The 132,144-nt window shown below is 44.1% G+C and overlaps 3 protein-coding genes and 1 long non-coding RNA gene across 11 annotated transcripts in view; 1 reads left to right on the top strand and 3 right to left on the bottom strand.

Annotated features, from left to right (window-relative positions):
* ANKRD22 (ankyrin repeat domain 22) overlaps positions 1-16,286 on the bottom strand; it is a 25,657-nt gene extending 9,371 nt beyond the window's left edge. Inside the window, exons 1-2 of the mRNA XM_036079341.2 lie at positions 15,968-16,286; positions 223-415 (exon numbers count right to left, since the gene is read on the bottom strand). Coding sequence (XP_035935234.2) covers positions 223-390 — 168 coding nt within the window. The 5' untranslated portion in view covers positions 391-415; positions 15,968-16,286. The remainder of the gene's footprint in view (positions 1-222; positions 416-15,967) is intronic.
* Positions 16,287-41,881: 25,595 nt separating this feature from the next.
* STAMBPL1 (STAM binding protein like 1) lies at positions 41,882-90,904 on the top strand. 6 transcript variants are annotated; one of them, XM_078077782.1, is made up of 12 exons: positions 54,714-54,984; positions 67,431-67,513; positions 67,967-68,062; positions 71,784-72,001; positions 75,327-75,402; positions 77,265-77,360; positions 79,420-79,777; positions 80,870-80,994; positions 83,021-83,158; positions 87,306-87,418; positions 88,411-88,510; positions 89,245-90,904. In XM_078077782.1, exons 4-12 carry the CDS (start codon positions 71,925-71,927, stop codon positions 89,299-89,301), a joined length of 1,140 nt encoding a protein of 379 aa, XP_077933908.1. In that variant the 5' UTR covers positions 54,714-54,984; positions 67,431-67,513; positions 67,967-68,062; positions 71,784-71,924; the 3' UTR covers positions 89,302-90,904. The 6 variants fall into 6 exon arrangements, 5 of the variants coding, with proteins under 5 accessions (XP_035935239.1, XP_035935241.1, XP_035935238.1 ...); XM_036079346.2 differs by lacking the exons at positions 54,714-54,984; positions 67,967-68,062 and adding an exon at positions 41,882-42,060; XM_036079348.2 differs by lacking the exons at positions 54,714-54,984; positions 67,967-68,062 and adding an exon at positions 42,104-42,130.
* A 7,021-nt stretch (positions 90,905-97,925) lies between these two features.
* Positions 97,926-115,156, bottom strand: ACTA2 (actin alpha 2, smooth muscle). Its single transcript, XM_036079350.2, has 9 exons — positions 115,000-115,156; positions 110,576-110,729; positions 108,672-108,800; positions 105,702-105,812; positions 103,861-103,945; positions 103,359-103,520; positions 101,846-102,037; positions 100,424-100,605; positions 97,926-98,215 (listed from the first exon to the last, which is right to left on the bottom strand). Exons 2-9 carry the CDS (start codon positions 110,702-110,704, stop codon positions 98,072-98,074), a joined length of 1,134 nt encoding a protein of 377 aa, XP_035935243.1. The 5' UTR covers positions 110,705-110,729; positions 115,000-115,156; the 3' UTR covers positions 97,926-98,071.
* An 11,267-nt stretch (positions 115,157-126,423) lies between these two features.
* LOC118527506 (uncharacterized) lies at positions 126,424-131,749 on the bottom strand. 3 transcript variants are annotated; one of them, XR_013449776.1, is made up of 5 exons: positions 131,642-131,749; positions 131,158-131,282; positions 130,729-130,947; positions 129,481-129,697; positions 126,424-128,575 (listed from the first exon to the last, which is right to left on the bottom strand). It is a non-coding gene; the product is annotated as an uncharacterized LOC118527506 (long non-coding RNA). The 3 variants fall into 3 exon arrangements; XR_004913137.2 differs by having other exon boundaries at positions 126,425-128,575; positions 129,481-129,638; XR_004913139.2 differs by having other exon boundaries at positions 126,427-128,575; positions 129,481-129,638; positions 130,822-130,947.
* Positions 131,750-132,144: the final 395 nt, after the last annotated feature.

The raw sequence follows: 132,144 nt of genomic DNA, 5'->3' as shown, positions 1-132,144 counted from the left end.
ATTTACCACAAAATATGCCTGCTGACTGAACTGTGATTTATTTGGCTTTTTAGCCTAATAGAATAGTATGTGTCTGTCCCTCTAAAGTAAGGCAAAAAAAAAAAAAAAAGTTGGTATCAGGAGCTACGAGCAACAAGAGGACGGCATTCACTACTTCATTGCTGTGAAGAGAAAGGGTAACCATGGTCAATGACCCTCCCCACTCATGTGTCATGGCCTCACCCGGTTTTTGAGGTTCACATCAGCATTTCTTTTTAAAAGGAAGGAAACGATTCTCAGGTGTCCTCGCCTACAAGCACAGATCAGGGGAGTGTCTCCATTCAAGCCATCTCGAACGTTGATATAGGCTCTGTCTTCTTTCACCCCACCGCCACACTTGACCCAAGTCATTCTGGTAGGCTGCCTGGCAGACAGGCTGAGACGGGAAACACAAAAGCAGATTTTGCAATACAGGTATAATGGAACCCCCATAAGAGAAAAATCCTCACCCTGTCACTTAAAGCTCAAGTGTTTCCAGATTGCAATAGATTGCTTTGTAGGTGAGATCTTTGGTCTCCATCATGCCTAGGCTTAAATCCAAGCTTAAATCCATGAGGAAGCTCTTGGGATTTCCTAGATTGCCTGGCATACAGATGTGTCCACCGAATGAGGGAAAACATGGAAACAATATTGCAGACTCAGGTCAGGGAGGAAACTCTCTGGCGTTCGGGTGGATAGAAAGGCAGGATTTCACTGAAGACAAAATAGGCATATGGGAGGGATTTAGGGTCACCCTAGGTGATGACACAATGATGTATGGCCCCCTGTACTCAAGGAACCCGGTGCAGTGGAAAAGACCTATTTTAGACAAATAACATATAAATAACAAATGACTTAATTAACTGGATTCGACGCTTTTTATTTCAAAAGTGTTCAAAGGAGCTTTTGCAAAGCATAATGGGAGCTTACCAGTAAGACCGAAGCCAACCTCTGTGCCCACTCTGCCCCTCCTTCTGGACCTCTCTTCTGTTTTCAATACCTCATGTTCTGGTCCTTCCATCTGAGCCCCTGCCCTCACTGCTCCCTCCGCACAAATCCTTTTTCCCCTCTCTGCCCAGCTGGATGCCTGCTGACCCGTCTGTCCTTCGTGCCATCGCTGAATTTTTACTTTATCAAGCCTTTCCTGATGTTGGCACTGCTTGGCCGCAACTAGATAACTCTCATTCTTTTCTTAATGGTTTATAATCACGTGTCGCAGGCATGGGGAGAGGTTGCACAAGTGAGGGGAGGCGTCCAAGTTCAGGTTGCCAGAGCCCTGCGGACAGAGGCTGCATCATTCCACTCATCACTGGAATCGATTCGAGTCATATCCCCAGTACTAACACAGCCCTGGCATGTGGTAGGGAGATACTGAATATTCTCAGACTGATTTTAATTAGAGACTTAAAAAAAAAAAAGGCACTTAGAATAATACCGGGCACAGAGATGGGGCTCAATTTATGGAAAATTATTGTTCGTGCTTATTCGGTCATTCTTTAATTTGGTAACAAAGTCAGACCTCTCCTGGGCGCCAGCCGCAGTTGCCGGGGGACAGGGAGGCGGATAAAATGCATTACTCTTCACCCCGTGAAATATATTTACCAGTTGGGAATATAGTGCGTGCACGCACACACACACACACACACACAAGCTCACCAATAGGAATACAAAGTTAAAGAAGCACAGATTCCGGTTAATAAGCACCAGCTGAGGCAGACCTGAGTGACAAAGCTGGGGTGGTACGTTTGCTAATCAATTCATGTTCTAACATTGCCAGATACCACATCCAGTGAGCTTTTGAAAGGTGCTTTTAAGCCCAAGGCCCAACTCATGAAAGAAAATCCTAACGGAAAGTCAGCTCAGTAGCAGATAAGAGGTGAGCTTCTGTACTCCAAAAGGAAATGAGCACGATACAGGGGTCCGAAATGCACTAGAAATGCACAATTACACAGATCACTTTTCTACTACCCTGAAGTCATCCCTTGACTAGACCTTGTCACCAGTTGGGCTCAGCCGCGTCCCCGGGTTTTCTGTCTGGCCGACACAGAAGTGACCCGAGCAGTTCAAAGGACGTGTATCTGCTACCAGCAAACTGGCTTGTCGTCGTGGTTCTGCTACTATTTCCCTGGTGACCTGGAACAAATCTCTTCCCTTCATATGTCTCCGTGTCCTCAGTCACAAAACAAAGGAATAAAGTTAAAAATTGTTCTATGTTGTCACACCCTATGACTGTCCCACCCTGGACCTCAAGTGTCTCTCCAACCAATGCATCTTCCACATCAACTATAAGGTCAAGACGTAGTCCTTTCTTTTTTTTTTTTTTTTAAGATTTTATTTATTTTAGAGAAAGAGTGTGAGCAGGAAGAGAGGCAAAGGGGGAGGGAGAGGGAGAGAATCTCAAGCAGACTCCATGCTGAGCACAGAGCTCAGCGCGGGGCTCAATCCCACGACCCTGAGATCACGACCTGAGCCAAAATCAAGAGTCGGACACTTGACCAACTGAGCCACCCAGGTGCCCCAGAGGAGTAGTCCTTTTTAAGCACAAATACCGCTCAAAAACTTTCATCAAGTCGCCCTTATCTTAGTAGGGATGCCCTGTCTTTTAAATTTAAATAACAAATAAAACGGAGCTAAATACAACAGGCAATGTTAAGTCACCAACTCTTAATTTTGCCAACTGAATACATGAGAAGCAAAATCAACATTTTGTAAAATAAAAGATACTTTAACATAAATGTACGTGCAAAACAGAACTATTTTAACAAAATATATAAGGATACAATCACAGGAGGGAAAAAAGCCATCCTTTATATTAGATAGATTTAGCTGTATGGAAAAACCTATTTCACTGTCTTTCTTTTTTAATTTCACTGTAAATCAGGGAAAATTTGCCACTAATTACTGCTAGTCATTTGTAGGTCTAGCATTTGGGAACTGATAGTCCACCACACAGAGCTACATAATTACACAATTGTGAATTGAAAATGGGTAGCTATAGAGTTAATTTTGCTTGTCTAAACATTTTAAATTACAACATGAAAAATACTGGAATATTTCATGTCGTCGTCGGGCTTTCCAGCTTCTCTTAAAAAGTTAAAAGCTTTAAAAAAAGTTAAGAGCTTTGACAACACTGGTGACGCTGGGCCCACATTCCCAGAGGACACCAAATAAGCCCCCTCTGCTTGGGCTCCTCAAAAATCTTTTCAGAGAGTCCGCTGAAAGGAGGAAGGGGGAAAGTAGACAGTTTGCCTTCAAGAGACACCGGGTGCCTCTGAGTGCTTTCTTAGTCCCACTCGAGTGATCGTACTTAACATATTAACCCGATTTATCTAATCTTTCCTAATCTTCCTATACTCAGGCACAGAGTTCCTGTGTGTGCAAAGTAGTGTCCCCCTGGTTCAATTAGACACACAAGTGGTGGGTCCCAGGAGTTGAGTGAACCCCAGAAAAGGTTCTATGCTGTTGAGAACTCCCAGTGTCCACCAGGAGGCAGCTCAGGGTCACAAAAGCACTGACAAAGGCAGAAGGAAAGCCAACAGAAAGCTGGGGCCCAGAAAGAGGAAGAGGCTGTCCACTGGGGTTGAGGGAGGAGTTATTATGAATTCTGCTGACCTCTGAAGCTTCTGGGACTTGGGGGAACTCTCAGTGAAGAGGAAACCAGTGGAGAACCTGGGAAATTGTCATGATGATTCTATCCCTTAGTACTCTTCTGTCCATCCTCATGGTCAAAGTACCAGTTCAGATCTTTGTCATTCTCACCAGGACTGTTGCAGAACTAGCAGATGACTGGTCTTGCTTCTCTCTATCTTGCCCTTCCAGCCCCAAGGCCACCCATCAAAAGCAGCAGCTTCGTGTCACTTCCCTACTGAAAACTTTGGTCACTTGGTGACCAATTGAGTTAGGATGCTCTCTTTGAGCTGACACAGGATTCTTCAGATCTCACGAATCCTGTTTTTCCAACTTCAACTCTTACCACTGCCTTATCTGTACCCTTGATCTAAGTAAACAAAGGCATTGGGGCGCCTGAGTGGCTCAGTTAAACTTCCAACTCTTGGTTTTGGCTCAGGTCATGATCTCAGGGTTGTGGGATCAGGCCCCGCGTCGGACATCATGCTGAACATGGAGTCTGCTTGGGATTCTCTCCCTCTCCCTCTGCCCTTTCCCCCACTTGTGCATGTGCTCTCTCGCGCTCTCTCTAAAGTAATTACATAAAATCTTTAAGTAAATAAAGGCACGAGTATTACTAACAGCTATCTCCCCTGCTAGACTGAAAGCTACATGAGGGTGGGTATTGTGTCTGTACTCGTACGTTGTATCCCCAGCATCTCACATACGCCTGACACATAGTAGGCATTCAGTGTTTATTTGGTGAGTAGGTGTATGAATAAATTATAATATGAGGTAACTTTTATTGAGTGCCTCGGTTAGTTCATTTAACCTTCACACAACCCTCTAAGCTAAATAGTATTATTACACCCATTTTGTATCACTGAACCTGAGGGAGGTTGTCTTTCTAACCTATAGTCAGCTCATAAGTGGCAGGGCCAGGAATGAAACCCAGGGGAATGACTCTAGCACGCACACACCCTGGTTCTCATTACTGCAGGCAGTTTGCAAAACAGCCTTCACAATGTCTTTTGGCTATAGGTCTTTGCATTTTTTTTTTTTTAAAGATTTTATTTATTTATTTGACAGAGAGAGACATAGCAAGAGCAGGAACACAAGCAGGGGGAGTGGGAGAGGGAGAAGCAGGCTTCCCGCAGAGCAGGGAGCCCGACGTGGGGCTCGATCCCAGGACCCTGGGATCATGACCCGAGCCGAAGGCAGACGCTTAATGACTGAGCCACCCAGGCGCCCTAGGTCTTTGCATTTGAGGTCATGTCTGGTTCCACCTACACCCCAGTCAAGCTACAGTCTACACGCTCAGGACACGGGTCAGTCCTCTTCTGCCCTGGGCCGCTTCCTGCTTCTGTGTTCAGATTCTTCTCCAAGCTGACCTAGCTGTAGCGATATCTGGCAAGAGGTAAAGAAGTAGTGGTCGGGGAGGTTGCAGGAGAAACCGGAAAAAGATACGGCCCAGGTGCAAAGAAGGAAGAATTTCGAGAAGGAAGATGGACTTAGGGAGTGGAGCGTAAGGGGAGGTTCTGGATCTGACCATGAAGGACCATCAATGCTCATAAAGCAATGGGCAGAAGGCAGACCACAGGGCCCTGAGCACAGGGTCTATAGGAATCAGGCGACGTGACCGGAGAGGAATTGTGGCAGGTTGGGCTGTGAAAGCCAAGCGGGAGCGAGCGGTGCACAGAGGGAGGCAGCAGCGTCCAGCCCAAGTCCTGCACAGCGGCAGGCAAAGTGCTGGTGTCAAGGGGTCGTAAACCCACGCTCAGGAAGCAAACCCTCTGGGCTCCAATCTCGACCCCACCACATAAGAGTCGTGTTATTAGGACAACTTACTTAACCTCTCTGTGCTTAGTTCCCTTCTACATTTAATAATCACAACTTCTTGGGGCGCCTGGGTGATTCAGTTGGTTGAGCATCTGACTCTTGATTTCGGCTCAGGTCATGACCTCAGGGTCGTGAGATCGAGCCCCAAGTCGGGCTCCAAGCTGGGTGTAGAGCCTGCTTCAGATTCTCTCTCTCCCTCTGCACAACCCTCCTCATGCTCTCTCTCTCTCAAAAAAAAATTTTTTTTAATTAAAAAAAATCACATCTTCTTTATCAGGTCACAGAATTGCGACTGCACAGAAAAAGCACTGAGCTCAGATCAGACCCATAAGAATAAACCCTCAATTAAGGTCAGCTTCTCTTACCATTATTAAAAAACACGAGGAGCCAGGGAAGATGGGCAGGGGTGATCGTGAAAGAGAATGAAGAGCTGGTGAGATACAGAATAACAGTGGAAACATTGACCGTCCCAAACCAGATGACAATCCCGGCTCTGAGCAAAGCAAAAGAAGAAAAGCAGGTGGTTGGGATACAAAGAACTTCACACTGGCTAAAATGTTTGCCCGAAAGTCTGTGGTTTGATCTTCAGGCTTTATGCCAATATGGATCTATCATCAATAGAGACAGGCATATACAGATGAACTCAAGAAGCCACCATTACATTTAAATCGACAAACTGGTTAATAACTAAGGAGACAGGATTGAGACAAGGAAGGAAGAGGCTCTGGAACATGGTGGGGACAATTCGGGGCAGCGATCATGAAAAGTGCTGCAGGACATGAACACAAATAGGACATTGCTTGAAGCCTCCGGTTGTAGAAACCCAGGAGGAAGCTTCGGTGGGCTGAGACGACAAGAAAGGCTCACGGTTTTCCTCAATCAAGGAAGGGTGGAGAAGGTGAGGGGGGCAAAGAACAAAGGTTAGGAAACAGGTCTGACCACAGGGGATTGGGAGGAGCAGCTCATCTTGGGATTCAGACCGAATGGACAGCTCACGGACAACAGGTGGAGCTGGACGGATGTGGAAATGGAGAGAGACAAGCAGACAGCAACACAAAGGAGGACTAGAAGCAGAGTCAGCGCATGTGATCTCATGGGAAATGGGACCAGTTATGGAGTTAGAGAGGAGGCAGAGGTGCCAAATCCTAAATGTTGCTGACTGAATGTGGTCCCGATGAGAGTTCATGGACCATCACGTTGGGTGGCTGATTTGGAGCAGAGGCAGAGAGAGGTCCAGAAAGGAGAGGAAAGGCTTGTGATGTTGAGGTCATTGTGGATGACCCCGGGGAACAGAAAGAAAGGGGACATTGTGCTCAGGAATCAAGGAAGGTAGAAGTGGGTCTTAGAGGACAGTGGGCAGAAGTGGGAAAATGGAGAAAGGGACACAAGCAAAGACTTCAAGCCACGGTCATAAAACAACACTGGAGGGGCGCCTAGGTGGCTCAGTCGGTGAAGCATCGAGTCCCACATGGGGCTTCCTGCTCAGTAGGGAACGTGCTTCACCCTCTCCCTCTGCCTACAACTCCCCCGGCTCGTGCTTTCTCTCTCACACTCTCTCTTTCTCAAATAGATAAATAAAATCTTTTTTAAAAATGTAAAAACGTAAATAAATAAAACAACAACGGTGAACAAGAAAGAAGTAGATGGAAGTAGAGACCACCATGAGAATTCAGTGGGGACACAGGGGAAGGTGGCGGGGAGGAGATTGAAGAGAAGGAATATTTACCAAAAGTGTGCGTGCGCGAGTCCACATCGACTAACTTGTGGAGGGCGCCCCCTAGAGTTGTGCTCTGTGCAGCCTGAAAGACTAAGGCACAGGGTGAACAGAGCACACTGATAAACCAACCTTTCTCTCCAATTTCATCTGTTCCTCTCATCTGTGCTCACAACACTCCAGCGAATTCAGGAGCATGCTGCGTTCATTTCTGTCTTCTGTCTTTGCACCTGCGTGGGAGCTGTATGGTTCCCTCAAAGCCCAGTTCATGGCTCACGTCCATGAAACCTCCTTGATCCATCCTACCCACAACAAGGACCACACAGTTCCTCATGCTGCTCGCTGGCCTTTTTCCTGTGCATTAAGTCTGGTCTCCCTAACCAGATTGTTGCCTTAATGTGAGAACCAGCTCAGTGTTTCAGCTCAGTGGTTCTCAAGTCTAACTAAGCATCTCTTTTATAGTACAGGCTCAGATCCCACTACTAGCCACCGAATTAGAACCTTGGGAGGAGGGTATAGCGAGTAAGGTGCGAGCGTTAGTGTTATTTAAATGTTCCCTGGCTGTGTCTGAGGCACAGAGAGGGTTGGGAATCACTGCAAAGGTAAAAGGAAGGAGGCCCCATAATAAAAGTAAAGCCAAAATGAAACACTGCAACCCTTACAGTAATAAAAGGTGAGGAGCATCAGAAACTCTGGAAACTTGGAACATCAGGGACAACTTTTTGTGCCTTTTAGGCTTCCTGTGTGCCTGGCTTTAAAAATACCCCCAAACTTGGTGCTAGAACCCCACCCCTGTCCCACTGTGTGTCTCACTTTCCCAGAGCCTAAAATTTAAGAAGTGTCTCTCAGTAATGCATGACACGTTCAGCATGTGGATATCAACTAAAATATTCAGTAGATATTACTTAACATGATCATGTTTGGGGCACAGCTGGTTAAGCGTCTGCCTTCGGCTCGGGTCATGATCTCAGGGTCCTGGGATTGAGTCCCTATGGGGCACCCTGCCCAGCAGGGAGTCTGCTTCTCCCTCTCCCTCTGCCCCTCCCCTTGCCTGTGCTCTCTCGCTCTCTCTCAAATAAATAAATAAAATATTAAAAAAAAGAAATATCTGAGGGCGCCTGGGTGGCTCAGATGGTTAGGCGTCTGCCTTCGGCTCAGGTCATGATCTCAGGGTCCTGGGATCGAGTCCCGCATCGGGTTCCCTGCTCAGTGCAGAGCCTGCTTCTCCCTCTCCCTCTGCCACTCCCTCTGCTTGTGCTCTTCTGTCTATCTCTCTGTCAAATAAATAAATAAAATCTTTAAAAAAAAAAAAAAAAAAGAAATATCTGAGCTGCTTGCACCATTACAGATGTCTCTAAGAGCCAGATGTTCCCTGAACCCCACTTTCAATGTGGTTTCCCCTAAAGAGTAATGGAACTTCTTCCCAGTCTACAGAAAGATCATGTGGAACTCCACCTGAGCTTCAGAGGGCTTCGTAGGTTGCTCATTAACTATCCGATGATGAAGCTCCATCCCTATAAAATGTTTCCTAACGACTTCTGAGAAGGATTTGTGCTTTTTGAAGCAAAATGATTCAGGTAATTCTGGTGCATTCATGAAAAGTCTTCTCAGAAAACAAAAGAAGATATGTTCTTCTCCTTCAGATTAAGCAATCCTAGGGAACAATATCAAAGGTTTCATTTTATTTGTACAATTAATCTCAGGCCATTCTTTCTGATGACTCATTTTGTCAGAGTGGATTTGGAAATTTCTTAGTAAATTCTTTCCTCCAGGTCAATAAAAAGGCACAGGTTTTTTTTTTTTTTCAAAGGTTGCCTTAGACCCATTTAGCCTTTATGGAACATGAAGGAAGGTCCCAGAAGTGGCTGGATTGTGAGGAATAGTAGCAATGAGGATACATGGAGGCAGGGCACACAATTATCTGTTTTGTGTTCTTTCTCCTACAAGGTCTGCTTGAGACTATGTTGTCTTCACTGCTGGGAGGCCAGAGGAGCCCAGTGCTGGACTTCAGACCCTAGAAGCTCTGAGGTCAGTGATGACGACCAGGAGAGAGCAAGAAAGCTTTTCCCCATGAGGAGGAGAAAGGGTGGGCTCCAGCTGCCAGGATGGAGCAGATCAGAAGCCCAAATATCTCCCTACCACCTCAGACCACCAAGCAGGTAAGTGCAGAGCCCGGAGGAAGCAGGAACATCACCCGCACAGCCTCCTGGGCACCCGGACCTTCTGTCAAACAACGGCTACCCAAGGGTGAGGAGGACCAAGCTAGAATTACTGGAGCATGGGTGATACTAAGAAGCAGAACAACCTTTAGCCAGATTTATAAGTCTCTAAACTCTGTACAGACAGTGAACCTTGTTGCCTGGACCTGCACGGGGTGCTGTCACCACCACACCTGCGTGCACCACTCCGTCCATCATTCCAGTGGGCTCAGCCGTCCATACTTCCAATTCTCCACACATCCGTCCCTCTGCCTGGGACTCTCTCCCCAAGCTTCCCAAGACTGGTGCTTATTCCTCAGAGCTCAGCTCCAGTGTCACTACCTAAGAGGAGTCCTTCAGGTCAAAGAGCATATGTGCACCCATCCCCTTAATGCTTCCTCAATGTCACTTTTCATTATTTATACCTATTTTTACATGTGTATATTCATTTTATTTATTTGAGAGAGAGCAAGCTAGAGAGAGAGAGAGAGAGAGCACTAGCAGGGGGAGGGGCAGAGGGAGAAGCAGACTCCCCGCTGAGCAGGGAGCCCGATGCAGGACTCGGGGACTCCATCCCAGGACCCCAAGATCATGACAAACACTCAACCGATTGAACCACCCAGCCTCCCCTGTGTATATTCATTTTTTAAACTGGTAGCTCCAAGAGGTCAGGGTCCACTTTTACTTACTTATCACCATCTACCAGGCACTAGCATGTGTCTGGAATGCAGTGTGTGATCAACAAATATTGTGGATTCGATAAATGGATGAGTGAATGAATGAAGAAATATTAACAAATTTTTGGCCCTGGTTTCTGTTCCTGCATTCAAGTTATCATTTCCTTTTAGAAATGTGACTTAGTACAGTATCGTTTGTAAAAATACTTCTATAAGGAAGAATTAAGAAAGCAGTTAGAGTAGTGCTTTTTTTTTTTTTTTTTTTAATACACAGTGCCAATACTAAGGGTTCAACACACAAAGTAGAGAGAGCTGGTAAGATTGTGAAGGAGGCACTTTATTTCCATGGTCTCTGCCTTTCCTTTTCTCATATCACGGAATGACACGACGCTAAACCTGACCTCACCCTGCTTTTGTTTTATAGATATAAAGTCCCACTGAGTTCCCAATGCAGTCGGTACTGAATTCTACATTTTCTTGACTTTCAGTCCAATGGCTTCCCATTGCCCACATCTCTCTGTCTCCCTGGGTTCTCCCCCTCGACTCAACCAGCTCTGCCCAAAAGCCCTGTTTGACCTCCATTGCTCTCTGTGGACATTATTCTTCAATACAATCTTTCTCCTCTTTTGTGCCTTTTTCTATAGTAACATCTGCCTCGCTGACAAAAAGACCCATGCCCAAAAGATGAATGTTAACGGAGGTGGTGGTGGTGGCGTGGCATGTGTGTGTGCCTCTGTTCACAGATCACCTTATCATTAGACCTTCCCAGGTTTGAGGGATACCTCATTCTAGATATGATTTTCAAGATATTTCTTTTGGGGCCTTTTACCCCAGCTGATAGAGTCAAGAGTCTACAGAAGATTCTACAGGTCCCTTAAGCATGAATTCTTGACCTCTTTGAGCTGAGTTCTTACACATCTTCCTTCTTTCTAATTTTTGTAGTACTTTGCAGTACTAGCAGTAAGTAGAGTGGTTAAGACCAACTCATTCATGGAGTATGGTGTCCCTATTGAGAAAACAAGTAGACAAAGAACTCTGTGTGTTCATCAGTGGGTGTAAGCATTATTTCCTTGAGTAGACAAACACAAGTCTCCTCTTGCAGCCTCCGGTCTCTAGCCAGGAAGTACTTTTAGCTGCATTACTCTAGGCAAGTTACTTAAACTCTCTGCTTCAATTTTCATTTGTAATAATAATAATATTATTATTATTAAGATAATAATAGTGATTCTCTTATATGGTTGCTCTAAGTATTAAATCAGTTAATGCACATGAAGTGCTTAGAACATGACCACATATATAACAAGCCCTAATTAAATGTTTGCTGTGATTGTAAATAGTGTGAACAAATATGTTTGATAAGGGCTTAAATGAGTCAGGCCTGTTTAAGAGCCCAGCTCCCCTAGCAGGGGTTGATTATTCCAATCTAGGTCCTGTCACTGACCTCTAAGCACATCCTCTGTTGCAGATGTTAGAACCGACATGGGAATGCTTCCTTATTCTCCCTTCTTTCTTAAAAATATATCAGAAACATCCTAAATATCCACTGATGGATGAATGGATAAAGGTGTGGCATATACATACCATGGACTATTACTCAGCCATAAAAAAGAATGAAACCTTGTCATTTGCAGCATGGATGGACCTTGAGGGCATTATGATAACTGAAATAAGTCAGACACAGACAGATGAATACCGTATGATCTCATATGTTGAATCTAAACAACATCAACAGTAGCAAAATAAAAACCACAAAAGCAAAAAATCCAGTGCATGAGAATAGATTAGTGGTTGCCTAGGGTAGGGTGGGGGAGGTGAAATGTGCTAAATTGGTTAAAGGAGTCAAAAGGTACAAATTTCCAGTTATAAAATGAATATATATATATATTTGCAGAATATACACCCCAAAATATACCTCTGGCATAATAATTATTTTGAGCTGAAGTCAACTGAGAAGAAGCAGATATAAGGAAAGCTCTCCACCTTCCTCCTATTTAGCTAAAAGCATGACATAAATTTATGGAAGGGCTTCCCCTCCCCTCTCTGCCAGGAAGGACAAAAGTCACCTTGTCAGCCCAGAGAAGTCACCAAAGGAATCGACATAATAAAATTGACTACATAGCCTTTGTCTTCAATTAGCTCCACCATATATTTGTCTTCCACAGTTTGCCACCCTAGAAACTCAAAGTGCTTCTCCTGTGTCTGGTCACTTCTCTGAAAACGTGCGGTCATTTTGTTGAGATGCTGTAAGAGCCCAAGTTCTAATCACCCCTGTGAGTCGCTCATCACTGGGTGCTCCCAAGCGTATGCAAGATGCCCATGCTAATAAACTTTTGTATCTTTTTCTTTTGTTAATATTTCAGTTATCAGTCAGATTTGCAGGGCCCCAGCCAATCAACCCAAGAGGAGTAGGGGAACAAAGAATTTTTCTAAGGAAAAAATGACAAGCCTACATCCCCAATGTAGAAGAGCTCCCCACACTCAAAGTGGGAAGTTGAACTTTACTAAACATTTTTTAAAAAAATAGATACCTGATGAAGAGTACACTTATCATGATGAGCACTGAATAATGTAGAGAAGTGTTGAATCACTATATTGTATACCTGAAGCTAATATAACACTGTATGTTAACTATACTGGAATTAAAATTTTTTTAAAAGGTACTGTGAGGCAGTCTAGGCCCAAGGAATGGGGCAGGTCTGGCTGGCTCTTGCCCTGTTCTTAATTTAGTGGTTCCCATTCTTTATAGCTGGGCAACGCAGAGCCATTGGCAGAGGGCAGAAGAGAGCCTTGTATATACATCACAGATGAGTAGGTTATGTTTATGTATTTGAGGGATTACTCCAGAGCGTCTCAACTTCTTTAAAATTAGAGATGGGAGAACCTCACAGAAGATCCACCCCAGACCTTCTGCATCAGGACACCAGAGAGTAAGACTAAGCTTTTTTTTTTTTTTTTCATTCACAAGTAACTCCCACACGTAACTACAGTTGCAGTTAAGCTTTCTTCTGATCTAAAAGGGCCCACTTCTCTTCAGCACTTACATCCATTGCTCAAGCCAGATTATTCCAGTCCTGGGCATGTAATAACACAGTGTTAGTCTACATATCAAGAAGGTGGTATCTGGGGATACTGAGTATCTTCAAGAACTTGGGCAGAATTGGTGCAGCTCTAGAATCCACTGCCCTGGGCATCATCACTCTGTCAACTGAAAATGCCAAGTGTCTAAATCCAGCACACAAGCCCCAGTCCTTGCAGCAGGGCTCAGTGAGAGCACGCTCATACCAGCTGAGTATCTCCTGGGATCAGCTGCTGGGGAGTAACGAGACAGCAGAATAAACAGAGGCATTCCGCAAACAGCATCCTCGACACAGCTGACAATGAGGAAGATTCAACACTTACTCCTGATACAAACCTGCCACCCAAGCTAGTCTTACCAATGCCTTTACTATCCTCAGTGATGGCTACTTTTACCTTAAGAAAAAAAAAAAAAAAACAAGTTGATATCAAGGGGGAATTCTGCAAGCTGAGAAACTATTTGCCAAAATGGTGGTCAACTATCTTCTTTCTGGAAATGGCGGACTTCCCAGGGGCTCCTGTGTTTCACGCAGCTAACACTAGAGTTAGTGGACAAGTGTGCACAATCAGATGGAAGGGCTTAGAATCCACTTCCACTTGTGATATGGAGTGGTCTGGCCAAAGCATCTATTTCAACACTACCTTAGGCTACCTTTGGTTCAATATTAATTATGAGCTTTGAATAATGACCTCTGAGCTTCTAGGTATGCTAGGGCTTTTTAGAGGTGTGTGTATGCATGTGGATTTGCATGTGTGTGGTTGTTGAATTTGTCTTTAAATATCATAGTAAATTCCAAGTCACTTTGTCCTCCATATATTTGAAAAGTGAAACATTGATTCCACTTCTGGGGATATTCTCATTGATGCTGAAGGGGTTCAGAGTAAGTCTCCCAAAAAATATGCCACTTTGGCATGTGAACTCTTTTGGACTAGAGGCAATCAAGATCCAGCAGTCTCAAGAGAAACTTTTCCCTTCCCTGAACTATGGAGTAGAAGTTAAATTAGGGGTCTCTCCCAGAATGAGAGTTTTTACCAGAGATAAATTTTATCTGAGTGGCCCTTCGTAGGGCAGGGTGCACATCTCATTGTCAAACATCTGCTCTTCTCTTTGCCTGTGGATTGGCCTCCTCTCCATTGAATCCTGGACTCCTATCCATGTCTTAGCTCAGGATGGCATACTACCTTTCTGTCTTTGAACTCTCATATACATAGGGTTCCCCTATGTAATACAAAATTAAATTTGATTTTCTCCTGTTAATCTGCCTCAGGTCAATGTAGTTCTTAGACAAGCCAGAAGAAATTTTGAGGAGTAGAGGAAAATTTTCTTTTCCCCAACAATACTTAAAAACAATTCAACATATCTTACCTCGCCTTGACTCAACTCAACTACTTGCCAAATCAACACCCAATCAACAAATAATTGCACTGCGCAGGCAGAGACTTTTTTTTTTTTAACGTAATTATTCTCAGGACCTAGATTGCAACCTGGCTACTCAAAGTGTGGTCCGTGGACCAACAACATAAGCATCAAGGAACGGAAGTGCATAATCTTCAGGCCCACCCAGACCTACAGAGCAAAAATCTGCAGTTGAACAAGAGCGTAGGTGATCTGTACTCACATTAAAATTTGAAAAGCCCTCAGCTTAAAGTAGTGTTTCTCTCCCATGGGGGGTAAACTGATCACCTATGGGAGAATCACCTGGGATGCTCCCCTAAAAGCTAAGTTTGCCAACCTTACCACAGACTGAGTGAAATGGACTATCTGGGCTGGGGGCTCTCGACATTGCATTAAACAAGTTCCTGTTTTTTAGGTTCCTCTAACTCCAGCAATCTAAAGTTTGAGAAACCCCAGAGTAGTAGCATTTTAGAATATTGCATGTATTGTCAGTTTCATATATAGGATCTCTTCGCCAAACTAGAGTCACTGAGCAAGACATACCTGCAATTTTAAACTAATCAAAGAGTACACTGACTATAGAAAGACACACACACACACACACACACACACGCATACGCACAGGACAGGCATTAGAAATCATTGCAAATGCAGAGAAACTGCCTTTAATATGAGGAGAAGAACCACCCAAGGAGGTTCTGTTGAGCATTTGTAATGAAATGCAGAATAACTGGTTGTGTTAGAGAGGAAAGGGATAAATTGTGAATAATAACATCATTACACCTCTTATACTCTTGTGTATACATTACTTGTACTTCTTTGAACCAGTATTACAAATATATTTGATTCTAATAGGTTACTTTCAATACGAGGGAAACATTTTTTGTATTTATCAGATGTGAAAAGAAAAAACTCAAAGCATCAAAAATATAGTCTGCATTTATCCTTCTTCTATATAGGGATGATCTCTATTTATAATTGCTGATAGTGAATTTCTTTTCAAATGCCAAGCTGAAAGGTGTCGCTCTGTCCGTGTGGTTCCATAAAGGAGCCAGTCTACTTTTGTATGTTTAGAAAATCCAGTTGGGTACAATTTTCACTTTTCCTCTGGAAGGTTGACATCAGAAAACATGACTCCATTAATTCCATTTTCATAAGTTCCTGCAAGATCCAAATTACCCCCACAAACATCTGGACATTGTGACATATTTATCGTATTGCTCCCTACTTAGATGTAGGTAGAGTTTTAGAATTGCAAAATAATTTGCCTTAAAATATTAAATGTATCAAAAAGATTAATACACAGCACTTTGTTTTGGCTTAACACTCTCACAGAAAGCTAAACAAGGAAAGGACACATTTTAACAGGAACAGGAAATTACATTTGAAAAGCAAGAACAATTTTCAACACCTTTGGAATCTTACTTCCAGAAGGGTCACATACCTCAGAGTATAGGATCCCCATGCTGGTCCTTCACAGATTTGCGTCACCCTTACCGCTTCTTGAATCTTCTGGAAGTATTTCTGATGAACGTAAAATCCTTCCCAGCCAAGAGAAAAGTCCCTAGAAGCTGAGGCCGGTGGCACGTCCTTTCTTCCCACACCTGTGGAATGCTCTTCCAATAACACAGGCAGCAGCACACCTTCTAGAGAACCCAGCCCAACGAAACATAGGCATTGGCTTACAGCGTAATGACCCAAGTGTGCATCATTTAATATTACAACCCTGAGGAACCGGTTTCTGAGTCACATTTGCTCTGCGAGTAGTGACATGTGGAGAGAAGGGGGCAAAGTCAAGGGGAAAGGGAAGTTCTCAGCCTCTCAGGAAGGACTCAGGGTTCAAAATAGGGCATTGTATATAAGACATTTCCTAATTGAAATCTGGTCTTCAGTGGCTATTGAGAAAGGCTAGGGTTGAGCAAACTCACTTGTTAGAACCACGGATATCTGCCACGGGCTTGACTTCCAGGAAAGATAATCCTCAAGGGGCCCCTGAGCAGCTCAGTCGGTTAAGTATCTGACTTTTGATTATGGCTCAGGGCATGATCTCAGGATCCTGAGATCGAGCCCACCGTCAGGGTCCACACTCAGCATGGAGTCTCCCCACCCTGCTCAAAAAAAACAAAAAAAAATGAGAAAAAAAATAATCTTCAAAACTCTCACTATGGATTATTTGCTATCTTTAAGCCTGGACAAAGCTATTTGTTTTTCCTTGATGGTCCTGATTAATATAAAGAAATTAAAGCAATAAATTAAATAATAGATGAAGTTTTTAAGCTATATTATTTTATATACATAAATGTGTTCACTTTCAAGGGCATTTTGAATAAAGCTTGAGCAATTCAAATTGAAAAAAATGAAAATTTTTGAAGAATCAGTCCCACTTATATCCTAGTTAATTAAATTATCTTTAAACATTTAAATTACACTTATAGTATCACTATATTTAATTTTCTTTAATAAGTACTTCAATTCTGAACCTAACAAGTAATACTTTCCCAGCTAAATGGTCTCGTAAATCTAATAAACTTATTAACATAATAAATATTAAGTTGTCTTAAAAATTCTAATAGTGTTTATAAATTCAGCCAAATTATTTTATAGTATTCAATTTTAACATTGTAAGTCTGAAATCAATTGTCCCATTACATATTTTAAAAGGAATCACCAGGCCACTTGGTCAAACGTGGTTTTATGCCAAATCTCTTCAACATTCTAAACATTTTATATATAAATATAATACCAACCATTCACACATTGTCTCTGAACACAATCATAGCAAAGTGTGGAAATTTTCCAGAATTAGAAAATCCACACACACACCCATGAAAGAACCAGTTTCAACCATCCCAAACAAATTGATGTGATTCTTCCAGTCACTGAAGGTTCTTCAGTGGCCAAGAATAAGGGGCCAGAATCCAAGCCCTGAGCCTACATATATTCAGGGAACTTCTTCCTACTCCACTGATGGACATAATGAGCTATTTTTATAAGTTTTATAACAAAAAGTACATACTTTCCCTTAGATTTGGCTTTCAGACCAACCTCCGGGGAGTTTAAGAATTAACTAATTCTTCTGTTGAAGATGGAAGTCTGCGATAACCACTAAGTTGCAGCTGACTTTCCTTTTGGCTTGGTTTGATTTTGCGTTTCTTAAAACACTTAAGACATTTAAGTGTCTTTCCCTTTGACATAAACATTAATGTTTTTTCCACTGGGTACTTCACACTCTTATGCAAGTCTTTTATAACCCCTTTCAGCTCCTTCTGTAACCTCTTTTAACTAATTGGTGTGGCCAGAACTCTTCACTTTCCCCACCTCTCTGCGAAGGTCGCTGCTAGCTTCCTTCTCTAAGCTCCTTTCTCCCTGACCTCATGAGGATTCTTCAACTTCCTGTCAGGACCAAAACTCACCTAATTAGATTCTGCATCTCTCTCTTGACTTCATCTTGAAGGGTAGCAAAATACACCACCCTAAAATATGTCTCTTTGACATAAGGATTGTTTTGATGTGGTTGTTTTTAAAAACCTTCAGACACATAAGAGAATCTCTGAAAACAGAGTAGAAGTTACTTTTTTGTAAAGGACATTTACATATATAAAAGAAATTTCCCATTTATAAAGGTGTCTCCCTCGGGAAGAGGAGGCCGACTCTAGATCTCCATTGAAGATGAATTCTTCAATTAGTGGAGAAGGCAATGACTTAAATCTGCAGGACAATTGACGCTGTTTACTGTGCTTTTCCCGATAGCGGTCCCATAACTGCCCCTCCTCCAACTTCTTCGGTTCTCTCCAGCTGGAGATTATATTTAAGGTGTTGGTTTGGGTCATTTCAAGGGATTTTACTCAGTTTTCCTGGGCCTCCTGTGTGTACACATGAGGTACACACGTTATTAAACTTCGTTCGGTTTGTTTTTCTCTTAATCTGTCTTTTGTGACGGGGGTTCTCAGCCACAGAACCTAGAAGGGTAGAGGAAAGATTCTTTTTCCTCCCCTACAATCGGATTCTAAAGACACAATACTCATTATAATTATGGAAGAGGAACTGTTTCAATGTAGGGTTGACTCTGAAAAACAACAATAAAAAAGCAATTGACTCATTGCAATTGGTAAAAACACTCCAGACCAGTGAGTCTCGAACAGCGATGATTTAGCCCCTAGGTAGGACTGCCAGATTTAGCAAATAAAAACACAGGATGTTTAGTTAAATTTGAATTTTAGATAAATTTCTGAACTACCACATGGGGAATGCTTCTACTAAACAATTATGTTGTTTAACTGAAAATTAAAGGGGCGCCTGGGTGGTTCAGTAGGTTGAGCATCTGCCTTCAGCTCAGGTCATGATCCCAGGGTCCTGGGATGGAGCCCTGAGTCTGGCTCCCTGCTCAGTGGGGAGTCTGCTTCTCCCTGCCCCCCTGCTCTTGTGCTCTTGCTCTCTCTCTCTCCCTCTCAAATAAATAAATAAATAAAATCTTCAAAAAAGTAAAATAAAATAATAAAGCCATCACTCTGACCATTGTGTGGAAATTGGATCTGAGGCAGGCATGAGAAAAAACAGCAAGACCAGTTAAGAGGCTATTGCATGAGGTCAGCAGGGAGATAATAGTACGTAAGGCAGGAAAGCAGCAGTGGAGACAGAGAGAAGAGGAGGTAGGAGGTAGAAATAATGGGCTTTTTGTTGCAAATGCACTGTTAGGCTGTGTTGAAATAAACTTCTGTGTCCAAGATGGAGCCACACTTGCCCAGAATGCCACGTCAGCAAACCAAAACTGAGAGAACTTTCATGTTCCTATAAATGCTCCATTTGATCAGAAAGGCAGTATTTCCAGCCAGCCAATCCCCAACTGCCAAGAATCTGTGCTACTATTGTAGTTCTAAATAAAGTGAGATATGCAACCCTGGCCGATCAGCTTAAACCAGACATTAACCTTATTCCCTGATGGGCCTGCTAGCCAGGCGTGCCCCGTTTCCATATTGCTGCTTCTAATGCTCTATAAAACTTGCCTCTGCCCAACATCCCTTGAGAAGAGTGTCCCATTTGTGTGGCATTGTACTCCCCCAATCCAAAGGATGTCAAACTAAATTGTTTTATTCTTGTCATTTGACAACGATTTTCTCCTGGCACCAAATACACGTCCCTATACATTGTTCTGTGATGCTCACATTAGCTCTCTGTAAATTACATTTCTCTTTTCCCCACTGGCCTCCTGTTAGATTTCCCCCATAGGGTGCACTCAAGGAAGACTGCAAGACTAAGGAGGCAGAAAGAAAGCTGCTCCTTCCTGTGTGTTTTCTGATCCCATCAGACTAAGCCCAGGAATAGCCCTTCATCCTGGAAACAGCGATAGGTCTGGCTTTTTCCCTGCACTGCCTGGACCCCAGCCGAATCATGCCCTTCAGAGGTACCAATTCCAACGGCCTCCCTCCTCCAGCCCAACCAGGTGCAACTCCTCCCCTGAGCTCCTATAGCAGCAAGCAGAAGACCGTGGTCCCTCCTCAATGCCTGGGTCCCAAGAATTTCAGGGTCCTTCCCCGTAGCTCCTACATTCTGGTAACCCCAACCTCTGGTCCTCGTTCCCCCATTCCAAGAGGTGGTAGCTGCTTCTGTAGTCCTGTCACCTCAGTGCCCCCCCTTTGCCTTTTCAGCCCTGCAATACCCACTTAACTGATGCCTTATATTAAATTCTTTCAGTTAAAATAACTAGTGTGGTTGGGGCGCCTGGATGGCGCAGTTGGTTAAGCATCCAACCCTTGATTTCAGCTCAGGTCATGATCTCAGGGTTGTGAGATCGAGCCCCACCTCTGGCTCTGTGCTGGACATGGAGCCCACTTAAGATTCTCTCTCTCCCTCTCCTTCTGGCCCTCCCCCAAACTCACCCTGGCTCACTCTCTCTCTCCCCAAATAAATAAATAAACAGACAAACAAATACAAATGCAAATGAAAAATAAAAAAATAGGTTGTATGGTTTTCCTTACTGGGCTCTGCCTGATACAGTACCCTGGAGATGTGTAGAAGCTACAGATAGCCAGAATTCTCAATCCGATATAAGCAACATGCAGAATCACAGATCAAGGAAGGCATGCATGTTTCCGGCTTGGTGCCTTTCACCCAAGTGCAAAACACCAGAAAGGAAACAAGATTAGGGAGGGGCTGGGGAGACACGATCTGTCCCAGTTTGCAGGAGTGGTGTTTGAGAGACATCCAATATCCAACGGGAAGTTTGTCATCCGGTCCCAGAATTTTACAGTAAGAGCTGTTCTAGAGACAAAGATTTGGAGAGTGATCAGCAAATAGACCAGTAGTTCCCAAAGTAAGAAATGAGAGAGTTTAGATACCTAACTAAAGCCTTTCCCCCCCACCACACAACCTGTATAAATTCCTTGACTGTATAGGGTTATTTCTTCTTTAAATAACATAACAACTTTTTCTTTTCATTTTAGCACCTTTAAATGGGAACAATGGCTATCCAAGCAAATAAGTACTTTTGCTAATCAGAATGTTTGTGTTTCTGAGTTTTAATCATTGGAGCCCTGTCGTCTCTTTCTGCAATTCTCTTGCTTGTGAAAGCTTTTTAGATCGTTTGTTCGCTTAAAATAAAGTCCAGGATTCTGAGGCCAAATTGCAATAATTGTTGTTTTGTACTAAGATAGGGTCTTTACTCTAAGACTTAAAAAATCTTGTCAAATTTGAAATCACTTCTGAATTTTCCAGAAAGAAATTTATGGTAATGGAAAAGGAAATGGGGTCAGCCATCCCTTAAAATAAAGAAAAAAAAAATACATTGGCATTTTAAGTTTAAATTTAAAGTAGGTCACTTAATTGTTTAGCACTTACGCAACACTTAATTCCACGGTGGGTTCTATTTCTGTGTCATCCTCCATCATGTACTCACAGAATTAGTTATTACCATGTGCTTTAATGGAAACACGAAGAGTAAATATCCTGCTCTTGATCCCACAGCCATTGGAATGCTGTGATTTGTGTTTTTCCGTTTTTTAGATAACTTCACATATCTGAGATGAGAGTTTATTTTTATTTCTTTTTTTTTTTTTTTTTTAAGATTTTATTTATTTATTTGAGAGAGAGAGAATGAGAGAGAGCACATGAGAGGGGGGAGGGTCAGAGGGAGAAGCAGACTCCCTGCCGAGCAGGGAGCCCGATGCGGGACTCGATCCAGGGACTCCAGGATCATGACCTGAGCTGAAGGCAGTTGCTTAACCAACTGAGCCACCCAGGCGCCCTATTTTTATTTCTTAGTAAAAGCAGAAATGAAGCTAAAAAGTAACTATATTACTGACAAATCCTGTTACGTTGGATGACTGTTTCGAGATATAACCACCTACTTTTGCAAATGTCCACTATTCCTCCAGTGACTGGGGAATCTGCTGGAAGAATTAAATTATAAGGCTCTTGCCATTTTGCAGTAAAACCAGTTTCACAGTGTAGACAAGCTGTACTCTTTAGGGTGTGGATTTACTACTCTACCCTGGGACAGAGGATGTTACCTACCTTATTTACACTTTGAACTGCAATTTTCTCTTGCTCTTGGTGCCTTTTAGGGCTTGAAAAAGAGAGGATTTATGTCTACTTTCTTGCGGGGCCTTAACATTCATCCTATTACATTCTCTTCTGAGGTTATGAAATGCAATCTCAACTTTTTATGGGGTTTTGTTTGTTTGGTTCTATTTCATAATAAAGGGTTGCTTTCTGGATTTTTTGTTTTGTTTTTTGAATTCAGCTGTTGTTAAGGTCAGGCCCGTCAGACTGGTGGGCCCAGATTCTGATCCTTCCTTTTTAGAACTTGACCTATTTCCCCCAGTTCTTGGTAAAGTCCAGACGTTTTCGGCCAACCATTTCTCATAGAATAAGGCAGGGTCCCAAGGCCATTGTCTCACATACCATTCTTTCAATTCAAGGCATTCCTTCTTTCTCTGTGTCAATCATGAATCCACCAAAACAAGTGAACCTGAGACATTCCATTATGTTGCCATTTTTAAATTGCTTTGAAAGCGTTAAGAATGGCAGCATCTAAAAGGCTGAAAAACCATAGTATAACATTCAGGGCCAGCCATTCTGGAAGGCACTTAGCATGCGGACTGATGAGAGTTTCTGTCCATGTTCTTATCCTCTCTTCCCCTTTTTCCATTTTGCATTCCTCACTCTTACAGTTATGTTATAAGCCAGCTGTGTGATGCACTGCTTAAACAGACTGAGGAAACTCTGACGGATAGGCATTCCACAGGCCATTTAGAGTATAAGAAACATCTCACATCCTTATTTTTTAAATCAAATTGTAAGTGGGTTGAGCCTACTTTCCGAGGCTTTGAAGAAATCCAAGATTGCTCAAGTTCCCTGGGGTTTCCCCCTCTCCTGGGACGTACCGGAACCCTTGGGGTCTCAGCACATATCGCTCTATGCAAGTGAGTTACTGTGGTGATTAGCATCATCCTTATCATTATTCTGTAGCGTGCTTACAAAAAGCTTGGCAGTTTGCTAAAATGTAAATTCCCCACACTCACACCAGAATATATGAGGACCTGGGGAACTGCATGTTGATAAACATTCCAGATGATTCTGAAGCTGGTGTCCATGGCCACTTTGAGAACTGGTGATTCTTGATCTTTCTGATCTAGAAGCTTGGACAGGAAGCATTTATCTGGCTCCAAAGACAGTTTTGGACTTGTATATAAATGCATTTGTGAGGCGCCTGGCTGGCTCGTTGGAAAAGCATGTGACTCTTAATCTTGGGGTCATGAGCTTGAGCCCCACATTGGGTGTGGAGCCTACTTCAAAAAAATAAATAAAATATTAAAAATGAATAAATAAATGCATTTGAGTTTGAGATTCTAAGAATTCTTCACATAAAATAATGGAGGTGGGCGGCGCCTGAGTGGTTCAGTTTGTTAAGCGTCTGCCTTCGGCTCGGGTCATGACCCTGGAGTCCTGGGATCGAGCCCCGCGTCGGGCTCCCTGCTCAGCGGGGGGTCTGCTTGTCCCCCCCAATTCATGCTCCTTCTCTCTCTCTCTCTCTCAAATGAATAAATAAAATCTTAAAAAAAAAAAAGTAATAAGGCTGTACAGCAAATACTATTCCTGACCTTAATGACTCTACTCTCTCGATGACGACACTCAGTTATCGATAGGCAGTTATTAGGCCGGAACTGCCTGCTCATTTCTATTCTAGACATAAAACTGAAAAAAGACCTTATGGTAAATAACCCATGAAATAGGAACAGATTCACGTGTATCTGAATTGCTGCTACCAGGGCTTTGACCTACTACATTTTCTACCCTAGGTTTTTCTTCCTTGGTCATTAATATTTGCTTGTTTCTTTTAACTAATGTGTGCTCAATGAGAATGCTATCACTCTGCCATCCCAGCAAAATTACTGCTTGGAGGGAGAAGAAAAACGTAGTTTCCGTGAACATAGCACAGATATAAATACAGTACATAAACCGATATCCAGCATATCTGCCGTACTACATGGAGAAGCGTCAATGAGGGAAGGATGCCTGCAAAGCTTCCTTAAAAAGAAACAGGTAGAAAAGTTTGAGAAATACTGCTTCACCTGATTTCAATCTTAAGTTTTCTAGTTTTTAAAATAAACAACATTTATGGGGGCACCGGGGTGGTTCAGTAGGTTGAGCATCTGCCTTCGGCTCAGGTCATGATCCCAGGGTCCTGGGATTGAGTCCCGCATCCGGCTCCCCGCTCAACGAGGAGTCTGCTTCTCCCTCTCCCTCTGCCTGCCGCTCCCCCTGCTTGTGCTCTCTCTCTCAAACAAATAAATAAAACCTTTAAAAAATAATATATAAATAAAATAAACAACTTCTAAATTTGGGAAATAGAGACGACATAACACATACCCGTAACATTATCAAACACATAGTTGGCACTTGGTGTTCTAGGGAGTAGTCTGAGCCCTTTATATATATTAACTCCTCTAATGTGGTCAACAATCCTTGACCACATTAAACCCAACAATGATTTAACAGATGAGGAAGCTGAGGCCCAGAGACTTAAGTAACTTGCCAGGGTGACATGACTCTTAAATGGCAACATGACAGTCAAAACCCAGGACACTTGGCCTCAGAATCTGTCCGTAGAGCCATTATATTATCTGGTCTCTCTTTTGGTATACAGCCTTCCAATCTTCCTGTGGATGTGTGTGTTCACTTGGTTAATTAACTTGCAAAAAGTGGGATTTTGTGGTGCAATGATTTGCATCCTACATTTGCCCTTTACTGGTACTTAGTGACTTCCTTTCCTGTTACAAGAAAGTCCTCAGTATAATTTTTTTGTGACCACCTTAACATTTCCTTGGTATCGATGATAACAGCTCTCATTTACTTAGCACTTCCCATGGCCCGCTGTCTGGCAGGTGCTTGACACATACTGTCTAGTTCAAACTATGAGGATAGGAATTCCCCGAGATAATAATAAAAAACAATGGCTAGCATTTATTGAGTGTTTACTATTCACTGGGCACCTCTGAGGGACCTCATCCACATTAGTGCTCTTTTGCAATCACCCAATGAAGTTGACACTACTGTTATCCCCATTTGTACTGAGGAGGAGACTAAGACTTTGAGAGGCAAACTTATCTGCTCAAAATCAGCAGGTGGCAAGTGGCAGAACATAGCCAAAAGCCTTCCTCTAGGTAGACTTCTTGCTGCCATGATGGTGTCTTGATTTCCAGACCTTGACTCATTTTGGCTCCCCAGACATGCCTAGACCACTGAAGCTCCAGATTGCTCATTATGAGCTTGGATTTCCTGACCTTTTTCAAGTTCAACTCGCCCAGCTACTGTCCTGTTGCATTACAACTTGGGCATTATTGACTCTGACCAAATAAATGGCACAGAAAATAAATCCGTAATTCTTAGAATGTGCCCCTCTCAGAGTGGGTCTTCCTGACATTAGCCCAGAGGCAAACAGCATCATTTGCAGCATTACTTGTAGGTGGTCAAACAAGAAAGCTGAATTAGCTAAGAGCTAGTGTCAGGTTTCCTGTGCAATTTCAATAGAAAAATATTAAACCTATAGGAGTCAATATTTTTCATATTTTATGTTTAAAATATTAAGTAGAAGAATAGTTACAAAAGTATCCATATTCACTGTGGCTATGTGATGTCTCCAAGTAGAAGATGATAAAAAATGCTATTTTCCAACTGAAATCCATATTTCAATGTGTCTTCGAAACTGTAAAAAAGAGAGAAATATGCAAAAGCATTTCCTTAGAGGGAAAAAATAAACATTCCCTAAGGAAATTTATGGTGTGGCCAAGCAAGTTGAATTCTCCATGAGCTTTTGAATCTGGTTTGAACCAAATATTGACTCTTAGTTTATAGTTCTGACCCTTACGGGACTGTACTCAGGAATTTGTCAGTGATTCAGGAAGAAACAAAGTGTGGGTGTAGGAAAGAACTATCTGGCAAAGAAGGAGGTGACTTAGCTGGTGCTAAGAAATATGAGGCATTCTTATACATACATTCAGCCCACAAACTCAGCACGGGGGCCAAGAGCAGGCAGACCCAAGATGGGCCACTTGGGTATGAAGATCATTTTGAGTTAAAAAGCAATCAAAACCCAGCAGATTCAGGAAAAGCTCTTTTACCTCCTCGCTCAAAATAATTCAGATAGAGGACTTGCTCCAGTAAGAGAGCTATCAGTATTGATAACTATGTTATGATATGAACTAGGTATGGTAACTAGGGAGGAACCTAGTAAGGGCTGTTTGATCAAAGTCCTCTATGTCACATTGTTTCTGAAGGGCCCAAAATGCATTTGTTTATAAACATTTGCTCTTTTATCTTCCTGTGAATTGCATTCCTTCCCTTTCAAGTCCCAGACCCCTAACCCCTCAGTTCTAACTCATATGTATACTTCATTTTGCCTGATTGTCTTTGGAATTTCCACGTCCGTGTGGATTCCACATACACATAAAATTAAATTTGATTTTCTCCTGTTAACCTGTCTCATGTCAATGTCAATTTGATTCTTACTCCAGCTAGAAGGACCTTGAATGGCACAGAGAATTCTTCCTTCCCAACATCAGTTAATCACACAAAGAAGTTTGAGGATCCAAGATGGAAGATTCCATTCATCTTCAGAGGTTTGATGTTCCTCAAAGTTTAATCCCAGTGCAGGTGGAGTGCAAATTGTTACATCCACTTTGGAAAATTTTTTGGAAGTACTACTGCAATTCTACACATGAATATCTTATGACCAGAAAATTCTACTCTTAACATATACTTAACCAAAATGTAAATACCAAAGACATAAACAAAATTCAAGTGGCATTTGCAATAGATAAATAAAATTTGATACAGTAATATAATGGAATACTATACAGCAATACAAATGAACAGACTACTGCTACATGCAAAAATATGGATGAATCCCACAACCATAATGTTGAGCGAAGAAGCTAGACCCAAAAAAGTATGTACATGCAATTCCATTTTTATAAAGTTCAAAAGAGCAAACTAATAAGATATTAGAATCAGAGTAGTGGCTCTCTTTGAGGAAGAGAAGGAAATGGTCATTGGGAGGCACTTGAGAGAGTTTTTGGGTACTGGCAGAGTTCTATTTCTTGATCTGGGGTATGATTTCACAGGTATATTCACTTTAGGATAATTAATTGAGCTTATTACCTGCACATGTTTCTACATGTATGTTACTCTTAAACATACAGAATGAATAGACTAAAACCTCCAACAAATATGATTTTCTAGGACCCTCTGCCCCAGGGCTACTTCCCCATTCCCACCAGCCCACCATCCTCTTAGAGAACGTTCCCATCTCCAGTCCTGCCTTTTCCTTGTCACCCCAGGTGGTGGTGACTGAGTCACTGTCTCTTGTCATCGTAGGCCTTGGACACCTGTAACACATGCTTCCTCCTAGCCCTGAATCACCCATGGCCAGAGAATCCATCTTATTTGAGAAATATGATAAGAACAACTGGAATCTGGCCACATTGATCTTTTCCTGGAAGGATTCTGCTGTGCCCTAAAAACACACCCAACGAAGTTAGGGGAAAGCAGAATTACAATTACTACTTAGAGTGCCATCTGGTGTATTTTTTGCCAAGTAGCACAAACATCTCTGATAGGAGCCATGGAATTTCAAGTCTTTGCCTGAAGCATATTATAGACCTCTGGCTTTGGATTTAACCTTTGACAAAGTCCTACGAATTTCTGTAATGTATCAATTTGGGAAATATAGAATAACTACTGATGTAGTGGACATTTGTCTGGGTTTTTTTCCCCTGTCATCCTGAACAAGCTATGTTTGGAGACTGTCCCACTATGGAAACTGTAGAAAAACAAATATTGGATTTCCCAGACTCCCTTTACCTCAAGCATCACATGACCTAGGGCCATCAATTAGAAACATCTGCCACCTGAGCTTAGAATTAGAAGCTCAGAAGAAAAAAAGCTGAGACTGCTGTTTCTGTTCTAATGACTGGTTCCCATTTCTAAAGACAACAATGGGAGCAAGTCTAGCAGCAAGTGCAAAAGCTAAAGGGTATGAGGATTTGCCCTACTTGCAGGCTAATAGATTCTTGAGGGAGCAAAGCAGATGAGCCAGATAGATACCTGAACACACAAGAGAACATAGTGGATCTTTTATAATGGGCAGTAAGCATGTCCACCCCTTTGCTCTGTAGGGAAATACTGTTTTTACTTTCCAAGACTTCTGCTATGCAAGCATCCTTTTAAAAAAAATTAAATTTAAATTCAATTGATTAACATAGAGTGTATTATTAGCTTCGGAGGTAGAGTTCAGTGATTCATTAGCTGTGTATAACACCCAGTGCTCATTACATCACGTTGCCAGACACATCTCCGAAGGCAAGGGAGACAAAAGCAAAAATGAACTATTGGGACTTCATCAAGATAAAAAGCTTTTGCACAGCAAAGAAAACAGTCGACAAAAGACAACCTACAGAACAGGAGAAGGTATTTGCAAATATCTTATCAGATAAAGGGCTAATATCTAAAATCTATAAAGAACTTATCAAACTCAACACCCAAAGAACAAATAATCTAGTCAAGAAATGGGCAGAAGACATGAGCAGACATTTCTCTAAAGAAAACAACCAAATGACCAAAAGACATATGCAATCATCCTTGACGGAGAGTCTAGAACACCAGCAACCAGGGCCTCTGCTTGTAAGACATGCAGAAAAGCAAGATACCAATGGAGAAATGTCTTCTAACACAGGGCTCAACAACCAGTGTTGAGGAAATTGGAGGTGTTAATTGCAGTGACTCAATTGAACCATGCTGCCAGTGGTGTTCTCACCAGACCAGTTCTGCAGCATTAGTTCCAGCACTGGCCCTGGCTACATTGTCTACAAACCTAGTTCCTGAACCCATTTGGAGTTAGCCAGCTCTGGGCAATATTTTCTGCTTAGCTTCTTTCACTCACACCTATCTGTCCTGACTGATACACTAATGAAGTGAAGTAGTGACTTTTCACTAGAAAATGCCTATCCATACCCATCACTTGCCCTTTATTTTGGCTGATTCATTTAATCTCTTAGATATTGGATAAACCATCTGCCTTCTCATCCACCAAAGGCATGTGTAAGATCTCTCCTGAGTCCAGTCTTAAAGAACAACGAAGTAGGATCTGTACCACCCCAATGTCCAAGACCTGAGGTTATATCCCCAGATCATATGCTTTCTGAAGGTGTTGGATCCCTGGCCTGCAAGTTGCGAGGACCCTGGAGATTTTGTCTTAATCTAGGATATAAAGAAACTCAACTTCATGAGCACCACTGATGAGTTTCTACATTTGTTAATTGTGTTCTGCACAACAGAGCTTCCTAGCATAGTGTCTCACGGTTCTTGCAAGATACAGTTTTTGTTCATGGATTGTTGGATAAGGACCTGAGTTTTAATATTTCTTGAAGGGTTGTCTCCCAGACAGTTCGTAATTTGCTTTGGTTTTCGTGTCTAAAAATGTTATCATTTTTGCATTGTCCTGATAGTAAAAAATACTTTTCTAGCAGTTTTCCAAGATGGAGTGTATATATTGCATCATCTTGCCTCTACGATCAGCTACCTTGATTATATTTTAACTGCACCTTTCATGTTAATTACATATCAAGTCGTTCTCCCTCTTAATTTAAGGACTCATAAGCTGCTGGGGTGGGAAGGGGCTGAAGGGGTCATCTTCTAGTTTACTGCTCGATTTTTAAAGAAGGAAGGAAATTTCACATGCTGTAAGTTTTCATGCCCTTTTTGTTTCTTTTAAAAACATGCCATTTGTTAGATTTATTTTGAAGCAGTAAAGTAATACTTGCTTATTTTTTTATTGGAAAATAAAGGAACTAGTTTTTAAAAAGTCATCCAAAGAGTATTTGCTATTAATGCCTACATGCATTTTTTTCCAGACACTCATTTCTCACTGTGTGCATATTTTTATGATTTAAATAAAAGTATATATTTCATTTACATCTTGGTTATTTTTCCACTTAGCTGCATATCATTGCTTCTTTTTCTTAACACGCCACTGCTTCTAAAGATGTCCCCCCTTCTTTCCCAAGTGGTGAGGAAAGTTAATGGTTTTAGGAGGCAGTTTTCAGATTTTAAGTTGCCTGCAAATTTATTTTTCATTTTCATATACAGAGTCACACGCAGGTTTGGCTGGGATGGTAGGGAGTAAAGTGCATGCGGTTATGATGAAATGTAAAGTTAGACTTACGTGTTCTAAATGATGTAAGCGAATGCTGGGCTGGAACTTTCTAGACCAACATGGTCACTAATGCGCCCAGGATCTATGTCATCTGCAAGAAGAGAAAAGTATACAGGAATTCCTACTGGGAAATGGACCAGCCATGCAGGATCAGGATGACAGATGTCACTGAAAATTGTGAAGACAAGCATTGTTTAAAAAGATAACAATGGTGTGCCTGTGTGGCTCAGTAGGTTAAGCATCTGCTTTCTATTCAGGTCATGATCCCAAGGTCCTGGGATCCACCTTCAGCTCAGGTCATGGTCCCAGGGTCCTGGCATCGAGCCCCACATCAGGCTCCCTGCTCAGTGGGGAGCCTGCTCCTCCCTCTCCCTCTGCTCCTCTCCCTGCTCATGCTCACTGTCTTTCTCTCGCGCTCTCTCTCGCGCGCGCGCTCTCTCTCGAAACAGTAAATAAATAAAATCTTTTTAAAAATGATAACAATGTTATTTAATCTTGGCCAGAGGGTTTATTGTATGCCATGAACCATACCTTAAATGCCTTTTCTTAATCATCTCACAGACCTTAAACTAGATACTGTTACCAGTTGAGACTTAGAGAAGTTCAGTAGCTTATCTTAAGGAGCTTGCAAGTGACAGAGCCAGGACTCCTGTAGCCTCCGCCTCAGTGCTAGGCATTTAGAAGTCACCCAGTGGCAATCTGTGGGGCTGACGCAGTTGGATGTAAAAATTATATTGTAAAAAATTATATCATATATTTAAAGGGGTGCCTGGGTGGCTCAGTTGGTTAAGCATCTGACTCTTGGTTCAGGTCGTGATCTCAAGGTCCTGAGACTGAGCCCTGCATAGGGCTCTCTGTTCAGTGCAGAGTCTGTTTGTCCCTCTCCCTCCCCCTCTCCTCCTCCCCCTACTCGTGAGTGCTCTCTCAAATAAGTAAAGATAAAACCTTAAAAAATAAGAATATATTTAAAGATGTGGGGAATGTTCACCACACATTAAGAGAAAAAAGGAAGGTTACTTAGGAGCGTGTGTACTCTAATATGTATTTAGTAAAGTAAACACACAGAGCTGTCTCTGGTACGCACACCCCAGAAATACGTGTGTGTGTGTCTGCCTGTACAGAGGATCCAACAGCAAATATGCCAAGATGTTGGTTGTCTCTGGACAGTAAGATCACAGATGGTTTTTATTTTCCTCTTTGAGATCTCTATTTTAGAAATATTCAAGTTTTATAACAAGAAGAAGCAAATAGCTGGCTGTTTGCCTCAAAAGGTTAGTTGGGTAACTGGTTGAATGGTGTTATCAGTCAGGGTTCTCCAGAGAAGCAGACCCAATGGAGTAAATACAGGCATACGTACAGAGAGACATATCAGGAAGGATTGCCTCACATGATTACGAGGCTGAGGGGCCTCACCATCTGTAAGCTGGAGGCCCAGGAAAGTTGATGGTGTAGTTCCAGTCTGAGCCCAAAGGCCTGAGAAACAGGGGAGCCTATGTCTGAGGGCAGCAGAAGACAGATGTCCCAGCTCAAACAGAGAGAGCAAACTGGCCCTTCCTCTGCCTTTTTGTTGTATTTAGGCCCTCAGTGGATGGGGTGGGGAGTGCCCACCTACCCTGGGGAGAATGATCTTCTTTACTCAGTCTACCAATTCAAATGTTAATCTCTTCCAGAAACATCCTCACAGACACCTCCAGAAATAATGTTTTACCAACTCTGGACATCCCTTAGCCCAGTCAACTTGACACATAAAATTAGCCATCACAAATGGTATCCTACATCCTAAAGCCTGGGTGAGAGGGAAAGAATATTCGCATCGTCATAAAGAGGGAAGCAGATGTGAATACCAGCTTTTTTTAAGCCAAATCTCAAGGTTTCATCCTAGATTTATCCTGCAAAACACCCACCAGGGGTTCGTAGTTTAAAGCAGAGTGTTGGGAGGCATATCTTCGATCCCCTCATCAGAAGAATCACCGGAGGGCCTTAGCTTTTTTATGAAACCTCAGAGCAATCAGGTCTGTCTCCTAAAACAAAGCCTTGACCTCCTACCCCACCCCTCTGGTAGCATCAGAAATCTCTATCTTTCCACAAAGGATTTTTTTTTTTTTCAGTGAACATGAAGATGGGAACAGGCGACGAGAGAAAAAAAGAACATATTGGAGATAAACTCAAAGTTTTACCTCTTTATGCCCAGATGCTTGCCTCCAGGTCTTCCCCTCCCCAAATCCTCTTGAACACGGTAGCCCGACTTCCCTTTCACACTGGCTTTTCACACTCGTGTGTTAGTAAGACAGGAGATATATTTCCTTCACAACTTTCAATTTGTACTATTATACAAGTAATAGATGTTCTTGGCAGAAAGGTTGGAAAAATAACACAATTAGAAAAATTACAAAGGAAGAGAGGAAACTAAAGATCACACACAAACCCGCTCCCCATCACCCAAGCACTTCTGGACTTGAAATCATTCTCTGGGCACTGACATAATGCTAGGGGGTGTTATTTCTCTTGCAACGACTTCCTTAGGCTAGGTCAATATAGATTTTAATCAAGCTAAGTCAGAGCTTAATGAAACATCTGCTGAAAGATGCCTTTTGTCTCCTGAGTCTAGTCTGCATTGCAGACATCTCTTTTTGGCTATGACATCGAGGCTGAAAGAGTAACCTGGGCTTCTAAGCAGAGCACAGCATTTTCTAGGAAAGGCAGCTTGGATGTCTGCATGTGAAATGGCCCGTAAGTACGAAGACAGATTCTGTCTCCCCCTTCCTGCTCCTCCCCCAATGCACATAGCTTTGTTTCACTGTGTGGCTAATGAACTTGCAGGACAGCTCAGGGGTGTCTCACCAGCTGACTCCACCCATCTGACTGACTTACTAATCAGAAATTCTCTTTTATTACTAGCCATAATGATGACTCTTTATTGAGGGCCCACGGGGTGCTGATCACCGTGCTGAGCATTTGAGTTTGCCAGATCAGCAAATACTTAACAAACTCCCCATGAAATAGTATTACTATCTCTGTTTGTTATTTTTTAAGATTTTATTTATTTATTTATTTGAGAATTTGAGAGAGATCCTGAGCAGGGGGAGGGGCAGAGGGAGAGAATCTCAAGCAGACTCTGCGCTCAGCACAGAGCATGACATGGGGCTCGGTCTCCCAACGCTGAGATCATGACGCTGGGCTGAAATTAAGAGTCAGATGCCCAACTGACTGAGCCACCCAGACCCCCCTTACAATCCCTGTTTTATAGATGGGAAAACTGAAATTCAGAGGAGTTAATTTAACGGCTCAAAGGTCACAGGGCTGCAAAGTGCTGGAACCAAGATTCAAACCAAGTCTGTCTCACTCTAAACCCATTCTCTTAACTGATCGAGTTAACAGGCTCTCTCAGGTAAGTAGACTCACTTTCTAAAGACATGGCTCATGTTCATGATGCTAATGGTCCAAGTACAGAGGAAAGCCCTGGACCAAGATACTATAAAGTGTCATCCACTCAAACCTTATCTCCCTAAATATCCCACCTTGAGACCTAAATTCCAATGCTATGAGGTCAATAACTGCTGTTTGGTTGAGTCCAGATGACTGTTGAATTTTTATATTTGGTAAGACAATTCCTGACTCCCAGAAGCACCTCTACCTTATGGAATATCAAATAAAAGAACTTCATTTGGGGATGGATAGGATGTATTTTTGACTCCATACTTTTCATCCTTTCCTTGTGTCTCAGATGAATTGTGTGTGACAAGGATATAAGTTCCTATGTGTTCTCAGGCTTCCACCATCTTCTCAGAGTTGGAGAGGTAATGGGAGGTCATGAAAGGACCCTTGCTTGCTAGGTTAATCCTGGTTTCTCTTTCCTTGGAAGGAATCCGGGTAATGTGAGAATAAATCAGTAGAAAGAGTCTAGGAAGCCTTACAGATTTAAAATAAAGAGAAGGAAGAGGAACACAACAAAAACCTTGGAGTGACTGCCATTTATAAGACACAAAGAATAAGAAAAAAAAGTAACATTGTGAAAACAACCCTTTCAGCATTTTTGTGACACACACAGCAATGCTCTAAAATTGCCATCTAAAGTTTGGATGCTGGGGCGCCTGGGTGGCTCAGTCAGTGAAGCCTCTGACTCTTGATTTCAGCTCAGGCCATGATCTCAGGGTCGTGAGACTGAGCGCTGCGTTGGGCTCTGAGCCCATCGTGAGTCGGCTTGAGGTTCTCTCTCTCCTCTCCCTCTGCCCCCACCCCACTCTAAATAAATAAATAAAATCTTTAAAAATTAAAAAAAATAAAGTTTGGAGGCTGAATGGATATTTCTTTGAATGCAAAAGCTTGCTAAGAAAGTGTTACAAAGTAGTAGAACATGACTCAAGTTTGGTCTTCTTCCCTTGAAAATGAATCCTCACACCTGTATTATTGATCTCAGCCTGTCCTGACTACTTCAGGATCTTACTCTTTTCCTTATGTCTTTCCATATTCCACAGTCTTTCCTCTTCTTTCTACCAGCTCCTTCCTTCTGCTGCCCTACCTTGCAGGCAGAAGCTGCCAGGCTCTGAGGACCCCCTGACTGCCCATCTATTTCTTGCCTTCCATTGGGATAACTGGTCCGTGGTTGGCATCCCAGTCCTGCCCCAACACTCACCGATTCCCTGTGACCTGGTGTAAGTGCACTCCACCTTCTGCTGCCCAATACACGTGGACATTTGTTGAGGCTCAGTCTTTGGTGCTCAGGCCTTTCCCATTCACTGTCCTTGAGGCTTTCATCCATCTTCTGGGCTGTACTTATCACTCCTCAGCAGAGGACCCCCAACTCTACATCTCAAGGTTAATTTCATGGGATTACTAGGTCAGCATTTCCATCTGGCTCTTTGCCATCTTACTCCAGCCTCCATTATAGCTTGACTCGGAAACCTTTGTGCATCCCTCCCCATGCTAGACACAGCGCTACATGGTCTCTAGATGTGATTTCACTTACTTTTCATAAGAGTTTTACTGTATTTATTACTTAAGAAACTGGGGCTTGGGAGAATTAATCGACTTTCCTTTGAAGTCCAATCCGTCCAAATATAAGTACCCCCACCCCCATTCTTTGTGATCAACTCCTCTGCCACCTAATAGCCCACTTCCACAAATTCACTTAGCCCTTTATAATACGTAACAGATGCCCATTTGTTTCTAGGTGGCATCTGAGTCCCACTTTAACTCTGACCTTTATTGTCCCGTGGTTTGCAGATTTGCAATCTTCTCCCCATTCCCTTCTGTGTACCATTTCTAAAAACACAAGCCTTCATCCTTTGCCCTAACACAAGGCCTTCCTTTAACAGGGTTGTGAAGAGAATCAATTGGCATAATGCCTGGGAAAGTATGTATAATCAGTAAAGGTAAAATCTAATCACACTAGCTGGTGGAGAGCTAATCCCATTAATCAACGCTAAACGTTGAGCGTCTCCCAACTATAATGGAACAGCCGTGTGGAGTCCTCAGTGACCTTGACAACTTACCACCACCCTCTAAGATTTCTGTTTCCTCTTCTGTGAAGTAAGGAGGTCGGACCAGCTGGTACCTGTGGTTCCTTCTGATTTGAAAACTTGAAGATGCTACTTGTCCAGAATGCACTCTATCTCCCACCTCAAAGAATGATGGGTTTTTCTGATTTTAAAAAAACCATAAAGTCAGAGAAAGGCAGTATTAACAAGCTTTTAGAATTTCCCCTTCTCTCTCCAGAGGAGGGGGTATTTCCTTGTTTATTCGAGGCTCTCAAAACATAAGTCGTGCTATGACAGAGTGACCTATGATGGCAAAGTTTTGACATTTAATCAGAGAAACTGAACAAATCACAGTGTGCCATGACATACTCATGAGTATTTTGTCCCTTGGAGTACAAAGGATCCTGTAGTCTCTAAGAGACTCATAGGAAACTATGTGGTTTCATTTATGGTTTATTTTGTACTTAAGTTTAAATGGCAAATAAGTTCTATGGACTGAATTCAGTCCCCCCCCCCAAATTTCACATATTGATGGTCTAACCCCCAATGTGACTGTATTTGGAGACAGGATTCCAGGAAGTAATTGAGGTTAAATAAGGCCATGAGATTGGGGTCCTAATCCTATAGGGTTGGTGGCCTTATAAGAAGAGGAGGAGATGGGGCACCTGGCTGGCTCAGTCTGTGGAGCATGTGACTCTTAATCTCGAGGTTGTGGGCTTGAGCCCCACACTGGGTATAGAGATTACTCAAAAATAAAATAAAATCTGGGGTGCCTGGGTGGCTCAATTGGTTGAGGGTTGGACTCTTGGTTTCGGCTCAGGTGATGATCTCAGCGTTGTGAGATCAAGCCCCACAACAGGCTCTGCATTTAGCAGGGAGTCTGCTTGAGATTCTCTCCCTCTCTCCCTGCCCCTCCCCCCTGCTGGCATGCTCTCTCTCTCTCTTTCTCTAAAATAAATAAATAGATCTTAAAAAAAAAGTTAAATAAAATCTTAAAAAAAAAAAACAAAAGAGGAAGAGAGAGATCTCCCCCCGCCCCCACCCACGTGAGGACACAGCAAGAAGGGGAGCATCCGCAAACCAGGAGGAGAGCTCCCAGTAGGAAAAGAATCAGCCAGCCCCTTGATTGTGACTTCTAGTCTCCAGACAGTGAGAAAAAATTTCTGTTGTTCATAGCTACCCAGTCTGTGGTATTTTGTGAGGGCAGCCTGAGCAGGCTCAGACCTAAGTATTATCTACATTATGAGCCTGAGTTTTAAGCCCCGGAGCACGTGCCCCAATATATATTCACAGATCCGCTATTTTTACTATTTGTCCTTGGAAAAGGTCATGTCTTTGCTTACAGAGCCACAAATTTAAGAATTGTATTTTAAAATAGTATTATTCACTCCGGTAAAAACTTTACTGGGCACTTTTTTTTTTCTATAAACAGAAGATAGCTTCTTTCTCTGCTAACCAAAGAGATTTTAAATTTAAAGAACCAATATCAGGCCATCTTGCGTGTTTCAAAGGGATGCCACTCGAACCTACTGAATAGCTGTTAAATAATAGTTACAGCCTACAATGGAAGGATTTCTATTGCATGGGAGCAGTCCCAGAGGAGATGGGACCGTTATAGGATATGTTTTGACGGTGCAGGTCAGATGCTGTTCTATGGTTTCCCCCCCTTCCCCCTTTCTGTCCTTCCCCACACATCCTTCATATCTGCAAACAAGCCTGTAAAAAAAGGTCTGTAGAAAAAAGTCTAACAATACCCCAAACACTATTAACACTTTTTTTAAGTAAGCTCTCCACCCAATGGGGGGCTAGAACTCACAACCCCGAGATTGAGAGTTGCATGCTCTCCCCACTGAGCCAGCCAGGCGCCCCTATTAATACTTGTCTTACATTTACTAACATCTCATGGGCCTCAATCCAAGGGATCAAATAATATCAGCTGAAGAGGGAACTTATATTTTCATCACATGTCTGCCTGGGTGTTGAAATGTTTGATGGTAGTAAGTCTTCTCTCTACAAAGCACATGCCAGTTTGCAAAATGCTTGCATATTCGTTAGCTTCATGACAAACCTCAAGAACTATCCAGAGCCACCATTCCCATGTTTCCAGGGGAAAACTAGGCTCAGGAAGTTAGATGATAGGGGAAGACACAGTTGCAGGAATTTTGAAGGCTCATCCAGTGTACTGGCCACGGGAACACAGTGGACGTGAAGTAATCCGAGCCTAGAGTAACTAACAGGAAGGGAGCACTAAAATAAATCTCACAAATGGAAAAAGTCAAATGTGCCTTCTGTTTCTGTGTTTGGTGCACTTAATTCCTGGGTTCTGTGACACAGACTAGTTATGAAGAAATTCCTCAAATGAAGAATAGGTCATTTAGAACTTACTAGCTCCGTAATAGCCTAGACCGGTGGCTTGCAAACTTTTTGGCCTGGGGACTTCTTGACACTCTTCAAATGATCTTAAAAACTATGGAGGACTCCAGAGAGCTTTTGTTTATGTGACTTTTAACTACCCATTTGTACTGCATTAGAAAATAAAATTTAAAAATTTTAAATATCTTATCAATTTATTAAAAAATAAGAAAGAGATCACATGTGAAACGAAATATGTCATTTTCATTACAATAGAACTATATTTTCCCAAACAAAACAAAGATTGGTGAGAAATCTGGCATTGTTGTATAATTTTAGAAATCTCTTTCACATCTGGCTTCAGACATCTGGCTGCATTCTCCTGCCCGGGTCTGTGTTCTAGCTGTGGCGACATCATACATGTAGCTCTGGAAAGTTCCACTGCAAGCCCCTAAGAGAAAGAGAGTGAACAAGTCAAATGATGTATTCATGTGTTTATGAAAATCCTTTGATCTTGAAATCCATCTGAAAGGATTTCGAGGGTCACTGAGCCATACTTTGAGAACTATTGGACTGAACAACAGCAAACCCCTAATTTTAAGAACACATGTTTTTAAGGTACAGGCTTTTAAGCACATAATCTCTGAGATGAATATCCCTTCCTGTAGAATCAACTGGGTATTAGAGTTCTTGTTTTTCCCTTGACTTTAAAGATAATCCAGAGCCAGGAAATTCTAAACAAAGAACAAGGACTCCAGTCCATCTAGACTCAGCAAGGACCCCGGGTGAGGGCGGTTATTACCCCAGGGACTATCACTTTATGTGCAAACACCAAACAATTACAGGAGTGCACAAATGTAATTTTGGTCTCCTGACTTATGTAAATTCAAGCCTGCACACTTAATCTTTGTACTGTGAGTGCCAACAAATAAGATTCCCCTAGGATGTCAACAGATGTGGCGATTAGAGACTGTTCCAAACTCTTGGACTTTTGGGGCCCCAAAGAGAGGGGCGGCCCTCCATATAGCGGCCAATCAGAGGCAAAAGGGGCCTCTTTGTCTTGAACACCAATACCCTGTGGTTCTTCCACCCCAGATCTGTCTCAGATCTCCTGCCCTGGGACAGGAAAAAGTCTGAGTGTTGGCTCCATGTTACTCCTCCAAGGAGAAAGATATTCAGTGTTTTGCCACATACCACAATTAGGAAACACTCAAATGCAGCATTACTTAATAAAGCAATTTAGGGGGAGCCTGGGTGGCCCAGTCGGTTAAGCGTCTGCCTTCGGCTCAGGTCATGATGCCGGGGTCCTGGGATCGAGTCCCGCATCGGGGTCCCTGCTCATCGGGGAGTCTGCTTCTCCCTCTCCCTCTGCTGCTCCCCCCGTTTGTGCTCTCTCTCTCTCTCAAATAAATAAACTCTTAAACATAAAGCAATTTAGAATGCGCTGTCTTGTTTCTATATATGCCATCAACTAAGCAAATGACAGGGGAATCACAATCCCTTAATTCATCATTCTTTGTGAAACAGTGTGACCCCCCACTCCCTTCGTCCCTCCCTCCCTTCTTTCTACCTTCGTTCTTACCTCAAATATTGATTATGTACCCATTATGAATGAGGCACTGTGATAAGCAGAACCTCATATTTTTCTGGTTACCAATTCTGTGTATTTGTAATTATTAAATAATCTTTCTTCCTAAATAAGAGGAAGGCATGCCCATTATAGGATATTAAAATTATAGTAAAGTGTAAAGAAGGCAAGGATAATTGCCCATAGCTAATCTCTAGGGGTAATTTTAATAAATTCTAGATTTTTCCCCTGTGGTTTCACCTAGTTGAGATTATATGTGGACACCATTTTATATCCTGATTTGTTTAACATTGGATCACGAGCAGCTTCAATGTTATTTAAAACTCATCATAAACCTAACTTTAATGCCTAAAGTTGATGATAAATATCTCAATGGAGAAATCTTATTTCCCATTTCAGATTTCCTTAGGACCAGTTCCTTCCTGGAGGTAGAATTACTTGCAGGGAAGGCTACATTTCACAGCTTCTGTTAACATACTGACAAATTCCTTTCCTTGGCAGTGTATCAAAATTACACCACCAGATGAGGGGGCTCATTCCATTGCACCCTCACCAGTATTGAGGGCAATGTTTATTTACACACTGTCTTTGCTAATATGATTAGTAAAGAAAACAAATCCTATCTTTTTTTAAAAATTGCATATTGGGCTCATAGTAAAATAAAATCTTTGAAAGTGCTAGTAAAGGGGCACCTGGGTGGCTCAGGGGGTTGAGCATCTGATTTTTGCTCTGGCTGGTCCCGATTCTGATCTCGGGGTTGGGAATCAGCCCGATTCAGTGGGGGGCAGAGGGGGCGGTCTGCTTGTCCCTCTCCCTCTGCCCCTCCCCTGGCTCGTGCTCTCTCTGTCTCTCTCTCAAAGAAATAAATAAAATATTTAAAAACAGAAAGTGCAGGTAAAATTATAGAACACTTTAAAATTCCAAGATAAAAGTTGAATAAAGACACTTTTGCCCACTTTTGATTAATTCAATTAGTGAAAGGGAGGCAGACCCGGATCATCCCAAAAGTCACTGGATCAGAGTTTTGGTGGCCAACACTGAAACCAATTCTGATCACTTAATCAGAAGAGAAATGTCTTGGAAAGCCAGCAGGTAGCAAACCAAAACAGACAGGAAGGCTAGAGCATCAGGTTCATCAAATAGGTAGGGTGGTTGGAATCAGAACATGTCACCCAGTCCACATAGGACACTGCTTGGTATTGCCATTGGACATGTCTGTTACCTCTAGCACTGCTGCTTAGGAGCACAAACATCACTTCATAGATAATGACATTATTTCTAAAATGTCTCCTGTTTGAGTCAGACTCTGGATTCAAAGACCTGGATAAGAATCTCTGATGGGCTGAACTGAGGTCACATGATGGTGCCAGGGATCCTAGGGGGTGGAGACAGTGAGTACTGGGCCATTTTGGCTTTTATGATCATTTGGATTCTAGGTAGCAAGACCTTGATCAATGACCACTATAAATATTTATGTAAAATTCTTTGTTTCATAATATTTTTTAGGAATCTGATTAATCTTTTAATTACAACTGAATTTTTAGATTGTCTAGTGGGTCATGAGATTATCTAGTCCAGAACTGCAAACTCAAATGTCTATCCTATCTTCAAATGTCAGTGGCATGAGGCAAACGGGAGTGGTGGAGACTGTGGAAAACTGAAGAGCATCATCCCAGAGTCAAGGGGACACCTCTGACTTGGCTTCAGCTGATGGTTGCTAGAACCCACTATGAACCAAACGTTGCCAATTCTTTCAACTTCTCAGAACCCACCAAGAGTCAGCGTTTTTGTGAAATTTCCTGATTTTAAAATTTGGAACTAAATTCAAAATGAGAAAAACAATGACCCCATCGCTTTTCAAAAATCAGGGCTGCAGGCCGCCTCCAAGAGTCACACCTCTTCATTTTCAAAACCGAAACAGGGAGATGAGGCCTAAGAAGGTGGGGGCATGCCTGAGGCTCAGAAGCTCAGCTGGGGCCAGAGGCAGGGCTGGAAATTTGGTCTCCCCAGGAAAAGCAGACTAGGAAAAGCCAATGTTTCACTACATGTCTCTGCAATCACTTCTCCTGGAAATAACCTCCTCCCCAAATTCGGGAAAAGTAGAACAGTGTCTGTGTTTCTTCCAGCAGAAGCAGTGTTTGTAAAATGTTTATAAATTCATAGAATCTGCCGGGGCGACAGAAAGAAATACCGTGTAGTGACGTCAGATCAGAATTTAAATCATAACTCGTACTACTTTCTAAGTGGGTAACCAGAGACAAATTACTTCTCCGGGTCGCAATCACGGGAAACGTGAGAGCACTTTTCATAAGGCTGTGGAGAGGATGAAAGATTTCACGCTGATCGTGCCGGACACAGTGCCAGGACCATACTAAAAAACGCGCCACAGGATAATAACACGATACCAGAAGGTAGCTGACTCGTCCGCGTTACCCGGAGGGTGGGGGGGAAGGAAGAGGACTAACGCGTTTCACGGTGGGGGTGAGTTATGGATGACCCTCCAGGCGAATTCCTAACACGAGGACTAAGTGGGGTTTCCACCCACGCGCCAGCCTTCCTCGGACTCCCGTGCGAGGGTCACGGCCACGTCCAGCTGCACGGGGCGCGCGTACACCGCAGCGTTCAAAGGGCACCCTCTCGGGGCCGCCTGGGTGAAGCCCATGGTGGCGCACAAGAGTCCCAGGGGTTCGGGCTGGGGAGGTGACGCGCAGCGTTTCGTTGGAGAAAGTGGCTGCGGGTGGTTTCCCTGGCGCCCTAGGCCCGCCGCGGGGACTCGCTGCCTGCCACCCGCGAGCTTTCTCTGCAGAATGCGGGAGCCGCCGCCGCGGAGGAGGGGCGGAGGCAGGGGCGGAGGCGGCGCCCAGGGCCCCGGGGCCGGGGAGGCCGGGACCAGCGCGGCGGCGGCGGGGCCGGCTGCAGGCTCGGGTCGGCCGGCCTGCGCGTGGGTTCCACAGGGACCTGCTCGGTGCGGCTTCTGGGCAGCGTGGCCGCCGAGGGGCGGCGGCGGAAGAGGAGAGCGGGGCGCGGCGGAGAAGCGGGGACCGCACGGCCAAGGCCGGCGAGCGGGCGCTCCTCACCGGGGCGGGGCGGGGGTTGGGGGGGGGGCACATCACCCGGCTGCAGGCCCTTCCAGCAAAAGCCACCGCGGCCCGGGCTGCAGCGGCCAGACGGATGCCAAGGCCACACGGCAGGCGCGGGGACAGCCGCCGTCCCACGCGGGCTCCGGACACCGGGGGCTGCTGGTGAGTGGACGCGCGCGTGCGTGAGTGTGAGCCCGCTCCGGCCCGGGGCGAGGGTGCACGCCGGCGGGGGCGGGGGGGGGGCAGGTGCCCGCGGGCCCCTTTCCCGCCCGCGGCGTCCGGTCCCGGGCTTTGCTCGGCGGGGAGAAAAGGCGCGCTGCCGGGGCTCACTTCCTTCCTGGCGGTCCTGCGAGCGGCCGCCTCCGCCGCGCTGCCGGGGCGCGGCCCCCGCCGGCCCCTAGGGGTTGCGTTCACCTTGATGGGGAAGGCAGGAAGCCGTGGCTGCCGGTGGCGGGGCGGGACTCCGGCGGCGACCTCTGCGAGTGTGCTTCTGATTCCCACTGGGGATGCAGCCTGGGGGAGGGTCCGGCGTCCCGAAGGACCGCCGCTCTGCTTCTGGGGCGCGCTGCACAAACGGACCCTCACCCCTGTAGGACGAGCGGCGCGCCTTTCTAGATGGTGTTTGATTTTGTGCCTTCTCTCAGCGACTCTAAGACACGTCCCCTCACCTGGATCATTGAAGCCTTAACCAAAGCCTTTTAATGAAGTCCACAAAGGAAGTGGAATGTGGCTGAGACATAATTTTCCAAAACTCTCTAAAACAACCCCCGCTGCGGATCCAAGAGCCTAAGGTGCTCTAATTACTGAAAAGAAAAAAAAATTAAAGTTGTATAAGTAATAAGTTGTTTAGGAAACAGAACCTGATCGAGAGGATTGGAGAAAGTCTTGTGTTTGGTTGGCGTGGGGGGAGGGCTGGCTTTCTGGAAATCAGTGTTTTATGTAAGTACAACAGACATCTTTCAAAGTAAGCCCCAGCGAGCACCCTGCTTTCCAAACATCCTGCTAATCACTGAGAATGAAACGAAGTCCTGGGTTTTAGGGGTGTCCAAAATGATCGTGGCTATCTAGGGTGCGGATTTACGATCTCATGATTCAAGGCCCTGTCAAGGTCAATATGGCAGATTTGTTCCAGCAGTTAAATTACACCTGGATGTTTGATTTCCTGTTCCAAGATTGGGGGTCGGGGGTGAGGGGGAGGGGAAGAATTACTTTTTCTATGGTGGTTTTACACAGAGATTAAGCCACTGTGTTCTGTTTCTTTCCAGACCTCCTTTCGGTTGGCAGTCTTGTAGGCATTGTGTAGCTACCCTCTAAATATTTCTGTTTCTTTCTAATTCAGGTTAGTGCCTTTGAGAAAGACGCTCCTCTTGTTTCCCATTTTCTCCATTGCAGCATCTTCATTCAAAGACATGAAATGTTACTGGAATCTACCTAGAAAATGAAGGGGCTGCTTGTTTTCTGTCCAAGCATATAGACAGCAAATAGTTTGCCCCTCAGGAATCTGTTTTTGCATATGCTTCAGCTGTCATTTCTGTATGAGCCGGTTCTTGGGAATTTTAAGAAGAAATGTGCTTTCTTATATTCTTTCGTGAAATAAGCACCATTTAAATGATCAGGCAGAGAATCCTAGCCCTTTATTCATATTGCCAACTTCCGGGGGCCAGTTTCTTGCCTACTCTTGGGTCTTTTGGTAGGACCCATTACCGGTGAGAGGCTTGGAGGAAGAAATGGCAGAATCATAGCCCCAGGGTATCTTCCCCAGACAGGTTTCTCCTGGAGAGGAGAATGTCTCTGGGGTTGGCTCCTGAAAAGACAGATAAAAATAGTTAGGGAATTGTTAGTAATAGCTACCTCTTTTTACTTTCGGCACATAGGACTTAACACAGCTTGGTTCATATTCCTCCTTTAAGGACCCTTCCCAAGCCTACTTACAGGTACAATCCCGGACATGAGGTTGCCTTTTACAGAGAAGAAAAGCCTGGTACTTCTTGCTCAAAATATGGGGGGGCAGGAGGAATGTGAGAGGTGCCCAGGAATCCCAGCTGCCTACCTGGAAGGATACATTTACCAGTTAGACTACATTTTAATCTGCTGGGTTTATGATTGTGTCCAAAGCTAGCATTTTTTTCTCAGCACTGTGAGGGATTTGTAAGTAACTTGGGTTGAAACTATGAGAAATGACTCATGGTCATCCTTGAGAATATGTGAGTGAGTTTTTGGTCCCTTAGGCTAATGGATTACAGCTGCTCAATAAATATTTGTTACATGAATAGCAATTCTAAAATGTTTATCTTCCCAATTTAACTCTATCACCTCTTCTAGTATGGATGATTTTTAGCCATAACTTGGTATGAATTAGCAATCATTTCATCCAATTGAAGCCCAGTTGATACACTCAACTAAGACTGACTTCCTCAACCAAAGGAACAGTAAGAATCCCTCCAAAACAAAACAAAAGCAAGCAAACAGCAATGTATTGGTACCTGTTGACTTGCTCATCCCAGCTATCTGAAATTGTGAATTGTCCAGTTGGACATGTGAGTGGCCATTCAGAAATCCTGAGTTGACATCAGAATGTTCAACTCAGGAATAATCTGGATGTGGCTACATCTGGATGTGGCTTTTGTCAGAAATGATTTGCATTTCTAAGCAAATCAGGTGAACTTCTGGTACATTCCTGTATCTCCTCATGCTAAGTAGAAGAGCCAATTAAACATTTGGCAAATTGCTAAGTCTTCAAAACCCATGTTGTTTGATTTTTTAAATTTTAAATTAAATCCATGTTATGTTTGTCCATTGATGTGATTGCCTTAGAGATATTAATTCAGACTGCTGGTTACTTAGTAACTTAGATTTATTAAAAGCAGCCCCTGGATATAAGTACAAATAATTCGTATGTTTTGATTTGCTCTGGTTAGCCTCTCAAGGTATTCTTGGAAATGGGTGTATTCTCTGATCTTGAATATTAAGGGTATTATACCTTTCTTTTTTTTTTTTTTAAATAGGGTGACTTTCCATCCCCAATCCTTAGAAGTTTACCCTGTGGTTCATGATCTAGTTTCAGAGTGAAAGATTAGAAAGCTGTCTGAAATTTACCTGGATATTAACATTAGAGTGCACATTAATAATGACATTTTCTCTTTGTCCTTCCCTTTACGTCTTTCAGTCAAGCTTGTTTCATTCTGAACAAAAGTCAGATGAGATCCTTCAACATTTAAAATTTTTTTCTATTGGGCTATGTTCAAAATAAATATGTAAAATAAAACATTGTTTATCACTGTGGTTTTGAAGTAACATCAACACTGCTGTTCTCTATGTAATGAAGCATGATCATTCTTTTTTTTTTTAAGATTTTATTTATTTACTTGACAGAGAGAGAGACCGCGAGAGAGGGAACACAAGCAAGGGGAGTATGAGAGGGAGAAGCAGGCTTCCTGCTGAGCAGGGAGCCCTATGCGGGGTTCGATCCCGGGACTCAATCCCAAGACCCTGGGAACATGACCTGAGCCAAAGGCAGACGCTTAATGGCTGAGCCACCTAGGCGCCCCTAAGCATAACCATTCTTATTAAGGATTTGTTTGGTAAGTAGGCATTGATCACTTGAACCTGAGTTAAAGGAATGTTCTTTCCATGTCTTATTAAGGCCCTCGAAAGCCAGGGTGTGGCATTTTGATTAGACGAGGTGGCCAATTCAAGGTCGGTTCATTGAAAGGAGTAAGTGACAAAAGCGTCCTTTTAGAAGAGTATTTGGCACCTGGCTATTTGGCACTTGAGTGGATTTGTAGAAGAAGGGAATTGGGGTAGAATCTAGTGGCAGATAATGATGGCCTGACGTAGCATCCCAATGACACCGAACGGACAAGGGAGAATGTCAGGCAGTCAGACCGATGTCATATGTGGATGAGGGTCAGTGCACCTGACCATGACCATGACCTCACTTGTTCCCCCTCCAGTTGATCACAGCATCCTTTCCTGCTGAGCCCTGGTGTAACCTCAGAATCTTGCAAACACTGGCCAGATATTTATTAATAAATAAAGTACCAGGCACTGTACAAAACCTTAACACATGTCATCTCAAGGATGGTGGCATGGTTAGAAACATGGATTCTTTGCCATTGACGAGCTGTGTGTCCTTGGGCAAGTTACTAATTTCTCTGAGCCTTGGTTTCTTCATTTTTCAATTGAGATACTCATTTCTGTCTCATAAGGTTTGGAGCAGGGTTAAATGAATAAAGTAGGTGTAAATGAAAAGTGTTTAGAAGTTTCTGACATGACGTTAAGTGCTGTATGTGTTGTTATTATTAATTCATAAAACAACCTTATGCAATAGGTATCATTTTGCAGAGTAAAAAATTGAGTACAAAGAGGCTCAGGGTCATAGCTGGGAGTGAAAGGCAGACAACGACCCCAGGGCTTGCTTTCATAACGTGTATACAGGGCTGTCTGCTATCCTGCATGCACGGTGCTCGGCATGCTACTTGGGGCAGGAAACATGGGTGCGGGTCCCCTGGAGATTCAGGGTGCCAGTCATTTCCATTGTGGAATTGGCCATCTCCAATATAGAATGAATACCTAGATTGTTGTACAGAATTTTTGCTAGTTTTCCTAGATGTTTTGGTCTTTGGGGAATCGTGATTTTTCATGAAGTTCTTTATTTTATTTTATTTTTTTTAAAGATTTTTATTTATATATTTATTTATTTGACAGAGAGAGACACAGCGAGAGAGGGAACACAAGCAGGGGGAGTGGGAGAGGGAGAAGCAGGCTTCCCGCCTAGGAGGAAGCCCGATGCGGGGCTCGATCCCAGGACCCTGGGATCATGACCTGAGCCGAAGGCAGACGCTTAACAACTGAGCCACCCAGGCGCCCCTTTTCATGAAGTTCTTTATTGAGAGGTGTTCCAATGTGCGTTTTCACATGTGCTTGAAAAACAGGCTTTTTTTTGTTTCTGACAGGTGACATATGCAGGGAATATCCATTTGTTACATCTCCTTATACTCAGTGATTCTTTGCTGGAGGCAGAGAGGATACGTCTCCCTAATGAATGCATAACACTATAATGTATCCATTATATATTATTTATATAATGTAATACTGTGTATTTGTATAATATAGGGTATATAGGGTTTATACAGTGTATATACTATATATGACGTGTATTATATACATCTCTATACATTATATAATAAATACTATATCATACATTATGTTAAGGAGACACAGTATATGTAAGGAGTCACTGGGTATGAGGAGGAGAGATGTTACTAATGAGTATGTGTATATTGTATTATTGGGAAGATATCAGCATTCTGGAAAACACCATCCACCACCTATGCCCATCTCTACACCCCCAGAGTCTCATATGTCTTCCATTCCTGAGCCGCAGTGGAGTTATGATGACATTTCATAGCCATTGTTATTCAGGGGGCATCTGGGTGGCTCAGTTGGTTAAGTGTCCAGCTCTTGATTTTGGCTCAGGTCATGATCTTGGGGTCATGGGATCGAGCCCCGCGTCACGCTCCGTGCTCAGCCAGAGTCTGCTTGAGATTTTCTCTGTTCCTCCTCCCCGCTCACTGGCTCTCTCTAAAATAAATAAATAAATCTTTAAAACAACAACCATGTGTATTCAGAATATTTTAGAGAGTAATGGCAAAATAATTTTAGCTATTTTTTGTCGTGTTGAGGTAATTATGTTTAATTTTAAGAGGCCACATTTTAATTATAGGTGGGAAGACTGCCAGAGCAACAAAGAGTAAAAAATCCGTAATTCCGCCAGGGCTTCTTTAGGATGGAATACATCATCACTGATTTCAATATTTTAGCATTACATTAGTTCTTGTAATTCTTCGTTCTTATAAATAGCTTCCAGAAATCTGTAACTGGTATTGCTTTTTTCTAAGGAGGCAAAAGCTTTCCTTGGTCTTGTAAAAAGTTAATGGGCACTATTTAGTTGAGGAAAATTTTTAAATCTCTTTAAAAATATTGTCTGCATCCTTTGATTTAATTTTTATATCAATTATACATTTATTTAACCAAAGTTCAATTCCTTTTATTTTTTTTAAAGATTTTATTTATTTATTTGACAGAGAGAGATCACAAGCAGGCAGACAGGGAGGCAGAGGGAGAGGGAGAAGCAGGCTCCCTGCTGAGCAGGGAGCCCGATGCAGGGCTTGATCCCAGGACCCTGAGATCATGACCTGAGCCGAAGCCAGACGCTGAGCCACCCAGGCATCCCTAAAGTTCAATTCTTTTTAAAGGAACTGTTTTTAGGGTTTTGTGAGTTTAAACCTGATTTAAAGAAAAAAAGGTGGGGCGCCTGGGTGGCTCAGTCGTTAAGTGTCTGCCTTTGGCTCAGGTCATGATCCCAGGGTCCTGGGATCTAGCCCCACATCAGACTCCCTGCTCGGCAGAAGCCTGCTTCTCCCTCTCCCACTCCCCCTGCTTGTGTTCCCTCTCTCGCTGTGTCTCTCTGTCAAATAAATAAAATCTTTAAAAAAATAAAAAAAATTAAAATAAATAAAGAAAAAAAGGTGGGACGGCCACGGGTCTCCACCTGTGGCCGTGGTGAGCCTGGAAGGCTTCCTACCTCGGATTGATCTCCGGGAGCCTACTTGTGGGTTGGGAGGAGCCGGCTGGCAAGCACTTTTTTTCTCACCACACCTCCTGCCCTCGTGGGCCAAGCTAGCTCATCAGTCCCTCTTTCAGTAGCCTGGGGTTATCACCACCGCCCCTAAGATGCCAAGCAAGTCAGGAGGTTGAACGAGGTGCCCCGTGGCCTTGTTCTCCCAGGGAGCGAAAGAGCACCAGAGACAAACGTTTTTCTAAATTAAAAAAACAAACAAACAAAAAAAACCCTTATTAAGGATGAAAGAATTTGAGTTCCGGTGGATTTGGTGTTTTGTTTTTTAAAACCTTTGCTATACTTTTGCTTAGTGGTATCATAGTAACTGAACCAGAGAATCAACTCAGGATCATACAAGAGATAACTGTTCAGAGAAAGACATGTATCATATGACCTCACTGATATGAGGAATTCTTAATCTCAGGAAACAAACTGAGGGTTGCTGGAGTGGGGGGTGGGGTGGGAGGGATGGGGTGACTGGGTGATAGACACTGGGGAGGGTATGGGCTCTGGTGAGCACTGTGAATTATGCAAGACTGTTGAATCTCAGATCTGTACCTCTGAAACAAATAATGCAATATATGTTAAGAAAAAAAAAAAGAAGAAGAAGATAGCAGGGGGAGAAGAATGAAGGGGGGGAAATCGGAGGGGTAGACGAACTATGAGAGATGATGGACTCTGAAAAACAAACTGAGGGTTCTAGAGGGGAGGGGGGTGGGAGGATGGGTTAGCCTGGTGATGGGTATTGAGGAGGGCACGTTCTGCATGGAGCACTGGGTGTTATGCACAAACAATGAATCACGGAACACTACATCTAAAACTAATGATGTAATGTATGGGGATTAACATAACAATAAAAAAATCTTAAAAAAAAAAAAAAAGAGATAACTGTTCAGGGACCCATCAGGAATTATTCATTTTGATTGTTTGACTTGATGACCCTCTGGGTCATTTGGAAACAGGAGGCCGGTGATGACTCATTATTAACCCTTCCTGGCCCAGGGTGAACATTGCCTGTCTGCTTTCCTTTGCAGGTGCTCAGAAAGCAGCTGCAGTGTGGGTCGCTTATGAGCATAGCATTTCAGACGTCAATGGCTGGGGCAACAACCAGCTCTGCACCTTTTAGTTAAAGGCAGAAAGAAAACTAGAATCAGTAATCGCATTTATGGTTACATTCAGCTCATCTAAGGACCTTGTGATTTTATTCACCCTGTTGCTAGAGCCATAGCTTTTAACACCGGAAATGTGCATTTCAACCACGAAGAAGAGATGTAGAGAGGCCTTTATGTCTGTGGGTTCATGCTTCAATCTTCTGATAGGTTGACTCAGGTTCTTTTTCCAGTCTGTTTTGTCCTTGAAAGGCTGGTTTATGAACTGTTCCACAAGATAAGTTTTCTTTAATAGAAACAAATAGACAGGATGCGTGGAACAAAATTAGAAGAGAGAGGCCTGAAATCAGCTCTTTTTTGTAAAAATGGGTCAGAGAAACGGCTCACTGAATCAAGATAGTACTTTCAGCAAACAAAACAAAACAAAAAAGATGAAAATCACTTGGAATCATTAGTGGGTGCAGAACTTTGTTTTTCCAATTAATGGAAAAGCCATGAGATTAAAATACAGGTTTAAAGACATGTAGATGGCTATCAAATCCATGAGATTAAAATACAGGTTTAAAGACATGTAGATGGCTATCACATTCTTATCACATAAAAGTTATTTTTCTGTTGCCAAGTATAACGTTATTGAAAGACTTAGTTAAATAACTGGGGTGATGCGTCTTTAACTAGTCTCCAAAAACCAAAATGGCCTCCATCCCACTGACATAATTCAGTAAGTTTGGGTGGGGCCGGGAACCTTCATTTTAACAAGCTTTGCAGAGGATTCTGATGTGCGGATGGTCAATAAACCACACTTTGAGAGAAAAGAAGCCTAAAGAGCTAGATCTGATTTCATATTCAGATTTGTATTTCTACTTTTAAGTAATAACGTATACAGTAAGGCCATCTTGGAGTTTTTATAATGGCAGTATATACTGTGTTTCATTTTCTTATTAATACCACTTTTTGGATGGAGGGAATCAGAAAACCACAGGATTGGTGGGAATATTTAGACGGAACATCGCACATCCTGAATGGCAGATGTTGGGATGGAGCAAAGAGGGTTTGATCAAAGAGGGAAGTAGCGGGGAGACATACGGTGGGGAGCAATGGGATACAAAGTCTCTTCGTGTCCAAGAAAAGCGGTCAGGTCTCTGGCACTGAAGGGCCTCCAAGGAAGGGTATTTAGACCTCTGCTGGTAGGCACTAGGTTACCAGTGTGCCTTGTTGAGCCGGGGACTAACCTGATGCAAACAAGTGTTAGACCCACGCTCGGGACACACAGCATCTGGTCCAGAAACAGAGAATTAAGGAAGAGGCAGGCAAAGCCAACTGGTTTGTCACCAAAAGGCAGAAGGGAGCAAGGGGGAGCACCTGGGGCCTTGAATTCGGCAGAAGTGACACTGAAGGGTTTATGCAGCGGATTTCTCTGTGTTTCTAAAGGCCTGTAGCCAGTTCCGTGCTCTTCCCGGCACTCAGCTCGGCCATCAGGCCAGGGCAGCTCCTCTGGGTTTAGAAAGCCCCTGAGTAAACTACTACAGCTACCCACTACCTTAAAAATATTGTGAAGGAAGAAGGGCACAATTAAGCTCTGTTTGGACTGGAGGAACAGACTCAGAGAGTAATTTACCCCAATTCACATATCTGGAACCTGGCAGGGCCAGGATTAAAATCTGGAGCTACCTATTCAAAATTGATAGATGTCACGAAAGTATAATTTATCTGATTATGAAGTGATACCTCTTGGTAACAAACTGTACAGAAATGAATGAATTGAACGTGAAAGGCCTTCATGATCCCATCCTTGAGAGAACAGCTGGGAAAAATTCAGTGTGTGTTGTTCAGACTTTTTTCTTGCAAATGCCAATATACATTAACTGCATATGTATGAGCATCAAAGGATGGAGTCATACTTTATGTGTTAGTTTACAACTGGCTTCTTTTCCCACTTAATAATGCTAGAACTTGGACATCTTCCTGGTTCAGTGCGTGTAGGTGTGAGTCCTTTCTAATGGCTTCATCAGCTAGAGATATTCTTTATTTTAAGTAACACCCTTTTGGTGGATATTTTTACTTCCTAAATTTTCATATTTTTAAACCATGCTGAGATGAGAGAGAGAGAGGGAGGGAGGTGTGTGTGTGTGTGTGTGTGCGTGTGTGTGTGTGTGTGTGTGTTATATTAATATGGCCTAAGGGGACATCTTAGAATTGGAATTGCTTGGTCAACAGGAATGCATATTATTTAAAAAATTGCTAATTTTTCTTCCAGTCCTCATCAATGTTTAGTATGATCAATCGTGCAAATTTTATCAATCAAATAAATGAAGATGTCTTGTTCCAATTTGTGGTTTCTTAATTATTAGAAAAATGAAGCATTTTTCATATTACTTAGTTGTTTATATTTCTCTTGTGACTTGTTCATTCCATTTGCCTGTTTTTATTCAACTCTATCTCTTTCTTATTTTTCTGCAAATGCTCCCTATGCTTTAGAAGCGATAGATGTTATAACTGTCACAAGGGATAGGAACTCTTTTCCTTTTGTTGTCCTTTTCCTTTCTGAGGGATTTTTAAGGTACTAATTTTAAGGTACTAACTGAGCATTAAAAACAATGCTTTAAAATAATGTCAGACTTTAAAAAAATTAAATCATGTCAGACTTCCAAAAAATTGCAAAAATAGTACATGGAATTTCTGTATACCTTTTACCCCCCCTTTCCCCAAATATTAACAGCTTACATAATCACAGTAGTTATCAAAATCAGGAAAGTAATACTGTCACATTGTTACTGTCTAATGCACAGGTCTTATTCACATTTCCCCAGCATCCTTCTGGTCCAGGATCCCCTGCAGGATCGTGCCTGGCATTTAGGTGTCTTTTCTCCGAGTTCTCTTTTGATTTGAAACCGTGCCTCAGTCTTTCTCTGTCTTTCATCATCTTGACACTTTTTAAGAGCGATAGCCAGTTGTTTTATGGAAACTCTCTCCATGTGGGTGGGTCTGACATTTCTTCATGAGCGTGTGTGTGCGTGTGTGTGTGTGTGTGCAGTGGCAGATTGGCTGTGGACTTCAGGGAGGCGGCAGACACAGGGGGGCTATTGCCCGGTTTTGGCAGGGGTTGTGCAATTGATTAGATGTTGGTACCGTTCACTCAGTTTCCTCTGTGCGAGTCAGAAGCACCACCATCTGCCGTTCCAGCGCCAGCATTGACAGTATCTTTGCCTGCTTTTGTCCCAGACCTCAGTATGTCCGCTTAACTTCCAAGGTCTATGTCTTTTCCTCAGAATCTCCCTCAATAACTATTTATCCTTCTTCAGTCATTTCACCACTCAGTCCAGATCTGGGGTACCTTATCCACAATTGCCTCCTATCCTGTGGAGGGCCAGTTCCTCTCCTCTATGATTTTATCCATTGCTGCTAGACCTTTTTTTTCCCCCTTTCAGCTTTATTGAGGTGTAATTGGCAGAGACCAGTTTAATTTAATAAATATGTACTAAGTGCCTAGTTTGGCCAGATCACCTTATGGGGCAAAGTTGTGAGTTAAATAAGAAGCTAAGTGCAATCGAGGAGTTTCAGGGCCATTCCGCCTAGTGGTAAAAGGAAACTGTAGCCTTGTCTTACTCCTTACAAAAAACTAATTCCACACAGATCAAATGTATTTATTCAGAAATATCCAACTGTAAAAGTACTGGAAGAAAAGATAGGTGGACATATTTTAGGAAGTTTCTTTGGCATTAGTGGGTTTGAGGACCTTTAAAACCCAGATCCCGTAAAGAAGAGATGGAACCATTTAAGAGGCTGAAATGTAAACACTTTGTACAAAAACTAAACAACCTTCAACCAAAAATGCCACCTAAACTAAGAAATGTCAAAGGGAGGATGGAAATAGAAAATTTGCCATTCTCAGACGCCATACTAATCATTGTTCAGGCAAGAATCATCTTGGATGCTACAGTTAGTGGGCCGAGGTGTATTCGCAGATTCTCGAAGTAACTCCCTAAAGATACTTTGTAATTACGAAGGAAAAATTAGTATCTTTGCAGGGAAGAAGCCTGGCAGACATGATTTAAAACAAGAGATCAAAGTTGACATGACCGATAATGGGGCAAAACACTGCCTCCCTTTGCACTGAGGAAGACACGCGGTTGTTTCTGAGGTATTGTTTTGCAAAAAAAAAAAAAAGTGTATAACTGTCTCTGTTTCCTGTATTTTGTCTTTGTAGCAGTTCCCACACGTCTCTGCCTCACCCTGCCCCTAGCAGAATATTCGTGTTGTAAGATCGGATATGATCTGTCTCTTAGGTCACCATTGTATCACTAGCTCCTAGCACAGACTGTCGTTAATAAATAATGTTGTACAAATAAATGAAGGGCTGGATTTCCTTGGAGCCAGCAATATTTGTAGGAAAGATGCATTTAGCCGTGGAACGTACCGAGTGAGAAATCACAGTTGGGTGTCCTGGTGGAAGGGTATGGAAGACATTTGAAGACACAGGGCGAATGCTCGGATGAAGCATCAGTCATGTCCTATGGCATAAAGGTATGTTAACGGGAAAGACAGAAAATTAATAGTTGAGATGCAGGGTGAGGACAGGTGTGGGGGGACACCTCCACTTCCTAGAGGTCTAGGCAGGAGCTCCTTCTGCGGTAGGGAATATGCAGCTGGTCAAGGCCAGGCTTTTAGGAGGTCATTGGTAGCCGTCTTAGGGCAGTTTTATCTGATGTGAGCCTCGGGTTTCCATGTGCATCAAGATCTGCTGGGCTGCTTGGTAAAAATAGAGATTTGTGGGGCAATCTTCTCAGAAAATCTGACTTGGTGGCATCTGGAAATCTGTTTTCTTGTGGCAGGCGCTCTCTTCCTCTACCAAGTCATTACGGTGCAGGTGGCCTGGGAACCACAGTCAGAGGAAACTCCACGTAGAGGAGGGGGATGTCCGTGACAGGGCGGGAAACTAGGAAGCGGGTGAGTGGTGAGCATGCAGGCGCAGAAGCCAGCCGGGCCCCTGCTAACCACTTTGGCAGCGTGAGGGGCTCATTCAGCATCTTTAAATGGACTGCCTGCCAGGCAAGACTATGGAAGGACACAGCCAATTTTGTTTTGGTCTGCTGCGTCGAAGAGATTGTCTAGTACAAAACCGAAAATGTGATCGCCGCTGTCCACGGGAACGTGTCGAACTGTTACAATTCCTGTGGTCGGGGAGCATTGGAGAAAAGCTCCTTGAGAAGTATTCGAGGACAGCTTTTGCTTTTGAGTAGTAGTGCTGGGCTCAATTCATCTTGGTCATGGACCGTCCTTAGGAAATCTATGAAAATTAAATAAAATGGATTCGTAATGCCCAAGGACTGACCTTGTATCTCTGAGCTTCAGGCAACTGGCAGGCAAGAAAATGAGGTTATTTTTAAAATTTATTCTGACTCATTATGCTTCATCGAATTAGATAACTCCTGGATAGTATTTTGTTACAAGCTTATTGCAGCAAAAAAAAGGGAAGTATGTTCAAGTATACATTAAAGCTTAGTGGCTTACGGATGGCTTAATTTTTTTTTTTTTTGGATGGCTTATATTTAGAAGGCATAATTTCCAGGAAATTTTAGTACCTCAACAGCAAAATAACAAAATTAACATGCTCGTATGGTTTTAGGATGACAAAATAATTGTGTACAAAAGTGAGTTTCTCCCTGATACCTCAGATTCATTTTCTAAGTGTTTTATGATGCATATTAATTGGATCATCTCATTAAGAAAAAAAAAAACAGAATCCTAAATCAGCACATTTATGTGCATGTGAAATGCCTTTTGAAAACCACAATTTAGAACTTACATTAAAAACCAGCACATAATTGAATTGAACTGAGTCTTGGTAGAATAATTATGTGTTTGAATTTCTCAACTCCATATTCCAGGTGGTCAATCCACAGACTATAAAACAAGTGAAGGGAATGAATGCTCTTTTCTTTTTTTGGCATAGACAAGATTATGAATCAGATATTTGTAATGCCGAACTGAAATTTCCTTTCTCTCTTTTCTCTGCTTAAATACATTTGCTGAAAAATCACGAAACATAGAAAACAAGGAACAGTCCTCAGGAAGCTATAAGTGAAGTGGTATCTTAATTCTAAAGATGGTGAAAGTAATGAGATAATAAAAATAAGAACAGAAATTAATCAGATAAGGTTGCGGGGAAAAACTAGCCCAAAAGCTGATTCTTTGGAAATCATTGATGAAGTAGCTAAATTTCTGACAACGTTAACCCAGAAAGAAAGAAGAAAACCCACAAATAATTAATATTAGGAATGAAAACTATAATTACAGACCCATTAATTATTTATTTATTTTGGAAAGCTTTTATTTATTTATTCATTTGAGAGAGAGAGCAGGGGGCGGGGGGAGGGGCAGAGGGAGAGGGAGAGAATCTCAAACAGATTCCATGCTGAGCATGGAGCACAACATGGGGCTTGATCTCACAACCCTGACATCAGAACCTGAGCCGACACCAAGAGTTGGCCGCCTAACCGACTGAGCCACCCAGGCACCCCATGACCCATTAATAATTTAAAACATCTGAAGAGAACACTGACTATCTGCATTTGACAAACAGATAAAATGGGGGAAAAATAGAAAATCTGAGCTACTAAAATTGACTCCAGGAGAAAGCAGAAAACCTGAATAATACAATAACCATTAAAACACTCCAGTCAGTAGTTAGAAGTTTCTCATAGGGGCAACTGGGTGGCTCAGTCGTTAAGCGTCTGCCTTCAGCTCAGGTCATGATCCCAGGGTCCTGGGATCGAGCCCTGCATCGGGCTCCCTGCTCAGTGGGAAGCCTGCTTCTCTCTCTCCCACTCCCCCTGCTGTGTTCCCTCTCTTGCTGTGTCTCTCTCTGTCAAATAAATAAATAAAAAATCTTTAAAAATAAAGGAGTTTCTCCCCAGTTGCCCCACCCCCCCACACCACCTCCATGTATATTCCCTGGGTCAGATGATTTTAAAGGCGTGAACTTTCATTTCTGCAGTAAATCCTATCATTCTTATCCAAGCCCCAAGGATCTGACTTTGCCCTGATTTCACCATCAACTATCATGTGCTGCTTGAGCTTGAACTCGGGAATCCTATGCACTTAGTTCTGAGTCCCTGCTCCACCCCTTGCTCAGGTTACTTATCTGTTCTGGGCTCTTTTTTTTTTTTTTTTCTTAAAGATTTTATTTATTTATTTGACAGAGAGAGATACAGCGAGAGAGGGGACACAAGCAGGGGGAGTGGGAGAGGGAGGAGCAGGCTTCCTGCGGAGCAGGGAGCCCGATGTGGGGCTCGATCCCAGGACCCTGGGATCATGACCTGAGCCGAAGGCAGACGCTTAACGACTGAGCCACCCAGGCGCCCCTATTCTGGACTCTTGTTTCCTCATCTGTAACATGCAGATAATGGTGTGGTCATTTGTTAGCACCAAGCATCGTGCTCTATGTTTTATAGGCATCCACAGCCTTTTCCTTACTTACTGTTCTCAACCCCACTTTGCAGCTGGAGAAGCTGCCATCCTGCATTTAGTGGTTGGAGTCAGAATATGAACCCAGGTGGTCTGACCCTGGAGGTTGCACATTTGATCTCTAGGCTCAAATGCCCCCTATCTGTTCAGGCTTTGGTGAGGGTTAGCGGGTTATTCCAGTTAACCAGGGAAGGAAAGCTTTCTGTTCATAGTCATTATGATGATGATAGCTCTTTTGCTATATTAAAGGATATATAGTGCTACAATAATCCCTCACCTGCCCAGAACTCACCTTGCTCTTATCTAGGAGACAGTGGAGGAAAAAAAAAAAAAGTAAGAAAATGGTCTTTGTGTAGCCAGTTTGGAAATCATGTAGCACCTTCACTATAATCAGCATACGGTTTACTCACAGGGGGACCCCTTGAGATCCGTGTCCAGTCTAAACTTTAATTTTACAAATAAGTGTAAATTATTTCATCAGTGAGCTAAAATTAAAAGGATAGAAAGACAAGTTAGAGGGAAGTTAAATAAAGCAGTTCTTTTTTAATTGATTTTGTATATAAGAGCAAATGAGAAATGGAGCAAAGCATTGCTATGGGCAGGTACGTTGAAATACGGTTGACTCATCAAGAAAGAGTTAAATAGTAATTACATTTTAATCAAAGAAGAATGTAATATCTTGGAGATATTCAAAAATGGTTAAATCTTACAGAATTCTATTATTATTATTTTAGTGATACAGAATCACTACTTTTTGCCATTGGAAGGAATTACATAGCTGAAGAGTTCATTATGTTGCCAGAGAAACCCTATATCAATAAGGCAATATCTTACAGAATCCTGGGAGTGTCCCAAACAATGGCACTTATATCTTATATGGTAACAGCAGTTCAGAGGAGGATAGTTGTAGGGTAAAACTCGGCACCTCGGCAGCCTCAACAAGAATCCCGCCTCATTCCACCCTTTGGCACACCAAGAGCTTCTCAGGCTTGACTCCCGTGTTGCAAGATGGCAGTTGCATTTCAAGTCTTGCATGAAGACACATGTCCAGCCGATGAGAAGGCACATACATATTCTCCAGAATGTCTCCTGGTATTAGAGATGAAAACCTCTCACAGAGTCCTCCCAATAGTATTCCCCCTTTTGGTCCCATTGTCCAAGATTTGGTCACTTACCAACTAGCCAACTAGTCCTGAGTGCAAGGGACACTGGGAACGGGAAGGTCTCTGGTGAGGTTAGTGCCTGCTGGCAAGGAAAACATGGCGGGCATGGGGGGCAAGTAGTTGCTGGGTGGATAACTGAGAGTGTCTGTCAAAAACTAACTGCAATGAAGCAAGTCCCTCCACATCAATCATCTCTGATCTCTGTAACAGAAATCAACACTGGGAGACAGAGGCAATTAACCTCACTTCCCTAATCACCTCATGTGAGAAGGGGCTGGTTTTCTTTGATTTTTCTACTGCGTGCCAGGAACTGTAATAGAACTTCTATTTATTACCTTATGTTTTACCTTACATATATCTCTCTTATATATTTAAGTTCAGTCGAGTTCTTCTGGAAAGGTGTTCTTTCCCCCTATTTAATAGAGGAAGATTAAGTACACAGAGAAGGTTATATAAGATGTCATAGGGGCGCCTGGGTGGCTCAGTCGGTTAAGCATCTGCCTTCGGCTCAGGTCATGAGCCCAGGGTCCTGGGATCGAGTCCCGAGCCAGGCTCCCTGCTCATCGGGGAGTCTGCTTCTCTCTCCCTCTCCCTACCTGCTTGTGCTCTCTCTCAAATAAACAAATAAAATCTTAAAAAAAAAAAAAAGATGTCGTAGCACTCCCAACTCATAAATGGTGGAAGTTGGATTCTCCTACAGGTGTATATGGCCCCAAAGCCTGAGCCATTGGTGCTAAAGGTCCCCAGCCATTTCATTCTGGTGTCAGGACAAAAATGCTATTATGCTATGAGAAATAATTACTTTATGGCCAAAATGAGACTTGATAGCTTTCAATGTAGCCTAGACTTACCTTGAAGTAATTTAAAACATGCATCAGAGTGGTAATTTATTTAATAACCTTTCCTGTAGCAACTGCATTCTTGCTGATTGATCAAATCTAAACCACACTATTGTGGTATGTTTAACCTGGACTATCCCTCTAGGGCTAAGAGACGAGCACCTGCCATCTGGTAGGTGCTCCCATATGGTACTTACAAGTATAGGGGGAAAATGCAATAAAACTATTTCTAATATTCTTATCCAGTTTCATATTTATCTTCTCAATGGTTTAGTACAAATAAGGTGTTATCTTATATGTAAAGGCATATTTATTTGTATCAGCTTATTTCTGATTTGCAGATATTTACAGAGGAGAATAAGAGAAAGTAATCTTTGGTTTTAATGTCTGAATTTTTAAATCTTTTGAAGTGAACAGCACGTGTGGGCCTAGGTCATTTCGTTCCTGAAGCCAGTCCCAACCTGCAAGAGAGTGACTTGGGAGATGCTCCTCTCTGCTCGTGTCCTTTAAGGCATGAGAATGACCCTTTACCTCCTTTTCTCTAAATCAGATGATGACACTGTAGCTCACAGCCTAGCTGATGATCACTTCCTTTATTTATCTCCACCATAGTAAATTGCCCCATGTCGTTCCTGAAAAACATGAACTCTAACCCAGTGGGGACAGGAAAGGCTGCTGGTCGGCCAGTTAGAAATGATAGCCCGGGAGGTGGCATGAGGTGCTCCCAGCCTGTGTCACTGGCCAGCAGTGTGCTCCTGCTTTTCCAGTTCACCCCAGCAGTCTGGTCCGAGGGAGTGCCAGCGAGCAAATGCCACGCCCGGGAGCTCACCTGGCTGCCTCTTCTTTGTGCTGGCTCTCGGAGGAGACTGCTCATTGCCTGCTGGATGCCCCTGTATTCTGGAAAATATGGTTGTGTGCATGGAAGTGGGTCAGAATTCTGAGCTTAGCCACAAAAAAAAGCACACACACACACATAGACGCACACACACACAGACGCACACAGACACACACAAAAGAAAGTTAAGGGACTTAAAGTAAAAGGTCATGAGATAAACAGTGTGCTAGGCGAGATATTTTCTTCTTCATTCTTGGCATTATCTGCAGCTGGTTTTTCTTTTTATTTATTTATTTATTTGTTTTTAAGGATTTTATTTATTTATTTGAGGGAGAGAGAGAGCACAAGTGGGGTGAAGGGCAGAGAGAGAAGCAAACTCCCCGCTGAGCAGGGAGCCCGATGTGGGACTCAATCCCAGGACCCCGGGATCATAACCTGAGCCGAAGGCAGACGCTTAACCGACTGAGCCACCCAGGTGCCGCAGCGGCTGGTTTTTAATGCAAAAGCAGCCTCATAGAGCTGCTTTCACATTGCTTTTGGGGGGGAGGAGCAGTTGAGATTTGGAGAGAGCCAGTTGGGACCCCAAATTCAAAAGGAATTCTGCTATTGGGCTGTAAATCTGTGGGGACAGAGGGAGAATAAACTCTCACAAACTCAGAGCTGTGAGGTGTCAGCTAGGAGAGGGTTCCTGCCCCCTCCCAGGCCACTCATGAGCGAGACCCACTTTCTGTCCCATCCGCCCTGGGCATGGTTGGGAATTGTTCCATTGCTTCCAGGAGGTACCCCTTCGCTGGACAGGAGTTGGCCTGCATGTGTTCAGTGTGAATATATATGGTTTTGACCAGTTCCCCAAGCCCTTGAGTGCCAGGATTCATGGAAGGCAGACACTCCCCCTCTTCTTCTTTAAAAAGTCCTTGAAAGAGGAAAATGGTGTGTCTGTGGAAGCTACAGAGAGGAAAAGGGGCTGGAGGTCCAGGCAAGAAGACAGGGGGCTCTAAAGCAAAAAGAACTCTCGAGAGGTGCGCTACAGGTTAAATGTATCTGTGGGCCGTGGTTCAGATTTATGAAGTCACAGAAATGTGGGCTCCCCTGGGGTGGAGGGAGGCTAGGGAGCAAGTTGAGATTGAAGCCGGTGTTCCTGGTGAATGTTTGCAATTGGTTGTGGGCCACTCCAAAGTGATGAGCCCGGTTGTGCAGGAGGGAGGGGAGCCTGGGAGGGTCCAGGAAGGATGAGCGACAAGTGGACAATGCAGCCAAGACTCCCAGCCAGGCCGGCCGCAGAGGCTGCCTTTGTTCTTCGTGCGCCTCGAACCTCCGCTTCCAAAGGGAACTTAGGTGTTATTGGTGCATGATGCTGAGTACTTCCCGTCCGCCTTTGGCATTCTCTGCTATTTATTTCTGATCCTCCAAATTCCAGTGTTTATCTTATCTTTAACACCTGAAGTCATCGTTGGCCTGCTTCCCACGATGCTTGCTGATGAGCGAGGAGCTCCAGAACATGGTGCGGCCAGTGTTGGGCTGGCCGGCCTCCTCCAGCCAGCTGCCTTGCTCTCTTTCAAGCACGTGGTGCTTCTACCCCAGGGCCTTTGCACCATCTCTCTCCTCTCCCTCAACTCCTTCAAGCCCTTGCTTCATTTTTGGCTTCAGGTAAGACCTACCTTGAAAATTCCGTTTCATACTGGCATCTGCTGCCCAGCCTACCCCCTCCACAAGGCCTCTTGTTCCCTTTGCTCTTTTTCTTTTTTCAAAAGCACGTATTACCTTCTAACTTATGATACAATTTATTTAAAAGATTTGTTGTTTATCTGTCTCTTCCGACTAGAATGTAAACTCCACAAAGGGCAGGAACCTTTGCCAATTCTGTTCATGTCCCGCATGCTTGGAACAATGCCTGGTATATCCTAGATGTTCGGTTGCTGTTTGTTGAATGAATATGTGACTGAATTAATGAACAGACGTGTGTTAAGAGAATTAAATGAGCTATCCATAAGTTCCTGAAGGCTGGTGCATTTGGGGGATGTATTTTAGCACAGATTTAGTGCCAAACACTTACCAAGCGCCTGGGAATGTGATGGGGAGTATACTGTAGACTTTAAGGAAACTGTTTCCTCATTCACACAACAAATACGTACGAGTAGCAGGCTCTGTTCTAAACTCAGGTTAGAAGATAAAAACAAACCAATGTCCCAAGTACTGGGCCCAGTGGTGCCAGATCCTCTGATTTTTTTTTTTTTTTTTTGAGAAGCTAAAACCTGAATTTTTATATGAAACCTCCCGATTTTTAAATATTGATAACTCACTTAGAATTTTTTAAATTTACTATAACAACCAAATTAAACATTTATAACAATCAAATGTTGCCTTTGGGGCTGTAGCTTAATAATATCTGAAGAAGTGCGAAACTTCTGGCTGGGCGTGTGGGATCTCCCAGGTTGGGCAGGATTTGGGTGAGTTGTGAGGTCACGAGGAGGGAGGAGGATGTTTCTGCTACTGTCTGTCCCCGGAGCAAAGACGTGGACGCAGCACAGCCGAGTGCTGGGGCGTGGGGGGCATGATGGAGGATTATCGGTACCGGCCACGGTCTCCCTTGGGCCACGCTGCCTCATCCTTTCTAGGTTAAACCATTGCATTTGTCGGGACGCAGGCCCAGCTGCCTAAACAAGACACAGTATTGCACAAGATAGACGTTTGTGTCTGTCACGGTCTGAGCGTAAGCAAACTGGAGTGCTTCCTTTCTCTTCTTGCTTTGCTCTACCTCGTGCTCCTGACCGGCTCCCTGCGCCTGCTCCGCCACATTCCAGCCGCCAGGAAGGGCCGGGGCGGGGTGAGACCGGGTCCCTTTCTCTAGAGGGCACGATCCAGACTTTGATCCCAGTACTTCTGTTCACACCCCACTGGCAGGGCTTGGGGACACGGCCACGTCTAAGGCCAGGACAGGCTGGAGAATGTAGGTTTTTACCTGGGTTATATATCATCAAAAAAATTATATTTTTCTACTAGAAAAAGAGAGTGGATATCACAGATATCAAGCAGTATATGGCATTTGCTCTTCTGGGTCTCAGGTTCTGTTGAGGTCGGGCACCTCTTACAGTGCCCTCAGTTTTTTTGGTTTGGTTTTGTTTTTAAAGATTTATTTATTTATTTATTTATTTATTTATTTATTTTTAGAGAGAAGTGGGGGGCAGAGGGAGAGGGAGAGAGAATCTCCAGCAGACTCCCCGCTGAGCCTGGAGCCTGACGCGGGGCTCGATCTCACAACCCTGAGATCACCAGCTGAGCCGAAATCAACAGTCAGACAGTTAACCGACTGAGCCACCCAGGAGCACCTGCCCTCAGCTTTTTAAATTATTTTAGCAGGACTCCAGTAGCGCCAACGGAAGGTGATACTCAACATGTATTTTTTTCTCTTTTAGATTCTTCTGGACCACACTATTTGTGTTTAGATTGAAGTCACATGGCGAGATTTTGTTTTGTTTTGTTTGTTTGCGTAGTTGGTCTAGAGCAGTGTTTTTCAAATGTCTTGGTCTTGGGACCCCTTTGCACTCTTAAAAAGTACTAAGGATACTAAAAAACTTTGCTTATGTGGGCTATATGGATTTATATTTACCATATTGAAAATTGAAACGGGCATTGACAGGAATATGCAAATAAGCATTCAGTTAACTTGGACCCTCTAGAAGTCTCCACTGCAGAATTGTGACATATTGATAGTAAAGGAGCAAATAACGTTTGAGTGATATTATGAAAATAATATTGACCTTGCACACCACTTAAAGGGGTCTTGGGGATCCTGTACCACACTTGGATAGCTACTGGTCAAGAGAACATAACTGGTTATGTTGACTTAGGTGATAGTTGGTGTTGAAACTGATACATGCTAAGATTAGAGGTTAAAAAACAAATTAAGACAGGACCACTGCCATTGAGTAGTTAATGGTCCAAAGAAATAAGTTGACCGACTGATCTATAAACGTCTTTCATCTTAGATTTGAGGGGAGTTGGTTTCTATTTCTGAATTATAAATAAATTTATGTGTGGGCGTTAATAGTGATGGGTTTGCATCTATGGCAAATTAATAAAATCTGGTGTTCAAGATATATTGAATTACACATTTTGTACATTCAGAAGCTCATTACAGAGAAGTTTGTTTGAGTCTTGTGCATGCTTATCATTGTTTTTGGCCACCCAGGCCGGCCACCCGGTACCTTTTCTCACTGGGCACATCCCACCGCCTCCTGTGGAAGTGTCAAGTGCTGGGGGTTTGCATTTTTCCGGTGCCAGGCTGCCGGCATGTGACCTAGGCTCTGCCAGCCACACACCCCCGTCCCATACTTTGAACTAGAAACTGGTGACATCAAGCAAGACATGGCCGCTGGTGGTGGTGCTGGAAGCTGGGGGGCCCCCCTCCCCATCAGACCAGTGCTGCTGAGTGATTTGGGGGGGTGTTTCTGGATATGTAGCCTCCAAGCGCCATTTCCCTGGCCCTCCTGGAAATCTGTGATCTTTCTACTATCCTGTGAATTCAAGAGTCAGTGCCTTCACTTGCAACTAAGAACCCTGCTTGATGCGTTCCCAAAGACAGCATCTCTGCAAGTATTGTTTGGAAACCTCGTGTATCAGATTTACCTGGGCCACATCCTAACCATCAGTGCCGATTGGTGGGCTGACAACTGATGGATTCAGATTCTAGGAATCTGCATTTTAAATAAGCCTCAGGCTTGCGTAACTTTTAGATACAGTAAAATTTAAGAACCGCTGTTATAATGTTTTTAATTTTAAAAATTATTTGTCTCCATTTAAGGATCTGAGTAACTCCCCAAAAATAACTCTAGGCTTTCACAAGACCCTAGTCAATGACTAACTAGTGTTTCGTTGTCCCCTTCCCTCCCTTCCCCCCACCCAGCCCCAAATTCCCCATAAGCCTTTTTGTTCTGTCTCTTTAACTGTTTTAATGTCTTTCTTTCTTTCTCTTCCTTCCTTCCTTCACTCCTTCCTTCCCTTCCTCTCTCCCTTCCTTCCTTCTTTTCTTTTCTTTTCTTTCCTTTCTTTCCCTGGTTTATTTCTTCTTACTGAGGGCTGGTAATTCCCCAAATGAGGTTGCCTACACTCTGTGACACCAGAACACCAGAATTAATTAGGGTTTTAAGCTACACTGTGACTGTGGCACTCCCCAGGTCATTTCTTTCCCAGCCATTTCTGCAGCCTGCAAGCTTAGATCTCCCTGTTTATTCCAGGCATCACTAGAGAGGATGAAGGGGAAAGATGAGCACATGCCACGTGACTTTCCTTGGAGGGTTTCTCAGGCATGGATTCAGGCCAGAGAAAAAGCAGGAAGGGTTGAATGATCTACATGTGAGATTTCTAGAATCACAGAATGCTGTGATCTGAATGAATGAATGTAGGTTAAGCTCCTCTTGTCATAAATGAGGAACTAAAGAGAAGATGTGCCCAGCATCACATAAATGATTTAGTGGAGTAAAAGGCCAAAATGAATTTAGAAGAAGTGGGAAGTGGTGAATGCAGAGCCTGACCTGAAGTAGCATAAGAGAGGAGAGTAATTAATATTCATGGAGTGACTATTTGAACTTGAGCACATTCACGTAACCCTGAGCCTCAGTTTCTACAACTGCAAAATAAAGATTCTAATAATAGCTGACACGTCTATAATCTTGACTGTGCTAGGAACTATTCCAAGCACTTCATATGCTCACTGATTTCATCCTTACCACAAAAATATGACATAGATCATATTATTTCCCCCACTGTCCCTTGCTCAGGATCTCACAAGGCAGCAATGGAGGTGCTGACCAGGGTAAGGGTCTCATCTGAGGCTCGGGGTGCTCTTCCAATCTCACATGATTACTGGCAGAATTCATTTCCTGTGGCTGTGGTATTTATGGCAGCTGAGTCTTCAAGGCCAGCAGGAGACTGTCTCGGTCTTTGAAAGGCCTCCCCTGATTAGACCAGGCCCACCCAGGATCATCTTTCTTTGGATTGCTTCAATCCAGCTGGTTAGACAGCTTAATCTGTCTACAACATCTCTTCATCCCTGCTGTGTGACATAACGTAAACATGGGAGTAGTATTCCATCACCTTTGCTGTGTTCTGTTGTTTAGAAGTCAGTTACAGGTCTCCTCCACACTCAAAGTGGGGGGGGGAGGGGGAGGTTACACAAACCCCTGGATACCGAGGGAAGGAGTCAGAGAGCTGTCTTATAATTCTGCCTTCCACAGCTAGTAAATCTCAACCTAGGCCCAGACGGACTCCAGGTGTGGGAGTCCATGGCCCCAGTATCCAGGCTCTTCACCGTTAGGATCTTTCTCCCTTTGAACAAAGTAAACCCACTTTATAACCTCGCATGGAGTTCTGAGTAAGAAAACCCCCAGAAGACACACTGGGTGCTAAGCAATAGTGTATTCTCGTCACACCCCTGCTTTAAAAGGTCTGCTCTTAAGGCCTGCTTTTAACCACCTGCCGTTGTGTATTTTCAGGAAGAGATTTCCAAAGTCTCTGTAAAAACTCAGGTTATATAAGTCATTTCGATGTGTTTATATTCTGAGCCAGAAATAACCCTGGGGTTTGAGATTTGAGACTCGCATTCTCAAAAAAAAAAAAAAAAAAAAATTAGATAAATAACCGTAGCTCTGCTTTTTGTCTTTGAAACAGATGAAGTGATTGAGAAGAAACAGTGAACACCTTCGTTCTGTGGAAAGGACAACATGGATCAGCCATTTACTGTGAATTCTCTGGTAGGTAGCACCAACCGGTACCCTACATATGGCCTGAAAACCCGGAAAGAAGAACAAAAACATAACACATGTGAAATGAGTCACCGTTACTTCACGAAGTTGAGCACTTGTCGCTCCTCATCCATCTGTGGGGTCCTCTCCTTTGAGGAAGTGACTAATAAAGCCATCTTTGCTAGAGCTAAAAATAATTCTTTTTGTCCACAAAAGCGTGAAATTTTAATCTCTCTGGTTAGATTCCAGGAGTGTGGGGGAGGGGAACTTCAGAATTGACTTTGTAAGCAGGGACTTCAACCTCTTTGTGCTTCAGCCTCTTCACGGATAAAAACTGGAAGCTTCCCTTGTGTGGTAATGACCGAGGGAGACGTTCTATATACGACACACAGATGTTACTTTGGGATCCGGCGTAAAGGTCTGCACACTTGAAATTCTCGTTCTTCTCACTTTGCCCTTTAGAACCCAACACGGTCCGTGCCTTCTCGAGCTACATCTTAGAAGGAACAACATGCCCGAGACGAAATAACAGGAGCCCTGGGATCACAGGGACATATTGTGAGTCCCAGATCATTCTCTGGGTGAGAATGTAGGCACATTATATAACCTCCATGGCCCCATTTTTGTACTTTGCACATTATGACAGTTGGGGACAATATTTTTAATGTTCCCAGCCGATCGTGGGGTCTTGATCAAAGGAAGCTCTCACGACTGTTAGCCTTCTCCTGACGACCAGCGGTATACTGAATACCGTTAGCCTTCTCCTGACGACCAGCGGTATACTGAGTGCAGCAGAATACCTGCACTCGCAAAGCTTTAGCCCCAGATCATAAGGAAATGGAGGGGGCGCCTGGGTGGCTCAGTCAGTTGAGCTTCTACCTTCGGCTCAGGTCGTGATCCCAGGGTCCTGGGATCGAGCCCCGCATCGGGCTCCCTGCTCAGCGGGAAGCCTGCTTCTCCCTCTGCCGCTCCCCTTGCTTGTGCTCTCTCTCTCTCTCTCTCTCTCTCTGTCAAATAAATAAATATATAAATCTTAAAAAAAACACAAAGAAATGGAGGGCCTGGTTCTTGCTCTGAAATAGGTTGTGACCCCCGTCCTCCTTGCCAGGAATGTCCTTCACAGATGCTCAGTTGCTTTGACAGGAGGAGGAGCGGAGAACTGTAGGAACTTCTTCACTTTCCGACCCCATGCTGTCGGGGCACTGTGGGGGAGTAAAGGCAGCCCCCTTTCCCACCTGCAGAGGAAGGGATCATCCTTTTGGCACGTCTTAGGTGTTTTCTAGAACATTAGGTAGCAATGATTAAAATGTTAGTGGACATGTCACTGTAAAATGAACACTAAGGCTTTTTCATCTGGAGATTTTGTATTTTGTAAGGTATCACAAACCCAACATTTATAGATCGATGAAGACATGAGGCTCTTTCCCCGTTTACTTCTGAAATCACTTTTGCTAATTTGGGAAGGATAGGACCATTCAGGAGAGCAAAAACAAATCTTACTTTTACTTCCTGGTAAAAAGATAATCCAGTTACAATCACGTTGCACCTGTTTCTCTCTTCCTCTTTTATTTGGTACATGTTTTGATTATCGTCTGTGCTGCAAGGAACATGCTACATCCTAGGAAACAGGGATGGATGGACACTGCACACAAATAATTGTAATTCAGTGCAGACTGTAGAGTAATAAAAAGTGGGCAAATTACTTTTGCACGTTCAGGAGCCTGGAAACCCTCTTTGGAAAAATGTGCAAATTTCCATAGTTTTTTTTCCCGATCATTTTCTGATGTCATTGACGCCTTCACCTGTGGTCGAATAGCAGCATTTTCCTTGAGGGCTGCTGGGCGCTCTGGGTGAGGGAAGGGCGGGCTGCGGCTCAGACAAGGCACACTCTCAGGCCTGAGGCTCAGACGTCACAAGCTTCGATTCCTGCTTCTGAGGAGGGGAAGCCTCCGGCGGCTTCTCAGAAATTAGAAAGTCTTTTTGAAAATGAGAGGAGCAGCAAGACAGGGTTTGGCTAGAAGGAAATGTGCCTTCATGTAAGGTGAGGTCACTGAGGCAGGGCTGGGGGTTATGTTCAGTCACACCTCTCTGTTCTCAGAATTCTGGACCAATGGTAATTGACTGAAGATGCCAAGGTCAAAAATCCAGTGTACGCTTTATTCTTTATCACTTGGCCCTGGAGACAGATTCTGGGAGACTAGTAAGTCTCCTTATCCCTTCCGCTCTAAATTGAACTGGCCACCCAATCGCAGGAAGGATCGCTGGAGACTTCAGCACCAGGAAGCCCAGGCCCTGAGAGCCTCGTCTTGGGAGAAGGAAATGGGGAGGAGAACAGGTTTATGCCTCTCTGGTTGGTTATAAATTTCACCTTTGGAAACAAGAATCAGGGCGCCTGGGTGGCTCAGTGGGCTAAGCGTCTGCCTTCAGCTCAGGTCGTGATCTCAGGGTCCTGGGATCGAGCCCCGCATCGGGCTCCCTGCTCCGCGGGAAGCCTGCTTCTCCCTCTCCCTCTGCTGTTCCCTCCTGCTCATGCCCACTCTCTCAAATAAATAAATAAAATCTTAAAAAAAAAAAAAAAAGGAAGAATCATTCCAGGTCTCTAGGGTTCTATCTGTTACAAAATTGCCACCACAGTGGACCCCAGGGCATTGGAAGATTCATTGCAGCCTGCCCTGACAGCTTGGATCTGTCATTCATGGCCAGACTAAAACCATTCCACCTGTGGATTTCTTTTTTAACTTTCTACAGACCTTTTAATCAAATGCGCTGCCCTTGACTGACAGAGGCCGACTCGGGGAGCTAAATTTGCTCTGGGCTAATTCCATTCCTGTTGATCAAAGGTGGCTAGAGGTGTCTAAAGCAGCGTTTCTCAAACTGCAGCATGCATCAGTGCCTCTGGGAACACCAGCTGAAACATGGGTTCTTCAAGCCTGCCTCCAATCTGTAGATGCCAGGGGATGCCTGTTGAGAATTTGTACTTTTTTTTTTTAACATTTTTTTTAAAGATTTTATTTATTTATTTGACAGAGAGAGACACAGCGAGAGAGGGAACACAAGCAGGGGGAATGGCAGAGGGAAAAGCAGGCTCCCCGCTGAGCAGGGAGCCCGATGAGGGGCTCAATCCCAGGACTCTGGGACCGTGACCTGAGCCAGAGGCAGATGCTTAACCAACTGAGCCACCCAGGCGCCCGGGAATTTGTACTTTTAAGAAACTCCCAGTTGAAGCTGATACTGCTGGACCATGGACCGCACTTGGAGAAGCAGTGGTCTAAAGCTGGGGTCAGCAAACCATGGTCTAAGCGCCAAAGTCACCTGCTTGTTTTGAAAACAGAGCCAGGATCATTTGCTTATGCTTGTGGCTGCTTGCGCATTGGCAGGGCTAAGTAGTTGTGGTGGGGACTCTAGGGCCTGCAAAGCCCAAAATGTTTGCTATCCGGCCTTCAACAGAAAAAAGATTTGTTGACTTTTTTGCCTTTCCGAAGCACTGAGCTTTTCATTGAATCATTGAATAATTATCCTGAATGCATACGTTCTGTGTTTTCCCAAATGTGTACAGATGCTATTTTTATGAATAAAGTACAAATGTATGTCTTAATATCACTGACTTTTTCTTAGTAATGATTTTCATTATTTTCTCAGTCAGGGACTAATTAACCATGCCTGTTAATGTACTATAATTATTATGTGCAGGTCTAAGAGTCTTTTTATTTTAAAAAGAAATAGGGGGTATCCTTGAAAAGGACTTACTGGTGAGGTTTCGTTCACTTGGTGAAAAAACAGGTCCTAAAAGCTTCTTATTAAACTGGATATATTTATAGTGGAAGAGAATTGAATCCTTAGAGTAACTTTTGAATGCAGACCACCTCTTGGAGACCCCTCAGAGGAGCATGACGTGAGCCCTCCCCAGACAAGAGTCCACCTGCTGGTCTGCTTCACGTGAGCCGGAATGGAAGTATCCATGAGGACATAAGGGTCAATGATACTTTACCTAAAATGACCTAAAGCATTTGCATACCCAGGAACTGCCACATAATTGTACCCTGAACCCTAAAGGAGATTTGCCCCCAACACAAAGGTGTGTCTATCCTAGAGATACATGTCTTCTTGGTGTCTGGCCCATGTGTTTCTGCACAAAGATTGCACTTTTATGGTATCATTAACTCTTAAGAAATGCTTTCCTTAGGGACTGGTGTCGGGTATTTAGTGCAGAAAATACACCTGTAATTTCAGTCCTGTTCATTTCTTATTTCTACTCAGAGGTTCCATTTTTGCTTTGCAGAAAAAGTTAGCTGCTCTGCCTGACCATACGGATGTCTCCCTCAGCCCAGAGGAGCGAGTCCGTGCCCTCAGCAAGCTCGGGTGTAATATCACCATCACTGAAGATATCACCCCACGCCGCTACTTTAGATCTGGAGTAGAGATGGAGAGAATGGCGTCGGTGTATTTGGAAGAAGGAAATTTGGAAAATGCCTTTGTCCTTTATAACAAATTTATAACGTAAGTCTTTTGTTTGGGAGGTCTTCGAAATGGGAAAATATTTACATGCTGTTTTAGTGAAACGGTTTGGACTTCAGGAATATTTTCATATTCAGACCAATTTCACAATCCCCAAAAGCATTAACTGTCCCACGTTTTTAGGTTACCAAGTAATGTATTCAAAGGCATCCCCACACCAGCTCTGAGGCTCACGCATGGAGCAAGCCTCAGGGACATGAACAAGTCTCTCAATAGCCCTGTGTAGTGACGTGCATGTGCCTGTCTTTGGCACTCTTCACCAAGAGAATGTCCTGTTTCATGCTGTCCTCCCCCCACAGGAATGTCAGCTTTGTGAGAGCAGGAACCATATTGCAGCTCCATCCACAGCGCCTGGAACAGACCAGCGCCTGGAACAGACCATTAACGGTTTTAAAATTTGACTTGATGGGTTGGGACGGGGTGGTAAGTTGGCAGTTATAGGAAGGATCTGATTCAGGGATAGAAAGTAGCAGTTTCACATTGTAGTTAGTATTTTTTTAAAGACTGATTTATTGATTTGAGAAAGAGAGAGAGTGGGAGGGGGCAGGGAGAGAGAATCTCAAGCAGACTCCCCACTGAGCTTGGAGCCTGACATGGGGCTTGATCCCAGGATCCTGAGATCATGACCTGAGCCGAAATCAAGACTCGGCCACTTAACCAATGGAGCCACCCAGGTGCCCCTAGTTAATATTTTTTAAAAAGGCAATTTATTGGGGCGCCTGGGTGGCTCTGTCAGCTAAGCAACTGACTTCAGTTCAGGTCATGATCCCAGGGTCCTGGGATCGAGCCCCACATCAGGCTCCCTGCTCAGTGGGGAGTCTGCTTCTGCCTCTGCCCCCTGCCCCCGCTCGTTCGCACTCTCTCTCTCAAATAAATAGAATCTAACAAAAAAGAGTCAATTTATTTAGCTGTGTAATAGTGCTAGGTATAAAACAGCTTCCAAAGTGTTGAGTGAAAGCAGCTACCTGAAACCCGTACTTTTAGCTTAATTAAGAGTCACATGATGATTGACTCCCTTGTTCACTTGGGGACTTAACCTGAGAACATCTGAGAAGTGGACAGTTGGCAACACTCAGCCTACATGGGGAAACCACTGGTTTCTAGAGAGCTAACAATAAATACGAAATCGGAAGCTGTTGGGCAGAATTGATAGCACACATTCTCCAAAAACTTTAATTTCTGAACTCTAGGTCACCAGTTGCTAATATTTCTGTGTTGCCTTCTGCTGGTGTTTTTTGCCCACATTCCTGTAGGGTCGTAAGTGTGGTTAAGCGAAAGACCACTCCAATGTCCACATTACCGAGTCCCCGGAATGTTGGAGTTCCCTTCTGTCATGAACCACGTGACAATCTGTAATGCACGTATCCCCCGTGGGCCTCAGGTCCTCATTACAAATGGAAGACGTAGGGGCAGAAGTCTCTCTTATCTCCAAATGGAAGACTTCTCTAAGCTCTCTTCAACTCCAAACATTTGTGACTTTATTCTATTTATAAAGAATAGCTACTTTAGGCAACTAACAATTTCTGTAGCCTCTTTAAACCATAATTTCCTCATTCAAGAAATGAGTTATTTTACCAACCCAGTGTCCCCTGTAGGCCACATGATGAGAGCACGCGTGATCTGTAAGCGAGAGGACACCAATAATTATAAGGTATCACGTATTAGTTGATCTTAAATAGTATTTATAGCCCATCATGGTCTATCAAGGAAGGACTTTTCGTTTATTCAACAAATATTTACTGAGCACACATCATTAGTTGGACACTATTCTACTGACTAGGGATACTTCAATAAGAAAAAAAGAAACCCAGAATTCCCTGCCCTTGTGAAAGCAAAATCTTCATTTTACGTGGAAGTGATGCATCTGGTTTGGTCTAAGGATTTCCCTTTACCTCTGCTGTCCCTTGTTCCTCAAAAAGGTGATGAAAAATAATGAACTCCTAATTAGCACCCCCTCATCCACTAGGGATTCTGACTGTCATTTCTCTTAGTTGTGAATTTTCAGTTAAGAGTTTCTGATATCAGGGCGCCTGGGTGGCTCTGTTAGTGAAGCGTCTGCCTTTGGTCAGATAACGATCCCAGGGTCCTGGGATCGAGTCCCGCGTTGGGCTCCTCGGCTCCACCCCGTTCTCCCTCTCCCTCTCTCTCACACACACATAAATAAATAAAATCTTTAAAAAAAAAAGAATTTTTGATATAGACACATAGACACCATGGCACTCCTGATTCATCAGTGGTCCTCTCAGTCTTTTTCAACGGTAGGAAGAGATTACATTGATCTTCCTAAACTCTTTTTTTAAAAATTTTTTATTGTTATGTTAATCACCATACATTACATCATTAGTTTTTGAGGTAGTGTTCCATGATTCATTGTTTGAATATAACACCCAGTGCTCCATGCAGAACGTGCCCTCTTTAATACCCATCACCAGGCTAACCCATCCTCCCACCCCCTCCCCTCTAGAACCCTCAGTTTGTTTTTCAGAGTCCATCGTCTCTCATGGTTCGTCTCACCCTCCGATTTCCCCCCTTCATTCTTCCCCTCCTGCTATCTTCTTCTTTTTTTTTTAACATATATTGTATTATTTGTTTCAGAGGTACAGATCTGTGATTCAACAGTCTTGCACAATTCACAGCGCTCACCATAGCACATACCCTCCCCAGTGTCTATCACCCAACCACCCCATCCTTCCCACCCCCACCACTCCGATCTTCCTAAACTCTTAACATTTTTACATGATCCTCTGTGTTGCCAGCAGCATACGTGAGTGAGATAGTGCTCTGGTGGATCAAGCACCCAGGACCTGAGAAGGACCAAATTGACATGGTCTCTTAGGGAGCATCCTGACCCTCTTAGCCTCAGCGCTCAGTCCGCAGAGCTTACTTCCCTGTAATGCCAAAATCATACTCATGCCAGCCTTTGGTGGAAAGGCTGATGGAAGGAATATAGGTTAAATAATAATGTATTAAGCACGTCCTTTTTGAAAAGGAGTTTCGTTCTCGTATTAGAAACCTTCACTGACAGGGGTGCCTGGGTGGCTCAGTCGGTTTAGTGTCTTGGTTTCAGCTCAGGTCGTGATCTCAGGGTCGTGAGATCGAGCCCCGTACTGGGCTCTGCGCTCAGCAGAGTCTACTTCTCTCCCTCTCCTTCTCCCTCTGCCCCTCCCCCTGCTCATGCATGCCTTCTCTCTCTCTCTCTCTCTCTGTCTGTCTCAAAATAAATAAATAAAATCTTTAAGAAAAAAAGAAACCATCGCTGAGCTTTTCCTGTCATATAATGCTAAGGATGTGCTTTCTCTTTTCCTAGCTTGTTTGTAGAAAAGCTTCCCAGCCATCGAGATTACCAGCAATGTGCAGTCCCAGAAAAGCAGGATATTATGAAGGTATTGTGAGGTCGATTCTCCCCCCGGGGGTCAAATGCTCCACCTGTCTCCATTATTGATCTCCTCCTCCTCCTCCCTTCCTTCATCTCATCCTCTGGAGAGTTTGAGCACAGAAAATTCATTCCATTAGCCAAGATGTTTCGATTTCTTCTTGGACCTTTAATCATTGCTCCAGAGCCAGTGTGGGATGTCAAATTGAAATTGGAAGGGGGGAGAAAATAAAAAGATTGAGAATGTGCTCAATCTCTTTGTGGCGAGAAGAAGGAATTATTCACTGTTCTTCGCAGGGATTTCAAGAAAGGTGGTTCAATTCCCCGGATTTGTTTGACAGTCATTTTGGCGGGTTTTGATTCTTCCGTACAGTCCTGAACCTCAGAAGTGTTTGAAAATCAGTGTTGATTATTAAGGTGGCCCCAAAGTTCTAGTTCTTTTCTTGTAGTACCCAGAAAAGCAGGATATTATGAAGGTGGTGTGGGGTGCTAGCCTACGGCGTAATCAAGTGTTTAAGGGTAAGGGGTGGCTTGAAATAGTCTCAAGGAAAAGGAAGATGGTTGCTGAAAAGTTCTGTATTCACCGTCAACCTTGGCAGCCGATAGAGCTTCAAGTATTTTTAGCTGAGAATATATATATATATATCCTTTTAAATAACATTTTAAAAATGTTTCCCACGTATCTGTGTTAAGTAGTTTGGGTTGATCTTATATATGGAGGAAGATAACACGGTATATACAGAGCCATGAAATTTTAAGTAACTCTCCGAAGATGCTTGACCATATAATGGACGACAGGCTCTCTTACCACTATGTCTGGCCTGAGGCTGCCTGTAAGAACCCAGATTGTGTCAAATGGTCATGTACATTTTTAAAAATTTCTATACACACTTATCTGAAGGGGTACTCACTGCCATGCCTTGTGTAGCCTTTCCACCGAATTCTCTTATTCATTCAAACTCAGGCTGTTCTGTATGTTCTGCCAAGCTGACTCTTTTACTCTGATTTAGTTTTATTCTTATTTCTTCTCATAGGAAGCCATTCTCCGAAAGCATATACATTTTCTTTGTTTATGCTTGTTGAATAAATGGATGGGTGGGAGGATGGGAGGATGGATGGATGGATGGATGGATAGATGGGAGGATGTATATAGATGGATGGATAGATGAATGGATGGATGGATGGATGGCAGAAGATTAAGAGAAAAGAAATTTTAGTGGAAGAGCCTGGCCAGAGTCAGATTTGGATTCTAGTCATAATGGGGCCACTAGCTAGTAGTACCTCTAATCTCTATAGACCTTTGTTCCCTCATCTCTGAAAAGGAGGGTGGTACTTGGACTTAATCAGATTTCCCAGATTTTCTGTCCACTAAGAAGAATCACAGGAAAATTGTTTGAGATCCAGATCCCCCAACCCCTTCTCTAAACATATTGATTCAGGGGAACTGGGAGGAGGCCTAGGAATCTGTATTTGTATACAAAGTGCCTCAGCCTCTTTTTTGCAGTCAAGCCTAGCAATCCCTACCTACCATGTTCTCCAGCGTCGCTTCGAACTATGATGCCATAGCATTTGCCTACAGTGGAATGTGCAGTTACAAACCCACTGCTTAAAAACGGGGTACCTACCTAGACGGAATGCTTATCTAACCGAGTCAATTGAGGTCTTACGAGAGGGATAATGCTTTCCCTTCCCTACTGAAAATTTGTGTTTTGGAGCCATAGCAAGGAGAGGTTTATATGTCCACCATCATCTTTGGTTACTTGTGTCTTGATTTCTAATACACATACAAGTTGTTTTTCTTTCTCAGCTGATGATCTGAAAGACTATACTGAGAATCCCACTAATCAATATGTATATATATATTTTTAAAAGAAACTGAAGGAGATTGCATTCCCAAGGACAGATGAATTGAAAAAGGACCTTTTAAAGAAATATAACATAGAATACCAAGAATATTTGCAAAGCAAAGTAAGTTCAATTAGTACATTTGTTTCATGACTGTTTTCTGTGCAAACATTTTTTTTAATTTCATGTTCATGTGAGTTTTTCGAATGGCTTGTGCATTTAAATTAAAAATTAAAGACGCCATGATGTAAAACCAATAAAAAATTCATGTTGATATACGGGTTAAGCACTTGCACCAAAGATGTGGTATTTTTATTACCCTGCAACATCTAATCATGTGATGCATTAGAAAATAAACTTCCTACGGTGAATTTAAATGGAGCTTTTTGACCAACTCTTGGCCACTGTATCCTTGAGGCAGATGACTGCTCTTTGGTGATGAACAGAGGCAGTGGGAGATAGGGAGAATAGTACCTAGTTTCTGACTTACCTTATTATGCAGGCCTTGGAAATGTGAATTCGATTCTTCAGTCTTACAGTCAATATTACATTGAGAGGGAATAATAGCTAACCATATGAGTGAAATGTAATCGTATCACCAATGGATGGTGGCTTCTGCATCATTATTACATAAAGAGTGACAATGATAATGATGTCTAAGAGATTGAATGGCATTAAGAGAAAAAATTGATCTCTAGGACCTCGAGTTCAAAACTCAAACTCTTAATGTCTTCAGCAATGTTATAAAAATCGCTTTGCTTTTTTTGTTGGACTGTGTGTTTATGTGCTTTGTAATTGTCACCTGTGCTGGCTCTCGCTTGAGTTCAGGCTCATGAACTCTGAATGTGGCCCTGGGAACCTCCGGGCTTCCTGTGGGCGTAGCTGGAAGTCAGGGTTGAGTGCGGCGTTTTGACCAAGGGACAGAGGGAATGTTGAAATCCAAACGTTGCCTCAAGTGCGGCTATGGATGATTTGGATTTGACTTGAACTATGATAGATGAGAATGCTCTTGGAGGTTCAGACAAAGCAACGGCAAAGGAGAGAAAGGCCCAGGCCAGTCTTCCTTCCCATCAGCAGTGTGCGTGTGGTCGTCCCCTCAGGGTCTCCCAGGGAGGGACAGCCCGGTCTGCCTTTGATGACACCAGTTAGGTCCCAGTGGGCAACAGTGTCCCGAAGTATATGTCACAGAGAAATCTGTGTGGAGATAGAGTGGCAGCCTTTATGTCTAAGAGAGATGGACGTGCCCATCAGTAAGCCCTTGCTATAGGCAGCACGGGCATCATCGGGAGCTTGTTCGAAATGCAGACTCTCAGGCCACCCCCACTCCTGCTGAGTCGGAATCAGCCCTTTTGACGAGACCCTGGGGGATTCGTGCGCACCCCCAAACTGCTGCCGTAAGCTGTGTCCCCCACCCTGCCCTTCCCAAAGTGACTTTTAATCAAAACCATTTGAGGAGCTTATTAAAGAATTATATTCTCTGACCTAATAATGCCTGGATTTTTTTTTCCTAAGACTGGGGAGCCTGGGAATCCTCATTTTAACAAAATTCCTGGCTCGTCCTGATGGAGATGATTGGACCCCATTTTGAGAACTGTTTCCTAGGGGTTCCCTCTTCTCTGTAAAGTTCCAGCAGTCTGAGTTCTAGAGTCCAAGGCAAGAGGTTCTAGGGCAACACCGGCCAACAGAACTTCCTCCCATGGTAGAAATGTTCCGTGCGGAAGCCGCCAGCCACGTGATACTTAAAAGGTGGCTGGCAGGACTGCGGAACTCAATGTCTAACGTCATTAGACTTGAATTAATTTAAACTTAAGTAGCCCACAGGGCTGGCAGCTACTGTATTGGCCAGTGAGGTCTAGGGTGATAGAACCGTTCCCGAGATATTTCGCTCTGGTTATCGGTGAGGCAGACCACACCACCAACCGGGACCTTGATTTTCTATTATTATTCTAACGCGCAGGGGAATGGAGGGCACGTGACTGTCACGGCCTGCCCCCGGTAACATAATGAGTGGACGTGGAGCTGCCGCCTTGATCAGACTAAGGGGCTCTTGCCGTGATGGTTTCTTATTTCCCTCGCTGTCACCTGCGTGTCCCTGCGCGCGCACCGCAGCGTCTGTGTCTCTCTGTCCTTGGCAAGCGGGAAAGTTAAGTGTCTAATCCCAGTTGGCTGGCGCCTTTTCCAGAACAAATACAAGGCGGAAATTCTCAAACAACTGGAGCATCAGAGCCTGATCGAGGCCGAAAGGAAGCGGGTGGCTCGGATGCGCCAGCAGCAGCTGGAGTCTGAGCAGTTCCTATTTTTCGAAGACCAGCTCAAGAAGCAGGAATTAGCCCGGGGTCAGATGCGAAGCCAGGAAACCCCGGCGCTGGCGGAGCAGATTGACGGGAGCGCTTTGTCCTGCTTGTCCGCGCAGCGGAACAGTGCCCTGCTGAATGTGTTCGCAGACCAGCCTCCTAAGAGCGAGGCGGCCCCTGACGCCAGGCACTCACCTCCCGTAAACCGGGCTTTAAAGCCCGCGGCCGCTCTGAGCGCCGTGCACAGTAAGTGATGGGCGGCCTCCCTGCCAGGCCCGGCCTCGCTTCTGACCGAGCCTCCTTTCCGCGACGGCTGGGACGGGGCTCCTCTTCCCATTATCCGCTGTGGTAGCGCGGCGGCAGGGTGTGGTGTGAATTTCAGTGCCATCCGGCTTTCCCGCAGCCGTAACCTAACGTTCAGGCAGCACAATTTGCTCCCCCCCCACCCCCCCGTAGAGCAGCAACTCTCTCATAAACGGGGCCCTATGTGGTCATGGGGCCAGAGATTTGAAAAGAGAATTCCGAGCATTTTTTTTTCTTTCCTGTATTTTCACCAAGAAACACCTGAATCTTAAAGGTGGACACTTAAACCCTGGAAAGAAGATGCCGAGAAAATGGTTGGCGCAGACCTCGGCTTAAAACGTCAATGTTTCGCCTTTACCTGCCCCAGGAGGGTCTTGCGCACACAGGTAGTCAACCTCCAGGTGGATTATATGCTTCTGCCCACAGTTAGGGCTGCTCGGGGGCGGCTCCATCCCCGACGACAAGTTCCCAAATCCAAACGCAGACCCTGTCGGATGGTGTCTTGTTTCCATTTATTTTAAAAGAGTTGTGGTAGGCAACCGCTTTATAAATTACCCCATCGCAAATTATTCCTGAAAACGGTGCTCTTATTTAACCATCACCAACTTCCATAAAGACATAAAGTAACATGTGGAAGACACAGTGAAGAGCATCTCTCCTATGTCTTATGGTCTGTGAGATACATGCTCTGCAACCTTGGCACTTAGCAGTGTATTTGCTTTGTGCCACAAAAAAAAAAAAAAAAAAAAACCTCACACATACGTGTAAACAGTTGATCTAAGGTGCAAAGGTGTTAAAAGTGCTGGTGCCTCCCCCCCTTGTTCATGAGACAATTTATAGGCAAAGCGGAATTTTACCTTCCTTCTCGTTGATGCTTACTGTTAAAGAGTTTAAAAATAAAATACAGAAAGTGGAGCGCCTGAAAATTTCATCTTTTATGTTTCGATGGCCCTGCAGTTGCTTGCCAAAAACAGCTCTGATGGATGGGATGTAAGATTTGTTTCTTTAGCTTGTTCTGCCTTTCCTGTTTCTTAGATTTAGTGGTCGAAGGACTGCGGTGTGTAGTTTTATCAAGAGACCTTTGCCAGAGATTTCTGCTGCTGGCAGAATCTAACACACTCAGAGGAATAGAAACCTGTGGAATACTCTGTGGAAAACTGGTATGCCCTTTGTTTCATATCTTTCTGCCCACGATACGTTCAGTCATCGTGACTTTATCGTCATAAGCAGAACAGAATAAACGCATCCTAACAGTTGCAAAAATTATGAGGTTATCTTTACCTAGATTAATGAACACAAAACCACTGTCATTATTCGTGGAATGGTCCTTTCAGGAAATGGGTTGTAAAATTTTAGGGATACCGTAAAAACTTGTTGTAAAGAATGAATCAAACCGCATGTAAACCTTTGTTTAAAAAAATGATGGATTAGGGCCACCCGGGGGGCTGAGTCGGTTGAGCATCTGACTCTTGGTTTCAGCTCAGGTTATGATCTCAGGGTCGTGAGATCGAGCCCCGAGTCCAGCTCCGTGCTGAGTTCGGAGTCTTCTTGAGAGTCTCTCTCTCCCTCTGCCCCTCCCCACCTGCTCTCTCTCTCTCTCTGTCAAATAAATAAATAAAATTAAAAAAAAAAGGAAAAATGATGGATTATAGGTCTCCAGATTTCCAAAGCCATCTAGTTTTCTAAATCAGATTTCTATTGCAATTGTTAGTTTCCCATATATTTATCTAATTAACTCCCTGTTCTGATCTGAGGCAAGTGTCATCTCGCCACCCTTTTACAGATCCATGTGGAATAAAACTAGGGTTCTGTTGTTTGGGTTTTGTTTTTTTTTTTTAGTTGCAGACAGCAGTTTCAACAAGCTGAAATCTTACGGCACAGGTCTTATTTACTTATGGAAGATTTTATCAGAAATATGTGATGAAAGACAATGTCAAAATAGAAGGAGGACCACAGAGAGAAGATGCATTTAATTTGCTAGTTGCGAGAAGGTTAAATAATGTCTCGTGGAAGGTGCCCTTAATGGTGTCACTTGGGTCCAGGCGCATTTTCCACCCTAAACATTTAGCTTGGGAACTGTTGCTTAATCGAATACGTTGTATTCAGCACACATTGTCCCTACCGTATTCCCATTCTGCATCTTCATGTGTCCTCCAGGAGAGAGGAAGCACAGATGACCAACACAGGAGTGTGACCCACCCTGTGCTCCCCTCAGCCACCTTGTTCGTCCTTCAGGGGCAATGTGCTCTGGATGCTTCCTCAAGACCATATGTGGTACCTAGTTTGATTGATTGATGGAGTCATTCATTCATTCTTCACTCATTCCTTCATTCGTTCCTTCATCGGACAGACATGTACTGAGTACCTAGATGTGCCAGGCACTGCGCTTGGTTTTGGCATTCTGTAGCCTCCAACAGCCATAGTCTTTTCTCACATGATGCCTCTGAAGAACCAGCCAGATGACTAATTCTCAGTGGGGCAGGAAAGCCCTTAGACCAGAGAGAAGGGGGTGTTTGTGGAGGGCGGACAGCCCCTCCCAGTACCAGCATCTCCTCCCTGAGCATCCTATCACCTCTTCTCAGCCCCCTTCCTTCAACTCTTCCCTTGACCTGAAGGGAGTAACGTGTTTTTCCTTTTTCGTTTTCTAAATGCAAACCCAAAACATCACCTTACTTATGGAAAATCTCAGTGAGTTCCCCCGGTGGCAGGAGGAAAATTAGGTCTGGACGTGAAATGAAGTATCATTAATAAAATAAAAACGAGACCATCAACCTCCACAAACCTTAGAAATGTCCCTCAGTAAAGCCACAAAATCGTTTAACTAGTATCTCCCCCTCCAAATAAGCCTGCTGCTATTTTGTTCGGATTTTTTTCCTCTGCAAATGTAGTATATCAAGACATTATTTATTAACTGAACGATCATGGACCAGCCCGGGATGCGAACTCCTATTTGTTATACATTTTCTATTGTGAAAAGAGGTTTTGAGGTCCAGAGAGCTACCTCTCAGATTTTTGGCAGATTATCCATTTTTAAGTGTGAGGCTTTGATTTTGAGGATGTGGGTGGTGGGGCACTCTCTAGTCTTACAGCAAAACATTGTACTTCCAGCTCAGGCTGTGGTCTTTTGTTTTTTGTTTTTTTTTTTCTCCCAGATGCTTGTTATTCTTTTTGCTGATTGTTTTTTAGACACATAATGAATTTACTATCACCCATGTAATTGTGCCAAAGCAGTCTGCGGGGCCGGACTACTGTGACGTGGAGAATGTGGAAGAATTATTTGGCGTTCAGGACCAACATGGCCTCCTCACACTGGGATGGATCCACGTACGTGTGACCTTTGGCTTTCAGTGTATTTTCCGTGGGGTACTGTTTTCCTTCTTGAGGAAATTTAGCTTCCTTTAAATCGTTTCTTCTTGATTTTTTTCAGGTGGAATAAATGTCATCATATTAAAGCATTCTCTTCAATGTTAGGTCAAGTCTAAATCTGTCAGAGCTGGATTTGGACAGGGTTATATTATGCTTTTTTTCTTACCATCCAACGTTAAAAGAGAGAAACATTTGGAAATTGGGTGACTTGCTTTGATGATTTTATATAGTCTAATGGAGACCTAGTCAGATTTTTAACTAATTCGATGAGACCATTATTAATGTTCTCTTTCTCTTTGCCATGGGTCAAAAGTAGATTATTTTAAGAAAATTTCTGAAAATGTTTCTTTGAAACAGATGTTTTTATATATTAAACAGGAACCATACATTCTTCCGTATCTCCCCTCCAGGCCAAGGAGGAATTTATCACTGTACAAACAGCTATGGTGGGGCCAAAAATATTGGGTTCCAACATCTATTGGGCCATCATAGGAGCGAGAAAAGGCTTGGCATGAATGAAAAGACATGAGTTTAAATCTCAGTTCTGCTAAAAATTCCTTACAGGAATGTTGGTAAATTATGTAAACAATCTGGGCATCAGCTTTATCACCCATAGAACAGATGTCATAATAATTGACTTCCTGCAGTGGTCTGCAGTAAATGAGATAATGCCAGTGAATTTCGTGACACATTTTTCTAGGAACTCAAAAAATGGTAGCCATTGGTTTTGGTGATGATGCTCTACTTTTCCTGTCCATGGTTTAATCTCTCTGGAGGACATTTTTCCATTCAGTCTTGTACATGTGGACCTGGGGTAGAGACAAATCATCCCACTATCATGGGATGATGGCCAAGATTTTCAGAGAGAATGAGGAAGAATTCAAAAGCCCTTGCAGAGAGAGGGGCAGAACACACGCTTGGATGGCCCCATCCCCACCCACCCACAAAATCGGCAAGCACTTGGTGTTACATAATTTCAGAGGTAGAAGAGACTTTAGTCCCAGCTCTACCTAAGTTCCTTTTTTTTAAGATTTTATTTATTTATTTGTGAGAGAGCGAGAGCATGAGCAGGAAGAGGGGCAGAGGGAGAGGGAGAAGCAGACTCCCCGCTGAGCAGGGAGCCCGACATAGGGCTCCATCCCAGGACCCTGAGATCATGACCTGAGCCGAGGGCAGACACTTAACCAAATGAGCCACCCAGGCGCCCCCTCCACCTAGGTTCCTATGTGTTCTTCGTCACTTCCTTGCTTCCAGGTGCCGCACTGAGCAGCTGGGGCTAATGAGTGCCCTCTCTCCCTCACTGGATTTGTGTGAGCCATAAACAAGACATCAAGTGTGAAAGCCCTTTGAAAAATATAAACCACCTCTCAAACGCAAGAAATGATTGATGACGAAGAGTTGGCAAAACTTTCCATATGTCTATTTTTTTTACTTAACAGTAAGTAATGTGCCTTAGTGGGTGCTTAGAAATTGCTGAATTTTAAAGGCACTCTTTAGTTTAATGTGATTTTCTGTAACAGGGATGTATTTTAAAGCAAAATAAATTGCAGCAAAGAAATTAGAACACAAACTGAGTAAGAATGACAGTCCATTATATTATACTTACACTGAAGAGTCAGTGTTAGTTTATCTTATAAAACATTTCCCAAATTAAAAACAGGTTTTCCCTTTATGACCTGTGTATATAATATATGCAATAGTGAAGTTAAGTCATTTAGATGATGAATTTGGCAAAATTTTAGAATTCCAGGATTTTGCTTTTTGTTTATTTCACCATGGCAAATCATTGTGGTTCAATGCAAACCCTAAAACATTGTATTTCTAAATTTTAATGGTTGCAAATGACATTTTGTGATTTTTTTTTTTATTGAATAATAGTAGCAACACATTCCAGAGCTAGCTTTTTTTTTCAGATGTAAGCTAGTCCTAGGAAAGAAGGGCTGAATCAGAATCAAATAGGGCTAGATTCGCATATGGACTTAGCTTAACTGGCTCCCCGAACGTTGGCATTATTTACTCTTGTGCTTACCTCAGTCTTCTCATCTGTAAAATGGGCATGGTAATAGCACTTTTCTCATGTTGTTGTAAGAGTTGAATGAGGTAATGCATGGGAGGTGATTCGCTCAGTGCCTGAGCGAATGGCATCTGCAGCCATCATCATCGTCATGGTCCTGGCCATGGTCATGGTCATTTTTATTTCCATCGAGGGCGTGAGGTGGGAGCGCCATTCTCCCATGGAAGAGCTATTATTATCTGAGTAGCAGTGATTCTTCCTGGCAGAAATGTGCTTTCAGTCTGCAAATAAATGGACAGGCAGAGTGATTTGTCTCTTTGACAGTCTGCCTGCTGCCTCCACAGCGCTGGAGTCCCATTGAGCAATTCATACTTTCTCACCAGGCATAGACAGTTCTATGTAGTAACAGAAGTTTTGCATTGGATCAGATGAACAGGCAGTCAGACCCTCCTACTCATATCCTCACTAAAGCTTTCGGTTTTAAAAGGTAGGATAAGGGCGCCTGGGTGGCTCAGACGGTTAAGTGTCTGCCTTCGGCTCAGGTCATGATCCCAGGGTCCCGGGATCGAGTCCCGCATCGGGCTCCCTGCTAGGCGGGGAGCCTGCTTCTCCCTCTGCCTCTGCCTCTCTCTCTCTCTCTCTCTGACTCTCATGAATAAATAAATAAAACATTTAAAAAAAATAAAAAAATAAAATAAAAGGTAGGATAATTTCCAGTCCTCAGTTGACCTCCATCTTTGTAGACCAAGACCAAGAGTTACTTTTTCCTCACAGAATACGTAACTTCTGTAAATAGGTATCAACGACTTTTACTTTCATTCTGTTAAATCTGTTAAATAAAGTGGAAATGAGTTGTAATATCCTGCATTTCTTTAGCAGACCATAGTTACGTGTAAAGACATGAAGCTGTGCCCTTTAGTTAATAATGACGATATTGGGGCGCCTGGGTGGTTCAGTCGGTTAAGCCTCCAACTCTTGGTTTCGGCTTAGGTCACGATCTCAGAGTCATGAGATCGAGCCCCACATGGGGCTCTATGCTCAGCAGGGAGTCTGCTTGAGATTCTCTCTTCCTTCTCCCCCTGCTCCCCTCAAAAAAAAAAAAGATGATATTAAAATAACAACAGCAATAACACAGGGAATGATTTTGATTCCTTTCTGTGCTAGGCACTGTTCTAAGAATTTTACATGGATTGTCTCATTTAATTTTAATGTAGCAACCCCATGAAGAAAATGATTACTGTCCTTACTTTATAGCTGATGAAATGGGCATGAGGGGGTTAATCTTAGTATCATACAGCCAGTGAGCGATGGGCCCAGGACCCAGACAGTGCATGCCAGGGACCTTGGTTTCATGCTTAAAGTGGTCACATTCCTTTTTCAAGGGTAACTGGGGTTGACTGTGAATTTTAAAATCATGCCGGGTGCAGGTATTTTTCATATTCAAGTGTGTACCTCTGATCTGTCTCTCGTATACACAAGCTTGTATATAGCCAAAAACCTGGAAGATACATCTTTCGATTTATAATCTCCCATTCCTTCTCATCATATGGGTATTTACTTACTGTGGAAGATGAGTCCCAAACGCCTCCAACAACTCGGAGAATTCTGTTCTCCCATTTGTAGGGAATGATGATCCACAAAAGGACACACAGCAATATGTGGTAAATTCATTGAAAGCATTCCTTTTGTGTCCATGGTTTTGTATAAAGTATCTCTGTGTTTCCAATCACAGCTGTGTTCCTGACCAGCTGTGTGACCACGGGCAAGTTACTTAAAGGAACCTCGGAATCCTGTGTGTGAAATTGAGATGCTAATAGAAGCATCCCCTAGCTGCGTTGTGATGAGAAGAGTTCTGTCTGTTCTAATAAGCAGAAAGTGCATGAACACTTCCAAGAGCCTCTTCTCAAAGTCGTGGTTATTCCCAAGGTGCATGAGGGGAAGGATTATGTCAGCGACATATTTTTTAAAATCCTGATTTGATTAATGATGGTAAAAAAGAAAAAGCCAATTACGAGAGATTTCTCTTCGAATGGGCTGTGGCCTCGGCTAAGACAACTCCTCCAATAAGATTGTCCTCTTTTCTGTTTATAGACACACCCGACCCAAACTGCATTCTTGTCCAGTGTTGATCTTCACACTCACTGTTCCTATCAGCTCATGCTGCCAGAGGCTATTGCCATTGTTTGTTCACCAAAGCATAAAGAGTAAGTGTACCTGTGGACGGGGTCCAAGTGAGGCGTTGTCTGGGGCTGCTGGGTTCAAGTGCGTCCACGTGGCAGGTGGTGGCTCTTGGATAGACAGGCACCCGGTGCCCTTGGGAAGCAGAGATTGGTGCCAGCCAGCTCCCTTTTACCGATAGCTCAGCAGTCTTTTGGTTTTTAAGGTCCTTTCATAGCAGAATTACTGGTTCTCTTTACTTAGTGAGTGTGATCTCCAAGTGGATAAACTGGATGTTATTTCAGTTTGCCTTTTGAGATCGTGATTCTCCTGTTGTAAGAAAATTTCTAGCCTTAGCTTAATGACCTCCAAAGCCTTTCTAGGTTTGGGAGACAATGACTGTGAGAGAGTGATTATGAGCAGAGGAGTCAGACAAACTTCGAGTGGAATCCTGCCTCCAGCCTCAAATGGTGTGTGACTAGCAGGATACCTGACCACTATGAGCCTCAGTCTCTTTATCTCTGACACCACCCGTCGGGATTGATGTGAAGAAGCTGATGTGTAGGAAGGGCTTAGCATAGTGCCTGGTCCCACAGTTAGCACTCAACAAATATTTGCTGTTTCTTTAAACAGTGTCTGTGTTATTAGAGAAAGTAGAAATATTTTCCACCTGTGATTTCCTCCCACGGGGCCTCCATTTTCCATTCCGGTCTCACAGGACAGTTCAGCTGCCCCTCTTCCCCATTGCAGCCCAGCAGGTGCGTGGAGTTCGCCTTGGCCCCTCGGGAGTTTCTCTGCTCTGGGCCAGTGGTTGCAAAATTGGTTTAAAAGATCGCTGTGGAGGGCGCCTGGGCGGCTCAGTCGGTTAAGCGTCAGACTCTTGATTTCAGCTCAGGGTCATGAGATCGAGCCCTGCGTCAAGCTACTCGCTGAGCGTGGAGTCTGCTTAAGATTCCCTCTCTCCCCGCCCCCCACCTGCTCGCCCTGGAAAGCCAAATGATCTTTAATTTCTGTTCCTTTTGTTTCCACCCTGAAACAGCACTGGCATTTTCAGGCTCACCAACGCTGGCATGCTCGAGGTTTCCTCTTGTAAGAAGAAGGGTTTTCATCCACACACCAAGGACCCCAGGCTGTTCAGTGTGAGTAGACTGCGCTGGCTATTTTTTTTTACAGATACTTATTTTTCACCTCTTCCTTTTTTCTTTTCTCCTTGAAGGAGAGAAACAGTAACAGTATAATATGGGATAAAACACTGAAGTGCTTAGTTTGGGGCTTTCTTATCCTGAAAATTAATCAAGCTTTGTAGTTACTTGTGATTTCTTTGCACGATCATTTTATTTACAAGAGAATACCAGTGTTTCTGTAGCACAGTTGATTGTGCATAAAGTTACCTTTCCATTTCTAAATGTTTCTCTGTGATACTTAAGGAAATGCAGTTTTCCTCAGACTCCAAGTAAGCACAATGAAAGAAAATGATATTTAGTGTCTCATGAATTCTTTCTGCCCGATGTGGCCAGATTAATTTTTTCATAACAGTACACTGAAAACTGTAAGCATACTTCTTGGTTAGCTATGTAGAGCCCCAAAGAAACACTATTTGACTACATCTTTTCTTTCTAAATGCTTGCCTGGTGGTTCTCTGGTGTAACGTCAGAGAAACATTATTTTGAAGTTAGAATCTACTTAAAATGACAATTACTTGGCAACGTCTGTACGTGTGTTTCAGTTGGAAATGAATAAATATGATTCTATTTGTTCTGATCGGAAACATTTTCAAAATTAGGAATGTTTTTAAGCTAGGAAATTCATATTCCCTTTCTGCAGAGAACCAGGGTAAACATTACGATGTAAAACCAATTTTTTTCTCACCTAGGTATGCAAACACGTGTTGGTAAAAGACATAAAAATAACCATGCTGGATCTAAGGTGATGTGTTCCGAAGATTAGCACCATCGACCCCAGACACCTACCCGTGGACGTGTGGTTGCGGATTTTCTTAAGACGTTTCCTGAAGTGACTGATATTTTGTATTTATACATTTTAGATCAGAAAGTTTGATATTTATTGTTCTTGCCCATTTTGAAATTTCCTTTCTGGGTTGCTCTGTCTCCGGAGAAGTCACAGTTGGGTTCCATCAATAGCTGTGAATGCGCCCAGATACTACAACCACACCATAAATAATGCTGCAAACAACAGTACGTCCGGTGTTCGTAGAGGTCTCCGCGCGCGTTTTCAGAGCTTTCCATGCTTCGCCCAATTTTTCTTGTCCTCGTTCCTATTAAAGGTCATTCCAAACAAGAGATGCTGAGTACCAGGGGGTCTCCCAGACAGGCCGTCTGTTTCTGCCACGCTTCCCTGTGGTCGAAAATGAGCAGTTTCCACGTGTGAGAAACGTGGCTGTAGACGGTAGAGCCGTCTTGTGTTCAATGTCAAGCTCAGAGATACGTCTGCAGTGGATCCTAGTGGAGGATACCAGAAGAGCGAGCTTCTGCTCAGGGAGGGGTACCAGAGGGCTTGGGTTAGCAGACGATTCATTAACTTGATTGAGAGGACTAAAAGCAGAGACGCTTGAGAGAAGAATGAAAAAAGGCTCAGATGAAAGTGTACAGCTTATTACCGTGAAAGTTAATAGGGGCGACGGGGAGAAGAAATGAAATGTAGGAAATAACTGATAATTCTCAGCCTAAGAGAATAAGAAAATAATTTGGAAAGTGTGCTTGCAATTAAAAGCACCTACCTATAAATCAAGGCACAGGGAACTGGAAGAAAAATACCCTTAAGCTGAATAAGGTGACATAAATACAACATGGTTTTACCGAGGCTTGGATTGGGATTTGTGACTGGTATCTAGATAATAAAAGCATTTACCTGGGTCAAAAGACAGGGATTAAATAGAAGGAAGGGGAGGTTTGTGGACTACGTTGGCCAGTTGAATTAGGAGGAAAAAACATTGTGGAGACAGGATGTGACCGTATTCAGAGGTAAAACGTTTAAAGGGGCAATTAAGGGGCGCCTGGGTGGCTCAGTCATTAAGCGTCTGCCTTCGGCTCAGGTCATGATCCCAGGGTCCTGGGATGGAGCCCCGCATCGGGCTCCCTGCTCCGCGGGAAGCCTGCTTCTCCCTCTCCCACTCCCCCTGCTTGTGTCCCCTCTCTTGCTGTGTCTTTCTCTGTCAAATAAATAAATAAAATCTTTAAAAATAAATAAAATAAAATAAAAAATAAAGGGGCAATTAAGGTAAAATGAGGCCACTAGAGGGCCCTAATCCAATCTGACTGAGGTACTTAATGAAGAAGAGATCAGGATGCAGACACAGAGGGAAGACCACGAGAGGACACAGGGAAAAGACAACCCTCTACAAGGAAAGATGCTTCCAAAGAAACCAGACCTGTCCACGCCTTGATCCCAGACCTCCAGCCTCCAGAACCGTGAGAAAATAAATTTCCACGTCGTCTGAACCACTCAATCTGTGGTATTTTATTATGGCAATCCAGCAAACTCATACAGTACTTAATAAATATTTACTGACGTTGTTTTCTTTTTTCTCTCGCGGGACGGAATTGGAAATGACTTTCTTTGTTGTCACGCAGAAATTACTCTCTTCTTCACAGACCTTGTCAATTATAGAAGAGCAAGGCAGGTTTCTGTGGGTTATTCTCAGCTCCTGAAGGTGCTCCTGGATTCTTCTGAGAAGTGGTTTAGTTTGCGGAACAATTGGCATTATATTCGAGATGCAGTGTCAGTGAAGGTCATATCCCAGGGCTGGTTCCATATCTCCCCCCACTTCATCCCACGCTGCAGACACACAGGTCATGCCAGAGACTGTGTTATGACAGCTGCTTGGACTGAGACTGAGGTTTTTATTGGGGAACCAGCCACAGTGACCCCAACACGTGGAAAGCAGATGTTTCTCACCCGGCACATCTTACAGAATTATGTAGCGAGAGAATGTTCTATGTGAAGAGGATGCTTGAGAAATGTCAAGTGTTGGGCACTAATCAAGGAAAAGAGGAAAACGTTCAGCTCCTTGTTCTTGGAATTTAGCGTGTTATTTGTCACAAAGACAACAAATAAGCCAAAAAACTCTCCTCTGTTCCTTTAAGAAACATGTTTCCTTTTCTAGCGTCTTGGCTCTTCATGAGGCAAGAATGTCTTTTCCTTGGGGACAGTTGACAAAAACATTAGTTAGTGGCTCTGAGTCATCATGCTGATGTCCGAGAAGACTTTTAGTTATCAAAAGGCACATCTTCTTTTGGATTGCTTTGACAAAAATACCACAGGCTGGGTGGCTTAAACAATAGACATTTATTTCTCTCAGTTCTGGAGACCCGAAGTCTGAGGGAACGCCAGCACGTTTGGGTTCAGAGCTCATCTCCCTCCAGTGTCTTCTTATAAGGACATTAAAGTCCCATCATCAGGGCTCCACCCTCCTGACTCAGCCACCCCCACCCACCATCACACTGGGGACTCGATTTCAACATACGGATGTGGGGGCGGGGGAGGGAGGTACAAACATTCAGTCCGTAGCAAGGCAAGTGCCAAAAAGCTAATGTTTTATCCATTTGCCATTTTTTTTTTTTTTGGAAACGTTGCTGTACATCTGAAATCCCATAATTACATTAAAAAGAACCATTCATGATAATGTGAATAGCTGTTATTCTATTCCCTGTGATCTGGTGTTCAAATGCCTTCAAACAGATTTACGGAATTAAGAAGATAGTTGTCAGTTGATTAAGTCATACTAGGTATTAGTTTCCAAGAACAAATTTCTCTAAAAGAAAGGGTTGTGTTTTTTTTTTTAATTAAAGCAATATATCTTATATTAAAGTTTTATACTTACGCTTTTAATCTTACAATATTTTTTATAATTAAAATAATTTAATAAAATCCATATTCCTGTATATGTTTGAATAATCAGAGAGGAGCTAGAGAAATGGAAAAGATGACAAAAATCCAGGGGAGAGAACATTACTTAGAAAGGAAACTAGCCAGAATTCAGCGTGCAGTTGGGGCAGTGTAGAGGATGAGGGAGAGAAAACAGAGTAACAGGGAAGGGGTGGGTAGGATGAGTGTTGTAGACTGCCCTACCGAATTTGCTTGAAGTAAATACCTTGGGCATTATCTAAAGCAAAAGACACTCTAAAACCATGGAGATAATTTTTCCCCTCCACCAGGGAGGATTACCTACACAGCCACATTTATTCAAGTTTAAAATTCTTCTGTGCAGTTATTCCAAGAGAGAAGTGCATGGACAGACTGGTCAAAAAAGTTTCACAAGGTTTTCTCTCACTAAAGGCTGATGGACAAGAAAAACAAAACAAAACAACTAGAAGACGTTTGCTCTATTCCTGAGTTCAGGCAAGGTTTTTTCACTTCTAGAAATGAGGTGTATGAATTACTGATTTGGCAGGTTCCTTGCAGCAATAAAATGTTGTACTTATTGAAGTTTTTTTGCAAGGCAATACATTATATTTTTTTCCTGTTTTTAAAAAACTACTTGTTGAGGTAAAACTCATGCGACGTAAAACTAACCATTTTAAAGTGAACAATTCAGTGACACTCAGTACCTACGTAATATCGTGCAACCACTACCTCTGACTAGTTCCAAAACGTTGCCATCACTCCAAAGTGAAACTCCTCACCCACTAAGCTGTTCCTCCCCATTTCCTTCCCTCTGGCTTCTGGCAACCACTGACTTGCATTGTCTTTATAAATTTATCTATTCTGGAGATTTCATATAATTGAAATCATACAATGTGCGAACTTTTGTGTCTGGTTTCTTTTACCTTAACATTGTGAAGGTTCATCACATTGTACCATGTATCAGTACTTTGTTCCTTTTTAATGCCTGACTAATATTCCACTGAATGGATATGTCACAATTTGTTCATCCATTCGTCCAGTGATGGATGTTTGGGATGTGTCCCCCCTTTGGGCTATTGTGAATAGTGCTTCTATGAACATGTGTGTAGATGTACTTTTTGAGTATCTGTTTTCATTGTTTGGGGGTATATACATAGGAGTAGAATGGCAGGATCATATAGTAATTCTATCTTTAACTTTTTGAGAGACTGCCAAACTGTTTTCCATAGAAGCTGAACCATTTTGCATTCCTGCCAGCAATGTACAAGGGTTCTAATTTCTGCACATCTTTGCCAACACTTATTTTTTTTTTATGATAGCCATCCTAGTAGGTGTGTTTTGTAGTATCTCATAGTGGTTCTGACAGAACAGTACATTATTAACTTAATTCTTTTAAAGTCAAAATTTTAAAAAATACTTATTTAATCTCTACACCCATTGTGGGGCTCGAACCCACCACCCCGAGATCAGGAGTCACACACTCTTTGACTGAGCCAGCCAGGCATCCCAAAGTCAAATTTTAATAATAAAATCCAAGCTGATTATGAAGATGCCTGAGGCTTCTAGAACTCTCTGTCATCACAGATTGTGGGACACCCAGTCCCAGGCATTTATCAAGGTCGACTCTCTTGACTGGGTAGGATTAGAAATACAGGAGAGAGGGGCGTCTGGGTGGCTCAGTTGGTTGAGAGTTTGCCTTCAGCCCAGGTTGTGATCCCAGGGGTCCTGGGATCGAGCCCCACGTTGGGCTCCCTCCTTGGTGGAAAGTCTGCTTCTCCCTCTCCCTCTGCTCCTCCCCCTGCCTGTTCTCTCTCTCTTTTAAATAAATGAATAAAAAAAATCTTAGAAATACAGGAGAGAGAACTGACAAGAGCCATACCAATGGCACTTAAATACTACTTTTATTTGTGTGAAACTCGGTGGTTGATGTATTCACACGGGAGAAGGCTACCTGGGAACATCCATCTGAAATCACAAACTTTTCCTTTTTTTAAGAACAAGGGCTAGTTCTTAATTTGAAGGATGGAATTTTTGTGTGGACAGGTGATGCCATTTTGTAGAGGAAGATCTGACGTTGGATGATTTTAGGCCATTTCTTAAGGGGTTTCGGGTTGTAGCCTCTGCAGAGCGATCTAAGGAGGGGAGGAAATAATCAGTCCAATGATAGGACAGAGGAATAAGCTTCAAAACCAAATGTGGAGTGTAAGAAAGAGACATGACCTAAGAAAGAATACAAAAATACCATCTTTGGATTTGGTGGGTCTAGAGTGCCACCGATTTTTCTCAAAGGGACATCTGAGCTTCAGCCTCTGAAAAACTGTCATTAACTACACTACGTAAAAGCCTGTGTCATCAGTTTTCCTGAAAGATAGCATATGTTACAAAAGCAGCTGGCAAACTGTAATCATTTATATTCCCTTCAGACTTCAAAGGGGGCATGGAGTTATTACAAGAACATTCTAGAAGAGCTGTAACCATCAGGAACAAATCAGAGAGGCAGCAGTCCTTGGATGTTCATTTTCCCGGATACATTTCTGAAAACGGGATGACGAATTTAACCCGCCAGATGAAGCACTCATGAATGGCACATGAACCCGACAGATACCACCTTTCTCGCTCAACATGGCTGTCATGGCCTGTAACAGCTGTCTGATTTCAAGACTGACGTTTCACGGAGAAAACGTTACGAACTCTGCTTTGGAAAATCACAGTCAAGTCATAGTCAAACTTCTGAAGTCTGTGCGTGGTTTGATGCTTTGGGGTTCTTTTTTCAGTTCCACATAGGGGTACCCTGCCTCATCTCGGCCTCTGCCAGGAACCCGGGCCACCTACATCCTACTTCTCCTTCCCCAGCCTCAACCCCCTCAGGTCCCCGCCCTGTTTTCCCGGTTAACTCTGACTAAGTTTCTCGTAAGCACTACCTCCTCAGGGGGGCCTACTGGTCCCCCATATCCATATTTCCCTTTTTGTGATCCTCACAGGGCACGCTAGCTACCGGTGTAATGTCCATCTTCCTGACTAGACCGGAAGTTCCACCCGCCAGAGCCATGCCTATCCTCTCTGTATGGTTTATCGCTGTCCCAGTCCTGGCTGACAGCAGGTGGCTCTTCAAGCAGCACCTGAATTAAGTTGGGTCTCCCGGGAATGACCATGACTTGTACATCCAGTTTTCAGACTCTGATATGTAACAGCCACATCTAGGACTGGGTCATTCCCTCCTCTTCCTCCTCCAGGGGTTCCTTCCTCCCCTCCAGGGTTCAAGAGGCAGCCAAATATATTGCTGGTTTTATCTCCTCGAGATTCATATGAAGCTCATCCACAAGACTCTGACACCTGTCCAGCCCTTCAGATCACCGGGCATCTTGTGGAATCAAGGGGAGGAGGTATTGATCTGAGACTGGGCAAAGGGGCGTAAGCACTTAAGCTGGGTGCTCACAAGGAAGGAACATTTCACGGATGCCCATTTAGTGAGTGGTTCTAGTTCTCCTGATTTCTGCCTCTGGCCATGGCGCTTTCAGATTCTTGGACTTTTCCAAGCCCTCATTCCCTTATCAGAGAGCTCGCATCCCCTGGTGATAGATATGAAGTACAACAGTGCAGCGAATTGGTTTTACTCTATGTAAACCCAATAGTGAGGATGGGAACGGTTGGTGACTTTTGCCTGAATTACAAGAGCGATCTGTTTACAATTATCTGTGCACTAATTCCCAAGTTTATGTTCTAGTAGGTATGGAGCGCCCTTGCCTGGTAAGTGTAAATCTGCAATTGGGAAATTTCCCTCAGTCATAGCATGTTACAGCGGTTCTCAAATTTTGATGTGCGAAGGAATCATCAGAGAAATCTGATTAAAACTTAGGCTCCCAGCCTCGGATCCAGAGATTCTAGCTCAACTGGGTTTGGATTATGACCTCGGAATCTGCCCACTTAAAATGAGCCCCCAATGAAGTTGACCTGTGTGGCCTACGTCTTGAGACCCACTGGCCTAGGGGCTAAGAGTTGGGCTTGGAACCAAGGTCAAGTTACCCCTCTGCCAGTGGTAGGACCACTCAGAGTCTCAGGTCCTCCATCCGTCGAAAGGCAGTAAGAATATCAACTCCATAGGGTTGTTGTAGGATAACATGAGGTCCTAATATAAAGGGTTTGGTATGTACCCAGCACATGCCAACTCTTATTATTTGTAGCATTAATATTAATTAGCTCAAGCTACAGGGCCAGAGAAGACCAGGGAAAGCTTGGATTAAGTCTTGGGTAAATCTGTGCAGTCAGATGCTGCATTGGACAGAGACGTCTCCCTCGAAGGACAGCCAATGATTGCTGACCCCCACTTAGACTTTCCCACACAAGAGAAAAGCAGCGCCCAGCTGGGGGGCTGCTGAGGGCACTGAACAGCCTGGGCAGAAAAGCGCTTTGAGACTAAGGCCCTTATGAGTAGGGAAGGTGTTTCTATGCTTCTTTGTACCTCCCAGGCCAAATGGGTAAAAGAGAAGTTGAAGACAGCTTCTCTGTATAATGATATTAAGGGAACAATTTCTGTTTTTTCATCTGTAAAACGGACACGAAAATAATATTGTGCCCACCTTGTTCTGAAGAACAGATGAGGGAGGAGATATATAAAACCCTTTGTGTGATGACTGACAGAGGTGGGCCTTGGAGACTTTTGTTAACTTTCCCATCCCTTCTGGTGTGAATATATCTGTAGCATCTTATTCGGACAGATACTGATCAGGAGAAAAGCAACTGATGATCGAGATGCATAATGAGATTTTAGAGCAGCGTTTCTTATTCTTTTAGGAATCGCTTCCCCTGAAAGACTCTATACTTTCTTTTAATACACCTACAGATGGCCTCAGCTTACAATGGTTCGACTTAAGATTTTTCAACTTTATGATGGTGTAAAAGCAAAAGGCATTTGGTAGAAACTGTACTTTGAATTTTCATGTTTCCCCAGGCTAGCGCTGTGTGGTAGATACGCCCTCTTGAGACTGGGTGGGAGCCGCGAACACAGCTCCCAGGGTCCAGGACAAACACATTTCCTGCTATTTCGGACCCATGCAGTCATCCTGTCTTTCACTTTACAGTATTTCATAAATTACATGAGCTATCCAGCACTTGTTTTTTTATAGAACAGGCTTTGTGCTAGATGGTTTTGCCCATCTGGAGGCTACTGTCAGTGTTCTGAGGACATTTGAGGTCGGCTGGGCTCATCTACCATGTTCCGTAGTTAGGTGCCTTAAATGCATTTCGACTTGCGATATCTCCAACTCAGGTTGGGTTTGTCAGGATGTTAGCTCATTGCAAGTCAAGGAAAATCTGTATGTTTATTGTTTCATATGTTTCACATATATTATAATCATACATCTGTGTATCTGTAATACACAGTTATTGTAATTCTGTTTTTGCACATCAGGCGCCCAGTACTGAGGTGAGAAGACAGCAAGGTAATGTAATGACCCGGCAAGTTGTGAAGTCAGGGTGGGCTATCCTATTGATACACTTTCATCCACGTTTCCATTTATCTCCCGTGTATTTTCAAATTCTTTCCACGGACAGCATTTAGTCGAACTTCCCAGCTTAGTGTGAGCGAGCCCGTCCTAGCGGTGTCGTGCCCCAGGATCCACCACTAGGGGGAGCCACTGGTCCACCTACAGAAACGGGAGCCGCAGGGTGCCCATCAGAGGCCAAGTCCGCAGGTTACCAGTAACATATTTCAGATTTATTAAAAAACACATAGGTAACAAGTCAGAGCTTTGGCTAGGAATGATTTGGAAAAGAATTGAAGGCATTACTCCACATAACGTTCACAGTTGTGTGCCAGAGACAGAGAGCAAGGACGTGTTTTAGAAGCATTTGCGGTGGACAATGGACGGCCCGGCCTCGTCGTATTCCTGTTTGCTGATCCACATCTGCTGGAAGGTGGACAGAGAGGCCAGGATGGAGCCCCCGATCCAGACGGAGTACTTGCGCTCCGGGGGAGCAATGATCTGTTGGCCAGGATGAGAAAGAAGGACCGTTAGCACGCTAGAACAGGGCCGGGCATTCCCCCAGGGTGCAGACTGGGTGGACCTCGCAGGAGTCCCATGGACAGCGGGGACAGTCTCAGCTGTCAGACGCCTGGCCCTAACCCCACGCTGACCCTAAGCCAATGGAGGCGACTAGTGAATTTAGAGACTCTCCAATGAGTCTCCGAACTTACTCTATGAGTCTTCTTCCACCTGTTTAAGGCCACTGAGATGCACTGTTTCACACTGGAGGGCTCAGGGTGCCTGCTGGATGACCATTTCCCTGGGGTAGGTCCCAGTAAGCTTCCCTGGCTGGCTCTCCTTGACTCATGCCAGGGGTCCCATCTACCCGCAGGAATCCCAAAACATAGCTACAGCTGAGCACTTCCCAATCTCACTCCCGACTTGGATACTTAGGTAGAGACAAATATGGAGACTTGGGCAAAAAGACAAGGTATTTCCGAAACCACGGTGGAAAGATTTAATTTCTGTGTATCCCCCAAGCTCTGTTTGAACGTTTATTTTTCATACACATAGCTGATACTTACTGAGCACCCACTATGTGCCTAGCACGATGCTAAGCGTTTTACATGTATTACCTCAAACCAGTTTAGAGAGTATTGAATTAGTGCCATGTTACACATGGGGAAACAGAGTCTGAGAGAGGTTTACGTAACTGATGTAGGTCACACTGGTTGTGCACCTGTCAGACCCGATATTCAAACCTGGATCTCTTCCAGGTGTGGTTTTGTTTTGTTTCATTTTGTTTTAGAAACAACCTTTCCATTTGGGGGTAATTTTAGTTGGATAGAAAGGTGGTAGGTAAAAGACAGTCCAGAGTTCCTATAACCCCCGCCATCCAGTTTCAGTTTTCCCTAAAGTCATCACCTTACGGCCCCAGACTTTTTAACGGGTTTTCTCTCCCCACACGGGAGCCCCACGTTCCACATTCATGTTATTCGAGAAGCCAGGTTTGGGGAAGCAGGACCGGGCCAGCTCTGGCTGCCGCCGCCGTCTGTAATACACCCCCACCTGGGCAGGCTTTGTCAGTGAGCCCAGAGCTGGTTGCATGTCTCTCCGGCAGGTGTTCGAGGGAGAGGGGGAGACAGCCGATCAGAGGAGCATTCAAGAAACACCAGCCTCAGGAAACAGTCTCTCCTCTTACCATGCAGTCTTTCAGAGCCTGTGATGCAGGCAGAGAGCTTCGCTCTCTTTCTGTTATCGGCAAACCCTCTTCAAAAAAGGACAAGTGAGTGCAAATAACAGAGAATGTGTTTGAATACTTCTCGCGCGCGCGGGTGTGATCTGCAGGCGGAGTGTCCTCTCTTCTGCTCCCTGGGACACGGGTCAGAGAGTCCCAGCATGGCTTCTGATTTCAGAGCGGGATAACAGCTTTTGAGAAGTCGCCAGGCACACGTAAGTTGCCTCCAAAGAACCATCTCCTTTTAATCTCTGAGTTCCCGCGACTGGGACTCAAAACACATAACATAAGGGTCTTTGGTAGCTCAGGGACCAAGCTTGGTCATCCTGGAGGGATTCTGTGCTTCTGAGCACCTAGATCAAAAGGAGTGCCAGACAGAGAGCTGAAGATACCACTCTTAATTCTTGGCCACTGAGCTGTGATCACTTTTGGAAAAAGAGTACATGCTCTAGAATCTACAGCATTTAAACCTCTTTGGAAACACATCCGGCTCATCTGATTTTTTATAATGTTTTATGTGTGAGATGCACTAGTTCTGTGATGGGGGAAAATGACACCATGTCTACTTTTAAGAGATATAATGGAAGTCATCTAGATTTACTGTGGGGATCATTTCACAATATATGCAAATATTGAATTATGTTGTACACCTGAAACTAATAGAATGTTACATGTGAGTTACATCTCAATAGAAAAATAAAGGGATATGCTCACACGGGGAGCTCTGATGAACTTCACTCCTGAAAGTAGCTGACGGACAAAGGTAATTATAGATTAAATTTTGTGCAAAATAATTTAGCTTCTCTGATGAACTGGACTGACTCAAATCCTATAAAGAACAGAACTTGTGGATGTGGACCCACTGCTTAGCCCTGGAAACCACGAGCACACGTGAGCACGACGTGGCCTCTGAAGGGCCCGTCTCGTCTGGTGATGGAGTTGGTATCATAGCCTGAAGCATAGCCGTGGCACCTGACCCTGAACCATACCTTGATCTTCATGGTGCTGGGCGCCAGCGCGGTGATCTCCTTCTGCATGCGGTCAGCAATGCCGGGGTACATGGTGGTACCCCCCGAGAGGACGTTGTTAGCATAGAGGTCCTTCCTGATGTCAATGTCACACTTCATGATACTGTTGTAGGTGGTTTCATGGATGCCAGCAGACTCCATCCCTGCAAAGGAGACACGGGCCATGATCCTTGGGTGGTGGGCAAAACCCAGGAAGAGCTGCATGAGCCGTTGGAGGGTCTTACGTTGGACTGAAGCTAGGTAGGCATCGCAGCGTGGGAACCGCCCGTCCTTAGAGTCTCCATGCGCTCCCACCTCTCATCTAGTGAGGAAGCCTTGCAGCGGCACCTCCAGGGGGCAAGGGCTGAGAACAGACTCACCACTATGTGGGGTTCAAGTAAGGGCGGAGTCTCAGGCTCCCCACAGGAGGTCCGGTGCAGAGCTCGTGCCCAGGCATAGCTCAGGGCTACCCCAAGTCTCTCTCTGCCTGCTCTCTTGCTCGCACCCCTCAAAGCCAAAGGGCACCGAATCCCAGGGAAGGTGATTCATCCGATTTGGACAAAGCCTCCTTTTTCTTCAATTTTGATAATAGTTGTGTTTGGGGTTGGTTTTTTTGTTTTGTTTTGTTTTGTTTGCCTGAATTTTTAAAAATTTCTGATGTGGGTCTTTTGAAAAGAACCTCCAGGTGGCCCTTCACCTTTTGCGATGCTGGAATGTAATCGTAATAATACCTAATTATTCATTATTAACAATGTCTAATAGTTACTGAGTGTTTGTTTCGGCCAGGCGTTGGGTTAAGTGTCCCACGCTGTACTTCTTACAGCCACCCTGTGATGCAGGTACCATCACAATCCTCATTTTATACATGAGGACACGGAGGCTTGGGGACATTGAGTGACCTTCCCGAGATCATGACAGGAGAACTGAGACCCAAGCCCGGGCTCATCCCTCCCAGAGCCCACCCTCTGTAAACAACTATGCTAATATTTGTCCAAGGTCAATGCTAATGTAGGAACGGGCTCTTCCGTTTTCCTCTCCCCCCAACCCCTGCACTCCTCCCAAAGTCTCAGCATTCAGCACATCCTTCCCATCCATCGATGGCTCCACTGTGTCCTCAGCACAGGCAATATCTGATTTTTTCACCATACTTCCCACACCAAGGATGCTTTTGGCTTGACTACAGCTTAGACCGTGTTTGCTTAGAAAGAAAACTCCTTTCCTGACGTTCTTCTGCTCTCTCTAGAAATCTGACACTCTCCTTTGCCCTGGTTTAGAAATGCATTTGGTCTTGTGGCTCCTGGCCCAGGTCCCCACATGTAGAAGGGTGCTGAGAGCCAGGGGCTGGCTGGATTCGGAGGGTTAGGGTGCTCCCCTCCTGCCCAGGGACAGGACGCTGAAGCCTACCGATGAAGGAGGGCTGGAACAGGGTCTCTGGGCAGCGGAAGCGCTCATTCCCGATGGTGATCACCTGCCCATCGGGCAGCTCGTAGCTTTTCTCAAGGGAGGAAGATGACGCAGCTGTGGCCATCTCATTTTCAAAGTCCAGAGCCACGTAGCACAGCTTCTCCTTGATGTCCCGGACGATCTCACGCTCAGCTGTCAAGATACAAACATGAGGGTTTGTGCAGGTGGTGAAAATCCACCCACCTTACTTGGGTCTCTCCTCCAAGAAGGGTTCCTTCAAAAACGTGTGAAACTTCGGTATCATGCAACCCAAAATCCATGATGGCAATTAAACTCTAGGTCCTCGAGGGAGCCACTTCTGTCCCTAGCAGAGGGGTAGGCTCCTCAAAAATATGGTCTGGAAAATGCATGACAGGAAGAAAAGGAGCTAGCTAAAGGCACAGAGCAGGGCATCCTTCTATACGTTACATTTGGGATTTTTTTTTTTTCAGGATTAACTATTCACTCTCTGTTACAATTGTCTTATAATAGTTTGTTATATTGGATTTTCAGTTGACCAGGAAGTCTTATGCTTTGGGGCCCCCACAGTTTTCAAAAAGCTCCAGAGACCCATGTTGCTGGCCCAGGTAGGTCCCAGTTCACACCGCTGGCATATTCATCACCTTCCAGAAGGAGGCAGGCCCTGGCTCAGGACCGGTCCTGGCCCAGGAGGCTCAGGGATGCATAGTGAAGGAGGTGTGGAAGAAGCAGGCAGGCAGTGCCTTTCAGACTCCTGCACTCTGAACTTCTAAGTATTGGTTGCACCTAGGCCCCTGGGGCCTTTTGGAAATTTTCTGGGGTTCTTTTGTGGAGAGCAGAAGAGGAATGTAGGAATGAATTCAACTCCCTACCCCAGAAGGAAATTTAACACCCACAGAGCTCAAGCTCAGAGTCTATAATAAACCTCAGGCGTGTCCAGACATGGAAACGTGTGGACAACACCAGCTCGATGGGGGGAGGGCAGGCAGCCAGGGCCATGGGCACTGAGGATGCCCCAACGTGTCCAGCACCAGCTGAGGTCGCCTCTTGCAGATACAGACGGGGCGGCACCGGCTTGGAGGCCAAAGACACGCGAACAGCTTTCTGCGGGGTTGGCCTTCAAACTAGCTAAGTTACTGACTAACTGACTCACAAATGTGGAATTACTCAGGGCTGGGAATTCCACGTGCTTGGTGTCGTTCAGTACAACAATCATGTGAGGGGTGACCCCCCATTCTACAGATGGTTTGGTGAGGTTGGGTCACCCTGCTGGCGGGGGCAGGACCGGGCCCTGGGCCCTTCCCTGGTGTCTCCAAGAGCGCCAACCATCACTTTGAGCCAAAAAGGCCGTGCTTTGTTGTGGGCCTTGGAGTCAGGCCTTGCCACCCGCATGGTCCCCTCCCATTGTTTCCCTGGGTGGTCACCAGGGTCCTGCACGTCGCTGTGCAGGAGACGCGGGCCCTTCACCCTCAGCCCTCCCTCCCACCCATCTCACCGGTTGTCACGAAGGAGTAGCCGCGTTCAGTCAGGATCTTCATGAGGTAGTCGGTGAGGTCACGGCCGGCCAGGTCCAGACGCATGATGGCGTGGGGCAGGGCGTAGCCCTCGTAGATGGGCACATTGTGGGTGACCCCGTCCCCGGAGTCCAGCACGATGCCTGGGGGACAAATGGGCACGATGAAAGTGACCGCAGCAGCAGGTGCGTGGGCCCTGGCTGGCCGAGTGGCAGGGGAGTTTCTGAGCCTCTGATTTGAAAGAGAAGAGAGAGAGCATGTGAGAGCATAGGACAAGCAGGACAGGGCTTGGGGAAGATAGAGAAAGAGGAGGAAGAGCGAGAGAAAAAGGCCTGCTGGAAATAAGAGCTCGAGGGCTTATTTTTCAAGGTGGGCTGGCATTAGGCTTGTCAGCTCTAGCCAGCCCCCAGTCCGTCCAAACACCATGTTTACAACCATCAAACCCCATCATGGACGGTGCACGCAACCTGGGCTCCCACCTACCAGTCGTGCGTCCAGAGGCGTAGAGGGACAGCACTGCCTGGATAGCCACATACATAGCCGGGACGTTGAAAGTCTCAAACATAATCTGCAAGGCAAGCCAAAGCACTGAGTTAGTGATGCTGCTGCCAGTCTCGGCCAGAATGTTCAAGAGAGCGCCCCCTGCAGGTGGGCTCAGAATACAGACTGGCTCTGGGCAGAGGACACTGTGCCCTGAGGGTGCAGGCAAGGGAAGGGGCTCTGTGCACACATGACGGGTGCGGGTATACAGCTGACCACTGTGGGCTTCCTTCCTGGTCGCTCAACTGTAAGCGGAGGGGTCTGGACTAGGCGAGCTCCCAGTGTGAGCAGCCTAGGACCTGTTCATGATATCAAAGCCAAAAGATAAAGAGAAGACGACATTCAGGTTCAGACTTCTCTGGTCTACAGAAGGAGACCTTTGACCAGAAGCTCAGACTGGTTGGGAAGGAGCCCATTTCTGTGATTCGTCTGAGGTTCCTGTTCATCTGTTCCATTTTTTCATGTAGTTGCTGAGTCAATGTCAGCCCTAGAATCCAAGGCCACTTTGGCTGCAAGTGGAAGGGACCTTGATCCTGGAAGACGAGAAATGCCCACTGGTAGCAGAGGGCCCTATATGAACACCAGTGCCTCAGCTCACACAGTCTGGGGACAAGACCAGAGCCGCTGCAGGTCACTCGTGAGAAGGCTGCGCACATGGAGATGCCCACGGGCCTCCCCTTCCCCATCCACCAAACCCCACCTGGTCTATCCACCAGAATATCTGACATTGTTTGCTAGACCACCGTGATTCCCAACTGCTTTTCTGCCCCCACACCATTCCCAGGGACAAGAACGCCCATCAGAAACGACATCGCTCGCCACATGGAGGGACACCCAGGCGCACAGAGGTCCCCCTGCAGAGAATGACCGCACGTGTGTTGGTGTAAGCACACCAACCCAGAGCTCTTCTGAGGAAAAGGCCCTGCAGTATTTACATTTATTGACCCCAAAGATCCAAGGTCAATTGCAGCCTCTGCCGCTTCTAGCTGTATGACCTTGGGACACTCACCTCGTGTATGCGATCCTTGAATTGTTCATTTATATAATCAGATATATCATTGTATATTCATTTATAGAATATAACCTGCTTCACGTTGTTCAGATTTAAAGAGACAATGCACGTAAACCGCTTAACCCAGAGCTTCACTATAGCAAGCATTAAGCTGACACTGGATGCTTTTATTTGATAGTTCATCCAAACTGGAAGGCTTGTCTGGCTGGCGGAATGGATGATCTCCTACTGGAAAGTCTTTGAGCTTCAGACAAGTCACAATGATGACAATAAAAACTATTATTTGTTAAACGTTTATTATATCAGGCACCGCAAAACACGTTTGACATTTTGCCTCATTGATCTTCACATCAACACTTTGAAAAATAATAGTACTAGTCTTATTCCCGACACATAGACAAGGAAACCAGGAATCCAAGAAATTAAGTGGATTCGTTAAGCTCACGTAGCTGAGAAGCGACAGATCCCTGGCTGTATGTTACCCCGCATTTTGAAATGATTTCTCCTTAGAAGTTTTTAACTTAACACGTCCAACCTTTCCCATTACATATTCTAATTTCCTATTGCTTTTGGAGTCAAGGGGCAGTTCCCCCCCGTAAGGATATGGGTACCATCAAGATGTTTCTGTCCTTGGGAATCCCCAGTTCCTGGAAAATTGTTGGTCTGCGAGTGGGCTGTTGGGGTGGGCCTCCTCTCTGCTGTCCTGTCCCGTCCCTTTCAAATAGGACTCTCCCCAAGCCCCAGAGTGCTGGATCCTGGAGTGGCTATTTACCTGGGTCATTTTCTCCCGGTTGGCCTTGGGGTTCAGGGGCGCCTCGGTGAGCAGAGTTGGATGCTCTTCAGGGGCAACGCGAAGCTCATTGTAGAAAGAGTGGTGCCAGATCTAGCGGGGGACCGAGGAGAAACACAATGAGGTGATGTTGTGGAGGGCTGCGGACCCCCAGAAAGGGACCAGAATGAGCTAGCTGAAACTAGGACCAAATAGTATGTTACAAGCCCTCACGAAATATCCACATTTTTACTGACACAGAGACTGAAGCTCAAAGACTCTGAGTAACTTACCCAAGGATTCACATCAAGGAAGTGACTCAGCGAAAACCCAAACCCAGGTCAGTGGGGCAGGATGGCTTAGCGGTTGAGGGCACAGGGTCTAACATCAAATCTGGGTTCAAATCCCAGCTCAACCACTTCTTGGTTGTGCAAGCTAAGGCAAATTTTAATCCTTCCCAGCTCACCTCACCATGGGTAGTATGAAAATAACTAGTGTGTCTTGGCGAGAACCCTAGAGTTACTATTTACTCCAGCACCTGGCCCAGAATAAATATGATTATTATTATTAATCAACCATACCTTTGTTTAAAGTAATCTCTATGCCCAATGTGGAGTTTGAACTCACAACCCCGAGATCAGGAGTCTCATGCTCTTCGGACTGAGCCAGCCGGGTGCTAAGTGTATCTTTACCCCTACTACCACTTTAGTTAATATTCATGGGAAAATGATTTAGTTTAGCAAGTAAAGGGACAAATGAGTGAATGAATGAATAGATGAATGAAACTGACCTGAAAATCTAGTTACCATTTTTAATACTTTTTGGGAAATTTCCCTCTGCAACCTATGCTAAGAAGACAGGTGTCCCTGTCTCCACCTCCACCTCCTCCGTCCCCCTCTCTACTCTCCAGGGCTAGGAGAAGCATGCCTTCATGCACACGCTCCAGACCTTCCATTCATGGGCAGATATTTGGCCTTCAGGTGTTTTGAAAATAGCCTGTGCCTATTGATAGCGCATCTGTATGATGCACTTTGGACATGAGTGTGTTCGCTTCATGGTTGAGCATCCTCTTTAATCATCAATGCCAAAAAGCACAGACCATTGTAAAAAGGGCCAAATTAATTATTTTTAAGGGCCTGAAAAGTCTTCACTAGCACTAGGAATATTAGATTCATCCAGAACTGAAACAAAACAAAACAAAACAAGAACTGCTTGCAAAAGTTTTATAAATCCACAAAAGCCAGATTGACTTTAAAGATTCTTTATCTTGTTCCAGTTTCTTTGGTTTTGAAGTTGTGGTTTCTAAAAAGGAAAGAAGGCTCTTGAATGTTGTACTCCTTTGATGGAATGAAAGTAGCAGAGTGCTCAAGAAATTCCGCCCGAAATGTCGCATTGAGAAAACAACCAACCCCTCCCTGCCGGCAAACCTCTCTCCCCAACCCCCTCTCTCGCCTCGCTCTCTCTCTCTCTCCAGAAGACACTTTAAATTTCAGTTTTAGAAATGACGAAATGCTTTATTCATCCCAATTCTGTAGGTGCATGCACGCTGAGATGCTGCCAGCCTCATGGAGAAACTCTTAGAGTATTTCCTACTGCTATTAATACCTTCTCATCTGTGCAAATTGCAGCTTTAACCAAATCCGGCATCTCAGACAAAGCAAACCTAATGAAATGCTGTTGAAGAGAAGTAGAGTCCTTGGCATTATTACTGATAAATTCTAGCAATACTATTTTCTTTCTCTTAAACTGGTGAGACTGTGTGTGTGTGTGTGTGTGTGTGTGTGTGTGTGTGTGTGTGTGTAGGGAGCTGACAAATAAAAGTCCAGATATTGTGGTTCTAATATTTTGCAACATTAAAAAAATTAATGTCATTTTCTCATTAGCCTGTCTGCTTTTTCTCCAATCACTTGTGTTTCTACGATGTCTAATAACAAACATTAAAATCCTAGGATTTGGTGCGCCTGGGTGGCTCAGTCGGTTAAGTATCTGACTCTTTTTTTTTTTTTTTTTTTTTTTAAGATTTTATTTATTTATTTGACAGAGAGAGACACAGCGAGAGAGGGAACACAAGCAGGGGGAATGGGAGAGGGAGAAGCAGGCTTCCCGCTGAGCAGGGAGCCCGATGCGGGGCTCGATCCCAGGACCCTGGGATCATGACCTGAGCCGAAGGCAGACGCTTAACGACTGAGCCACCCAGGCGCCCCTGACTCTTGATTTCAGCTCAGGTCATGATCTCAGGGTAGTGAGATCGAGCCCTGCACTGGGCTCCGCCCTGGGTGTGGAACCTGCTTAAGATTCTCTCTCTCCCCCTGCCCCTCCTCCCCTCCCCGCCCTCATTTGCCCCCCACCAATCTAAAAAAAAAAAAAAAAAGTCCTAGGATTTAACTCTTCCCATAAGCTCTTTTATATGAAATTGGGAGATAAAGCATTCACTTAATGCAACACAGAGAGGTACTTTCTAAAATACTTAAAAATTTTTGTCAGTTCCTTGTGCTTCAGTATACTGGGGAACATTCAGGAATGTACCAAATCTGCAATGTCATGGGTCCCGCTTGTATAGTGAAAACTAAAACACTTAAAAAAATGTTCAGGGTGATTAATGAAAAGCTTTCCAGCATGGATGGGGCAGAGGTGGCCTGGCTCCTCTCCTCGCCTGGGAGGCACAGCCTTTCTGCTGCTGGTGAGCAGGGGGGGTGGGGGTGGGTTAATTCCCCTGGCTGCGGGCCCTGGGAGGGTAATCCAGTTGACTGACTCAACAGACTATTAATTCCCACCCCTGGCAAAGGGCTACTGTTCTCATCTGCCAAACAGTCTCCCTCTAACTAGTTTATAAACCCTGTTAGGCAAGGGATTTTTTTTTTTTTTAGAAGCATTTCAGGATTTTTTTTTTTTCAACAGTAGCAAGATGTTTTGAACCAGGCCACGGAAAATTATGCATCCTGAAGGCTCAACCTACAGAGAAGCTCCCAGTACCTTTTCCATGTCGTCCCAGTTGGTGATGATGCCGTGTTCTATCGGGTACTTCAAGGTCAGGATTCCCCTTTTGCTTTGTGCTTCGTCACCCACGTAGCTGTCCTTTTGTCCCATTCCCACCATCACTCCCTACAAAGATTCAACACAGCCTGAGTCAGCCGCCCCCAGAACTTGTGAACTGATGATGATCCAATCACAAAGGGTTAAATCGTTGCAATAGGAAGTTCGTCTTTTGGTGCCAGCAACTTGACATTCTGTCTTATGGTCACTATGCCCTTAAACAACGTCCCTCAGTTGATGGGCAACAGGCCTGAATCAGTCTCTAAGTAGCAGAGGGCCCCGTGGGTAAAGCAACCTTACATTGTATTTTTCTGTTGTTGTTGTTTTGTTTTGTTTTGTTTTTAATTTTTTTATTGTTATGTTAATCCCCATACATTACATCATTAGTTTTAGATATAGTGTTCCATGATTCATTGTTTGTGCATAACACCCAGTGCTCCATGCAGAACGTGCCCTCCTCAATACCCATCACCAGGCTAACCCATCCTCCCACCCCCCTCCCCTCTAGAACCCTCAGTTTGTTTTTCAGAACATTGTATTTTTTTTATCTGCTCTGTTTCTTACTGAGCTCTGTTAGGGCAGAGATTGTCCTTGTCTTGTTCGTCATTATAACCAATTCCCCAGCAAGTACTTATCACTCAATAATTACTTGTTAAATGAATGCATGAAATTTTACATATAAGTTAAATGGCACTTTGCCTCTTATAAATCCTTGAAACTATACTGTTAAAGTTGTCACCCACCCAAGAGATGTGAATATTTTCTAACCATTATAAGCAAAAGCATTATATAGGCAAATGACCACTCAGTGCTTGATTTCTAATAAATAACTCCATACCAATCAACATTAAGACATTTGCCTAAACTAGTCGGAAGTATGTTTTTAATCATTAAAGTGAAGCTTAAAAAAAGCAACAAGAGAAAGGAAATTCTCATTGTTGGGATTTTAAATGGCACTGGAGTGACTTTCAGAATTGCAAAACAGTCGTGGTTCCTAGAGAGCCATGACTAGTGGTTTGTGCGAAGTATCTCCATTGCACACAGTTCAACAAAGAGACTGAGTTCAGATTTCATTCATTGGAAGAGGCTATTATTTACTCTTATGACTATATGCCAAACTGAGAGCCATAAATATCAATCAGATAGGCTCAATTCACAACTACGTTGCTGATGCAAAGGAGAATTTCTAAGGTGAAATTCTCCCCTTTTTACCATGTGGCTGCCCCCAACGTTTTGTTTATACGTAACGTCCTATAAAATTACCATGTGGCTGTCCCCTATGTCACTGACTCCTAAAATATGTAAAACTACATTTGGTAGCAATGCCTCCTTCCATCTAATCTCAAGATCTTTGAGAGTGAGTGATCTAGGCATTTATTTTAATTTCCTTCCAAAGAGTGGCTGTGGTATGCATTACTAGGTAACTCACAGTATTTCTGATGATGATAATGATCGTATCGAGACAAAAAGGAATTGTGAGAAAAGGTTAACTTTATGTCTGGTAGACACCCACCGGATAATCTGTCTACATGGTGTATGAAATTCATACTTATTCCTAGACATCAATCATCAGAGGTATGTTTATAACAAGGTTACATAATTTCTGGGCAGAGAGCAAGAGACGGTCTGTGGATACCCACGGACACACAGACGTAGAGGGACCTCGTCTATAGCCCCATTTCTCTCTATCCCAATCAGAATTGTTTTTATTGAATACATATGATGTGCAACATTGTGTGAGTTTAAGGTGCACAGCCGTTATCTTGATACATTTCGATGTTGTCATGTGATTGTCAATGTCGCGATATTATCGCGTTAGGTAATTATGGTACGATATTGCTCACCTGATGTCTGGGGCGTCCCACGATGGATGGGAAAACAGCCCTGGGAGCATCGTCCCCAGCAAAGCCAGCCTTACAGAGCCCAGAGCCATTGTCACACACCAGGGCAGTGCTGTCCTCCTCTTCACACATTTTGATGGAGCTGCTTCACAGGGTCCTAGGGGAACAGGGACGAAGCCCACCCAGCTGTCATCCCGAGATCATGGCACTTGACTGACCACTCCTACTCTCTACTCCTAGAGTGCACACCACAGGCCCTTATCACAGCATTTATCTCAAAGTACTTTAATTAGCCTGAAAGCTTTTTACAAGCCACAACTCAGAAGTCCAAGTTCATAACTGGCCTCCAACACAGTGGCTGGCCCATCATCTGAGAAGCACTTTAAACAATGACCAAGCAACGGGCGCCTGGTGGCTCAGTCGGTTAAGCATCAGCCTTCGGCTCAGGTCATGATCTCAGGATCCTGGTATTGACCCCACGTCGGGCTCCCTGTTCAGCGGGGAGTCTCCTTCTCCCTTTCCCTCTGCCCCACCACCTGCTCGTGTTCTCTCTCTCTCTCTCTCTCAAATGAATAAATAAAATCTTAAAAAAAAAAAAAAAGAATGACCAAGGAAGTGAATGAATGAGCAACTGTAGAGCACAGATGGGAATATCAGACTAGGAGATCAGATCTTCACAGAGACAAGTCATTTGTCATATGTTAAAGAAGTTTCTGGCATTTGCTGTCTGTATCAGCCCAAACACATTTTTCTAGATAGGTTATCACGTTTAAATATTTTCTTAACAGGGCAGACTTTGAGGGATGGGCAGCGTGGGAAAATTTGGAAATGCTGAGATGTTGAAACGTTTAATGTAAAGTGTTGACAAATCTCTTCTGGGACCTGAGAACTGTTATTTTACGTTTGGAAAACCATTAGAGCTAATTGAAACTTTCTAAGAAGGTGCTTTAAATTTTAGGGGCCACCGTTATTCTCCATTAATAAAAATCACAGCTAACCGGGCGCTTGGGTGGCTCAGTCGGTTAAGCGGCTGCCTTCGGCTCGGGTCGTGATCCCAGGGTCCTGGGATCGAGTCCCGCATCGGGCTCCCTGCTCCGCGGGGAGCCTGCTTCTCCCTCTCCCTCTGCCTCCTTGTGTTCTCTCTCTATCTCTCTGTCAAATAAATAAATAAAATCTTTAAAAAAAAAAATCACAGCTAACCTAAACCTCCAAGTGAAGGAGAGTCTAATAAATTGCACATCAGGTAGCAGAATACCTTGCTGCCATTAGAAAAGATAAAGGATAAGGGGCGCCTGGGTGGCTCAGTTTGTTGGGCGGCTGCCTTCGGCTCGGGTTCATGATCCTGGACTCCCGGGATCGAGTCCCGCATCAGGCTCCTTGCTCGGTGGGGAGTCTGCTTCTCCCTCTGACTCTACCCCCTCTTGTGCTCTCTCTTTCACTCTCTCTCTCTCTCAAATAAAATAAAATTAAAAAAAAAAAAAGAAAAGATAAAGGATAGGGAAAAGTATATTCCATGTAAGAATGATAGATTAGAGAAAATAACATCATATGATTCTATTTAAAAATGTATTTTATGCATTGAAAAAAGATTAATTATATTTACCAAGACGTTGATGGGTATTATTTTGAAGCGGGGGGGTTTTGTGTTTTTACTGATCTTTCCTGGGTCCTGTCATGTTTTCTAAATTGAACATGTATTCTTTTAGTAATAAAACAATATTTTTAATATCCTACTCTTATGCTTGGATCCTATCACCAAATTTGAAAGGTTGGAGCAAAAGTAGCAACTTTATAGATTTGGGAAATTGAAGGTTTGTTAGAGAGACCGTTTTCATTCACTGCCTTCATTTTTATTAATGAGAAAACCCAGAGGAAGTATTTTGCTCACGGGCATGCAGGGCGTTGGAGGAGAGTTGAATCAGAGATCAGATCCCTTTGGCTACCTCCTTGACTTTCAGTTTAGATTCCCTTGCATTTTTCCAAGCAAAATTAGGTGGAAATATCTCATAAAGAGAGGGACACCCAGAGTTCTCTGCTCGACTTCGAGATCTTAAATTTCAATCTGAGGAAGATTCTTCTAAGTTGGTGAACTCACTGCACACCCAGACCCAGATATAAAAGGCAATTCCTTTAAGGAAATTTCTGGGGTGTGAGGAAAAAAAAATGCTTTTGCAGTTGGAGTTCTTCCAGATCATTCCCAGGAAATCAGTGCTATATCTTTCCAAATGCCATGTAACCCTTTGCAAAGAGCATGAACCTCAACTGAGACCATGCATTTTAAAATCTGGGACAGGTGCTATTCTCTGCAATTGACAAACAAGGAAATCAAGACTCAAGGAATCGAAGTGACTTGTGCATGATCCCAACACTGGTAAAGTTAGGACCACAGAGATGACAGAGCGTGATGATCATGGGCTTATGCTCTGCAGTCAGACTGCCTGGGTTTGAGTCCGGACTCCACCCCTTAGAAGCCGGATGACTTAGTAAAGTATTTAAATCTCTAAATCACAGTTTCCTCTCTGTAAGACAGCAAGAAAATCAGTACATGCTACATAGAGTTCTTATGATGGGGGGTTAGATTTTTTTAAAAAAGCATTTAAAATAATTTGTAGTGGCATACATATTATGAGTTCTCAATAAATGTTAAAGTTATGATGATTAGTATCATTATATAATTATCCTCATTATCCACATCTCTGTATTTCTAGCCTTTGCTTTCTTTCCAAGCATAGCATGGAGATCCTTGACCTGTGGATTCCACTTGTAAGAATGCTCTTTCCATCCCCACCCACCTCTTCCCTTCCCAGACACTGGATTCTGTTGGGCATTCGTGTGATCTGGCTTCCATCCTCGCAGAATAAGAAGCTGGAGGAGAAGTGAGAAATGCAGAGGAGACGAGACAGAACAGGTGGTAAGAGCTGGAGGCATGTGTGAGATGCAGCCAGCTCCAAGCGGCAGGCTGTCTGTGGATGTGCTAAGCAGACTTTCCAAACCAAAAGAGTTGAAAACAGGATGAATTATTTGGAAATCGGACACTCTGAAAATGTGACGAGACGATCACCGTGAGTGCACATGTCCTTACTAACTCTCTTCTTGGCCAGGAGGGCTTGAGGGGGGTGGGGAGTGTCTGAATATACCGCAGAAAAGGGAGGCTGACCCTCAGCATCAGCAAGCACGCAGAAAAAACATCTCAAAATTCAGTAAAAGTGTTTTTATTTGGCAAAAAATGTCCAGAAGGGATTTTCTAATCTCTCGGATGAGCGCTGTCATTAGAGAAGAAGTCTCTGTGTCCCCAGAAAGAAGCTGGCTCAGTGATTTACAACCCTTATCTATAACCTGAATGAGCAGCTCGGTTTGGAGGTTTGGAGCAAAGCATTTCCTAATTAGGTAAAACACACTCGAGTGTCTGCTTTTGGAACTGCCCCCCGGTCAGGGGGGTTGCTCCAACTGCCTCGCGTGCATCTTGTGCCAAAAATGAGTAGTTAGTGGCGGGGTGGGGGAGGGGGTGGGGGGTGGGGAGAACACTACAGTTCCCAGCTCATCCGTCTTGAAAAGCAAACCATATTTAGTCATGGATCACAAAATGGAAGGAAAATCTCAGCGTGAAAACTCCAGTCCGGGCTGAAGCAAGCCAAGCCCTGATTTACAGCGAAGTTGAAGTTCAGCCTGGGGTGGCAGGGCTGGCTCCGCAGTCCTGCCAGCCTCACCAGGGTGAGAGAAATGCAAACCGGACTTCCCATAGGCTGAGAGGCGAGCAGCTGTCAGATGCACACCCTGCTCCCTCCCTCTTTAGTCACAGAGAAAGATGCAGTGGGTTTCCTGCTGCACTCTGTGACAAATGCCAGTGGACCGTGCGATGCACATCCTGAAGTATAAATTCACAGACATTCTCAAGAGACGTGCCTTTCCTACAGAAGCCACTACCAGTCAGAGCCTAGGAACCCAAATGCAAACGCACAAATAGTCAACATCAAAGACCAGGCAAGTAGACTCTGTTCACTTCTAAAACCTACTTCCCGGCACCTTGGCTGCACCCAAAACACAGTCCAGTGAGAAATCCCCACACAAAACCTAACTGCAAACAAATGCTGGAGTTTCCAGTGTCTAAATATAAATAAGTATGATTTACTGGAAATAGCTAGATTGCATCTCTGAAACGCCCTACAAGATCTGGGCTGCTGACTTAGTATAAAGAGAGTGACACAGAGATTCCATTCCATCTTCCTTTTGCCCTCCTCCCCCACACCCACCTGCAACGTTAGGTAATTAGGAGCTAAGAGCTACAACCGTTTCACTACTACAGTGTTCATTCAGAGATTTCAGAGCGCGCCAGCCCAGCCAACTCTCCGTAGATGACATCTGGTTGTCCTGAGTAATATCAGAGCTGCTGGGATCGGAAGTCACATCCCTGGGTCCGTGCCACTTACCGTGACGATGCTCGGCTGGGCTCCTCCGCTCTGGGTGGTGTTCAGGGAAGCTGAACGCTGAAGGGTTATATAGCCCCTTGGCCTGCTTCCCTCCCACTTGCTTCCCAAACAAGGAACGAAGACAGACTTGGGCCCGGCGTTCAGGCTAACACAACCATATAGGGACCTCAGCACAAAACTCTCTAATCTGGGTGGCCAGAGGTCTGGGTCTCTTCCACCGCATTCCACTGCTCTGCTCAAGGAACGGGACGCAGCTCAGCTGCTTGCGGCAGATAAACAGCCCAAGCCTCCAGAGCACCTGCTGAGATGCCCAGAGACACTGAGCTCGTGCACCCAGGTAGAGGGACATTCCTGTTGTCGTGCTGGCCTTCCAGGGCATTTCCTCACGACCTGAGCACGGAGAGGAGTGGCCTCGAGAAGTAGGGACTTTAAAAAACTCTTCTACAAAGGTGGCCTGCAATGAAGATATTGCTTCAACTGTTCATAGAGAGAGCGCCGTGATTTAATGGGCGTCACGCTGTGTTTCTAAATTGAGTCCACATGTGGTGTTAATAGAAATAGGAACTGAAGTGCAGACAGGGTTGACGGGCCCATGTTTCCCAGAGGAGCCTGGGAGTCAGCATGACCTTAACCACTTTAGTCCTTGGGCACATCGGAAATGTCCACCGTATGTCACCGAGTGATTTAGCAGAATGATGAGGGGCCACCGTTTGACCAGAGTCCACACAGCGCCCTGTTACAGAAGCAGTTTGGGAGAGAAAGGGGAGTGTTCAAGGGTGGGGGGAGGTCTCTCTGATCCTCCTCTCTACCTGCTGACCCATTTGACAGGTGACAGAGAGAGACAGGCGACCCAGGCATTTCTCAAAGACAGGGAGTCAACGGGCGTGAATCTGGCTTTAAGCTCTCATTCCCAAGGGTCGGTGGGTAGCTTCAGTGTTTGACATTTGTCTGCTCCCTTCCTCCAGGCCATGGTTCTAACTAAATTCGTAATAGAAATCTTATTGATGGATATCATGAGTGATTCTGGACGGCTGATACATGAGAACGGTACCAGAATGAATGGCTTTATTTTACAGCTAGGGCAAGCTGTTCACTTACGGTACCGGGTCTGGTACCTTGGATTTGTGGCGTGCACGCACATACACGTGTATTCATCTTGGAGAAATGGCACTGTTGATTATTAGAAAATTTCAGATGGCTTAAGACTACATAAATAATAACAGGTTTCTCTGTGTTTTTCAGAATCTGTCAACTGTGTCTAGTTTTTATCAACCAGGACACACAACGGTCTGAATGTTCAAACATGAAGACTTCACGATATAACATAAAATTGGGTTTGGGGGACTAAGCCAGTGGTTTTTGATCCCAGGGACCAGGTGAAGCAAAAGTTCCTTGTTTTCCTGGTTAGAGGGCAATTTGACTAGAGGCTGTCTCCCCATCTCGGGCAGTGTCTGTGTCATGCTTGGTCACTTTGTAAAGTGAATATTCCTTTAAACACCAAAGACAAGAGTTGTGGTATTCACCTTATTAATTCTTACATCAATTTCTGCCTTGATTACAGTAGAGTACAGCCACGGCCCTGACAATAACCAGATTATGATGTAAACAGACACACAAGGAGACCCAAGATTTAGTTTTTCTTATGACTTTTTTCCCTTTTTTTCCTTTCTCCCTCCCCTCCTTCCCTCCCTTCCCCCCTTCCCATCTTCCTTCTCTCTTTTCCTCCCCCCTCCTTTCTTTTCTTCATCTATGATACTAACCAGGGAGGACCTATAACTGAAAATAAATTTCTCAGCAAGTGATTAAATGGTCTCATTGTCTGAGTTTGAGATTTATACTTCCATGCCCCATCCAAGTCCCTTCACTGAGAGAAAGCAGCACCGCCTGAGTATGTGTGTGCACAAAGAAATCTCCAGCCAAGTGGCCAGTTACCTTCTGTATCCAAGGAGTTATGAGCCAATTAGCAAAACAGAAGTGTCTGATGACTTGGTTGCAATTCAGGAAAACTCTAAAATAAATTCCAAACCCTAAGCACACAGTCAAGAATCCTTTCCAGATGCACTGTTCTACAAACATCACACACACCCTCTTGGTAACATTATCCAGTGATGATTTATTATTGTAAATCCCTGAAGATCTGGGGTAAGTTTCATCCTCTCGGGGGCCCAGTCTAGAGCTGAGTAAACAGTGAGTGCTCAATAATTGCCTAACAAGTTCTAGATTATTCTCTAGCCCCATCACCTTGTAGACTTCAGTTAGACCATGTCAATCCTGGCAAACAGCTATACCATCTGGATTCTGGTAAGGAAAATGATTTTCTGCTGCTATTGAAAATTTGGGCTGTAGGAATTGCTTTCTCCAGACTGATCACACTCATTGGCTATTTTGTATTTTAATCAGCTCGTAAAATTCATCTGATCTGAGAAGACACAGTGAGAGAAAGGCACCCTGCTGTCTCCCATTCTTGACACTCTCCAGGTTCTGGAAATCTCAGATCCAAAGGCTGAGTTGTCCTAAGACAGCCCAAGCAGACAAAGGCATGAAGCCCATACTGCGCACAGGCCCTCTCACTTCACCTGCAGGCCTTCGCCGGGCTCTGCTCTGCTCTTCACTTGAGCATCACAGGATCTTCATGGCAAATTTGATTTGACGCCTCCTATGGAGGTGAAAGGGCTGGTATTTGGAGGTTATGCAAGTGCTCAGTAGATGGCTTTAATGTTAGTAGCCTTCTCATTAATTCAAAATCTGAGAAGCCCAAGGACTCTCCCATAAGAGAGGACACTTCGCACGCTACACTCGAGAGGAATAACACGCAGCATAAGGAAGGAATGCAGTGACAATCCGCCCTCACACCTTGGCTTTGTACAAAGGCAAACATTTTTGGAGGGATTTCGGTTTAGAGACCAAGTTCTGGATCTACTGCTTACCAGCCCTGTGTCCTCTGTCTGCCTTAGCTTTCTTTCTTTTTTTTCTTTAAGATTTTATTTATTTTTTTGATAGAGAGAGAATGAGGGGGAGGGGCAAAGGGAGAGGGAGAAGCAGACTCCCCACTGAGCAGGGAGCCTGATGCGGGACTTGATCCCAGGACTCTGGGATCCTGACCTGAGCCAAAGGCAGCAGCTTAACCGACTGAGCCACCCAGGAGCCCCTGCCTTAGCTTTCTTATATGAAGAATTCCTTTAATAATCCTACGTTATCACAAGGTCATGAGATGCAGAGAATAAATGAGCGGAACCTAGGACACCGCCCTGCCCTCGGATGTTCCGTAAGAGGAACCTGGATCTACAGGTGAGGAAGACACAATCTCAGACAACGAAGGCAGAGAGGAAAACTTAACCAGAAGAACATGACACGCTGTGTTCATTTCCTGTTGCTGCTTTAACAAACCACAACAAACAGACTGGCTTCAAACAACAGAATTTATTATATTCCGGTTCTCAAGGTCGGAAGTCCACATGAGGTTTCACGAGGCTAAGGTCAAGGCGACTCTGGGGGAGAATCTGTTTCCCAGCCATCTGGTTTCCAGAGGTGGCCTGCATTCCTTGGCACGTGGCCCCTCCGTCCCCAAGGCTGACAATAAACCATCTTCAAATCTCAATTTCTGACTCTACCCATCCCGCCTCCCTCTTGGAAGGACTCTTGTGATTCCACTGGGCCCTGCTGGATAACACAGGATAATCTTCCCATCTTAAGATTAGTAACTTAATCACATCTGCAAAGTTCTTTTTTTTTTTTCTCATCTCAGGTACCAAGCCCCTAGGCTTTGGGATTAGGATGGGAGCATGCACGTGCAGCAAGCCTGTCCCAGCACACACAGAGATGTGTCCTGTTGCACGCCAAGGTGTTTGTAACAGTTTCTCAGTTAAAAAAAAAAAAAGATTTCCATGCATGATGTTGACATTAAGCATACTTAATAACATTTAATAGACATTTCGGAGATAGTGCCCAGGTCCTGTCTTAGGAGAGGGATCTGAGCACTTTATAAAGCTGTCTTTCCATGATCCCATGAAGCCAGCGAGGAAAACAGAGGAAGCCTGTGGACTCCCAGAAGCTTTTCAGAGTGTCTAGAATGTGTAATGTGTTTCAAGGTTAAGAGAGTGCTCTATTTTATGTTTATTTCATTGCATTGCTTTTCTGAAAGCACAGAATACCTGCTGGACTGCAGAATAGCACCCTCCTGGATTTTGGACACAGAACAACTTCAACATTCTCGTTGTCACCAAAAGATGACTCGGGAAATGAGGCTTGCCCGTGCACAATAGCGAGCTTTACGAGCTGAGTTAAATCCCTGGAGGAGAAGGACACTCTCTATTGTGTCTTTCTTAACTGCACTTAATTTCTCATGCTTCTTCCCCCTTATCTACCCTCCTCGCAAGTACTATGCTCCAACATTGCCCTGATGATACTGAACGATAGATAGACTTTTCCACTAACAGATCAGACCAGCTTCCAGCTCAAGACCTTTGCTCACGCTGTTCTCTGCCTGGGGCAACCTTTCTACCTTTACCCCACCCCCACCCCAGGTCTTCTTCTGCCACTCTATGCATCCTTTCCAGCTCAGTTAGGTGTCCCGGACCTGTAGGCCTCCCCTGCCCACCCCTGCCCCCCCTACTTCCCCCAGGTGCCCATACCACGCTACGCTCACCTCCCTCACAGGACTCATCACGTCATTCCCAGGCTAGACTCTAAGGTGTTTGAGGGCAAAGACTAAACTGATTTCATCTTTGCATTCCTAGAGCCTGGAACATTCAGTAAATGTTTCTTGAGTGGAACTGAATCGAGCACAGAAAATGCTTAACAATGGGTTTTCAAACACTGAACGTCAAGAGCATTCTGAGGAGAGGGTAAATAACACTGCTTGCTATCACATAGTACTATGAGCTATTTTCTCTACATCTATGAGCTCATCTGATCATCACAGCAGCCCCAAGGGATGTCACTGTTCCCTTTTGTAGGAGTATATGGAGGCTCAGGTCAGCTAAACCTCTTGCAAAAGGCTTCACAGCTCATCAGTGGTGGAGCTGGGATTCAGACCGGACACATCTGAGTTTGACCGGAGATTGAGTTCAAGCACACACACAGAGGTGTGGGTAGTGGCCTGCGTCAGCATCAGCCATGACAGTGGGGAGCAAGAGGTTAAATCATCATGCAAAGGCAGGTGACGTCACTATTCAACGTCCCTGCGTCACGAAATCCTGGGCACCCAGGACAAAGCTGGTGGCAGCAACTGCCTCAAATGAGAGAAACGTCTCAACACCAGCTCCTGCCTCCTATCCCTGCTAGGCTCAAAACTCCAAGAGTCCTCCTGGCCAAAACCCTTCTTTACAGAAGTCTTGGATCACTGCCTCTAACTGAAGGGGTTCCGGGGTGCGGGACTTTCAGTACCTGAGAAAGTCCTGGGCCAACAAGGACAAGTTGGTTACTCTGATCTTCATTAGTGGTTCAGCATGGCCTTTCCCACGTATTACTCATAGGGAATCCTTAGGGACTCTTCCCCTCAGAGGCTCTTGGTGAAGATCACAAGCATCCCCTTCACACCAATGATACAGAGCAGCGCTGTCCAACAGAACTTTCTGCTGTGATGGAAGGGTTCAGTACCTGTGCGTGGCTACCATATTGGACAGCACACTTCTAGGAAGTGATTTTTAAACTTGGTGGCCTTGAACTAAAGTCACCTCGGGGGTTTTCAAAAACCTCAAATGCCCAGGCCACACTCCAGATCAATTAAATCAGAGCATCTGGAGAGGGACACGAGCATCCAAAGTGCCACCAAAAATGAGGACCTTCAGAAGAACCCAGGGTTCTCAAAGCATCCAAATTATGGATGATTGACTTGCATCCAAATCATCAAGAGAGTGTGTTAATAACACACAAAACTGAAACCCCTCCCACTCAAACGCATCTTCTAAATCAAAATCCCTGGGGAAGATCCCAGAATAACACTTTTAAAATAAACTTTCCACTTTATTTTAAGATTTTATTTACTTATTTATTTTAGAGAGAGAGCACATGTAAGGGGAGGGGCAGCGGGAGAGGGAGAGAGAGAATCTCAAGCAGACTCCTGGTTGAGTGGGGAGCCCAATGCAGGGCTGGATCTCACGACCATAAGATCATGACCTGAACCGAAACCAAGAGTCAGATGCTTAACTGACTGTGCCACCAGGCACCACCCCTATAAACTTTCACTTTAGAATACATTTAGGTTTATGGAAATGTCATGAAGACAGTACAGAGTTCCCACATGTCCCACACCCAGTTACCCTATTATTAACCTCTTACATTAGTATGGTACATTGGTCACACTCAATGGACCAATAACGATACCTTATTATTAACTAAAGTCAATGCTTTATTCAGATTTCCTTAGCTTTTACCTAAAGTCCCTTTCTGTGCCAGTATCCCATCCAGGACACCACATTACAATTGGTAGTCATGTCTCCTGAGGTTCCTCTTGGCTGTTTCTTAGACTTTCCTTGTTTTTAATGACCTTGACAGTTTTGAGGAGTAGTGGTCATGTATTTTGTAAAAAGTCCCTCAGTTGGGAGTTGTCTGATGTTTTTTGCATGGTTAGACTGGGGTTATATATTTTGGGAGGAAGATTCCAGAGGTCAAGTGCCATTCTCATCACTTTGTATTAAGTGTACACGCTATCAAGAGAACTTATCAGTGTTGATGTTGGTCTTAATCACCCGGCTGAGGTTTGTCAGGTTTCTCTCCTGTGGTTACTCTCCTCCCAGCCCCTTCAATACAAAACCTTTCAGAAGGAGGTCACCAAACACAGCCCACACTTGAAGAATGGGGAGTCACACTCCTCCTCCTTAAGGGCTGAGCATCTACACGAATCATCTAGAATGGAATCTACTTCTGATAGGATCCTCAATGATTCGTATCCATACTGAAATTTGGGAATCGCTGGGCTGAAGGGGCATAATCACATGATGTCCTGGGGTTCCTTCCAACTTGGTAACTCTCTGATTCTCTGAGTGTGGATGACATGGTGAATGGGTGGATTTGCTGGACTCCAGTGGAGACTGATAGTCACTTATTTAGTCTAGAAACCAAGTCATGGATCCTCTAGACACAAAACAGTGAATAAATATAGAATTGTTGATATTACCACCATGGAATGTTTTGGAATTGGAACCCGGCATGTTGGAGGAGAAAAAAAGCCACACCATGGAGGTGTGTGTGTATACATATATATACACAGTGCTCTGGGCCAGAGTCGGACGCTGTTGTGGACCCAGCTAAGGAACAGAAAGTGTTCACCCACTGGAGAAAGGGAGCTATGGAGGAGCAAAGGACCCTGGGATATAGGAGGCCATGTGAGGAGGGTCACGAGGCACAGGAGCGGTCTGGGGGCACTTCAGAGCTACTCTAGCATGAAGAACAGCAGTAACAAAGATTTATTAAGCTATTAGTATGCAGCAGGCATCAACTGGACTAATAACATACCCATTCTTTAAATTACGAAGCAGAAGCTGGGTTTCCATAACTTACCCAAGGTCACACCATTACTGAGGGATGGGTGTAGGATTCAAACTCAGGTCTGCATGACCTGAGACCTGAGGTGAAAACAAAGGATCAGGCCAGCTGCATTCTTAGAGGAACAGGATATTCCCAAAGACATGCGGAGAAGGTAGGGCACTTACCGCAGGAGAGAAGTAGCCATGTTCCCCCTCAGGAAGTTGGAAGAAGGAAGTAGCCTTATTCACATCACTGACTTCAGAGAAACAGCATAGGAAAGGCAGGCCGAAGGTGGAACCATCAGCCAGAGTGTGGACACATGAACTGTTGACAGACTTTATGGCATAAAACGTAATTCTGAAACTCATTTGTCACTAATGGAAGCCGTGGACTAGTCACAGAGCAGTCTCACCAAGAGGAAAGCATTCAGTTATTGCTGTTTATAAGTCACAGAAAGTTTCTGTAAACTGGATCCTTGTTTGGCTTTAGCAAAGCTAAGCTTAGAGACTAGCCCTATCGCTTTCTCAAGTCATGGATCCCTGAAGTGTTCCTTTTATTTTATTTTATTTTATTTTAATTTTTGAAGTGTTCTATTTTAATAGTCAAGGAAATGACCAGTGATGGGTGGAAGGGTTGGGAGAGGCCCAGAAGCCTGGCCACACAGAGGAGCGGCTCTGAGCAACAGAAGACATAGTGGGAGTCAGGACCTCGGGGAAACTGAGGGCAGCCCAGATGATGCACTATGAAGGGAGACTGTTGGCATCTTCGTGTTCCTCGTGAAGGTAGAACCAGCACCCATGGGTCACAAGGAAACAGACTTTATTTGCCATCACCAAGAAACTGAAACGTTTCTAACAACCCAACAACAGAGAGGACAGAGTGTCTTGTCCACTGAATTAATTAATTGGAAGCAAGATGATATCGGGGCTATTAGAGAATGAGTTCCCGTACTATGTAGGAACTTTGCAGGAACCTTTGAGTACCTTTAACTACTTGACTCTCCAACCTGTGATACAGTGTGAGTGACCCCGTACTAAGTGTCTTGATGAGTGTTCCCGCCTATCTCCGTTCCTTAAAAAATCAGACAGCTCAAGATCCACCACTACCCATACACAATAAACAGCTCTGCTAACAATGGGGTGGTTTTCTCGGGGGGCTGATTTGCACACATCAAGCAAAAACTTAGTACGGGCGAGCAGAGAACAACCGACCACCCGCAGTGTGCAAGAAAGACCCCTGGTGCAGGAACTCCACAGTCCCCACTCTGCCACCAGGAAGTCACTATGGCAAGTCACTACGTCTCTGCATCTCAATAACCTGTTTCTAAGGTGAAAGTTTGAGCGATTTCACCTGTGTTCTTCTGGTCCTGACATTCTATGCAATCTTCCCTCTGTCTTTACCTTCAAACAGTGTTTCCTACATCTCAGCGAGGAAGTACCAGGCGTTACCATTGGGTGAAAATCACAAAAGCCTGGAGACTAGGGTTTGCTGATGGTGCTCCAGAAAATATAATCAACGGGGTTAGCACTGCTGCATTAATGGACCTTTCTACTTGCATAACCTATACATGACATTTCTGCCTGGTGCCAGTCATCTATCTGTGTCTCAAAATCCAGGGCAAGTTTTGCAAACTCAAATGCCTTTAGCGGCAAAAATAACTGAAAATGGCCAAGTGATTGATGCTTCTGATGAACGGAGGATCCAGGAAGCCTGTAAAGGGGTCAGCTACCTCTCAGCTTCTATGCCTTGCTGATACACTAGTTCAGAGTTGCTAGATTTTCCACTTTTTCAGAGAAGGCTGAAATTGCAAGTTTTATATGTAATTCCCTTGTTTTTCAACGCAGGTAACTAATTCACATTAGATGAATGCTTTCTGTGGGCCTTCAGTTGGTAAACTGAGGAACACATGATCATACCACTCAATCACAGCCCCAGTGCTCCCTGGTACCCCACCTGACACTATTTCAATGGATTATTAATTTTAGAATGAGTGAGGGGGAATAGAAGTATAAAATGCCGTCAAGAGTTAGTTTTAAAAAATGCTTTACATGAGAGGTGCCCGGGTGGCTCAGTTAAGAGTCAGACTCTTGGTTTCAGCTCAGGTTGTGATCTCGGGGTCCTGGAATTGAGCCCCACATCGGGCTCCCTGCTCAGCTCGGAGTCTGCTTGAGATTCTCTCTCCCTCTCTCCCTCTGCCCCTCCCCTGCTCTCAGGCCCTCTCTCTCTCTCTCTCTCTCTCTAAAATAAATAAATCTTTTAAAAAATGCTTTATATGATATGACAGAATAGGAGTAAAAGGGCAACAAATCCAGTGAACAGCTGTCTCAGTGGGGAAGTCTTCAGATATGCATCCTCTAGCCTGCTTTGTTATCAGCTTCTTAGTTGTGGTCATGCAACCTTCACTCAGGAAGGAAGTCGTAACAAAAAATCTCAACTCAATGTCTCTGAGGATAGTACCACAGATGATATATATCCTGTGTGTCCGAACATAAAAGCATCACACACTATTTTGGTGTCTACAACAAGCAAAAATGACCATCCAACTAGCAAGTGTTTACCATGATGGGGGATAAATGCCATCAGGAAATCTGGGGAAGTTTCCAGGATGTCAGTTCTCTGGGCAGTTTTTGAGGAGCACGGGATTTGGAGCAAATGACAGATAACGTCGTAGGGGATTCCTGGGGGAACAGAACTTATGTTGAGGGCCAAGGTATATCCCCAAGCGAGAGCACATAGAGAGTGAGATGCACGAAATTTCATACCTTTCCAAAGCAAGGGATTAAAATAGCAAGTCCAAATTATTAGCAGATCTATGATTAGAATCAATTGAGAGTTTTTATTTTTTAAACTCTCACCTGCATTTATAAATCCAAGTAATCTCCACCTGTCTTCCAGAAGTGGCCTTAGGAAGCTAACCTACTTCAACAATACCCACTACAGCTCAGATCTGGACCTGTGAACCACACCAACAGCCCATTCTTCTGGGTCACCATGGTGTTGGCACATCTCTGTCCTTGGAGGGTGGATTGACTTTTGTCTGCAGCCAAGTGTCATTCTCCTCGAAGGCTGGCAGAGAAGGTGAGGGGGCAAGCTTGGGTATTACCACTTGGAGCAACACCGAGGTGGGTTCTGGAGTAATCAGACCAATTTCCTTGCGTGGCTGGTAAAGCTCCAGGCAGAATATGCAATATGCGTGGAGCTATGCATTCTTTCAGGATTTGCTTAAAGGTCTCTTTTCTACACGTTCATTCCTCATTTCCATGCTATAGGCTCTAATCACCTTCCAGCTAGACTAAGACTCCTGCTCTGCCACCTCATTTCTGATTTCTGTTTTCCCTAAGAGGCCCTATCTCAGTCCAGACTCTGCGCCCAGGTATTTTGCACACTTTATCTGCATATTATACCAACTGGCCCCTTTCCCTCCGTGTAGCCACAAATATTCAAGGATTCGGGGAGTAAGAACATGCAGGAGGCTCCCTCCCACCGCTCCCACTTGCTGCCCCCTTGCAATCTTCACACCAAGCTTGGCAAGCATCCTTAATGCCCTACGCTCCCCCTTCGCCCACGGCACACAAATCCAGAGCCCAGCCTCAAAGCCTTCCTGCCTTCCACTTCCAGAGCTTGAGATGCCTCTCACTTCCTAATCTGCTAAATCATCTTCCAGCCTTTTCTCAAAAGCCTGTTCAAACGAACCTTCTTAGATTAATGTTTCCACGCGGAGGATGCTCCATCATTCCTGCGAGTACCCAATCGCATTTCCTTGTTGGAAGCTCTTCTATTTTCTAAGGTGTGCCCGTGGGTCCCCATGGTTGCCATGGAGGCCACCTTTGGAGGCAGCCAGAGTGAGGGTTATTCCCTTAGGGCGCACCAACCTTCCTTCCGCCCAGAGTGGAATCTCAGGAATGCAGTTACATAACTTCCCATTTTCCCCCCAGCCTTAAAAGAGCCGCAGTGACCATCTCAGACGTTGTTATTTTCAGAAAGTTTTCCTAATTTATTTTAAGAAAAGAACCGATAAGGTGCATAAGATAGGGCCGTTCTCTGGCTCCAGGTTTTCTTCAGCACGTTTTAGGATTTTTGCAACGTGACAGCTTCGCCCTCTTTTTCTTAAGCCGGGTGCGGCTGTCTAGCATCCCAACCCTAGGAGATCAAATACAAGAGGGATAACAGTATGCATCAACTACCCAACAATGCACAGAACAGAGCCCTCGGCCAAGCAAACTAGACCAGTTTGGGAGATAGGTCGTTAGTCAAAGCAGGAGAAGGCTGGTGTCATGCCCTCCTTTGCATTTGCACAAAGGACAGGTTTTCCCCGGGGATGGCTGAGTGAAGGAGCCCCTTACTAACAGAACAGCAGACTCCTTGGACGAGTCTCTGTTTTATGATACACCACGGGTTTTGGCTAATGTGCACCTAACCGATTGTTGGTCACCATTATGGCTGGTCTCTGAGTTAGCCCTACAAGAGTAAATTGTTCCTTCAGTTAGCTAACCATCGTTTTTCCCACCCCAATCGTTAAAGTTAGTAAGTTAGAGTTTCTTAACGCCTGGCCTAAACTTACGGAACCATAGTCATCAGAATCGCTTGGGCAATTTGTCGGAGTGTACATTCCTGGGGCTCTCCTGAGCCAGATTTTCTGGGGTGGAGCCAAAAGGTACATTGAAATAAGAGCTATCCAGAAGCCCCTAGAAGAGAGGCTAGAGGGATAATGGCAACCGAACTCTCAAACGTGGAGGAACATAGCGAGGATCGGTTTGTCATTACAATCATCATTGTCTCTCATTGATTATGGGTCCCAGGCATACATCCTCAGAGAACAGAGCAGGTAGGAGACACACAGCCATGGGGAGGTAAGCTCTGGGCAAGACTGGCGGCCTGTCTTCTATTTCGGTTCTGCCACTAACTCTCTGTGTGGCTTTGAACAGTTCGCTCACCCCTCCAGCCTTGGCTTTGTCACCCACAAGCATAAGTGTGTGGACCCCTCTATTTTAATGTCCTTTTTCCCTCTGCCAATCTCTGGATTATTAAATTTTTAAATATAAACTCTCCTGATGGCCTCTGTAAGGTAATGGGCCAGAGAGGTTGATAGTTTTCACAAAAGGAAAGTGTGTCTCAGATACAGTGGGTGAAATTCTGCCCCAGGAGCCAGAACTTTATCGTCAATCGGTGGGGCACGTGACTTGTGCCTCAGTTTCCCCATTCGCAAAATGACCATGACTTCCGCTCAACCACTTTGTGGGGTTCCTGAGCTTATAGCACTTACAGAAAGACATAAACTGCTCAAGTGTTTTGAAAACTATAAAGTAGTAGTCAAGGGGCACAGTACCAGTTGTCACTTAATTAGGATTAATTCAGGCTTGCATCAGGTATCAGGAGATGCTCACATGGTCACCGTCCAGAGAGAGGTGGGAGGCACTAGGAACTTAGGGTTCCATTAGAAGATTCCGGGGCTTGAGTGAGAAGACCCTACAAGGAGCAAAGTGGCCTGGGAGGTACTGAGGGAGGGCAGGCTGTGTGCCAGGATGGCCCCAGAGTGTATACGACACTCATTTTAGCATCAGACATACTTTAGCTCCTAGAAAAGAAAGCGAACAGGAAGGACCCTGGGAGACTTCTTTGGATGCCTCAAGAATTCCAAAAGCTGCAACTTGGAATTCGAGGCATTCACTTCCTTTTTCAACAAAATTGAGACCCTATAGGGTAATTTCATGCTGAGGAGCTCCCCCTTCTTTAAAGGCTGGTTGGAAATTCGAGCTAATTGGAACAGGCCAAGACTCTCATTCTCCATGATGACAGGCATCATCAAGGAGAAGCTCTGGAATTCAGTTGGATTCAAACACCAGTTTTCCAACTTATTTCGGACCAATCTTTGGTCCAAATCACCCAGCATGCCAGCTCTTTTTCACCATTTGGACCAATCACCCAGCATGCCAGCTCTTTTTCATCTGAAAAGATGGGAACGATGTGACATCCACTTCATTGGGTCATTGTGAAGAATGTCAGATTCTAGTAATTTTCAATCTTCTGCCCCTTCGCATTGCTCCATCCCTGTGTGCATCTTCACCGCAACCCACGTTGCTTAAATCCAAATCGCTAAATGCAGCACATCCTGGCAAACACAAACAAAAAGAAACATAAGAGCTTTTGTGTCTTAAGCTTTCAGAGCTGGAAGATGAACATATGAAGTAGAACATTTTGTTTCATGATTTTCTCCCTTTAAGTCACGTCTCGTAAAGGCCCATACGAGAAAGTGGGCTGAATCTCTATGAATTACTTCAGCCAGGCCAGAAGCCTGAAGGTCCACACACCACACCTGCACACGTTTTAATTGTCACCACACAGGAAGACGGTTGACAAGGTTTCCTTCTTCCTGACCCCCACTTGGGGAAACTACTTGGAATATACCTAAATCGGAGTTTTTTGAATGAGATATCTCAATATTTTGTCGGGATGATCATCATACTGCAAGTTTATATTTTACCCAGAATTCAAATGACCAGAGTGCCCAGATAATATCTGCTTTTTCGGTGTCACATACAACAGTAATTGGGATTTTTCCAGTTGTGACCTGAAGGCATGGCATGATCCTGCCAAGTGCTTCCAAAGTCAAATATTCACTTCAGCACCTTTGTATATATAATAATTTGTATTTAACTCATATGTTGTATGTTAAGCTTGCATGTAAGTCTCTGAAAGCTGTTCATTCAGATATGTCAGATTTAGCATTTCTCATTTATCCAGAATACTGGACTAACCACAATATCTCATTCTACATTTGTGCGATCAGATCTGTGCATTTAATGAACTTCCTGATCCTGCAGCAAGAACATACGATATAGGTGATTTCTTTCAGGGAAGGAACCCGCCAAATCTACATGCACAGTCTTTGGTCACCTTAGGCTTAACATTCACAATAGAACAATTGAAAATATGTTTGTGTTCCTGAGTCCATGACAACGAGAACTTTATCCAAAAACCCGCCATGGATGCTGGTAACACGGGTTCTCCACTGACCTGAAGGAATGCAGGCGAGGGCTGCATTTTGCACACGTATTTGTCCATGGAGGGCTTTTTTGGTAGAGAGGGACAGAAAACTCTGGCTTCTTCAGACAACTGGATGCAAGCAGTTCCTCCTCCAAAAGTAGTCAAAATACCACTCCGGAGAACCTTGACTTTATAAGGGAAGGCAGCTTCTGAGTCACAGAGAGGCTTTTCCTGGAATGAGGCTCTGCTAAAAATGTTTCAGGCAACTGTTGATGTAGGAATTTCTGCCCTCTATTCTAGTAACAGAATGTGTACATGGTACAAAGTTCGGCAGGTCCCTATACCGCACTCATGCCTTTTAAAGCCCTCTTCTCGGAAAGTGGCGTATGGAAGGAAGACTTCTCAGACTCTGAGAAGGAAAAGTTTCCGTCCGCCAGAACTTGGTATGGGTTTGGAATTTGGGGTAAAGCGTTACATTATTTTATTTGTTCCCAGACTACATGCGGATGGAAAATGCGTCTGGGTAGAGGATCCTTCTGGATGAGGAGAAACATCCCAGTAAAATGAAAGTGTTAGGGGTTTGGAAAGCTATTCTCTGTGTTTGTTGTTTGTGTTTTTTTGTTTTGTTTTGTTTTGTTTTTTGTTTTTTGGGTGTTTTTTTTTTGCCCCACACAGAACAGTACTCAATCCTACTCAGTAAGTAGGATTTTGATTGTTGACCAAAAAGTAAATCCTGATGGTAGAGATGGGGGAAATGGGAGCACAGGGTTATTTCCATAAGATTAAAGTAGATTTTTCCCATGCCCTGTTGGCCTTCATTTCTCTCATCTCCCAGAAAACTCCACTGACTTTAGTGTCAATAATCCATCTCAAAAAAAACAAACAACAACAACAACAAAAAAAAACCCGGAAACCAAAAACCACAAAACAAAAAAGCCCCCAAAACTGCTATGGAAGAAATGAACATCTCTACATTCTGGCACATTTGGGGCATCAGCCGTGCCTAAACTCCTGTTGTAATCTAAGCAGCCACTCTGCCTCAGTGTGTCTTTGAAAGGAAAAAAACACACGCAGAGGGGCATATTGTCTGTTGTGCAACAGAGACTTTCAGAGCTTTGGGCTTCCTCTGTCAGGAGCCTTTGTAGGGGGAAGGGTCACTCCTACTCAGATTTTTCAGATCTCTGGGATGGCGGATTTCTCAAGGAAGCCTTCCCTGACCCCCTGACCCACTCCCAACTACACCCTACTAGCATCCAGCCTTCCTCGGGTAGCACTTACCCGTGTCTGTAGCAGTATGTGTACGTATGATTGTCGCATTCATAGCCCCCTCTCCCACTCACTCGGCTAAGGGCGGGGCCTCTGACTGCTCACCATCGTATCTCCAGCGTCTATCACAATGCCCCGGGGCTCGCAGGTGCCCAGTACATGTTTCTCACGTGGATGTTGGTACACGATAAACTCTGCCTGGGCTTTGATGATGAACGAACGCTTCCAATCCTTCAGAAAGCACACACGTTTTGAAAAGTATGCTAATGCACCCACAACTGGAAAGAACGATGAATTTAGATGAGGTTTTAGAGATAGAACATTGTCCCCAGTATTCAGGCAATCCATAAATCCCTCACGTTTAATGTTAGGATGTAAGATACGATGCTTAAGAAAAATCTTTACTCTTAGGTAGCCCGAGAAGACACATAATTTTCTTACCATTCCTTTCCCTACAGTTTAAAACTTCAGTTGTTTGGATGGGTGAGTGTGTCACTTCCAAGTGCGTGGGGTAATAGATGGCATATTTGTTTTTTCATCTTGTTCACTCGATGAAATAAGAACAGCTAAGGACAAATATAAACACAAAATGAGCAAACCTCACGTGGGATGTTTTGCAGAGGGACTCAGTGGGATGGCGCCATACGATTTTGTTTTAATTTTGTCAATGCAGCCCATTAAAATTTAAGTTAGGATCCGAGTGTTTGGGTAAACAGAATAAGCTAAGAATGAGTGGGAGACGTATTTCCTTAAGTTCCATCTGCTAAAGGTTTAGCTCCAAATCTCATTATCTGACTAAGCCCTTCCTCTCCAGATCATGTGGGTTTGATATTTTTCTGATGGGTTTGCAAGAAGCAAGAAGCAACAGCATTAACCACTTGAAGAGTTGTTTGTTGTTCGGTTTGATTTTGATTTTGTTTTTTACCTTTGTGAAGTGAGGGCTGCAGTGCAGGCGGAAGGCGGGAGCCCCAGCTGGCAGTGACTTCAGCAATTTGTGCAAGATCTTGCTTCTCGCCCTTGCGGCATTTTACCCCAGAAAACAGGAGTGGGTGTTCAGAGGGTGGTCTCTGACCGGGAGCTCACATACAGATCTGCAGCTTTTCCAACAGTTTATTTAAGCCAGATTTCTAGTTTCTGGAGAACTAAAAGGCTGCTGCCCGATGGAACCACTTAGTAATTACCCATTTCTAGTGACAAGAAACAAAGTCCTCAATTGCTAGCAACTAACAGGAGAGGAGTTTAAATTCAGCTGGTCTTCAGGCAGCAGGAAAATAAGAGATTGGCTACTATTAGTTTTCATAGTGATTGATGTCAAAAAGGAGTTTGGGGGACAGAGCATTTAGGAAAACAATCAATCCCCATTTATTTTTTTAGTCCATTAACCTCTAATGTCATATTTGATATGATTAGATTTCAATCTACTATTTT

Source organism: Halichoerus grypus, chromosome 7 (assembly GCF_964656455.1).
Source record: "Halichoerus grypus chromosome 7, mHalGry1.hap1.1, whole genome shotgun sequence".
Taxonomy (NCBI): domain Eukaryota; kingdom Metazoa; phylum Chordata; class Mammalia; order Carnivora; family Phocidae; genus Halichoerus; species Halichoerus grypus.
Note: the sequence above shows the minus strand (reverse complement) of the source record. Positions and strands in the feature narration are given on the sequence as shown.

What these genes read in the sequence shown, in the direction of transcription:
- STAMBPL1 (XM_036079346.2), top strand. Translation starts at nt 67,484, where the DNA reads ATGGATCAGCCATTTACTGTGAATTCTCTG. An exon ending in AAGAATATTTGCAAAGCAAA is followed by an intron (nt 77,361 to 79,419) that starts GTAAGTTCAATT and finishes CGCCTTTTCCAG; the next exon opens with AACAAATACAAGGCGGAAAT. An exon ending in GAATACTCTGTGGAAAACTG is followed by an intron (nt 80,995 to 83,020) that starts GTATGCCCTTTG and finishes ATTGTTTTTTAG; the next exon opens with ACACATAATGAATTTACTAT.
- ACTA2 (XM_036079350.2), bottom strand. Translation starts at nt 110,704, where the DNA reads ATGTGTGAAGAGGAGGACAGCACTGCCCTGGTGTGTGACAATGGCTCT. An exon ending in ACTGGGACGACATGGAAAAG is followed by an intron (nt 105,813 to 108,671) that starts GTACTGGGAGCT and finishes GTCCCCCGCTAG; the next exon opens with ATCTGGCACCACTCTTTCTA. An exon ending in GTTCCAGCCCTCCTTCATCG is followed by an intron (nt 100,606 to 101,845) that starts GTAGGCTTCAGC and finishes TCTCCTTTGCAG; the next exon opens with GGATGGAGTCTGCTGGCATC.